Consider the following 142,888-nt stretch of genomic DNA (forward strand, 5'->3'; position numbering starts at 1 on the left):
AACTTCAGTTTCAAATCCCTGGAGTGCTTTTCCCAGTGACGTTCTTGATTCACATTTCTAGCAGCAATGTCAGAGGCTTATCCGCCCCCCACCAGCAAATGTCAGGGTGAGTGCTTTTTCATGGTGTGCCAATCTGATGAGGGTGATGTGAGATTTCATTGTGACTAAATCAGACCTCCTCCCCTCTCTCATTGACCCCCCCAAAAGTAGTGTCTGTGCATTTTTGAGACAGGGTCTCCCTGTGTCTCCCAGGCTGGAGTGCAGTGGCACAATCATGGTTCACTGCAGCCTTCAACTCCCAGGCTCAAGAGATCTTCCCACCTCAGCCTCCCAAGTAACTGGGACCATGGGTGCAGGCCACCATCCCTGGCTAATTCTTTTGTTTTGTTTTTTTGAGACGGAGTTTTGCTCTTGTTGCCCAGGCTGGAGGGCAATGGCGCAATCTTCACTCACTGCAACCTCTGCCTCCTGGGTTCAAGCAATTCTCCTGTGTCAGCCTCCCGAGTAGCTGGGATTACAGGCATGTGCCACCACGTCTGACTAATTTTTGTATTTGTAGTAGATACGGGGTTTCTCCATGTTGGTCAGGCTGGTCTTGAACTCCTGACCTCAGGTGATCTGCTCACCTCGGCCTCCTAAAGTGCTGGGATTACAGGTGTGAGCCACTGCGCCCAGCCTCCCTGGCTAATTCTTAAAAAAAAAAAAAAAACAAAAAACAAAAAAAAACGAGACGGAGTCTTGCTGTGTCGCCCAGGCTGGAGTGCAATGGCGCGATCTTGGCTCACTGCAACTTCCGCCTCCCAGGTTCAAGCAATTCTTCTGCCTTAGCTTCCCAAGTAGCTGGAATTACAGCTAAAATTAGCCCGGCTAATTTTTTTTGTATTTTTAGTAGAGATGGAGTTTCACCATGCTGGCCAGGCTGGTCTCAAACTGACCTCATGATCCGCCCGCCTCGGCCTCCCAAAGTGCTGGGATTACAGGCATGAGCCACCGCACCTGGCCAGAGCCCAGCCTAATTCTTAAATTTTTTTTCTAGAGACGGGGTCTCTCTGGGTTGCCCAGGACCACACTCCCACGTTGCCCTCAAAGTGCTGGGATGACAGGCATAAGCCACTGTACCCAGCCTCCTCATTTTGTCCTCGGACTCCTGGGCTAAAGCAATCCTCCCGCCCTGGCATCCCAAAGTGTTGAGATTACAGGTGTGAACCACTACACCCAGCCTATTGTTTGTCTTCTGAAGATTTATGTGGTCATGTATGTCTGTCTTTTTCTTCATAGCTTTTGGGGTTGGTCTTCCTTAAAGCAGTTTTCTGAGTGTCTAGGTAACACTTGTCTGCACCTCAGCTAGCTTTGTTAAATCTTAGCATCTCCTGTACCTGCTTCAGATTTTTTTATTATAAAATTTTCATTATAAAATTATTAGATAGTTAAAAATTATGTTTATAAAGAAAACAATGCAGCTGTCACATTGCTGACATGACAGTTTACTTAACTATAGTGAAGTGGTGCACTGGGTGAGGGAGGGAAATGCCAGCTTGGGCAAGGTGCCTCATTGCAGCCTGGGAGAATGAAGGCCTCCGGGAATAGAAATACCGGGTAAATATCCACTGGCCAGTTCATATCCTCCAGCAGGTTATCATGTGATTGGGGAGCGCTTCTTCCCATTCAAAGGGGGTCTTTGGGGACCCAGGTTTATGGAACCCTCTCTGCCTTGGTCCTGGGGGCTGCTTCTCTGTTCGGTGACCCTGTGACTGGAGGGCACTGCCTTGGCCCGGCACGTGGCCATCTTGTTCCTAGGGTCACTGGAGCCTGATTGCTGTGGTGGCATGCCAGGTCCTTCAAACCTTTCATGTTTTTATTTTATTATTATTTCTTTATTTCTTTTCTTTTTTCTTTTTTCTTTTTTTTTTTTTTTTGAGACTGAGTCTCACTCTGTCACCCAGGCTGTAGTGCAATGGCGCAGTCTCAGCTCACTGCAACCTCTGCCTCCTACGTTCAAGCAATTCTCCTGCCTCAGCCTCCTGAGTAGCTGGGATGACAGGCATGAGCCACCACGCCTGCCCTATTTTATTATTATTTTAAATTTTATTTTAGTTTCGGGGGTACATGTGCAGGTTGGTTCCATAGACAAATTGCATGTTGTGTGGGTTTTCTGTACAGATTATTTCATCACCCAGGTATTAAATAGTAAACCTCATACCCAATAGGTGATTTGTTTCTATGTTTTTCTAGCCTTTCCTTCCATTGCCGGCCTTTCACTTTGATCTTTGCTGTCTGTTTCTCTTCGGAACCGCTGACTTCTGGTTTTGCTCTTGCCTCTTCTCGGCCCCACTTGACCTCCACTGGGGCCTGGGCTAGCTTGTGTGTGCCGCCACCATCTCGGCGAGCTCAGGTCTGTTTCTTTGGGAGATTCTGTGCCCCTCCCGTGCCTCTGCTGCGTGTGGCCCATGCACAGTAGTGTGTGGCTGCCCTCGCCCTTGTATGTGGGGTTTTGTTGTTGTTGTTGTTGTTGTTGTTTTGTTTTGTTTTGTTTTTGAGACGGAGTCTTGCTCTGTCGCCCAGGCTGGAGTGCAGTGGCGCAATCTCGGCTCATCACAACCTCCGCCTCCCGGGTTCAAGTGATTCTCCTGCCTCTGCCTCCTGAGTAGCTGGGATTACAGGCATGCACCACCACACCCGGCTAATTTTTATATCCTTAGTAGAGATGGGGTTTCAGCATGTTGACCAGGCTAGTCTCGAACTCCTGAACTCAGCTGACCCGCACACCTCGGCCTACCACAGTGCTGGGATTACAGGCCTGAGCCCCTGCTCCCGGCCTCCTTGTGTTTCTGTACGTGCACATTATGCAGAGCCTCCCCACCCGGCTGCAGGACGTGACCGATGGCACGTGTCCCCAGTCTCACGCTCCTGTGCACGCCTCTTGGTGCTTATGTGTGAAAGCTTCACACTTCAACTTGAGTAGAATTTGCCAAATCCCTTGCCCAATTGGGGACAGAGCTCCCACTGCACTACAGCCTCAACAGCACTTGATGTGGTCACCAGGGTGATCTGCTGATCTGACAGGAGTGAGTGACAGTTTCATTTTGTCCTCGTTTGCCCTTTTCAGCTTAAAATCGAGGTTGCCTCAAAACATTAAACGTAGAATTCCCATAGGGTCCAGCAGTTCCACTGCTGGGTATAGGCACAAAGGAGTTGAAAGCAGGAGGTTGAAGGGATGCAATTCACAGCAGCCAAGAGGTGAGAGCCGGCCAAGTATCCATGGATGAATACATAGATAAACACAATCTGCTTTATCCACACAATGGAATATTATTCAGCCATGAAAAGGAAGGGAATCCTTACTCAGGCTACCACATGGATGAACCTGGAGGACGTCATAATTAGTGAAAGAAGCCAGGACAGAAAGTGCCTGATTCCACTTTTGGGAGGGACCTGGAGTCATCAGACTCAGAGACACACCACAGGATGATGGTCGCCAGGGTGGGGAGAGTGGTGGGGAGTTAGTCTTTTTTTTTTGATGGAGTCTTGCTCTGTTGCCCAGGCTGGAGTGCAGTGGTGCAATCTCGGCTCACTGCAACTTCCACCTCCTGGGTTCACACCATTCTCCTGCCTCAGCCTCCCGAGTAGTGGGACTACAGGCGCCCACCACCACGCCCAGCTAATTTTTTTTGTATTTTTAGTACAGATGGGGTTTCACCATGTTAACCAGGATGGTCTGGATCTCCTGACCTCGTGGACCACCCGCCTCGGCCTCCCAAAGTGCTGGGATGACAGGTGTGAGCCACCGCGCCCAACTTGGAGTTAGTCTTTTTTTCTTTCTTTCTTTCTCTTTCTTTCTTTCTTTCCTTTTCTTCTTTCTTTCTTCTTTCCTTTCTTTTCTTCTTTCTTTCTTCTTTCCTTTCTTTTCTTCTTTCTTTCTCTTTCTTCTTTCTTTTCTTCTTTCGTTCTTTCCTTCCTTCCTTCTTTCTTTTCTTTCTTTCCTTTCTTTTCTTCTTTCTTTCTTTGCTTCCTTCCTTCTTTTCTTTTCTCTTTCTTTCTTCTTTCTTTCTTTCCTTCCTTCCTTCTTTTCTTCTTTCTTTCTTTTTTCCTTTCTTCTTTCTCTTTCGTCTTTCTTTCCTTCCTTTCCTTCTTTCTTTTCTTTCTTTCTTTCTTTGCTTCCTTCCTTCTTTTCTTTCTTTCCTCTTTCTTTCTTTCCTTCCTTCCTTTCTTCTTTCTTTTTTCCTTTCTTTCTTTTCTTCTTTCTCTTTCTTCTTTCTTCTTTCCTTTCTTCTTTCTTTCTTTCCTTCCTTTCCTTCTTTCTTTTCTTTCTTTCTTTTCTTCTTTCTTTCTTTCTTTGCTTCCTTCCTTCTTTTCTTTTCCTTTCTTTCTTTCCTTTCTTTTCTTTCTTTCTCTCTTTCTTTTTTTTTTTTTCTTCAGAGACTCACTCTGTCACCCAGGCTGGAGTGCGACGGTTAGTGCAATCTCAGTTCAGTGCAACCTCCACCTCCCCAGTTCAAGTGATTCTCCTGCCTCAGCCTCCAGAGTAGCTGGGACTACAGGCCTGCACCACCATGCCCGGCTAATTTTGTATTTTTAGTAGAGACGGGGTTTCACCATGTTGGCCAGGCTGGTCTCAAACTACTGACGTCAAGTGATCCACCCGCCTCAGCCTCCCAAAGTGTTGAGATTACAGGCATGAGGCACCGTGCCTGGCCTCTACTTATTTATTTCTTGTAGAGATGGGGTCTCACCATGTTGCCCAGGCTGGTCTTGAACCCCTGGGCTCAAGTGATCCTCCTGCCTCAGCGTCCCCAATTGCTGGGATGGCACACATGAGCCACTGGGCCCAGCCTCCTCATTTTGTCCTTAATATCTGCTTGTAACCACCTCAACTCAGAATACCTACCAAAACTTAGTTTGGATGTGTTTCCCAGGTTGCAATCCTCAAATTTGGCCCAAATACACCCTCCTTATATTAATTTTACCTCAGTGTGTTCCTTTAGGTCGACACCATAAAATCTGGTATGGGTAATTCTGCAGGGCCACTCCCTCACCACCGCTGTCTCAGGCCATGCTGGCTAGCAGCGATCGAGGGCTTACTGTCAAGGAAAGTCAGTTTAGAGTTCACAGCAGTAGGAAGTGGCTGTGGTGGGCTTTGCCCTGGGGCTTTGGACTTTGCCTGGAGCTCTTGCACCATGACCGCTGTGACCTGGGATCCAAATTTCATTTGAAAATATATTTTTTTTCAATTTTTTCCATTTTTAAAAATTTTTTAGAAACTGAGTCTGGCTCTGTCACCCAGGCTGGAGGGCAGTGGCAGCCTCAACCTCCTGGGCTTAAGTGATCCCCCCACCCCAGCCTCCTGGGTAGCTAGGAGTATAGGTGCTCACCATCATGCTCAGCTAATTTTTCTTCTTTTTCTTTCTTTTTTTTTTTTTTTTTTTGTAGAGACGGGGTCTTGCTATGTTGTCCAGTTGTCCTGAGCTCAAGCCATCCTCCCACCTCGGCCTCCCGAGTTGCCGAGATTACAGGCCACTGTGCCTGGCCCGATGTTTTTTATTGGGGTAAAATACATAATAACATAAAATGTACCATGTTAACCAGTTTTGTGGTTGGTTAGTTCAGTGGTGTTACATGCATTCATAATATGGTGCAACCAATACCATCATCCGTCTCCGGAACTCTTTTCATCCTTCCAAACTGAAACTCTATCCCCATTAAATGCTAACTCCCCAGTCCCCCTCCTGCAGCCCCTGGAAACCACCCTTCAGGTGTGCCACAGGTCAAATGTGGACACAGGGAGGCCACTGCACCCAGCCCCCAGCATCTGAACTTCCGCGGGGAGTTCCCCGCCCCTGCTGGCTGAAGCTCTCCATCTCGCCGTCCAGATGGGCTGCCTTCCCCACTGGCTCTGTATAGGGTGCAACCCCAGCAGGTGGAGAAGCTCAGCCCGCAGCACCCACGTGGAGCCGAGATGTGCAGGTTGCCAAGCCGGCCCCGCTGGGGGGCTTCTGCTGGGACAGACACAACAAACAGCAGATGTAGCCCCCAGCCGAGGACTTCAGATTGGGAACTGTCAGAGATTCCAGAGATTGTCAGATTGGATGGAAACCCCCACTTCCAGCATATGCTGTTTACTAGAGACACACCTCAAACATATGTCCATGGAAATATTACATGTGAAAGAATGAATGCTAGGCAGTTACTACCAAAAGCAAGCTGCCGTGGCTATATTAACATCAGACAAAATAGGCTTCGGGACAACACAAAAACAGATTAGGAATGATGTTAAAATAGGCTCTACATATCCTGAGCAAAAGTTGACAGAACTCTAGGGAGAAATAAGCACATGAAGCACCGTAGAGGGAGGTTTCTTTTTTTTTTTTCTTTTTTTTTTTTTTGAGACAGAGTCTGGCTCTGTCGCCCAGGCTGGAGTGCAGTGGCACAATCTCGGCTCACTGCAAGCTCCGCCTCCCGGGTTCACGCCATTCTCCTGCCTCAGCCTCCTGAGTAGCTGGGACTACAGGCGCCCGCCACCATGCCCGGCTAACTTTTTGTATTTTTAGTAGAGACGGGGTTTCACCGTGTTAGCCAGGATGGTCTCGAACTCCTGACCTCAGGTGATCTGCCTGCCTCGGCCTCCCAAAGTGCTGGGATTACAGGTGTGAGCCACTGCGCCCAGCCTTCCCTTCCTTTTAATGACTGAGTAGTATTCCACGATGTGGAGACCCACAGTTTTGTTTATCTGTTCATTTGCTGATGAGCATCCTTGGTTAGGGTAGATGCAGTTTTCTTTTTTTTTTGACACGGAGTCTCGCTCTGTCGCCAGGCTGGAGTGCAGTGGCGCGATCTGGGCTCACTGCAAGCTCCGCCTCCCGGGTTCATGCCATTCTCCTACCTCAGCCTCCCGAGTAGCTGGGAGTAGAGGCGCCCGCCACCACGCCCGGCTAGTTTTTTGTATTTTTAGTAGAGACAGGGTTTCGCTGTGTTAGCCAGGATGGTCTTGATCTCCTGACCTCGTGATCCACCCGCCTCGGCCTCCCAAAGTGCTGGGATTACAGGTGTGAGCCACCGTGCCCGGCCCACAGTTTTCTTTTTTAAAATGTTTATTTCTATTTTGTGATTCAAACTGAGGATTATCTTGCTCCAAAGAAGTTTTTAAGTTGATAAGAAACTGCTGAACAGTGATTCAAAGTGGCTGTGCCATTTCACACTCCTGCTGGCTGCGTGTGAACCTTTCATGCACTCCACCTCCTCACCAATGCTCCCTGCGACCAGTCTTCAGTGACAGTCATTCTGGGTGCGGTTTTATCTTGCATTTCCCCATGACCAATGGGCATCTCTTCCTATGCGTCAGTGGGGAGAGCCAGAGACAGGGGCAGAAGAGTGGCAGGAGAAGGCAGGGAGGGTGGTCGGGGGAGAGAGTATTGGGTGGGGGCGGCAAGTGCTGGAGGAGGGCGACGGCGAAGTGGGCCCTTTGCTCTTGAACCATTTTAACCCCAAGCAAGTTGCATTCAGGGTTTGAGCAGGGGTCTGGCCCTCATGTCACCAGATCCTGAGTGACTGTAGGGGCCTCTCATCATGTCTTCACTCCTGGACTTGCTGGCTCCGGGTGAGAAGACCTGGACACTGCTGTGGGCTGCAGAGGTTTGGGGTGTGTGTGTGTGTGTGTGTGTGTCTGAGACAGGATCTCGCTCTTTCTCCCAGGCTGGAATGCAGTGGTGCGATCTCGGCTCACTGTACCATGGACCTCCGGGCTCAGGTGATCCTCCCACTTCAACCCCCTGAGTAACTGGGACTACAGGCGCATGCCCCCATGCCTGGCTAATGATGTAATTATGTCAGTTTTCATGGAGATGGGGTCTCCCCATGTTGCCCAGGCTGGTCAGGAACTCCTGGGCTCAAGCGATCCACCCGTCTCGACCTCCCAAAGTACTAGGATTCGAGGCCTAAGCCACTGTGCCTGGCCTTCAGGGTTTTAAGGAACAGTTTCATTTCCACAGTGGGGCGGCTGGAAAAGTAGGGGCACCCCACCAGCAGCTGAGCAGAGAAGAAATGGTGGCTATCAGACAGCCCAGGCCTAGTGAATCCTCCAGTGAATTATTTCTGGCCTTTAAGAGACAGGTAATTCCGGCCGGGCACGGTGGCTTACGCCTGTCATCCAAGCACTTCAGGAGGCTGACGCGGACGGATCACGAGGTCAGGAGATCAAGACCATCCTGGCTAACACGGTGAAACCCTGTCTCTACCGAAAATACAAAAATTTAGCCGGACATGGTGGCGGGCGCCTGTAGTCCCAGCTACTCAAGAGGTTGAGGCAAGAGAATGGCGTGAACCCAGGAGGCGGAGCTTGCAGTGAGCCTAGATCGCACCACTGCACTCCAGCCTGGGCGACAGAGCGAGACTCCGTCTCAAAAAAAAAAAAAAAAAAAAAAAAAAAAAAAGGAGGTAATTCCAGGATTCCAGGGTTTCAAAGAAAGTAAAGTTTCCAGATGTGCTTTATGAAGCCAGAATAACGTATGTCCCCCAGGAGAATGTTAGTGTCACAAAGACAGACTGTTGTGGGTCCCCCTTGCTTCTCCACTCTGAGTCCACACCGGTGTCTGGCACACAGTAGGTACTCCTGGCTGACTCACTGAATCTTGTTGCAGACTTGACACACACACACATGCACACACGGAAAAGTATCGATACTGCTGTTAAACACTGGTAGGCATTTCTAAAATGAAAACATTAGCTAATATCATCCAAAAGCAGATCAAGGCATGAATATCCAGGCTGGGCGCGGTGGCTCATGCCTGTAATCCCAGCACTGTGGGAGGCTGAGGTGGGAGGATTGCTTGAGCCCAGGAGTTTGAGGCCAGCCTAGGTAACATGGTGAGTCCGTCTCTAAAAAAAATTACAAAAGTTAGGTGGGTATGGTGGCGCCAGCCTGTGGTCCTAGCTACTCGGAGGCTGAGGGAGAATTGCTTGGGCCTAGGAGTCTGAGGCTGCAGTGAGCCATGATCACACCACTGCACTCCAGCCTGGGTGACAGAGGGAGACTTGTGTGAAAGGAAAATAAATCTTGGGGCCCCCAAATCACTCAGCTAAAGGGAAAAGTCAAGCTGGGAACTGCTTAGGGCCAAGCTGCCTCCCATTCTATTCAAGGCCACTCCTCTGCTCACTGAGATGAATGCATGTCGGATTGCCTCCTTTGGGGAGGCTCATCAGAAACTCAGAACAACACAACCATTGGTCTCTTATATACCCATGACCTGGAAGCCCCCTCCCCGCTTCAAGTTGTCCCTTTCTGGACCAAACCAATGTTCATCTTACATATGTTGACTGATGTCTCATGTCTCCCTAAAATGTATAAAACCAAACTGTGCTCTGACCACCTCAGCCACATGTCGTCAGGACCTCCTGAGGCTGTGTCACGGGTGTGCATCCTCAACCTTGGCAAAAGAAACTTTCTAAATTCACTGAGACCTCTCTCAGATATTCAGGGTTCACACCTGACTCTTAAAAAAAGCAAAGAAGTGAATATGCTATAACCAAATGTACACAACATATTGTTATTAACCATAGTCACGATGATGTACAGTAAATCTCTTGAACTAATTGGAATTCCTCCTAATTGGAATTTTGAATCCCTTGGCCAACATCTCCTCATCCTTCCCTTCCCACCCACCACCCTGCAGCCCCTGGTACCCAGCATTCTACTTTATGAGTTCAGCTTTTTTATTTTCTACATATCAGTGGGGTTGTGTGGTGTTTGTCTTTTTGTACCTGGCTTATTTCATTTAACATAGTGTTCTCCAGCTTCATCTACTTTGCTGCAAATGACTGGATTTCCTTCTCTTTTATGGCTGAATGGGATTCCGTTGTGTACAGATACCACATTTTCTTTATCCATTCACCCATTGATAAACTCTTAGGTTGATTCCATCTCTTACCTGTTGTGAATAGTGCTGCAATGAACACGGGAGTGCGGGTATCTCTTTGACATGGTGACTTCAACTTTAAATATATACCTTTAAATATATACCAAGTAGTGAAATTGCTGGCTAATACGGTAGTTGTGTTTGTAGTTTTTGGACTATACTGTTCTCCGTACTGGCTGTGCTACTTTACATTCACAGCAACATCGTACGAGGTTCCCATTTCCCTGCATCCTTGTCAGCATTTGTTATTTTTTAAAAAATCTTTTTGTTAAAAGCCATTTTAACTGGGGTGAGATGATACCTCATGCTGGTTTTGACTTGTGTTTCCCTGATGGTGAGTGGTGTGGAGCATTTTTTCTTTTTTTTTTTTTTTTTTTTTTTTTTTTCTTTTTCTTTTTTTTTTTATTATTATACTTTAGGGTTTTAGGGTACATGTGCACAATGTGCAGGTTTGTTACATATGTATCCATGTGCCATGTTGATTTCCTGCACCCATTAACTCGTCATTTAGCATTAGGTGTATCGTGGAGCATTTTTTCATAGACCTGTTGGCCATGTCTGTTCAGATCTTTTGCCCACTAAAAGTTTTTTTTTTTTTTTTTTTTTTTTGACAGGACCTCACCCTGTCACCCAGGCTAGAGTGCAGTGGCATGACCACAGCTCATGCAGCCTTATCCTCCTGGGCTCAGTCGACCTCCCACGTCAGCTTCCTAAGTAGAAAAAGGCCAGCTATGGTGGCTCACCCCTGTAATCCCAGCACTTTGGGAGGCCGAGGCAGGTGGATCACCTGAGGTCAGGAGTTCGAGACCAGCCTGACCAACATGGTGAAACCCTGTCTCTAGTAAAACTGCAAAAATTATCTGGGTGTGGTGGCGGGCACCTGTAATCCCAGCTACCTGAGGCTGAGGCAGGAGAATTGCTTGAGCCCACGGCGGGTGGATCACCTGAGGTCAAGAGTTTGAAACTAGCCTGGCCAACATGGTGAAACCCCATCTCTACTAAAAACACAAAAATTGAGCCAGGTGTGGTGGTGGGCGCCTGTAATCCCAGCTATCTGGGAGGCTGAGGCAGGAGAATCGCTTGAACCTGGGAGGCGGAGGTTGCCGTGAGCCAAGATGGCTCCATTGCACTCCAGCCTGGGCCACAAGAGCGAAACTCCATCTCAAAAAAAAAAAAAAAAAAAAAAGTGAAATCTGCAGAGATGACAGCTTCATGAGCTGATTGTATGAAGCCACAAACAGTACAGTGCTTAACGGTGGAACACCACAGCATTTTCATTAGTCAAGAATGAGACAATATCCCCAGGATCACCACTGTTTCTTCCCGTTTCCCAATGTTAAATTGGCCAATGCAATTGAAAAAGTTAGCCGGACATGGCGCACAAGGAATACATGTTGGAAGGATGAAGCAAAGTTCTCATTCTTTGTAAATCACTTGATTGCACCACTGAAAAGTCCTCTGGTCTGCTGGGCAGGTTTCAGTCAGGAGATTCTGGCTGTCTTCACTGGGTCTATCTGAGACTGGGTGTCATTTGCTTTGCTCTCGTCTGATTTTACTGTCAGACATCACTCCTGTAACCAGTCTTTGTAGTAAGTCTCATTTCTTGCATGTACTTGGAAGTACATGCAATAAATGGTTTTATTTTTCCAGCAACTGCGCCCACCCCCACCCCATTGAGTTGTACCAAATCCCCCTTAAGACGTGGGGCCCGAGTCCATCATGTTTCAGTCAGGTTGCTTGTAATTAGTCTTATTCTGGTTCTTTTTTCTTTTCTTTTCTTTTTCTTTTTTTTTTTTTAGACAGAGTCTCGCTCTGTTGCCAGGCTGGAGTGCAGTGGCGCGAACTCGGCTCACTGCAACCTCCGCCTCCTGGGTTCAAGTGATTCTCCTGCCTCAGCCTCCCAAATAGCTGGGACTACAGGCTTGCACCACCACGCCCAGCTAATTTTTGTATTTTTAGTAGAGACGGGGTTTCACCATGTTGGCCAGGATGGTCTTGATCTCTTGACCTTGTGATCTGCCCGCTTCGGCCTCCCAAAGTGTTGGGATTACAAGCGTGAGCCACTGTGCCCGGCCTGGTTGTCTTTTCTTTTTTTTTTTTTTTTTTTTTTTTTTTAAGACAGGGTCTCACTCTGTCACCCAGGCTGGAGTGCAGTGATGAGATCTAGACTCACTGCAGCCTCAACTTCCTGGGCTTAAGTGATCCTCCCACCTCAGCCTCCCGAGAAGCTGGGACTACAGGCGTGCACCACCACGCCTGGCTAATTTTTGTATTTTTAGTAGAGACAGGGTTCCTTCATGTTGGCCAGGTTGGTCTCAAACCCCTGACCTCAGCTGATCCACCTGCCTCAGCCTCCCAAAGTGCTGGATTACAGGCATGAGTCACCATGCCCGGCCTACTCTTAATTTTTTTTTTTTTTTTGAAGTGCACAAGCTAAATTTTTAATTACTATTTGTAGAGATTAGGTCTCTCTGTGTTGCCCAGGCTGGTCTTGAACTCCTGAGCTCACGCAATCCACCTACCTTGGCCTCCCACAATGCTGGACTGCAGGTGTGCACCATGCTCTGGCATCATTCTGGTTCTTAAACCCAAGGGTACTTATTTTCCAGCATGAACCTTAACCTCACCCTTCCAGAAACTTCTCAGGCATGGGCAAGATTGCAGTCTCCCTTACTTTACCAACAGGCGATCTTGGTGGGCTCAAAAGCGAGTGGGAGTGGGCAGTGGCCTTTGTCCTCCTTTTGTTGTCCGCTGGGGATCTTGGTTGGGAAGCCTGAGTCCAGCATGGTTTCCTAGCCCTGGGTTCAACAATGCTCGGAGCGAGGTGCCTTCCTATCCCCGTGATAAACAGTTCTGGGACCTGTTGCTCTGCCACACAATCCTGAGAACTAGCACAAGTCAATTCGCTTCCAGGACCAATACACCCGTGCTCCTGAAAGATGAGACTCGCACAGCCCGGCCCGAGACTACACCCAGCCGTCCAAGGCTAACCATGCTTCCCACCCGGCCCTCCCCACGCCGGCTCGGACTTCGGGCATTTTCTCTCCTCCTTTCCTCCCTAGTGATCTGAGGCCGGCTCTGTCGGGGGAGTGTTCTTCCTCTTTGCAGTGAGTCCAATAAACTCAGCTTTGCCTGAACAACAGGTTTTTCTGGTGGTGATTTTGGGGAGTCTACAGCCAACAGCTGAAATTGGGAAAACGGGGCGGGGGTGGGGAATCCCTTTTGTTTTTTGTTTTTATTTTTTACAGGAAAGTGAAAACAAGTTTATTAGGAAAGTAGAGGAATAAAAGAATGGCTACTCCATAGACAGGGCAGCCAGGAATCCCTCTTAGCACCTGGTGGCTGCAGACGGGTGGAAATACAGACCATATTTGGTTCTTAGTTTAATTAGCCAGAGACACAGAACAGGGTGGGAAGCCAGACAGCCACACCTAGCGCCTCATCAGGCTGCAGCCAACCAGGGCCTCTCGGGGCTGGGAAAACTCGATTCTTGCTGTACTTGGGCTTGCTTGGCTCTCCATCTTATGCAAACACCTCTCTCCTTATGAAAGGCAAGAAGAATTTGTTCTACACCACGGATGGGTTGTGCCTGTCACATGGAGCAGCCTGGGGACCTAGAGGGACCCTTTAGGAGCTTAGTGCCTAGCAATTCCTTTTCATATGTGACTCATGGTCTATTCAGTTTTAGTACTTCCTTTTCTTTCTTTTTTTTTTTTTTTTTTTTTTTTCGAGACAGAGTTTTGCTCTTGTTGCCCAGGCTGGAGTGCAATGGCGCGATCTCGGCTCACCACAACCTCCGCCTCCCAGGTTCAAGTGATTCTCCTGCCTCAGCCTCCCGAGTAGCTGAGATTACAGGCATGAGCCACCACGCCTGGCTAATTTTGTATTTTTAGTAGAGACGGGGTTTCTCCATGTTGGTCAGGCTGGTCTTGAACTCCCCACCTCAGGTAGTCCCCCTGCCTCGGCCTCCCAAAGTGCTGGGATTAAAGGTGTGAGCCACCACGCCTGGCTTTTTTTTGAGATGGAGTCTTGCTCTGTTGCCCAGGCTGGAGTGCAGTGGCGCCATCTCGGCTCCCTGCAACCTCCACCTCTTGGGTTCAAGCAATTATCTGCCTCACCCTCCCAAGTAACTGGGATTACAGGTGCCCGCTACCACACCCGGCTAATTTTTGGATTTTTAGTAGAGATGGGGTTTCACCATCTTGGCCAGGCTGGTCTTGAACTCCTGACCTCGTGATCCATGGCGCCTGGCCTACTACTTCTTTATTCATTTATTTTTTGAGACGGAGTCTCGCTCTGTCACCCAGGCTGGAGTGCAGTGGCACGATCTCGGCTCATTGCAACCTCCGCCTCCTGGGTTCAGCTTCCTGAGTAGCTGGGACTACAGGTGCATGCCACCATGCCCCGCTCATATTTTGTATTTTTTATGTAGAGACGGGGTTTCACCGTGTTGGCCAGGGTGGTCTCAAACTCCTGACCTCAAGTGATCTGCCTGCCTCGGCCTCCCAAAGTGCTGGGATTACAGGCGTGAGCCACTGTGCTTGGCGCAGTTTTACTACTTCTTGAGACAACTCTGAAGATTTCTATTTTTCACAGAAAGTCATTCAGTTAATCTAGATTTTCAAATGTATTGCCATAAAGTTATATTTACTATTTTAAATTTTTAATTTCCTCCTTAACCCAACATTTATTTAAAAGGGTCATTTCAGCCGGGCGTGGTGGCTCACGCCTGTAATCCCAGCACTTTGGGAGGTCGAGGCAGGTGGATCACCTGAGGTCAGGAGTTTGAGACCAGGGTGGGCAACATAGTGAGACCCCATCTCTACAGAAAAATAAAAAATTAGCCGGGCGTGGTGGCACACATCTGTAGTCCCAGCTCCTCGGGAGGCTGAGATGGGAGGATCACTTGAGCCTGGGAGGTCGAGGTTGCAGTGAGCCATGATCGCACCACTGCACTCCAGCCTGAGTGACAGAGCCAGAACCTGACTGCTGCTCATAGAGATCTCGCCTAAAGATCTTGCCTAAGTGCAAAAACACACCAACACAGAAACTGGAACAACCGAACTGACCCTTCGGGGAGGCTGGTGAAATAAATGACATGGAGTACATTCATACAGCTCTAAAAAAGAACAAAAGTCACGGTCATCTGTGTCCAGGGAACACTCTCGATTTGTCTTGTTAAGTGAAACTGGCAAGGCGCGGAATCATGAGAGAAGCATGAGTAGAGGGGGCTGGAGGCTGGGAGACTGAGAAGGGGATTTTCTTACTTCGTACGTGTCTGTACTGTTTGGATTTTTTTTTTTTTTTTTTTTTTGAGAGGGTATTTTTTAAAAGGAAAAGCTTGTTTTGTTTTTCTTTTTAAAAAATAGGCTCTAAAAATTCTGGAGAGAAATAAAAAAGGCAACATGGTGGCCGGGTATGGGCGTCTCTTCTGATTCCAGGCTGGTTGACACTGGCCGCCTTGCTCAATGGTTGCCGTAGAAACCGGCCTAGCGAGGGGGTGTCAGTTGTCTCTGGTAGCCATTAAGGCAGTGACTCAGCAGAAAACCCAACCCAAGAGGGAGTTGTTCATTCACTGACTTTCCTTCTCTCCCAGAAAAGCATGGGCGAGGCCATTTCTGTTACATTTGCGATTGGGTGGCAGCTGCTCCGCCGTGAAGGCGGTAGCGAGAAGTGTACCCGCTCTTCCAGCCTCTGACTAGGTGAGTGGCGTCTCTGTGCTGCCCTGTCCCTCAGAAACCACAGGTTCCGGTCCCTCTGCCAGCCTGTCCCCTGTCTCGCCCCTCCTGCTGACAGGGTGAAACCAGCTTCCGCTCACAAGCACTTGCTGGGGGTTGCCACGGCAACTGCTGTCCTAGAGACCACAGGCATGGCTCTCGGGGAGATCTTTAGTAAAAAACCCAACCAAACATCACGAGTGGAACCGAGTGTGGCTCATAAACTCAACTGAGAGAAAAGCCAAGGGACGCATGCTTTTTTAAGCAAAATACACAGAAAACCCAGCATGAGTGCGGGGGCTCACGCCTGTCATCCCAGCACTTTGGGAGGCCAAGGCGGGTGGATCACTTGAGGTCAGGAGTTCGAGACCAGCCTGGCCAACATGGTGAAACCCCATCTCTACTAAAATACAAAAATTGGTCGGGCATGGTGGCGGGCGCCTGTAGTCCCAGCTACTCGGCAGGCAGAGGCAGGAGAATTGCTTGAACCCGGGAGGCAGAGGTTGCAGTGAGCCAAGATCACACCACTGCACTCCAGCCTGGGTGACAGAATGAGGCCCTGTCTCAGAAAAAAAAAAAAAAAAAAAAAAAAGAATCACGTGCTGAGACATGCTACAACACAGATGAACCCCAAAATCACAATGCTGAGTGAAAGAAGCCAGACACAAAAAATCCCATGAGTATTATCCCAGTTATATGGAGTGTTCAGAGTAGGTGAATCTATAGAGACAGAAAGGAGATGAGTGACTGCCTCAGCTGGAAGGGAAAATGGGGGAGAAATGGGCAGTGACTATTAAAAGGTATGGTGTTTTTTCTTCTTTTTTTTTTTTTTGTTTTGTTTTATTTTGTTTTTTGAGATGGAGTCTCGCTCTGTCACCCAGGCTGGAGTGCAGTGGTGTGATCTCGGCTCACTGCAACCTCTGCCTCCCGGGTTCACGCCATTCTCCTGCCTCTGCCTCCTGAGTAGCTGGGACTACAGGCGCCCGCCACGATGACCGGGCAATTTTTATATTTTTAGTAGAGACAGGGTTTCATCGTGTTGGCCAGGATGGTCTCAATCTCCTGACCTCAGGTGATCCGCCCACCTCGGCCTCCCAAAGTGCTGGGATGACAGGCGGGAGCCACCGTGCCCGGCCAGTGTTTCTTTTTGGAATGATGAAAATATGCTCAAATAGAGTGCTGCTTGCACAAGTCTGTAAATCTATTAAAAACACTGAGTTTTTCAAACAACTGAACCTTGTGGCGTGTGAGGTAGACGTGTTAACAAAGCTGTTAAAAAGCCCAGGATAGCTGGGCACAGTGGCTCAGCTGTAATCCCAGTACTTTGGGGGGCTGAGGAAGGAGGATCACTTCAGCTCGGGGACTTGAGACCAGCCTCAGCAACATAGTGAGAGCCTGTCCCTACTAAAAAGTAAAAATAATTAGCTGGGCATGGTGACATGCACCTGAGGTCCCAGGTACTCGAGAGGCTAAAGCGGGGGCTTCGGGCAGGGGGTGGGGTGTAGGCAGGGATCGCTCAAGCCCAGGAGAACAAGGCTGCAGTGAGCTATGATCACGCCATTGCACTCCAGCCTGGGCAACATAATGAGATCCTGTCTCAATAAACACATGAAAGAGACACATACTGTTATTTCAAACTTCACTCAAAATACACTGCCTTCTATGTGCTGGGACCCAGAGAGGGTTTGTGGCATGTTTGTAGGAATAAGTCCGGATCAGAACGGAGCTGAGAATGGGTGTTCACTCGTATTCTTCAATGTCTCCTATTGAGATGATGTTATCCACTTGTTATTTTCTTGACCCTATTTTCTGCCAAGAAATAAAGTAATTTGAGAGAGAGAGAGAGATCGAGATCTAAGGTGGAAGAACAGATCTGCAGGAAGGCATGGAATGCACTAGAAAGGGTATATATACGTGGGTAAAAAATGGGCTGTTTAGAACAACCCTAATAATGTCCTTTGGGATTTAAAATACACGAAAACAAGAGCACCCGAGGCCAGGCGGAAACACAGCTATCATAAGGCAGGGCTGCAGACTCAATCCCTAGGGCAACTGCTGGAGTAATAATGAAAAGTGACACTGAGAAAAGGCAAAAAAAGAGGAAGAAAGTAACCAACGACAGATGGGACAACAGAAAACAAATGGTAAGCTGGTCCTCACACACAGCCAGAGCAGGAGGGTGGCGGGGGTCGGGTCTAACGGTGAGGAGGAGGACGAGGATGTTGAGGGTGAAGAGTTGTACACTTATAAAGAGTGAAACACATGAATCTGATGTTGTATATATTTTATCACAATGAAAGACCTCACATACAGCCATATTGGCAAATCCATTAAAATGAAAATGGATAAACACACAAAGATTGCCGGGCTGGAGTAGAGGAAAAATAAAACCAATTAATCAATATGCTGCCTCAAAGAGACACTCTTTCTTTCTTCCTTTCTTTCCTTCCTTTCCTTCTTTCCTTTCTTCCTTTCTCTCTCTCTCTTCCTCTCTTTCTTTTTTGACAGAGTCTCACTCTGCTGCCCAGGCTGGAGTGCAATGGCTGATCTCGGCTCACTGCAAGCTCCACCTCGCTGGTTCACGCCATTCTCCTGCCTCAGCCTCCCGAGTAGCTGGGACTACAGGCGCCCGCCACCACGCCCGGCTAATTTTTTGTATTTTTAGTAGAGACGGGGTTTCACCGTGTTAGCCAGGATGGTCTCGATCTCCTGACCTCGTGATCCGCCCGCCTTGGCCTCCCAAAGTGCTGGGATTACAGGTGTGAGCCACTGCGCCTGGCCAAAAACAGCTTTATTGAGGTATAATTGACATAAAATAAACTGCACATTTAAAGTGAACAGTTTGAAAGTTATATCTGCCAAACCATCACCACAATCAAGAGAATGAAGACACCAGGCCGGCGTGGAGGCTCACGCCTGCAGTCCCAGCTACCTGGGAGTCTGAGGTGGGTGGATCATGTGAGCCCAGGAATTCGAGACCAGCCTGGGCAACATGGCAAGACCCCATCTCTACAAAAAATACAAAAACTGGCCGGGCGCAGTGGCTCACGCCTGTAATCCCAGCACTTTGGGAGGCCGAGGCAGGTGAATCACGAGGTCAGGAGTTCGAGATCGGCCTGACCAACATGGTGAAACCCCGTCTCTATTAAAAATACAAAAAGAAAAAAATAGCCGGGCATGGTTGTGGGCACCTGTAGTCCCAGCTACTCGGGAGGCTGAGGCAGGAGAATTGCTGGAACCCGGGAGGCAGAGGTTGCAGTGAGCCTAGATCCCGCCACTTGCACTGCAGCCTGGGTGACAGAGTGAGACTCTGTCTCAAAAAATCAAAAAAAAAAAAAAAAATTAGCCAGGCATAGTGGTGAGTGCCTGTAGTCCCAGCTACTTGGGAGGCTGAGGTGGGGAGGATGGTTTGAACCTGGGTGGTGGAGGCTGGAGTGAGCTATGATTGCACCACTGCACTCCAGCCTCGGTGACAGAGCAAGTCTCTGTCTCTAAGTAAGTAGATAAATAAATAAAAGAGAATAAACATAAACCAAATAAGAAGAAACCAAAAGTTTCCTGGTGCCCCCAGCATCCCTTCCTCCAGCCCATCCCTCCCTGCCTATCCCCAGGCGCTGGCAGTTCCTAGCCAGGCACAAAAATGGAGTCATTGCTCTGTTGAGTTGAGTGCTTCGCCCCTGTCTATTGCTAGGTAGCATTCCATGGTAAGGATGCTCCATTCGTTCATCCATTTGCCCATTGTTCATCTGGGTTGTTTCTACCGTGTGGCTATTGGGAATAAAGCTGCTAATCATCACTCGGGTCCAAGTCTCCGTGTGGATGTGTGAATTCATTTCTCTTGGGTAGGTGCCGAGGAGTGGCTAGTTGTATCATATTACAAGTGAATGTTGAATATTGGAAGACACTGCCAAACTTACATTTGACATTCCTGCCAGCAGCATGCGAAGGGCCCGACTGCTCTGTGATGTATATGGAAATGCAAGGGGCCCAGAATAACTAAGACAGTGTTGGAGAAGAACAGAAATCAGGACTTACTATAAATCTACAGGAATTAAGTTAGTGTGGTACTGGTGCCGGGGCAGACACATAGACTAATGCAGAAAGCTCAGAGGCAGGAAAGGTCTGTTCACAGACAAGCAGCTGCCCACCTTCTCACAGGGGCCCCACTTTCACTCCCTGGAGAGTCTTTCTCCTAAGGGGCGTGGGTGAAACTGGATGTCCCTGCGGGAAAAAAGGATGTCTTGATACCTACCCACCCCAGACACAAGTATCAATTTGAGATGCAGCACAGACTTAAATATGAAAGATAAAGCAGCAAAGTGTCTAGAAGTAAAAGAGGAATCTCTTCATGACCTTGGGGTAAGCAAAAATCTCTTTCAAAAACAAAGCAAGCATTAACCATAACAGAAAAGAGTGGTGAGTTCAACTATGCTAAAATTAAGAACTGTGTGTTTTTATCCCTAGGGCATAATTTTAAAAAAATTAAGAACTGTTCATCAAAAGTCATCATTTCTTTTTGAGACAGGGCCTCTGTCACCCAGGCTGGAGTGCAGTAGCACAATCTCGGCTCACTGCAGCCTCGACCTCCTGGGCTCAGGTGATCCTCCCACCTCAGCCTCACGGGTACCTGGGATTACAGGTGTGCACCACCATGCCCGGCTAATTTTTTGTATTTTTAGTAGAGACGGGGTTTTACCATGTTGGCCAGGCTGGTCTAAAACTCCTGACCTCAGGTGATCCGCCCACCTCGGCCTCCCAAAGTGCTGGGATTACAGGGGCGAGCCACTGCGCCCAACCTTTTTTTTTTTTTGAGACGGAATCTCACTCTGTCGCCCAGGCTGGAGTGCAATGGCATGACCTCAGCTCACTGCAACCTCCGCCTCCCAGGTTCAGGTGATCCTCCAGCCTCAGCCTCTTGAGTAGCTGGGACTACAGGCTTGTACTAGCATGCCCAGCTAATTTTTGTATTTTTAGTAGACATGGGGTTTCACCATGTTGGCCAGGCTAGTCTCGAACTCCTGACCTCAAGTGATCTGCTTGCCTCGGCCTCCCAAAGTGCTAGAATTACAGGCGTGAGCCACCACGCCCGGCCGAAAAGACATCATCTATCTTGAATGTGCAAAGAAGTACCACATACTAATAAGGAAAAGACAACCTAGTTAAACAACAAGCAAAATATTTGAATATGCCTTTCACAGAAAGGCCAATAAGCAAATGAAGTGATGCTGAGCATCATTAGTCATTAGGGAAATGCAAATTAAAACTACAATGAGATACCACGTTGTGCCTATTAGAATGACTATGATGAAAACGTGCTTCCAATACCAAGTGTGGAGCAGCCAGAACTTTCATACACTGCTGGGGACATGTCAGCTGGTCCAGCTGCTCTGGACAATGTCCGACAGCATCTACTAAAGCTGAACTCAGGCACTGCCTGTGACGCAGCAACTCTGCTCCCACGGACACACGCCTGTGCTGCTTTTGTGTTTCCGAGAATCCCTGTCCCTGTGTGGCCCTGGGTTAGGGTTGCCCACAGGAGCCATTCGCCTGGGATCTGGAAGGTGGAGGGGACGCAGTAGGCATTTGTGCGCCGTGAGTCCTGGTGTGGGGCCATCGCAGCACTGCCAGCTCCCATCAAGTCTCCCTGCTCAGATGTTCCAACATGTGTATACAGATGTGTACAACACCCAAGAGAAATGAGTGTGTACGTGCAGCAAGACATATTCGGAAATGTTCATAACAGCTTTATACCAGCCCCAAACTCAATCCAAACGCCCAAGAGTAGAAAGAGTCAAATGCGGCCCGTTCCTACAGTGGAACGCTACCTGGGAAGGCAAAGCAATCGCTTAGCGCTACTCACGGCTGCATCAGAACAACAGTGCAGAGCGACAGAAGGCAGACGCGAGTCCGCGCCACGTATGTTAATCCATTCTCACACTGCTGTACAGAAATAGCCAAAATCGGGCAATTTATATAGAAAGGAGGTTCAATGGGCTTACGGTTCTGCAGGCTGTACAGGAAGCATGGCTGCATCTGCGTGAGGCAAGGCGGGAGGCAAAGGGGGAGCAGTCACATCAGATGGCCACAGCAGGAGCAAGAGCCAGACAGTGGGGGTACCACACACTGTTAAACAACTATCACGAGACCAGCACCCAGGGATGGCGCGGAACCCTTCATGAGAAATCTGCCCCATGACCCAGTCACTGCCCACAGGCCCCGCCTCCAGCACTGGAGATTGGGGCGGGGACACACATCCAAACTAAATCACGACACGATCTCACTGACATGAAATTCTAGAACATGCAAAACTATCTACGTGTTTAAAGCCAGGAGAGTGGTTGTCTCTCGTGAGAAACCTTTCTGGGGCACCGGAATCCCCTCGGGGTGGTTTCCAACATGTCCACACGTTCTCTGGTGCTACTTTCATCAAAAAAGGCGGCCTGCAGCGTCTCTCCCCCTGCACACACTGGCCTCAGAGGCTTGCGTCTAGTGAGCAGGCTGCCGGGGAAGTGGCAGCACCTGATCCCGAGGCCAGGCCGTCAGATGACGTGGCCTCCGCTGGGCTTTCTAGCTTGAGATGCTCCCCAGAGAACCCAGCCTCACAGGCACACGGAGGTGTCCTCACCCCGGCAGCATCCTCCGCTGGACACGAAGGAGCCGCTGGGTGGTTCCAGCTCGTGGCCATCGGGCTGCCCCGGCTAACCGACTGCAGCAGATGAGCTCTGCCAACTGAGACCTCACAGAGCGCAGGCTGGCGAGCAAAACAAACACTGCCATTATTTTCAGCCCTTACATCTTGGGCTGGCAAGAGATAACTGGAGCAGATTCATATGTGGGTCTATGTGGTGGCTGCCACATGGCCGTGTACATATAAAACAGTCATTGGGCTGTACAAGTACAGTTTGTGTACTTTTCTACCTTTAAGTTACACCTCCCTAACAAAGTCTTTCAGAAAAGCCTAACTCCTGAGGCTCTGGCGTGGGCAGCTGGGTGGGCGCTGGAACTAGTCCCACATGCTGAGGTGGGAAGCTCATGGTGAAAGGGAATCCCAAGTCTGCTTGGCCATCTAAGTTTACGGTGCCTGTGAGAGAAATCAGAAGGCCAAAACCTCAGAGGAGAGAGCATGGCGGAGGCGCTGCCGTTTGGGAATGGACACGATAGAGCCGTGAGAATGAGGAAGATCAGCGTCCGAATGAGCGCAGGCAGCTAAGAGGGCGCAGGGGCGTGTCTGGAGGGACTCACACCTTGTAGAGGCTGGGTAGAGGGAGCCCACGCACGCTGAGAAAGAACAGAGACTTCAGTGTCACAGATGTCACAAGAGACAAGCGGTTGGCGGGGGGAGTGGGCACCGGCGAAAGTCCAAGAGGACTGGATGGATTTGACAACAAGGAGATCACTGGTGTTCCGGACGAACGCTGATTGGATGGAGTGGCAGGGGTAGAAGCAGAGGAAGAGGGACTGCACAGGGAATGGGCAAGTGAGAAAACAGACAAGGATTCTGAAAAGTTTGGCTACAAAGAGGAACAGAGAATTAGGGTTGTGGTTGGAGGGGGTGTTGGGTCAAATGAGTTTTTATTTTTATTCTTCAAGAACGGAAGCCACCAGGACATGTTTGATGAAAATAGATCCAGAGGCCGGGCGCGGTGGCTCCCGCCTGTCATCCCAGCACTTTGGGAGGCCGAGGTGGGCGATCACCTGAGGTCAGGAGTTCGAGACCAGCCTGGCCAACAGGGGGAAACCCCGTCTCTACTAAAAATACAAAAATTAGCTGGGCTTGGTGGCACATGCCTGTAGTTCCAGCTACTTGGGAGGCTGAGGCAGGAGAATTGCTTGAACCCGTGAGGCGGAGGGTGCAGGGAGCTGAGATCATGCTGCTGCACTCCAGCCTGGGTGACAGAGTGACTCTGTCTCAAAAAAAAAAAAAAAAAAAAAAAAAAGAGATCCAGAAGCAAGGAAGAAATTGATCATGTGGGGTGACATTATGAGTGAAGAAGTCCTCAGAAAAGAGGAGAAACTTGCAATTCTGGCCACAGTGGAATAACTGATGCCAGTTGTAAACACCTAAAACACTGGGCAACTATTTTTAGATATTGGACAATAGGCCGTTGCAGGGCTGTGACCAGAGAGAAAACAAAGAAGGTGAGCCTTACAAGTATCCTGAGTTTCTGCCTGGAGGCACTTTCAGACCATGGTTCAGCAAGGGGGCCTGAGCAGAACCAGCAGTCTCACTGAGTTACTAGAGTGACCAAGCCAATAGCAGAGAAAAAACAGAATCCCAGAAATATGTAATTAATCCAGAAGTCAAAAACAGAGGAGAACAGAAACAGAGAACAGATGGGGTAATAGAAAACAAATAACAAGATGATAGACTTAACCCCAACCATTAAATGGAAATGGATTAAACAGACCAACTAAAGGCAGAGATTGTCAGATTGTTTAAAAGAGTAAGGCTGGGCTGGGCGCCATGGGCTCACACCTGTAATCCCAGCACTTTGGGAGGCTGAAGCGGGCAGATCACTTGAGGTCAGGAGTTCGAGACCAGCTTGGCCAACATGGTGAAACCTTGTCTCTACTAAATAAAAATATAAAAATTAGCTGGGCGTGGTGGCACACACCTGTAGTCCCAGCTACTATGGAGGCTGAGGCAGAAGAATCGCTTGAACCTGGGAGGCGGAGGTTGCAGTTAGCAGAGATTGCGCTACTCCACTCCAGCTTGGGTGACACAGTGAGACTTCGTTTCAAAAAAAAAAAAAGGCTTAAAAATCAGTGATTTAAAGTTATGCCTTAGGAAGCTGAAAAAAGACAAGCAGGTTAAACCCAAAATAAGCAAAAGGAAAGAAACAACAAAAAGTGGAAATCAACAAAATGGAAAATAAACCAACAGAGAAAAATCAGTAAAAGCAAAAATTGCTCCTTTGAAATTAACAATAAAAATTGATAAGCCTCTATCTAGGCTGATCAAGAAAAAGAAGGGCCAGGTGCGGTGGCTCACGCTTGTAATCCCTGCACTTTGGGAAGCCGAGGCGGGTGGATCACCTGAGGTTAAGAGTTTGAGGCCAGCCTGGCCAACATGATGAAACCCCATCTCTACTAAAAATACAAAAAAAATTTAGCTGGGTGTGGTGGCGGGCGCCTGTAATCCCAGCTACTCGGGAGGCTGAGGCAGGAGAATCACTTGAACCAGGGAGGCGGAGGTTGCAGTGAGCTGAGATAGCGCCATTGCACTGCAGCCTGGGCAACAAGAGCAAAACTCCATCTCAAAAAAAAAAAAAAAAAAAAGAATTTAAACAAGGTCACAGAATATACAGTTCATATGCAAAACTCACCCGCATTTTTTTTTTTTTTTTTTTTTTTTTTAGGCAAGGTCTCCCTCTGTTGCCCAGGCTGGAGTGCAGTGGTGGAATCATGGCTCACTGCAGCCTCAATGTCCTGGGCTCAAACGATCCTCCTGCGTCAGCCTCCTGAGTAGCTCAAACTACAGGCATGCACCACCATGCCTGGCTAATTTTTGTACTTTTGGTAGAGACGGGGTTTCGCCATGTTGCCCAGGCTGGTCTCAAACTCCTGGGCTCAAGTGATCTGCCCACCTTAGCTTCCCAAAGTGCTAGGATTACAGGCGTGAGCCACTGCACTCAGCATCAATTGCATTTCTGTATAATATCATGATGAACTAGAAAATCAAAGATACCATTTAGAATAGCATAAAAAACATGGACTACATCAGGAAAAACCTGACACAGGAAGTACTGGGTGTGGCCAGCCCAGAGTAGTAACAAGACCCTGGACACTCAAGAACCCTGAAGTGTAAGGCATCAGGAAAGCTCAAGGCTTTCAGTGCAACAAAGTCCACAAGTAGAGCCCGAGATTGCAACAGACGTTTTTATTACACAAGGACAACCTGGACTTCGCCAACGCCCAGCTTCATGGGGGCATGTAGTGTGACTCGCGGCTGAACACAAAATCACTGCTAAGCCTGTGCTACAGCCCTGGGCTACTTTTGGACACGCAAGAGGACACTCGGTTACATGAAACCTGACTTGCTTCTGAAGACATGTGATACATGTCTTCTCCCTGAAAATATTTCCCTTCCCTGTCTGCCATGCTCCCAACTTTTCTGCCTTCCCAGGGCTTCTCACTGTCTGGGTAACGAGGTCTTGGGCCTAGCTAGACCTTGGGTAGTGGCCCCTCTGCCATAATCAGTGCCTGGGCCTGATGCTAAGTTTGTGGCCTCCGAAGCCTGACCTGGCTTGGAGCTCGTCTGTGGCGCCCAGGGATGGCCTGGCTTTCAGGCCACCACACTAGGCCAGCTCACAGGTCCCTGGTAAAGCCTGAAGACACTGGCCCGAGGTTGGAGGTGGGTGCTGCTCAACTTTCTGGAGGATCTCAGAATTCTCGCTTCTTGCTAGGACTGAACCATGAGACTTATAGCCATACTTCAGTTTTCCCAGGGTTTTTCTTTTTGAAACAGGGTCTTGCTCTGTCACCCAGGCTGGAGTGCAGTGATGCAATCATGACTCACTGCAGCCTCGACCTCCCAAGCATAAATGATCCTCCCACTTCAGCCTCCCCAGTAGCTGGGACCACAGGCGTGTGCTACCACGTCAGGCTAATTGTTTAAAAATTTTTTTGCAGAGACAGGGTCTCATCATGTTGCCCTGGCTGGTCTTGACCTACTGGGCTCCAGCGATCCTCCTGCCTTGACCTCCCAAAGTGCTGGGATTACAGGCGTGAAGCCACCGCACCCAGTCACACTTTTCCAAATTGTAAGCAGGTAGGAGGGCCCTAGGCCTCATCGGCTCCACTGTGCAGGGTGGCCACTGTCCAAAGAGATGGGCAAAGAGCTGCTGCCAGAGGCCTGGGCTGCAGACGCCCTGCCTGGCTCTCAGGGGAGCCAGCTCCCTACTCCACACCCCTGCGCAGCAGCCCCTCTCCTCCCCTCACGGGTCTGTGCAGCCAGCAGCCTCCCAACATGCGCCAGCCTCCTCACTGGATGATGCCAGCCTTCCTTGCCCCCAGATGCTGGCATGGGGGCAGGGTTCCACTCTGCCTGCCTGTGCCCACAGAGCCTAGAACAGTAGGGCCACCTCCTTCTCTCCCCTGCGGGCATGGGCCCCCACCCCCACTGCCTGCAGAGTGCTGAGGACTCGTGCACCATGAGAACTTCTGACCATGAGAACTTTGACTTCCGGATTTGGGGGATCTGCCCAGGTGAACAAATCAGCTCTGAAATTCATCACTTTCTTCGGGCCCCTGCCTGTCCTGTTCCAGGCCCAAGCCTACAGAAGGAAGAGGAAAGTCCGCTTAGCAAATGGGGGAGGCTCCCCTACTGCCAGAAGCCCTGGCTCAAGGTCTGGGCCATGCTCCCTTATCTCCTGGGGCGTTCGTGGGAATTGAGGGTTTTTGTTTGTTCGTTTGTTTTTGAGACAGGGTCTGGCTCTGTCTCCCAGGCTGGAGTGCAGTGGCTTGATCACAGCTCACTGTAGCCTCCACCTCCTGGGCTCAAGTGATCCTCCCATCTCAGCCTCCAAAAGTGCTGGTATTACAGGCATGAGCCACCTCGCCCAGCTGAGGGTTCCTAAGCAGTGGTTCTTCAAATAGTACCTGGGATGGAAAATTCCTGCTGGGGCTTCCTATTTCCTGAAAGCACAGAGTGGGGCAGGCACCCTCGGGTTAAAGGAGGTGCTACTGGCAGGAGGTGAGGGAGGGAGTGGGCCAGGGTCTTGCTAAGGGAGGCATGTGGGGCCGGCTGGGCTTCTAGAGGTCGCCAGAGCCAGTGGCCTGCCCAGCTGCCCCACGCCCTCAGCGCAGTCGGGACAGACACTCTGCTCTTTGGGGCGGGCACGGATGCGCCTGAGCACCCCAGAGGCCAGCCTGGGCGGCAGCACCTGGGAGGGAGCTGGACGACAGCAGCTGCAGGCTGTCCAGGGCCCCATCCTCGTACAGGGCCAGCTTCTGGACCATCTTCTGTCGGGCAGGGTTGATGGTAATCTGCGGTGGCTCTGATGATGACGAGGCAGAGCTGCCTGGGGCCAGTCCTGGGGTGGAGATAGCACTCCCTTAGCCTCATGCTGTGTCTCCCCAGCCCCCAGCCTAGCACCCCGCCTCCCTGGCCTCAGGCCTGAATTCCTCAGAGAAGTCCAAGGGCAGGGCCCAGCTCTCAGGCTACCGGACAGAGCCCTCCTTGTTCCCAGTCTTCAGGAACGGGGTGGGGGGTGGGGGGAGGGCTGGAGAGCAAGCTCCACCTGGGAAGGATGTGGCCTGGGGAGGGGAAACCAGGCTTGCTAAGGACACAGTGAGCTGAACACTTGGCCCTGGTTCTCTTCTAGAAGGCTGGGGTGGGGACTACAGGGTCTTTGGGCCAAGGAGGCCCTGGTCCCTCTCCTGAGAACCTGTCTCCCCAACTACCTTCCAAGGCTGTGGGCCGGAATCCTGGGCCACTCTCGCAGCTCGATTCTCCCGCCGTGTCCCCCTGAGGACAGCCGGCCTCCCTGAGGGGTCCTGGGTCCAGAGGGCAGCTTGGAGTCAAGTGCCAGGAGTGCAGGGCAGCAGAGAGGCCACCTAGGCTCTCGTCACTCTCCACAGGCTGGTTGGGGCCTCTCTGGAGCTGCTCTGCCGCCTGGGCACTGGCTCCTGATGGCACTGCCAGGGGCTGCCATGGGGCAGCCCCACTGTGGGCACCGCCAGTGCTGGACACGTAGGAGTTCTCCTGCGGGGAAGGGGGGATGCAGCTGGCGGCCTCCGAATGCCCGGGCACCCCCGCCACCACTGCTTGCAGCTTCTCTAGCCTCTCATACACCTGCAAGTGGAAAAGAGGGACTCTCAGGGTGAGATGGCAGCCCTGGCCGGTCACCCCGTGGGCAAACCACAGGGCTGCTCCAGGCCGTCTGTGACCTGCCCCGGGGCTCTAAAATGGCACACCCTGCAGCTGGGAACGCTCTGCCCCTCGCCCCTCTGTTCCCGTCACAGGGAGTGCTGAGAAGTGCGGCTGCCAAAAGCAAGGACTGAGAATGGCCTCTTTCTTTTCTACAAAATGAATCTCACTGCCTCGCTGCCCTCAAACGGGGCCTCTCCATTTTCAACTGTCACCAGAGGAGAAGAGGTGGGGTACTAGGGAGGGAACAGAGAAAGGCAGATGCAGTAGCGCAGTGCATCCAGCAGGGGGCGCGGCAGAAGCTCTTTCCTTCTCTCTCTGTGAAGTGGGGTCGGAGCTGGGCTCCGCAAAGCAGGACTGCCCGGGCCCGTCAGTTCAGAGGGGCGCCGCCCCAAACAGAACCAAAGGGCAAGGAAGAAATGTGTGGAGACTCCAGAGAGACCTAGCAGGTGCTGAGATGGGGTCACTACAGGGCAGGGCCTGGAATGCGGGCTTTCTGTCTGGCCACCCTGTCCCAGTGGGCAGCTGGCTACCTGGGTCATAGGAGGCCTCCTTTTGGCCCGGCGGTGCAGGCAGCAGCAGGCCAGCCGGCCCAGGCCCAGGCCCAGCTCAGGTGGGCAGGGCCCGGGCCTGGGGTCCAGGTGCTTCTTGTAGATCTGCATGGCAATGGGAGCAGCCCAGGCATCTGCAGCCAGACCTGCTTGCAGTGTGCTCTGGGTACTTCTGAAAGCCACTCCAGCCTCCTCAGCCTCCTCTTCCACCAGGTCTTTCTGTGGGACAGATACTGTGAGTATGGCTACCAGGTGGCCACACCTGCAGCTGCAGTCCTCAGGTCTTTGTCACTCAATCGTATGGTTTTTTTTTTTTTTTTTTTGATAAAAAAAGAGATGGGGTCTCGCTATGTTGGCCTGGCTGGTCTCCAAGTAGGCTCAAGTGATCCTCCCGCCTCAGCCTCCCAAAGTGCTGGGGTTACAGGTGTGAGACACTGTGCCACAGCTCTTGGTCTTTCTACAACTTACTTTTTTTTGAGACAGGGACTCATTCTGTCACCCAGGCTGGAGTGCAGTGGTGCAATCATGGCTCAGTGCAGCCTCAACCTCCCAGGCTCAAGTGATCCTCCCACCTCGGCCTCCCAAGCAGCTGGGATTACAGGTGTGTACCACCATGCCTATCTTGCTATGTTGCCCAGGCTGGTCTCCAACTCCCAGGTTCAAGCGATCCTCCTGCCTCAGACTCCCGAGTAACTTCTAGAGATTTATTAAACACCTACTGTGGGCCAGTGGTGCTCTGGGCTCTAGGGATACAGGAACGAACAGAACTCTGGGCCCTGGTTTGACAGAGCTGACTTCCTGGTGGGGGAGAAGCCTATGGAGCTGGGGTCTGAAGGCATGAAGTAGCCTGAGAGGGCAGAGCCGAGAAGGAAAGCGCCCCACAGAGAGGCGCCCCACAGACAAAGAGGTACCCCAAAGAGAGGCGCCCCGCAAAGAGGTGCCCCACAGAGAAAGAGGTGCCCCACAGAGAGAGGCGCCCCACAGAGAAAGAGGTACCCCACAGAGAGGCACCCCACAGAAAGAGGCACTTCGCAGAGAGAGGTGCTCCACAGAGAGATGCCCCACAGAGAGGCACCCCCGGGGTGGAAACAGGACCGGAGGCCATCTCCGGTTCTGAAATCAGACAGACCAGGGGGTGGGCGGTGGCTTTTCTCGCAGAGGGAACAGCACATACTAAGGCTGCGAAGCAGGCAGCAGGGAGCGCCCCGAGTCCCAGGGACCTGGGGCGTTGTGGGGTCAACCACGTAAGGGATTGGGCCTTCACCCCAAGAGCAGAGAAAAGGCAAAGGGGCCTTTGAAAAGAGCACTTTGGCTGCAGGGTGGGGAGCAAGTGGGGAATTCCAAGCACCCCCAAGGAGCCTGGTGCGCTTCTTCAGCAGGTGCATGGATGGACGGACACGGAAGGGAAAGGAAGGAGGGCTCGAGCCTGGCTCCTGGGTTCTCAGCGGGGCTGAATCCTGACGGAGACCCCACAGCACACAGGAATGGCCCCCAAACAAGAGGAGAAGCAGTGAAGCAATTACTGGCTGAGCACATTCTGTGAAGTCTGTTTTGCATTTGGGAAAACAGGCCCACAGGGGAGCAGGAATTTGCTGGAAGGCCACTGTCAGGCTGGGGCTAAAACCCAGGTCTCTAGTCTCCTGGCCCCACCACAGTCCACGGTGAGGCAGCTCAGGCTGCCCTGCACGGCGCGGAGAGCTCAGCTGCAGCCTGCTGGGGCCCAGGAGGTTCCTCGGGGCCTCTTCTTCTCTACCACCGCCTTTCTCCGGCCCGAGTCCTCTGAGTTCCACTGCAGCTTGGGTCTCAGTGCCCTGGGACCGCCCTTCCCCCTGCCCCCAGCCCAGGTGGGGTCTGTACAAGGCCCATAGTGTCTGCAGGACAGACAGGTTTGTCCTCGGCAAGGTAAAACGAAGTTGTTTGGGGCCCTGCCTACTTTCAAAAATGAGGCCACTGTGGCAGCAGAGGCATCATCCATGGGCACTGCGCCCCAGTTATCCCCACCACTGGGGCTGTGCCTGCTGGCTGCCAGCAGCTGTGTGTCCCTCCTGGCCCTGCCTCAAGGGGCTCACCAGATACTTGGTCCTGGCACCATGCGTCTTCACAGCCCTCTGACCAGCCAGCGTCTCTAGCACTACCTGGAGAGAGGGAAGAGGGAGAGCATGGCAGTGGCCTTGGCAGGGAAGAGGCCTCTGGTGTGGACATGGATTGGGCCTGACAAGGGTGTGGACAAAGGCAGAGCCAGATGTTATGGGACTGAAGCTCAGGCAACTCGGAGAGCCCACTTGAAGACAAATTACAAACACACAGTTAGGTGCAGGGTGAGGAGGGGAGCTTCGGAGGGAGGGGGACCCTGGAGCTGCAGCCTTTTGGGGTCTTGGCAGATGGCCCCTGGCCCACAGTGCACTCTGCAGCCCCCGCCTCTGCCTGCCTGTGGCTTCTCCTCCTCTGAGCCAGCAGAGGGGTCAGTGGCTCACCACCCCAAAGCTGAAGGTGTCCGTGTCCACAGCCAGCCTTCCCGTCTTGATGTACTCCTCGGGCAGGTAGGCCAGGGTGCCCCGCACTGTCTGTGTCCGAGCCACCATGCTGCTCTGGCTGGGGCTGGACCCGGCAAAGCGGCTGAACCGGGCCAGGCCAAAGTCTCCCAGCTTGGGTGTCAGCCTCTCATCCAGAAGGACGTTGGAACTTAGGGAGGGAAGACAGTGGCGTCAGCCCGGTCCTAACTCCTACACCTGCCCGGCTTAGATAAGGCTGGACTTGAGGCTGCCAGACAGGTGCCTTGCCCACAGAAAGCGCTGGCACTTCCCTGAGTGCTCCAGCTGCCTGGGGGCCTCTGCTTATCAGTAGGGCCCATCCTTGGCCTATTTCCACACCTGTGCCATGCCGGGGTGTTGAGGTCCCAGGCCGTGCCTGATCCCCACATTGATAGGACGGGGCCCCCCTTGCTGCGGGCCCTGCCCCGGCAGTTCTCACGGGCCCCTCCTCACCTCTTGATGTCTCCATGGATGAGGCTGGGGCTGTCCTGATGTAGAAACTGAATTGCCCGGGCTGTACCCAGAAGGATGTCCAGTCGCTGAGGCCAGGAGAGAGGTGGGCAGGCCTGGGTCTGGGGCGGCAAAGGGGGACAGGGGAGGTTGCTGGTTGATCCCAACCATCCTTCTACCTGTCACCGTGCAGCCTGGAACAGCCACTTCACTCTCTAGGCCTCAGTTTCCCCCTTCTGGAAAACGAGGAGCAAAGTCTCCATGACCTGCACTTCTTAAGCAGGTGCAGACTAAGCTACTCTGGCTGCTTGTCAAAGCATTCAAGGCTGGGCAGCGGCTGGGGACACGTTCAATAGAATCTGCTGGGCTTCGACTCCCAGGGCTCATCCCTTTGTCCCTGGTGGTCGGGAAGTCCTTGAAGGCATTCTTCCCGCTCTCCCCAAATGCAGCATGCCGGAGGAGGCAAGGGGGCCCTCCCTCAGCTGTAGGTGGTCCAGCTGGTAGCCCCAGACCCCCTTGCCTCCGGGGCTTGCTGATGAGACCCTCCAGCTACGCTGCTTGCAAACGGGAGAGGCCTGGGAAAGAGCTCTACAGAAAACACTGGGCCGGGCCAGGCGTGGTGGCTCACTTTGGGAGGCTGAGGTGCGCAGACCACCTGGGGTCAGGAGTTTGAGACTAGCCTGGCCAACATGGCAAAACCTCATCTCTACTAAAAATACAAAAATTAGGCAGGTGTGGTGGTGCGTGCCTGTAGTCCCAGCTACTCGGGAAGCTGAGGCAGGAGGATCGCTTGAACCCGGGAGGTGGAGGTTGTGGTGAGCTGAGATCACACCACTGCGCTCCAGCCTGGGTGACAGAGCAAGACTCCACCTCAAAAAAAAAAAAAAAAAAAAAAAAAAAAAAAAAAAAAAGTGACCCCACCGTGGGCCAAATCCTGAGCGGGGTGCTGCTAGGGAGCTGGAAGTGCAGGCCTGGCCAGCTGGCAGGACCCACTCACACTGGCTGAAAGCCCTAGGTCCCGCGCCCGGCTCCAGCCAGATGTCAGGAGTGCTTTGGGTCCTGGGAAGCGTGCCGGGCCAGGTGAGCCTACCTGGCAGTGGAGACGGTCCTCCAGGGAGCCGTTGGGCAGGAAGCCGTACACGAGGCAGTAGAAGCCGTTCTGAGCGCAGTAGCCAGCAAAGTCCACAATGTTTGGGTGACGAAACCTGTTTGAAAAAGGGGAGCACTTTCCATCAGGCCAGACTGGGTGGGCAGCCCTGGCTGGGGCCTCAGCTCGCCTGGGCCTGGCAGGCCTCAGGTGCCCAAGGGAGCCAGGTCCTGTGGTGTGCGGTCTGAAGCCCCACGGGACCTCGTGTGGCTCTCCCTCTGGCCTCACCTGGACAGCTGCTCCACCTCGGTCAGGAAGCTCTGCTTCACTGCAGTCCACTCCAGGTCAGCGTCCTGCAGCCCCCAGGGTGCGGTGGGGGAAGGGGCAGGGAAGACGGGCAGCATGAGGCTCTCGAAGCGAAGGCCTTCGGGCTACCAGTGCCACCTACCCGAGGCCCAGAACCACCAAGGGGCCAGGGACCCTGCGCCAGAATGAGGGCTGAAGGAGTTGTGTGGGGAAGCGAGGAGGAAAGGCTGGAGAAGTGAGTGAGGGTTGTCTGATGGCCTTCCAGGGTCCCTGCCAGGGTGCCACACTCACCTCCTTCAGCCTCTTCACAGCATACACCGTGTTCCTCATCACCGCCCGGTACACGCACCCAAAGCCACCCTCCCCGATCTTGAGCTCCTCTGAGAAGTTGTGGGTGCCCTGGGAAATCTCACAGAGGGGCCAGCAAAATGGAGAGGGGTGGGCTCCCTGCAGGAGGGACACTGAGCTCTCTGGGCCTGGCTGTGGGAAGAGAGCCTGGATCAGGTGGGGTCCCTGTCTCCTCCCTTCTGCCCAAGGCTCCAGGCTCTCCCCACCACAGCTGCCTCCCAGCTGACCCAGCTTGGCTGACTGGGGCTCTGCGGTAGACCAAAGGCTGAATTCCTTCCTCCTTGTCTCGAATCTTCCCTGGGGGGCAGGGGACACCTACCTTGGTAGAGGAAGGGGCTGGAGATGGCGGTGGAGGCCGCAGGGAAGCAGGACTTGGGACCAGGCCGAGCTCAGGCCCTGAATGGGTCTGGTAGCCTGGAAAAGCTTCATAAAGACACCAGTGAGAGGCAGGCAGAGACCAGCAGCAGGGTCTACAGCCGTGGCCATGGTCAAGGTGGGCCCTTCTTTGGGTCCACCAAGCCCAACAACCGGGCCCTCTTACCTGGGGAGAGGAGGGTGGCGGCTGAGGATGGCAACTTCCGGGGGCTCCAGGCCTCGGCCTCGGCCTCGGCGGGTGCAGGGATGCTGCTGGGCCTCGGGGCAGTGGTGCTTGGGGACGGAAGCGGGGCGGGAGGGTGCCCTGGGACGCCAAGGAAGGAAAGGAAGATTGAGGCCCGGGTGGGGGAGCCCCGTGGGGCCCGCCGGCCTCCCAGCCGTGGGGTGCCCAGAGTCCCGCTCTCACAGGCTGTGATGATGTCCCGCGCACGGAGCAGCTGCAGGTGCGTGAGGATGTGCACGAGGTCGGCCACACGGGCGTTGCGGTTGATCCAGGGCCACAGGACGCTGGCCGTGCGCTGCCCGGAGCGCTCGCACAGCCGCAGCTCGGTCTGGTCGCGCACGATCAGGGCGGCTGCGGGGCGGGGGGCGTCAGGCGTCGGCGCCGGGAGCCCGCGCGCCTCCCGCCCCCCCGGCAGCCCGCCGCCACCCACCGAACTGGCACCAGTCGGCGGGCTCCAGGGCGTCCATCACTTTGTAGAAGCGGCACATGACCCAGGGCGGCACCTCGTACAAGAAGTGCTGGGCGCCGGGGGCCGCGGGCTCCCCCGGGCCCGGCCCCCCGGCCATGGCCGCCGCCGCCGCCGGGCCGGGACCTGTCGGGGCCTCTGAGGGCCGCGGCGGGCGCGGGCCTGGGCCGGCCGGGTCCGCGGACACTGACTCACTTCCCCTTCGAGCCGGCCTCGTGCGACGCCCGGCGGGGCGGAAGGGGCGGTGCCCGGGCCCGCCGCCATCTTGCGCGCCGCCGCCGCGCGCTGGGCCACACGGGGGCGCCCCGCGCCGGGGAGGGCCCGGGTCCCCGCGCTTTCCGCGTGCGGCAATCGGGCTCCCGGGCTCGCCCGGGCGGGGCTCTGGAGGACGAACGGCGGCTCCCGGCGTTGGGGACAGAGGGCAGGGGGGAGGCCCGGGCTGCTCGGAAAGGGGCCGGGGCCCGGCCTGCCGAAAGCTCCTGGGCGGCCCTGCCGGAGCCCTGCTCTCCACTGCGGCCTGCAGGGCTGTTACCAGGAGCCCTGCCTGCCCGCCCCACGTCTAGCCCCCTGCACAGAGCAGCAGCCTTGGGCCATTCAGTCTCCTTAGGTGTCCTGAAATGTGCCAAGAACGCTGCCCGCCACAGCCGTGAGTGTATGCGTTGCTGCTGCCCCAGCCCTCATTTGGCAAGGGTGAGTTCAGGCAGCTGTGGTGAAGGCTTCCTGCCACCCCGTACCTGTTCCCTCCTGGGCATCGTCCTTGAGTACTTGTCTGGACCGCCACCCCCGGTCCCCGCCCTGAGATGGGGAAGACCCCACAAGCAGCAACGCAGACTTACTCTTTTGTTTCTCCAGCTGGATGTCTCCTCCAGCGACAGTTCCCCTTGCCCTCTTGATCCTGACAGCGAAGGGGTTCCCCACCCCTAGCCCTACAGACTTAGGACTTTTCCTGGAAACGAGAAGTGCCCAAGGCCCACAGCTGGCCCCTGTTGGAGACTCTTCCCAGAAGCCACCACCACTGTGGCCACTCCCAAGGAAGATACCAACCATACCATGAAACCTGGCTTCTCACGGGACAGACTTTACTGAGATGTACCAACTCAAGTATCTGAAATGACTATGCACACCCATGCTAACCTCCACGGGGGGATTTGGTCCTACTTACACACAAAGGCCCATCAGCTCACGGAACAGGGCTGGCACACGAGATGCTCAATGCATACAAGTTGACTTTTCAACCCTGGGATCTACCTTTCAAGGCCAGGCCTTCAGAGGGTACCTTCTAGCATGTGCATGTGAAGCTGGACTCCTTTGAGCAGTTGTCTCCTCCAGCCCCTTACCAACCTGGCGAGGCTGCTCCTGAGAGCCAAGGAAGCCAGTAACAAGGGGGCCCCGTTTGGGCAAACCCCTCAGCCTGCCCTTGCCTGGTCAGAGAACCAGGTTAGCAGTCAGCAGAGGGCATGTGAGGGTCCTGGCCAGAATGACACAGGAGGAGCCACAGCCTGCGGGGGTGGGGGGTGTCCAAAAGCACCACAGCACATCCAGACCTAGGGGGTGCCCCTACCACACGGGTCCGGAGCAGGGAGGTTGTGCTGCAGGCTGACTCATGCCAGGCCCTTCCCATCACACGCTGGAGCAGTGTGCCTGGAAAGCACTGGCTTGGAAGAAGCTGAGGGGCCAGCGAGGCCAGCATATGGAGGAGGCTTCCCTTGGCCGCTCGTGGCAGGCCTGAAGGCAGCTACCTGTGTCCAGGGACAGCCAGATCCAATGAGGAAACGCAGCACCATGCTGTCATGTGAGCTGGAGGGGGACTTCTGTCTTATAATGAAAGCCCAGACCTTGAGTCACTTTCACAGAGAGATTTATCGAGAATGCTAACAGCACAGGATACAGTACTTCCCAACAAAAGGTGCAAACGCGTCACTTAGAAAGGCATGCTGAGTATTCTTTGCTTTCACATGTATTAAAAAACTTACAAAAATAAAATAAAACTGCGTGCTGCCCATCTTTTCCAATAGTAAAAGAACCTTATGAAAAAATCACTTGATTTTTACAACAAAAGACACAAACGGACATTTTTATGTAAATTTATAAGGCAAACTCTTTATATAATAAATAGGTTACAGGGATTCAGTGGGGGGAGTGTTTTTGAAACGTATACAGGTACATTCAGACAGGTTTACTGAAATGGTACAAATTTCCTTAATAAATTGCCTTTTGTTTTTAAATATATCAGTGCTTTCAGTCATTTGGCTATACACAAAGAACCTTTTTTCTGAACACTACAAAAAGCAATCAATAATTTTTTTTAAAACGACCTACTTATTTTCTAAAGTAATTGTCCCAAAACACAAAAACTGAAGGTGAATACGATACAGGGCTTTTAGAGACATCTCCAGCTAAGTGTGTCCCGGCCTCTCCCCGTGCCCCAAGTGCACCTCTCCCAACCTCAGACGGGTTTCCAGGCTGGAGCCAACTCCCTTCTGCACAGGGTGGCCTGTTGTTACTGGCAATGCTGTCCACAGCTCTCGGCCTCTGGGCTGGCACAGGAGAGCATGACTTCAACTCAGGAGGGGGCAGACACCCTGCCTGGCTCTTCCAGATGCTGCACCCCGCATGCAATGGTTACTACAGTCAGCACTATTTCCGCCTCTCAGAGGAGGGAGGGGCTGTCAGGTGTTTCGGGAGCCCAAAACCATGCCTAATGAGGGTAATGGCTTTTCTAAGGAGATGTTTTTGCCATGGAATGGGAAGGGGGTTTCTCACATCTAAATTTTGCTGGCGATTGGATGACAGCCAAGAGAGTGCAAGCCCCCTCCATGGTCATTTTATTGCCCTGGGAAGGGGAGGGTGGGGAATAGAGATGTCACAGTGTTGAGCCCTGGAGGATGGGGTGGGATGTGACAGAAGTGTCTTAAACAGTAATGCCCATGGGGCACACCTTGGAGAGAGAATGCCCACCACCTGGCCTGTCCAGGAAGAGCTGCATCAGGGGGAGTGGCCAAATGCATCTGCCAACATTAGCCTGACCTGTGCCCACAGCAGAGCGTCCCAGCCTCCTGCTCGGGCGGGCCCAGCCCCATTCTCCTCAGCTATTCAGCTCTGCGCACACACATCCCCTCCTGGCTCCCTTCAAGGAAACATCAATCTTGTCTTTCCTTAAAAGTACGGGATGGTGGTAATAATCTCGGGGGGAGGGGAAGCAAAACAAGAATCCACTGGGCAGAACAAAACCTGGTTTTGCAGCGACTTGGAAAGTGGCAACACATCAGCTATTCGGCTTGCTGGCTTGGAGTGGGATTCCTGGGCTCCACTGCTTTGGGTGGCTTCTGGCTGATCTGGGCAGGGGTCATCTGTTCAGCTCTCCCCTCTCATCTCAGTCACCATCCCCCCTCCCTCCTAATGCTTTTGTAAAGAAAAAGTGTCTAGAAATATTTGTCTCTGGAACAATTACTTTAAACATAGTTACAATACAGACTTCAGTTCAAACACAGAAGAGATTTACTTAGCAAAATTCCTTTCACCCACCAAAAATTACACAAATATAAGCCTCAACACCACAGTTAAGAGGACCAGTAGCGAGAACCTCATGTTTGGAACACAAAAGGAGAAATAAAAACCAAACCAAACCCAAACAGAAAAACCCCAGAAAGACAAGTAAAGGGCAAAGAAGGAAGGGGAAGGAGAGCAAACACATCACACGTTACAGTGTCCAGATACACGGGAGCCCAGCATGGGCAAGGGCTCGGCACACATTGAGTAACAGTCCTGGTGATATTTGGTCATATATTCATTGACTACTGACTCTGGAGCGGCTGTTATTGATTGAAGCAGTGACAAATCAAACAGAAAGGAGGCCGTGGTAGCAAGGGAAGGAGCAGGCTTCAAGTTCTGCAAGCCTTTTGCACTCCACTGTCCAGCTCCCCAGAAACACTGAACCGGGTGGGCCCCGCTCCATCCGGGCAGGGCTAGAGGTCACCGGGTGAGGCTAACTTGGGCGTCGATTTCATGTCAGTCAGAAAACATGCACGTGGACGCACGCAGACACCCACCTGTTCACGGCCAAACATCAGCGGCAACGGCCTCCTCGCCTCCTCTGCCCCTATCCCAGGCTGGGTGGGAAAGAGCATCATGACCCACTGCTAACACTGAACACACGCCAGAGCTGGCCCCGGATGTGGGCCCAGAGGCTGCCCCAGCCCTGGTCCTCCGAGGGGCTCGCGGGTAGCCCGGCCACTGAAAGGGCCTATGGCTGTTTTTCTTTTGGATTCAGGCCTCAGAAGAAGCAATGACAGCAGGGAGGGAAGCTTTTGGCCCTGGTGATTATAATGCTCTCTGCTTTGGAAGAACAAGTTTCTGGATTTTTTTGGTGTTTCTAATTATTAAAAAAAGATGATCAAAAAGAACTGTTACAGCTAAACTCTCTAGCAGATATTGCTCATTAAGAATTACAAAAGCAAATGCAATTACTCGTAGGATGGGGGAGAAGAAAGGGACATTTCTGGAGTCTTCACTACTTCCTGGAGGGGACCCATTGGACTGACGCGCATGATTCTGGGGTCCCTGGCGTTCTACCTGGTGCAGCTCACAGGTTCCGAGACAGGCCAGGCCTCCCGTCTCCGCTCCAGCCCCCAGGCTCGACAGAGTGGGAAGGATGAAACACACTCAGACCCTACTGGCAGGGAGGCCTGCGAGGCTGACTCCACATGGGCTCACCCTGACCAGGTCACGGGAAGGGGATTGGGGGAGTCAGGCCACCCCAGTGGACTCCAGCTCCCAGAGGTGGAAGGGGACCAGGCTGTGCCGACTACGTTCCAGACTTCAGCAGGTCAAAGGAGCGCTCCTGCACCCAGAACCTTGGGACCTCTTTCCCAAGCACGGGAGAAACAAGAGTGCAAAACCTGGGTGCTGCCTGGAGCCTCCTTCGCCTGGCACAGGAAAGCCCTTGAAAGAAGCGAGGAAAAGACCACGAATCTGCTTGGACAGAAGAAGTGACCAGCAGACAGATTTGTCGTTTTTTTTTTCTTTTTTTTTTCTTTTTTTATTTTCCCTTGTCCTATGCTATGGTTATCAGAAATATTGTAATTAAGCAACAGGTATAATTTTAACAGGTCTTTTTTGTGTGTGTGGAGCCACAAGCAAAATGAGTTTATAATTGTGCAATATACAGATATATATATAAAAATTCAACTGCTTTGTGTGTCTAGTCGGTGCGTTAAATAAAAGGGACAGAAAAACTAAAAGCAAAACTAAAAAGCAAAACAAAAGCCCAGGATAGAGGAGACAAAGCAGGCCTATGCGCACAGTCTATGCGTTACTGGATATAATCAGGGTCACCAGGAAGAACAGCTTTGCCACTTGACACACAAACACTGCAGGGAGAGGGGCTATCAGTGGGCAGGAGCCAAACCTCTTGGCCTTTTCACCTCATCTGCTCTCACTGCTGAGCAGGACCTGATTAAAGGTAGGACGGAATGGGGGTTTGGGAGCAAAGAGATTTCCAAATTCCTCAAATGTTCTTGAATTCAAAGGTAGGATTTCCTCCAGGGTCTGGGCTCTGCCTGTGTAAAGTTGGAGCCCGGAGCGGGAGCGGGGGGTTGTGCTCCCTCCTTGCACTGCCCTCACACCTGCTTCCTTCTGCCTCCTGACAGGGCAGGCAGGGGGCCTTGGGGAGGCAGTGAGAGGCCAGCTCAGAAGGCCCGCTGATCTGAGGCGAGCAGAGCAGGAGTGGGCAAGGCAGGCTGCCCCTCAGGCAGAAGTGCCTTCCTAGTTCCCTGGGTGTTTTCCTGACACATCAGTGCTGGGGCAGGCTCTGTCAAGATGAAAGAGTGGGAAGTAGGGTGGTGCTGGGCCTTCCAGGTCACTCCCAAAAGACAGGGTCAGAGTCATGCCCTCAGGTCGGCTACCTCCACAGAGTCCCCTTGCCTGTAATGCTCACCAGGCATCTCAGGCCAAGTGCTAAGTATTTTTAGATCAGCATTTTTATAAAAGCTTGCTCTTATTCATTCAAAAACATCGAAATGTAATTTTCTGCCAAATGTTTTCTAGGTTTTCCTTCTAAATTGTTGAGAACTGACTTCAGTGTTCAGCTTTTCCCCTCTAATATGCAATTTTAGACCCTGGGGGAGGCAGTATCCTAGCGATTTATAACAAGTAGACTATGCCTTTTCTAAAGATTGATACAGTATCTAAAAGAGAAAGACACCAAAATGGAGAGAATCAACAAATCCCATCAGAGCAGAGAGAAGAGCAGGAAGACCCGGAGGGAGCAGGGCTCTGCCCCCCAACCGGGCAGGTCCTCCAGACCCGCTCCATGGTAGGGACTCTAGAAACAGCTCACTCCCTGAAGTCTAGGACACAGGTCCTAGAATCTGCCAGTGTGAACTTGAAACAGGAATCCATTTGGGGCAATGACACAGGCTAAAAATGTATATGCCCAAAGGTCTTCTTAAAGAACTGGTACCTGTGACCTCTCCTGGCCCAGTCAGCCCAGAGAGCCTGACTGGAATGCTCTGGAAAAGGAGCTGTGGTTAGAGGGGGGACACAGAGTTCTGGTTGTCAGGCTCCACTTGGGCTAAACCAAATCCAGATGGTCCCGTGCAGGGGACTCCGCTCGTATCCCTCTGCTCCCTCCTGGGCTTGAGCCACTTACTAAGTGATTTAAAATTCAGAGGTTCTGTCAGCTAAAGAAACTCCTTTCTCCACCAAACTTGGCAGTTTGTGTCTGGTTATTACCCTCTTTCGCCATCACTGTCACAGCAATGAAAAGCTGGGCAGAGAAGCAGGTAACAATTTGGGGCTGCTCCCTGTCCCAGGTGCACTGTTCATGCTTCGGGCCTGGAATGATGCCACCCAACAGAAGATTGTCTGCACCCGCATCGGCGCTCATTAGTAGCAGCTTCCGCCATCCAGCGAGCTGAGAAGCTGGGGCCGTTGGCTAGTTTGGCACTGATGGATTGGGGGATGTGGCGTTTCTGGGTGTCCCCTGTGCCTTTTGATATGGGAATACAGCATCAGCAGAAGGGAGCTGTGCTAGCGCCTGGCTGTGACCAAGCATCTCCAGCTCACTGAGCTGTCAAGGCCGGCGATCCCACTGGCTATGACAAGCCCACCACCAGGCAGGGCCGGGAGGGGTAGACCTGGGGGGAGCTTGACGACATACAGTATTGTCAGGAGAGGAGGTAGTAACTAACAACTGGAACAAGGGTGGGGGAGACTGTGGATGTGACCTTAATGACCTAGCCCCATGGGTACTGGAAAGCTGTCGGTCAATTCTATTGTTCACAAATTCACTGAAAGAGGCCCCCATCTTCATAATGTTCAAGTACAGACAAAACTGAAATTGAGGTCACACCCCAAAACTGGGCCGGACACAGCTGGTGAGAATCCTGCAGCTTAAGGCTTTCCCTCCAACCTCCTGTCAACCTGACCCCAAGGCAGAGGCAGCATGGGAGCTGCAGGGCCCCTGCCTGCCAGGGCGATAAACCGCCAAGGCTGCCTGCTGAAAGGCGACTGACTCGTGATGCCTTTGGGAAAGAAGAGGGAATGAGAAAGAAAGGGGGAAACAGAAAATCCTAAGGAGCCTCAGGCCCCACTGGCAGCTCTGGAATAAACTGGAAGGGAAAGAGGCTGGGGAACGAGGGAGCTGCAGGTGGGGCCCGAATGAAATAAAGTGACGCTTGAAATGCTGTGTTCCCAACCACGACTGCCCAATCGGCCCTGAATGAACTGTCATGGGTGACAGGGGGCGCCTGGTGGGCCACGCACTCCTCTTACCAGGACCAGATGACACCCAGGTGATGGGGAAGCAGCTCTGGACAATGATTCCAGAAGCCATATTTCATTTGACTAAGTATAATGCATAAAAACCCAACTGACCAAAATAAACATCTTCTCAGTGACAACCTGGTCGGATGCTGCGCTCTCGTGGATAAGTGTCCTTTGGTAGTGCCAGGAGTGCGAGGCCACGATGGGGGTAGGAGCCTTCTGTCCTTGGAGGAAGAGTTCTGGAGGACTCACCCTCTCCTCTGACCCCCCTTCTCTTCCTGGGGAAGAGTCAGAAGTGAAGCTGGCGGGGGGGGGGGGTCATCAGCAGAGCAGGTGGAAGGGATCAGGGATCAGGGATTGGGCTGATGGGAGTTTGGTTGCAGGACTTGCTTTTACAGCATAAGGAAATGGATACATATATGCTAGAAAGTCCAACTATGAGACTCTACAAACAGAATGGGGCAAACTCCCTCACTTCTAACCATTCCAGAAGAGACAAACACGGTTTTTTCTTAAGCTACTGATTGGAACTGTCAACTATGGTTCCTGATCACTAAAGACTGGCAAGGAAGTGCTAGACAGTTTCTATGATGTTTCACTCCTTCATGATTACACCGTAGTAAGGAAGCCAGGGACAATAACTGAAATACACAAGACAACACACACTTGACAGTTCATGGCAGCAGCTCACATGGGACATGCCTGTGGGTGTTTCTGGAAGCATAAGACTGCTGTCTCATTTGCTACTTTGATAAGGTACTTCTCAGTTGGACAGATTTAGATATAAGAGACATCTCTGTAAACACAGAAAAGGATATACCAATATGATGAAGATATGCAGCTAGATAAGGACTTCCTGAACGAGGTTAAAAAGATGGGATCCCAAATGAAAACTGATCAATTAAAAATCCACAGCAAGCCCATGCCTCTAAGCCCCTACACCACAGCTACGGACCAGATAGTGAAATGTGTGGTGTTCTGGCCCCACTGTCTGCATTGAGCAAAAGCAAAACATTTCCATTCGAGAAGAACTCCGAGGGAAAAGGGGGAGCAGAGGAAGGGCTGGGGACCTTGGTGCTGGTCCCGGCTCGGGTCTCGGGAGTTCTGCATTGGTACTGCTACTGCCCTGCTGCACTACGCTAGATTCTGGACTTCTGAGTGAGGTCAAGGTCGGGTGGCATGGAGTCCCTGTTGGGCCACTCAATGACTGGCCGGCCACAGGAGGCCTCTGTGCTTTCCTCAGCTACCAAATCGGGCCCAGCTCCTCCAGTCCACTTCTCTAGAGTAGAAGGGTGAAAAGGCTCGTTGTTCAGGGTGGGAAATGCCTTTTGCTTTTTCTTACCAGGGAAGAGGGGGCTACCTAGGAGAGCAAGACCTTGCTGCTCTCTTGCTCTTCACAGACAGGCCAGGTCGGACTCAGCAGAGCCCAAGGCCTCCTCAGGGTTCAAAACAGGGTGGGGCTGGTACTGGCAGCAGGAGGACAAAGGACAGGCAGAGTTCTAGGGACTGGAGCCGACAAGTGTGGCTGGGCACTGCGGCTGCCTGGAAGAGAAGGGATGAACTAGGAAGAAGGAGGACGGAGGAAGGGAAAGAAGTGAAAGGATGAAATGAACAAAAGGCAGAAATGGGAGGGAGAAGAGAAAACAATCAGGAAGTCCTTATAAAATTGCAGCAAACACTTAGAGTTTCGGAGCTTCGTGGGAACCCTATGTGCTGAGCCCACTTTAAAACAAGCGCAGGTATATATACAAGTCCAGGTAGTTGTCAACACCATCACATCTGGTGGCTTGAGGGACTAAATGTCACCAATTCAAGCCAGTTTGCTCTCAGAGCATCTGTTTGTTTTGAAGTGGGAACATGAAGACTCAATAGTGCAAATAATTCTAAGCTGTCCCTAAAGAACTGGAAAGTAACTGGAAGAACATTTTCTTCTCCTCCCCCTTTGCCCCCTCCCCTGTCCACTAAGTCCCTAACTACCAGCCACAGACTGCTCTGAGTGATTAGGAATCCCTCTCACCCCGCTGTGCTCTGCCCGGCCTGACCCCGGGCCAGCCTGCCTGCGCCTTGTCCTACTGCCTCCATGGCCTCTCTAGCGCCACCCATTGGAGGACGTCCCTTGAGAATGGACCATGCCACCTCACCCTGGGCCATCCTCTCCTGTGGTTCAGGCCAGTCTACACCCAGTAGTTCAAGGGACGACTCCCTCCTAGCCATGCCAGAGCTGGAGCAGACAGGTGCCACTTTCCTGTCCTGTGAAGCGTCCTTGCCAGTTTTGGATTGGGGCTGGTGTGGGGCCAGACTTGAGCCGCCACGGGTGGGATCGCACAGGCCATAGCCACTGGTCATATCCATCTTCTCTAAAGAATCCAACTGTCTCTCCTGCCTCACACCTCCCTGTCCCAACGTGGTTGGGAGTGGGGGAGGTGGGGGGAGCTGGGGGAGCTGTAGACGGGGCACTGATGGCACCGAAAACGGCAGTATCCTCTCAACTGCTCTGTCTCTAACGACCACATGTGGGAAAGGTTTGGACGGGAGGGGAGGAGGTGCCTGGTCAACAGCTTGTCTGGTCAGTAGTATCTGCAGCAAGCCTTGTTGAAGGAGCCTAGTTTAGAAAAGTGCAAAGCTACTTCTGGCCCTGGTTAGGTCTTCAACCTGACTGTGCTTGTCGGTAAGAAAAACATCCCCAATGCTCCAACTACTCCCACCCTGAAGCCACGAAACTCTAAGTTTACTGAAAGAAAAAAAAATATTTTTTATTTCAGTTAATCGGGAAGCTTTGTCAGAGCCCTACCCATAAGGAGAAGAGACAACAGCTGCCTTTATTCTTGTTGGTTTGCTTTGCAATCCGCTCTGTGTAAAGTCAGCTAACTCTCTCGGTCACGGGCGTCCGGCTGTCCACAGGCTCCTCTCTGTTTGGCCTTGGCATGGAGGATGAAACAATGTCTTTGCGCTCTCCCTCCCCTCGGTGTTTGTACTTTTCTGCGGCTGTGGCGGCGGTGGCAACCGCGGGCTGAGTCTTAGCTGGCTCCTTGGGGCAGCCGTCGCTCTCCAGTGAGCCTCCTCTGGGCATCTTCTCCTCTTTGCAGACGCTGCTGCTCAAGTCCTGGGGCTCAGGGGGGCTGGTGGGGTCCTCGGAGCTCTCGGGCTCGGGTGGAGGTGGGGGCAGGGGTGGGAGCAGCGGCACGGGGGCCTTTGGGGACTCTGAGTGGTGGTGATGGTGGTGGTGCTCCTTCTTGGGGGGCGAGGAGGCGCTGCTGCTGCGCCCCTTGGGGCTGCTCTCCTTGCTTTTCCGCCCAGGGCTCTTACAGGTCTTCAGTCCTTTCCCGCTCTTCTCACCGAGGGTGGACACTAGCAGGGGCTTCACCACTTCCTTGACCTCGATGCTGACCGTCTCCCGGGTCTTGCGCTTCTTGATGGGGAGTACGGTCTCCTGCACAGATCGGATAGAAGACTCCTTCACGGCTTTCTTTTTGGCCTCGGCGGCAGCAGCTGCCACCACACTCCCCGGCTTTCGGCCCCGTTTCTTGGGAATGGCCTGAGGGTCGGCCTCGGCTTTTCGCTTCCTGCCAGGGCGTTTGATCACCATGACCTGGGTGGATGTGGTGGCCCCACCCCCCTCAGCCTTGCCCCCTGGCGAAGTTTGAAAAGGCATCTTGACAAGGAGCTTCCCAGGACTTTTCTCCAGGACCCTTTTCACCTGCACACCCTCTGACGTGGCCGCCTTGGGTCTCGTGGTGCCGCTCCCTTTGGGGCGTCCCCGGCCTCTGCCAGTTCCTGGAGCTTTGGGAGATTTGGGCTTCTTAGGTGGTTTCTGCTCTCGCCGGGAGGGGCTCCCTCTCCCAGTTACCGTGAAGTCAAAATCATTAGGGTCCAGGGATGTGTCGCCTACCTTTTCGAAGTACGCAATCAACTCCACTTTAGAGCGAAAGGCTTTTCCCTGGGGACTGTGGGGACAAACAGAAAGACACAAGGAACAATTAGAGGCTCTCTCCATAGCAATGTCAGAGATAGGGCAGAGCGGATGGTGGTGACAACGCTCTGATAAATGTTACTATTGAACAAGAGTCACACTGCCTGGCTGCCCCTGAGGACCTGTCACCAAAGCCACTCACTCATCTGCCTGCTGCTGACCCCCCAGGCATCTCCAAAGTTCAGCAACCAAAGAGTCAGGCCTGGTACAGAAGGGCTGTTGGGCTGAGGCCCATTCTGCTGGTTGGTGCCTGGGCCTGAGTCACCATCTAGAACATTCCCAATTTTGAACTCAGGTATGGTGCTCAGTCTCTCCAGGAATCAGTTTCAACAAGATAATCCTTTGCTCACCCTTCTCAGGGTTATGGAATTAAATGAGGCTGTCTGCAAATGTCATTTGAAAACTGCTGGCCGGGCGCGGTGGCTCACGCTTGTAATCCCAGCACTTTGGGAGGCCGAGGCGGGCGGATCACGAGGTCAGGAGCTCAAGACCACGGTGAAACCCCGTCTCTACTAAAAACACGAAAAAAAAATTAGCCGGGCGTGGTGGCGGGCGCCTGTAGTCCCAGCTACTCGGGAGGCTGAGGCAGGAGAATGGCATGAACCCGGGAGGCGGAGCTTGCAGTGAGCCGAGATCGCGCCACTGCACTCCAGCCTGGGCAGCAGAGCGAGACTCCGTCTCAAAAAAAAAAAAGAAAACTGCTAACCTTTTTGGGATCATTTAAGAGGCAGAACTGAAACATGCTTCTTCACCCCTCTGAACCCCTGGCTCTGCAAGTTCCTCTGCTTCTGCAGCTATTCCATCCCCAGATAAGGCCTCGAGGTGTGGAGAGGATAGAGGGCCTGCTACCTTGAGAACTTCCCACTCAGGGCAGCGACCTCTGTACACGGGCATTTCAAGCAAACCTGGTCTCAGTGTTCATTGTTTATGTTCCCCCCGCCCCCGCCCTGGGCACATACGTTTTCCTGCTCCATGAGGGATCCCTGTCCCTGCCCTCTCTGCCCTGTAGAGACGGGAGTTGCTCTTACTTACTTGATCAAATACACATCATACTTCCCAGCAGAGCGGCCAGATTTCCTTTGCTTAAGCTTCCGTGTCCAGCCTTCAGGCAGGGTGGGGTCATCATACATGGGTCCCCGGTCACGGATGATGGAGCGCCGCTGTTTGGGGGAGGCAGAAGCTTCCGGCACAGCCGGGGCGGAGCCCGACCCTTCTGATGTCTCTGCTTTGCCTGCCTCTGCGGGCTCGGCAGAGTGGTGGGCTGACGGCTGCACGGGCTCATGCTTGCCCTCTTTCTCTTCTTTCTTATCTTTCTTCACCTTTTTAAACTTGAGGGGTTTGTCCTTGAGGCCCTGGAGGTCCTGGTCTTCTGACTTTTCTTCCCTGAAGTGTTAAACAAGTATGTAAGTATCACAGAGAACACGCCAGTCTGCAGAACAAGTGAGCAGAGGCAGGCTTGGACCGCCACCACATGCAAGGCCCCAGGCCATCATACACTCAGATCTTGATGTCCTTCCCCAGGACAACAGAGCCTCGGGCCAAGCTGGGACCCAAATATTTCTTTAGGAATTTGGGCTGCAGGTGGTGCTGGCCGGTGTGCCTGACCTGCACTGTGGCCACCACAAGTCTCCTAGCACTGCAGGAGACTCAGAGCCTGTTCCTCTGAGCGGAAACACTGTGCTCCTGAGCATGCCACCCCAGCATGAGTCGCACTTCAAGGGACTCTGGGCTCGATGGCTGACAAGAGGCCTTCGACTGCTGGAAAGGGAGCCAAATGGGGGAGGGGGTCTCCTTTGTGAAGGCCGGGGCTTGGGTGTCTTTTTGGTTTTCTAGAATGAATGCTCAATGAGGCACACAGTACAGTGTCATGGAAAGCACACACAGGTTTGGAGTCAGCCAACCTGCACTCAAATCCTTTGCCGCTTTCCAAACATGAACCCAGCAAATGACCTCAGCGTTCTGTGCTTCAGTTTCCTTATCTCGACAACAGGTAACCCCATCTAGGCATCCTTACTGTGAGCATCACATGAGAAAAGGCACAATGGCACTATATAAATATCAGCTAACTCAGGCCACAGGAAACTGCTGCCTAGGGTACTGGGGGTGATAAGAGAAGTGGTCCCAGGTGGCACGAGCCTTTAACACAAGATGTTCCCTGATGAGGAATGGCCTCGGCCACAGCAGATGCGGAGGGAAGAGCAAGGAAAAAGATGTGGTCCAGGCAGAGCCATACGTCCCCTTCCTGCTGGTGCAGAAGAGCACCCTACCTATTCTGGTGTAGGAGGCTTCCCCATTCTTTTCTGGTGACAGAAGCAGCTCCTTCTCTACACATCACTCGGCCTGGTGGGGTCTCGTCAGAAATGGCCACCGTGAGGCCACACGCCCCAGCATCAGTATCTGATCTGGCCATGATCCTCTAGTAATCTGTCTAGTATGCCACCGTGAAACCTCCTAGGACTCCAGAGCCTCAGCAACAACAGGGGCGGCTTGGAAAGAAGCAGCAGCCACCTGCAAGTCCCTTTGTTAGCAGTTCATTCTGGAAAAGAGCATGACTACTCCCACCCTCCGTGTTCTCAGCCCTACAACTCCCCTGTCCCATGTGGTTCACATCAGTGCTGGTCACCGCCTTGCGGCTGGTCTACCCCAAGAGACTTCCCCTCTTGTCTACACTGCACAGAGTGTGCAATGAGGGCACCATGGCACTCACTGGCAAGCATCCCTGGGAAACCAGAACTCAAATGATGTAGGGAAGTTACCGAAGGCTAGTTAGTGCTGGGACTCAGAAGCTACAAGGACGTATCTCTCCAGAACCATCAGGTCAGGTATAGGGAGGCAAGAGATGTTCCAATCTAGTGACAAGGTCTTAGAGTGAGGGAATGTCTTGTCCCCACTATGACTCACCCCTGAGTTCCTCCCTATCCTGTATCTTCCTCCAGCAGTTTAGGGCCCAGAGTGTGGCTGCCAGAGTCACCTAGAGCCACTGCATACACAAAGGCATCCTACAACCCACAGGGCAGTCTTTCTTGCTGTAAAGAGGGGTCCCTAATCTGTCCCAGCACAGAGCTCGCTTTTCTTTTTTTTTTTTTTTGAGACGGAGTCTCGCTCTGTTGCCCAGGCTGGAGCGCAATGGCATAATATTGGCTCATCGCAACCTCCGCCTGCCGGGTTCAAGTTATTCTCCTGCCTCAGCCTCCTGAGTAGCTGGGATTATGGGCGTGCGCTACCATGCCGGGCTAATTTTGTATGTTTAGTAGAGACGGGGTTTCACCATGTTGGGCAGGCTGGTCTCGAACTCCTGACCTCAGGTGATCCACCCGCCTCAGCCTCCCAAAGTGCTGGGATTATAGCCGTGAGCCACTGTGCCCAGCCAGAGCTTGCTTTTCAAGTCTCCGAGTCTTATGGCTCCCAATGGGAAATGACAAAGAACCCTGGGAAGCTAGGTGTGGCCTGTGGCCCACCAGAGATCAGCCTTTGAGAATGGACCTGTAGGCAGCTCCCCATAAAGGAGGGAGAGAAGGGGAGCCACCAGCAGAGTGGGCTAAGAAAGCAGACAGATGGGAATTGCTACTTCTACACGATCTACCATGGCGCTGCCTAATGCCAGGGCTGCTCCCTGGAACCTGGACGGTCCTGATGTCAGAGAAAAACAGTGAACTAATGGGAAAGATCTGGCTTCTTCGAAACTCTCATTTTCATTTCCCAAATACCTTAATCACCATGAGGTCAAACTATACACCTAAACATGACATAAGGAATGCCTGCTAGAAATCTATGCTAAAGAGACACCTCCAGAAATCTCAAAGAACATATGCATGATGTTATTTGCTACAGCATTATTTTTACTTGCCAAAGGCTTCCAATACCCCGATCCCTATCACCAGGGCACTTGTTGAATAAACTTATGGTGCGCTCACACACTGGAGTACTGTGCAGATCCAAAGGGACTAAACAAGAGCTCTAAGAACTGCGATGGAGTGATTTCCAGGATCCACTGTGAAGCAAAGGGAGCAAAGCACAAACATATCTACTGCATTCTACCTAAGAAAGAAGGAGTATTAAGGAAGGACACACCAGGAACTAATGAAATTGATTCCCTGCATGGGCTAAGGGGAAAAAGGTGACGGTACAGGCACAGGAGACCTAGCTGAACATGCCTCAGTGTAATTCTGACTTCTGAATCATGTAAATGTTTCTATTACCCAAAATAAAATTCAAACTAAAAGTAACAAAACCTTATTACACTTAATGCAAATAAAAACAAATGAGTTTGGGCCAGGCATGGTGGCTTCAGCCTACAATCCCAGCACTTTGGGATGCTGAGGTGGGAGGATTACTTGAGCCCAGGAGTCTGAGGCTGTAGTGAGCCATGACTACATCACTGCACTCCAGCCTGAGTGACAGAGCGAGACCCTGTCTCTCTTTTTTTTTTTTTTTTGAGACAGAGTCTTGCTAGAGTGCAATGGCGTCATCTCAGCTCACTGCAACCTCCGACTCCTGAGTTCAAGCGATTCTCCTGCCTCAGCTTCCCGAGTAGCTGGGATTACAGGTACCTGCCACCACGCCCGGCTAATTTTTGTATTTTCAGCAGAGATGGGGTTTCACCATGCTGGCCAGGCTGGTCTTGAATTCCTGACCTCAGGTGATCCACCCACCTTGGCTTCCCAAAGTGCTAGGATTACAGGCATGAGCCACCATGCCTGGCCAAGACCCTGTCTCTTAAAAAAATTTAAAAAAAAAGAAAAAAGAAAAGAAACAAATTTAATTCTATACCAAATTGACAATATACCACAGAGAAAAGATTTATTTCAAATAACTTTTGACTACAGTGCTCTGGAAGCCTGTAGTGGGACATATTCTAAGGCTAACAATAACACTCCAGGGGCAGTAAACACACTGGATTGGCTCCCAGGAGAGATATGTGATTCTGCTTCTGGGACATCTTGTGCCAGAAAGCCCGGGGAGTGCAAGAGAAAAACAGGCAGGGCCCATGAGAGGCCTCTAGCAGTGGTCCAGGTGTGGCCCAGGGTTGGGGCAGTTGAGGATTTGGGGCTGGTCTAGGTGGTGAAGCAACAGAGCTCGCTGGTGGATTAGTGTGGGGGTGAGGGGCAGGGGTGAGTCAGGGACCATGTCCAAAGCCTGGGAAGATGGTGGTGCCACTGACTGAGAAGGAAAAGACTGAAGGGCCGGCCAGGTGCAGTGGCTCTCACCTGTAATCTCAGCACTTTGGGAGGCTGAGGCAGGTGGATCACCTGAGGTCTGGAGTTCGAGCCCAACCTGGCCAACATGGTGAAACTCCGTCTCTACTAAAAATACAAAAATGAGCCGGGCCTGGTGGCAGGTGCCTGTAAGTCCCAGCTACACGGAAGGCTGAGGGAGGAGAATCGCCTGAACCCAGGAGGCAGAGGTCGTAGTGAGCTGAGATCGCGCCACTGCACTCCAGCCTAGATGACAGAGCAAGACTCCATCTCAAAAAAAAAAAAAAAAAAAAAAACAAAAACAAAACAAAACAAAAAAACCAAACCACTGGAGCAGCAGGGGAGCAACACCCACAGTGATAGTTATACCACCAAGGAGAGAAAACAATTCTTCAGCTACTCGCTAGAAAGGGGGGAAACCCTGCTGTGATCAGATTCTGAGTTGGGCCTGAATGAAGTGTCTGCTTGGGGTTTTAAAGGCTTTTTATTGTGGTAAAATATACAAAACAGGTCAGGTGTGGTGGCTTACACTTGTAATCCCAGCACTTTGGGAGGCGAGGCAGGTGGATTGCTTGAGCTCAGGAGTTTGAGACCAGCCTGGGCAACATAACAAAACCTTGTCTCTAAAAAAAAAAAAAAAAACAAACAAAAACAAAAATTAGCTGGGTGTGGTGGTGTGTGCCTGTAATCCTAGCTACTCGGGAGGCTGAGGCAGGAGGATCACTTGAGCCTAGGAAGTTGAGGCTGCAGTGAGCCGTTGATCATGCCACTGCACTCCTGCCTGGGCGAACGACCCAGACACATATATGTCTCAAAAAAAAATATATATATATATATATATACACACACACAAAACAAAGTTTACCTTTTTAACTATTTCTAAGTGTACAATGAATGAACTTTTTTTTTTTTTTTTTGAGATGGAGTCTTGCTCTGTCACCCATGCTGGAGTGTGGTGGTGCAATCTTGGCTTACTGCATAGAGGCTCTGCCTCCCTCTTGAGTTCAAGCGATTCTCCTGCCTCAGCCTCCCGAGTAGCTGAGATTACAGATGCGTGCCACCATGCCTGGCTAATTTTTGTATTTTTAGTAGAGATGGGGTTTCGCCATGTTGGCCAGGCTGGTCTTGAACTCCTGACCTCAGGTGATCCACCCGCCTGGGCCTCCCAATGTGCTGGGATTACAGGCGTGAGCCACCATGCCTGGCCCTAAATGAACTTTTAATAGCACTGAAGATGAGAAATAAAGGGTCTTTAACTCTACTGTAATATTCTAGCTCTTTCTAATGGAAATTACTTGAAGCAAATATAGTATGATGATTTTCAATTCTGTGCAATGAAAGGCACATGGCTGTTTGTTAATTTGCTGGCTGCTACTTTTATAATTAAAGACAAATTTCAAAAAACCCACAAAGAAGCCTGGATTGTGCTGGGTGTGGAGTGCAAGTAAAAATGATAAAAAACATGGATGGAGCTGGAGTCCATTGTCTTCAGTGACACAGTCAGACACAGAAAGTCAAATCCCGTACGTTCTCACTTAGCAGCAGGAGCTGAATAGCATGTGCACACGGACAGTGAGGAATGGCAGACACTGGAGACTGGGAAGGGTGGGAGGGGGTGAGGGATGAGACATTACTTAACGGGTACAATGTCCACTATTCAGGTGATGGCTACACTGAAAGCTCAGACTTCACCACTATACAATATATCCACACAACAAAACTGCACTTTTACCCTTTAAATTTAACAAATAAAAAACAATGATAGAAAACAGGTACTCCAAATTAGTTTACCCTTAGCCCAGAGGGCCTGCCCAGTCCCAGGGTGACCTGGGCATTTGCACACCCTCACTGAGCCTTCACTGCAGGACCCAAGGGAGGGAGGCTGGGCTAGGGTGCCAGGTGACTCCCCAAGGCTGTCCCCCAGGGGGCTTATGGTGTTTGCCAAAACACAAACTTTTTCAAAGAAACCTGCCAGGTGCGGTGGCTCATGCCTATAATCCCAGCACTTTGGGAGGCTGAGGCAGGTGGATCACCTGAGGTCAGGAGTTCGAGACCAGCCTGGCCAACATGGCGAAACCCCATCTCTACTAAAAATACAAAAATTAGCTGGGCATGGTGGTGCATGCCTGTAATCCCAGCTACTCAGGAGGCTGAGGCAGGAGAATCACTTGAACCCAGGAGGCAGAGGTTGCAGTGAGCCAAAATTGCGCCACTGCACTCCAGCCTGGGTGACAAGAGTGAGACTCCATCTCAAAAACAAACAAACAAACAAAAAACAAACAAAAAAAACCCCATACACCTCTCTTCATCCTCCCTCTAATCAGAACCCCCCGCCCCCGCCCTACACACACACACAATCTTGATTACGAGGATAACTAAATACCTAGTTCACAAGTTCATACATTTTAGAGTTGAAGTATCCTCAGAAAAACCACCTATTCAACTCTGGAGTGTTACAGATGGAAAAAAGGAAGTTCCACTAGACAGAGGAACTTGTCTGAGATCACTGTGAGTCACAAACACACGTGTCTGTTCACCAACTGCCTTCGTCCTGAGCCAGATCCTGCAGCATCCTTCCACCTCCAAGAGCTCAGTTTGGAAGGGAGGACAAATAGGTAACAACAACATAGTTCCAGCCTCCCCTCCCCCTGAAGAAAGCTTGTTCTAGGCACAGTGGAAGCACAGGGGTGTGGATAATGAATCAGGAGTGGGTGGGCTGTCAGGGCTTATGAGTTCCACAGGTGGGACGGAGGGCTCAGGGCATGCCAGGCCAGATGGGCAGAGGCGGCACTATCAACATGGTTATAGCTCCTACCCTAGCACCCGTGTGACGCCCCTCCCTCGAGGAAAAAGTGACCAATGATGCCCACCCTGTGTCACCAGAGGCTCTGGGCCTAACCCTGTCACCCCCTCCCACCTTTTCATTTGGAGAACTTTCAGGTTCATCTGGAGAACTTTCATCTTTCAGGTTCAGTTAAGATGGCACTTCTAGACCGGGCGCAGTGGCTCATGCCTGTAATCCCAACACTTTAGGAGGCCGAGGTGAGCAGATCACTTGAGGCCAGGAGTTTAAGACCAGCCTGGCCAACATGGGAAAACTCCGCCTCTACTAAAAATACAAAATATTTGCCGGGCGTGGTGGTGTGCGCCTGTGGTCCCAGCTACTCGGGGACTTGAGGCATGAGAATCGCTTGAACCTGGGAGGCGGAGGGTGCAGTGAGCTAAGACCGTGCCACTGCACTCCAGACCAGGCGATAGAACAAGATTCCATTTCCAAAAAAAAAAAAAAAAAAGGTACTTCTGAGACACCTTCCCTGCTCCTGCCTCCCTCCCTGCTCTATAAGCCAGGGCACCCGAGCCCTCAGTGTACTTAGCTGTGCGTGCCAACCCCCATCTCCCCGCTCAATGCATAATGCCAGGCACAGGTGCAACCCTTACTCAACGCATGCTGGATGAATAACCACAACACGGGCGCAGCGCTCCACATGCTTCTGATGGCTGGAGACCTTCGACCGTAAGCTTCTAGCAAGGAGAGGCTAACTCAGTGCTGAAAAAAAGGTGGGCTCTGAATTGGTGAATAAACAAATGATGAGTTTGGGACGTATCAGTAGTCCGTTGGACACTGGTGGCTTGGAGATGGCGGAAGATGAGGTGGAGGAAGTCACTGAGGAGGGCCTCAGCGCCCCAGGGACAGTAGCATGGAGGATGGTTACGCCAGAGGATGGATCGACTTCTAGCCATGTGGTGGTCAGGTATGCAGACACCTCTCCTGCTGAAACAACTACAACTGCCAAACTGAGTATCTTACAGAAGCTGCCAGAGAAGCCACCCACAAGCTGGCAAGAAAGGAAGGAATACACAGGCTGAAGAGCAAATAAAAGTACGGGGCCCTTTTCTGTGGAGAAATCTGGCAGGCACCACCTTAACAAATGACCAATCTGAGCTCAGGCCCCTCAGTGCTGCTGAGATGAACCAGCATCACCAGTAGGAGACTCAAGCTCACCGTGAGGACACAGCAGAAAGAGTCCAGAGAGGGCGTGCCATGCAACCACGGTCTGGACTCCTCAAGACGATGAGAGAAAACAAAGGGGTGGGGGAACATTTCTGATAAAGGAGACTGAAGGGATGACACAATCGAATACAACACACGGTCCTGGACTCCGCATTCCAGGCTCAAAGGCTCTTAAAAAAGGCATTTATGGGGTATGTGGAGAAATGTAAGGTTCTGTGTTAGCTCATTGCTAAACTTCCTGAGTGTCTTAACTGTACTGTCTGCTCTTAGGAAAGGCATGCTTAAATGTTTAGGAGTGAAACAGCACGAGGACTATGACTAACTCTCAAGTGATCAATGGGCTGGGGGAAATACAGTGCCAATATGGTAACATGTTTAAAAGGAGGGAGATGACATCAATATAATCGGAAGCTGTGCCAACTGACAGTAATATTTTGAAGCAGCGGTAGGCAAGCTTTTTAACAATTAAAGAGAATGCCTTCATGTTACACAAAGACATTAAGAAAAAAAGCTAAAGGCTGGGCACGGAGGCTCACGCCTGTAATCCCAGCACTTTGGGAGGCTGAGGTGGGAGGATCACGAGGTCAGTTCGAGGCCATCCTGACCAACATGGTGAAACCCCGTCTCTACTAAAAATAAAAAATTAGCCAGGCATGGTGGCGCACACAAAGGGACCATGGCGGTGCTGGGGGCAATGCCAACAAACCTCAGTGTACTGTGGGGTTCTTTCAGCCAGAACTGTTCATGGTTTCATCAGTGAGCTCCAGTTACCACACCACACAAGTTTGGAGTGATCTACCCCACCCCAGTTTTTCCTACACAAACTCATGTTTTTATTGTGTGATTTACAGAACACAAGGTTTTTTTCTAAGAATGCACACATCACACGTTGAAGCAGAAAGGCCTTTACAAAATCTTAAATACCTACAAAATATGAAGTAAGGCTCTTAAGAAATAAAATATTCAATGATTTTGCTGCTAGAATGCAAACATTAGATCAAATCCTTCATTTGATCTAGCAAAGGAAAATTAGTTGCAGGAATCTGGTTTTCAGGCCCAACTGTGACATCCTGAGGGGTCTGATGGCAGGAACTGCCTGCATTTTCCTCATGAATGTGACCTGCAGTGATCTTGTGAGAAAGGCCCGGAAGGACCTGCACATTACAGGGGTATCAGCAACAGCTGGCAGGTGTGGCCAGCCAGGCAACTGCAGCTGAGGAAAGACTACTCAATCCCTGAGGTTTTCAGATTTTACAAAAAGGCAAAAAAGCCAGGTGAACAAGGCAGATGAAAGGTATTTTTCACCTGAATTGGAATCCAGCCCCCTCCCTGTCCCCTGGAGTGAGCTCCAGAGAAACTTCCAGAGCCCCAGCAACATCCCAACCTTTCATAAATTCACTCATGCTCGCCACTTTCAGGAGATGGCATTTCTCAGTACCTTTCACTTCCAGTTATCCCTCGTCCCAGCACAAACAGCTAAACTACCACTCGACGCAGTTAACCTAAGGGCAGGGTGGTGGCTAAGGCTCCAGGTGAACAGTCTGGGACCAGAGGAAATAATTAGCCCCCCCTTGTACTGGCTGCTTCCACCCTAAAGTGTCATCCAGATGGTGCTTCCGATTCTTTCTACTTCCAGTATTAGCTGCAGAATCATGGAATCAAGGAGGCTTCTCTGCATGAATCAATAAAGGCTACAGCACTTTGAGACACAAGCTTCAGCCCTTTAAAAATGTGAGAAATCAAACTGGCACAGGCAGAGTGTCTCAGTGGTCTCCAGGGAGCAAGAGAGAATGAGGTTCAGCTTGAAGGCTACAATGGTGGAGCCTGAGGTTCAGCTGCCCTGCTCTGAATTCGAGTCCACTTCTGATAATCCTCCACTTTTGAGAAGATGCGAGAAACCAGTTATGTTTTGCAAAGCTTAAATAAAATGCAGTTCTTGCCAACCAAAAGCAGAGCCCTCCCCAAATACAGGCAACCAGTGCCATACAGCAAATCTCATCTTTATAGATGTGTAAAATGAAAACCTAAACACAAGCCCACCACATACAGGTTAAAAAATTCCTGCTGTGGAGAACAGTTTGGCAGTTTCTCAAATGTTAAACATGGAGTTACCATATGACCTGGCAATTTTACTCCTAGCCATACACTCTCAAAAAACCACAACTAGGCCGGGTGCAGTGGCTCACGTCTGTAATCCCAGCACTTTGGGAGGCTGAGGTGGGTGGATCACCTGAGGTCAGGAGTTTGAGACCAGCCTGGCCAATATGGTGAAACGCTTGTCTCTACTAAAAATACAAAAAAATTTAGCCGGGCATGGTGGTGAGTGCTATCTGTAGTCCCAGCTACTCAGGAGACTGAGGCAGGAGAATTGCTTGAACCTGGGAGGTGGAAGTTGCAGTGAGCAGAGATCGTGCCACTGTAATCCAGCCTGGGTGACAGAGCGAGACCTTGTCTCAAAAAACCAAAACAAACAAAAAACCAAAACCAGTAACCAAACAGATATCCGTACACCAATGTTCATGGCAGCACAGTTTACGATAGCCAAATGGTGGGGGCAACCCAAATATACATTCTCAAGGGATGGGTGGATAATCAAAACCTCATTATCTATAGGATATAATATCATTCAGCCTCAAAAAGGAAAGAAATTCTGACACATGCTACAATGCAGATGAACCTTGAGGACGTTACGCTCAGTGAAAGAGGCCAGACACAAAAGGCCAAATAGTGCATAATTCCATTTATAGGAAATGTCCAGAATAGGCAAATCCATAGAGACAGGAAGTGGATTAGTTGTTGCCAGGGGCTGCGGGTAATAAGAGGTGACTGCTACTGTGTCTGGGGTTTCTTTTGGGTGCTGAAAATGTTCTGGAATGACACAGAGGCGATGGTTGCACAACTCTGTGAATGTACTAAAAGACACTGAATCGCGTATTTTAAACAATTTTTTCTGTGAGCCTATGAATTATACTGAAGAATGAACCGTACACTTTAAATGAGTAAATTTCATGGTATGTGAATTATATCTAAATTAAAAAAAAACATTAAAACAGCAGCTGACCACCAATTATTCTAAATCATAAAGATAGGTTTTGTGATGCCTGGCCAGTGCTCAGAGCGCACACAGCTGTCTCAGAACAAGTCTATCTGGCTGTGGCACAGAGCCCCGGCAGATAGATGGGCTGTCCGCCTGAGGAAGAGGCCAATGTGGGGACCTATAGTGACACATGCCAGACTGGACCAAGCCGACCTGAATGTGAAACTCTGAAGCCCAGGACACAGTAACCATGACAATTAGAAAGGAATTTAGTTCAAGAAGTTTAATGAGTAGGCATTTAGCCAAGTGGAAAGTTGTTGGCTATTCTGAGGGCATTTGATCATTTTTTTTTAAAGTGTGGTAAAATACACCTAACATAAAATTTATCATTAATAGCATTTAGTACATTCACAATGTCATGCAACCATTACCACTATCTAGTTCCAGAACATTTTCGTAACTTCCAAAGACAACCCTTTACCCATTAAGCAGTTGCTCCCCACTCCCACTCCTCTCGGCCCCTGGTAACCACTAATCTATTTGTCTCCACAAATCTGCCTACTGTTGACACTTCATATAAGTGGAATAATACCCTCCCCTGGAAAGCCTGTCTTTTAAAAAATGATTTTCATTTAAAAGTTTTTTTGCTTAACACAGTGGCTCATACCTGTAATCTCAGAGAGGCAGAGGCAGGAGGATGGCTTGAGCCCAGGAGTTCGAGATCTGCCTGGGCAACATAGTGAGATCCCGTTATTCACAAAAAGGGGGAAAAAAGACCAGGAAAAAAAAAATTCCAAAACAAAACAACGAAAAAGTTTTTTTAGGGAGACAGGGTCTCGCTATGCTGCCCAGGCTGGGCTCAAGCGATCCTCCTGCCTCAGGCTCTCAAGTAGCTGGGACTACAGATGCGCTACCACGCCCAACTTAGAAACATGTATTTTTTTCAGATTAGCTCATCATTCCCTGGTAACTTCTCCAATGATTTCCCGTTGCATCTTTGCCTCTATATTCTAGCAGGGTTCTCACAATGATCCTACACACAAGTGGTTAGAGACTCACCAGGCCAAGCTCGCCTCCAATTCCAAACACCTAGTCCTCAAGGCCCAAGTGGTCTGTTTCCATAGACACTGACACTGTGCATTTCTTTTCTGTCCTCAGCAACACATTCCCACAGCTGCTGGCTTTCTCCATTTCTTGTTGATAATGTTTTTTTCTTACCTTTGCATACTTCATGTAAATAAGTTTCACAGACTTTTAACAAAGTGTAGGCTGCTTTTATCGAAGAAGAGAAAATCTGCCAAAATAAATTTTCACCATGAAGGCAACACATTTTGGGGAACAAGAAAGGGCAGAAAGGAGATCTCTTTTACTAGAGAACTCTGCTTAAGGACTGGCTCATTTCATCCAAACATCTCATCAGTAACTTGGAGTGAGTGCCCTTGTTTTCGTCATCTTGCGTCTCACTAGTGTAGGTCAGTCCACATCAGCCTGCCTGACGTACTTGGTTCGTAATGCTGACATCTGAGCCCCCATGTTTATTTCACCCTGATTCTACTGAAATGACCAACGAAATGCAAAACAGGAGGAAATATCTCTATCAATGCCTTCAGAGGAACTGCTGTAGAATGTGGTGTGGCTGGGATCCATGTGAGAGAAGCAGTGCTCACACGATTCCACCACCACAGTTAAACACATGGGCAAAGGAGGGACCTGCTGGAGGTATGAGGATTCTGTAGCAGAGCCCGAGAAAATCTGCAAGATCAGAGAAACTGGGCCTAAGAGCCAGACTGGCAGAAGTACAGTTTGCCAGTGGCAAATAGAAGGACCTGAACCACCAGTGCCCTAGGTGGAGAGGTCAGTGACAGGCTGGCCAGGTTTTCCTGGGCACTGCTGGGACAGAGAGAGAGACTGATATAGAGGAGATTCTACTTGTCTCAAGAATCTGCCAGCAGCACCCTGGGTCCCCACCCTGACTCCAGCTGCAGCCACAGGGGAAGCAGCAGGGACTGAAGCTCCATCCCATAAACAACTCTAGGGACTGGGGATCAAACAAGTATCAACAAATTAGTAACTGTCCTGTGTACAAATACAAATTAGGTGGAAACGATAATGATTGAACACCAGTCATTCCAGTCAAGATCCCAACTGGAGGCCAGGCGCGATGGCTCAAGCCTGTAATCCCGGCACTTTGGGAGGCTGAGGCAGGCAGATCACGAGGTCAGGAGTTTGAGACCAGCCTGGCCAACACAGTGAAACCCTGTCTCTACTAAAAATACAAAAAAATTTTAGCCGGGTGTGGTGGTGTGCACCTGTAGTCCCAGCTACTTGGGAGGCTGAGGCAGGAGAATAGCTTGAACCCGGGAGGTGGAGGTTAGTGGGCCGAGATTGTGCTGCTGCACTCCAGCCTGGACAACACAGCAAGACTCTCATCTCAAAAAAAGAAAAAAGATCTCAACTGGATTTTCTTTGGAATCTGACATTTACCTAGAATAGGCATCTGAGGACAGCCAGAAGGAGTGTGTGTGTGTGTGTGTGTGTGTGTGTGTGTGTGTCAGCAGGGAGGGATGGCTTCCTTCTGGTAGCCACTGCTCTAGGGAGTATTTCTCACCATCGTGTCACAAAGCACACAACAGGAGCGCTCTCACATAGATTAGGGAATTAGACGCAGACCTCCTGCAAAACTGCCCTCTTCCAATCCTACTAAGATAAGACACAAAAGAAATGCGGGGAAGGAGAGTGTGAAGGGAAGATTTCAGCACACAAAGGAAAGGGGTGTAATTCAAAGCAGTCTAACAAAAGACTCCAGAGGACAAAGCAGCAGCAAAGCCAGGCTCCTGCCCTGTCCCCAGAAACCACCCTAGGGAGCAGGCAACGCCCTGGGAATTTGCAGCCAGTAAGCTGGAGAGAAGCAACCAAGTGGGAGTCCTTCATTTTTTCCTTTTAGACCCAAGAAACTCCAGCTGGGAGGTGCAGGAGAAATGGCCCAGTGCCCAGTAAGCCAGCCCAGCTCTGTGGGAAGCAACTGCTCTTAGGTATACACAGATTATGGAACCACCCAGAGACTGAGGTGCCCCCTATCCCCATGGAAATGGCACACACATCCTTCGTGCAGCTAGAGTGAGCCTTAGTATAAGACATCCAACACAGTTCTTAGAACAAAGAAAAGAATCCAGATAGGGCTGAAGACTACATGGCTGCAGCTCCCTCCAGCGTGCAAATTCTCTCCGAATACAAGATAACAAGCCTGCACACGATAGCTTAGAGGGGAAAACAGCAAGAGAAGATGCCAAGAAACTGGGAAGAGAGAGCCAAGAATTCCTCCACTGTCTCAAAGCAAACAGAACGACTATGCAGAGCCATCCAAGCCTGAGCCAAGATGAAAAGAAGCGACATGGTAACTATGCAAACATATTATGGCCAGAAGAAAAAAAAAGAGGCCCAGGGAGGGAGATGGCACGAGAAAGGCAAAGTCTCCCACCAAGAAGAGAATACAAAAGGAAGGGAAAAAAATTCCCCACAACTGCCTAAGAACATGTTCCCAATAAAAGAGTTCAAAGATGGGATGATAAAACAGAATAAGATGAAAAGACAAATTTCCAACCTAGAGAAACAAACTGCAGACCAAAACACATCATTATGAAACTAATAAATACATTGAAAAACAGCCAGAAACAGAATATACATAGCTGAAAATCAAATTAGACAAAGTGAATGCAGATGAAAAAGACAAAAGCTAAACCAATTACGGCAAAGCTAACAGCATTGGAAGAGAGACAAAGCCAATCCAACATAAGGAATTTGTGTCCCTGAAGTACAGAACTCAACAAATGGAACAGAAGATGCTGTCAAAGATCCATAAGACAGCTGACCTGAAACAGCGACGACTACATCTGCAGCCTGAAAGAATACACCATGTTCCCAGGACAATTTGATAAAGAATGCTCAATAGCAAGACAGACTCTAGTCAACCTACTCAACTTCAAGGATAAAGAAAGCATTCTTCAGGCACCTTGGGATTCTTCCAAGGGGGAAACATCAGAAGACCAGACATAATGTCTACAAAGTTCTGAGGCAGCTTAGTGCAGTGGTGGTGGGGGAGAGGTCAGAGGTAAATTCAGAGAGATGGACAGGGGCCAAAAGCCTCTCTGAGAAGACGAAATCTGAACACAAATCTGAAGGAAGTGAGTGGTGAAAGAGCAGGACAAGTAAAGAGGGGTCCAGCCAATGAGGAGCAGCAAGAGCCAAGGCTCTGACTCCAGCAACATTTTGGCAAGTTCCAGGAAGAGCAAGAGCAGTTGGGAGCCAGGTGAGCAAGGGAGAGAATGGTAGAGAACGAGCTCAAATAGGCAGGGAGGGATCACGTTCCATGTGGCTGCTGAAGCAGGCCCAGTTACACAATTTGTGGAGCCTGGTACAAAATGAAAATGCAGGGCCTCTTGTTCAAAAATTAAGAATTTTGAGATGGTGAGAGCAGAGTATTAAACCAAGCCTGGGTTCCAGCAAACCCATGGGGAGTAACATAGGCCCATGAAGCTGGCTCTGCTTTCAAGTAATGGACTTCGGGTTTTATTCTGAGAGGGTTTTTCTCAAGGGAGTAACCTGATCTAATGAACATTTTTCAAACAGCCCATCTGAGGCTGGGCACAGTGGTGGACGCCTGTAATCTTGCATTTTGGGAGGCCAAGGTGGGAGGATTGCTTGAGCCCAGGAGTTCGAGACCAGCCCGGGCAACGTAGGGAGACCCCAGTCTCTACAAAAAATATAAAAATAAGCCAGGCGGGGTGGTGCATACCTGTAGTCTCAGCTACTTGGGAGGCTGAGGTGGGAGGACTGCTTGAGCCCAGGAGGTTGAGGCTGCAGTGAGCCGTGATTGTGCCATTGCATTCCAGCCTGGGTGACAAAGGGAGACCTTATCTCAAAAAAAAAAAAAAAAAGCCCATTCTAACTATGGGAAGATATAGAGTACAGGGAGTGGAGCAGGAGGGCACAAGATGCCACAGGGGGGCTCTGCAGAAGCAGATGTCGGGTCACAGTTTGGGGTGTAAGATGTTCATCAGGAACTGACATCCATAAAGGGAGGTGGGAAGAAGTCAAAGAGAAGGCCCTATAAGGGCCTTGTACCCTCACCTCACTCAGTCACCAGGGTGCTGTCCTGGAAATGGCATGACCTTGGGTGAGGAGGCTCTTGCAGCTGAGGCCAGCTGAAGGAACAGCTGGACACTGCCTGCTAACTGAAGTGTCCGCAGGGCATCCGGAGAGGAGAGTGACCTCCGGGTCTGCCACGTGAGACTACTGCAGAGTCTAGGCAGGGACGCAGGGAGCTGGTCTAGGTGCCATCCCTGAAGGGCATGTGCACTGGGACAGGGAAAGGGCGAGAGATCCAGGACTCTGACTTCCGTTTCTCATGTTTTTGATACTGAGGTATTTAGTTTTCTAGAGGCCTAAAGGGCAGCTGGATGTATGAGTCTGGAGTTCAGGGGAGAGGTCTGAAGAGCCAGGCGAGTGGGTGAGGGCATGCTGAATATAAGTGTAAACAACCCTCCCCCTGCTATTTGGAGTTGTGATGAGGAGAAAGAATCAGCAGAGGAGACAGAGAAAGAGGAGTCAGTGCAGAGAAGGAAGATCAGACATATCTGTCAAGATTATTGGTGGCAATCAATAGAAACCAACTCTAGCTGATTTATGCAGACAAGGACTGATGAAAAGCTATTGAAGATGCATGTGGTGATGGTTGCACAGTGTAAATGTGCTCAATACCACAGAATTGTACACTTAAAAATGCTTAAGTCAGTACATTTTATCTTTTGTGTATTTTACTGCAATTTTTTAAACTAGGGGGAAAAGGCTACTGGGTGATGAGGGAGTCCCTAGAGGGTTGGAGGAACAGGTTTGAGTCCAGTTGGCTAGGAACAATACTTCAAATCCTTCTGCCAAGCCAGTCCAAACAGCCAGCACTGCCTTTGCGACCCTGCCGGCCACTGGCACTGTGGCCTAGGAGCTCGTCTTTCCTGCAGCCCCAATGCCAGGAGACACGGCTCTCCTGCCTGGCCCTGCTCCTCCTAGCATGTGAGTCTGACTGGCAGAGGCCAGGGTACATACCTACACCCTCGTGTAGAACTCAGGTAATTTCTTTCTGTAAAGGGCCAGATAGTATTTTCCACCTTGTGGGCCAGACAGTATCTGTCACAACCAGCCCACCTGCTGTTGTACAGGAGAGCAGTCTTGGACAATGCACAAAGGACAGGGTGGAACTGGGTCCTGGTAAAGCTTCATTTACGAAAACAGGCAGTGGGCCGGACTTGGCCCTTGAGATACCATTTGCCAACTGCTGCTCTGACCGAGAGAAGCTAGGCAAATAAGCATCTGGCATTTGCAGTGACTACAATCAGAGGTCGCCTGGCCTCCCATCAACTCGTGAGGTGAGAATTCTCCCAAACCCAGAGGGGGTTCAAGATGTGAGGTGAGATGGCCACCTGGAGAGTATGAGGTACCAGAAGAGACGAGACATAAGGAAAGGGCTGAGAAGGAGTGACAGCCACCGATGACTGATAAGATTATTTCATGGAATGTGGGAAAGCAAGTGTTCATGGAGCAAGCTGAGCAAGGAGCAGCAGGCAAGGAAGAGGGCCCATTAGTGGAGAGAACTCTTACAGAGTTTGGCTAAAAGGAGAAACAGAGACTGAGCAGTAGCCGAGGAGGTATGAGCTGAAGGGAGCTCAGTTACGATGGTAAATTCTAAAACAAGTTCGTCTGGTGATGGGCACAGTTCACAAGAGGAGGGAAGACCGACGGAGTCCCAGGGGCATGAAACAGTGGTTGACACTGCAAGCTGGGAATACAGTAAGTCCTCGTCATAGGCAGAGATGTCTAAGTTAGAACTCCGGGGGTGGAGGGGTTTCCAGTGATGACCAACTCCAGGCTACGACCATGAGAATGAGTGGCAGAAGAGACACGGAAGGAGCCAGGCACTAGGAGGGCTGTCTACATGCGAGTGTGTGTGCTGGAGTCAGGAACTGGCATAGAATCCTCAAAAAGAGGACTGACTGGGACAGTGAGCAAGCCCACAACAGGGGTCTGTGGGTCGAGAGGCTGAGTGTCACAGCTCCCCTATGCCATGCCTGGAGGCACATGGGATCAGAGACCACTGAGGACTTGGCAGGAGGCACAGGCGTGGAGGCAGGGCCTAACCCAGGTGTGTGTGTCGCGGGGGTGGGGAGGGGGGCGGTGGTTAGGAAGGGCTCTTTGGGGAAGAGATACCTGACTGGGTCTTCAAGGATAAGCAGGACAAGGCAAGGCCACAGGGGAGGGAAAGGAGAAGAGAAGGGGACTTGGGCAGGGGAGCCAATGACAAAGGCCAGGAGTGCAAGAAACATGGTACCTGGGAGGAACTACAAGCAGTCCTGGACTGCTGAGGGCTATGTCCATGAGAAAAGCAGCAGCAACAGAAGGGGCCACAAAGAGAGGCAGGAGCCACATGAGGGGCCCTGATGTCACTCAAACACAAGGTGCCACTCTTGGGTTTAAAGCAGGGGAATGAGATTGATGATAGGGATTGTGTGGAAGATAGAGGTGGAGGAAAGATCGTAAGTTATCACAGGAGTCCTAGAGCGAGATGAGGGATTGAACCAGGACAGCGGTAGAAGGGATGACAGAAGACAGAAGAGGGACAAACAGTTAAAGGAACAATCTGTGGGGCTTGGTGGCTCCCCTGGATGTGGGCAGTGAAGGGCAGGAGCCTGTTGGGTTTCCAGCTTGGGTGACTGGTATGGCTATCAACTGTGACAGAAAACAGTGGACATGGCATTTGTCTATTTGGTCTTCTGATCTACCTTATCTTGAAGGAGACGGGGGTGGTAGGGCGGGCAGTGGGTTGAGAAGAATGGAAGGGAGAAAGAGGGCAGAAATCTCTCAAATATTTTGCACAGTAAAATCTGACTAAAATGCACACACGCCCCACAAGCCTTTTTCTTTTTTTTTTTTTTCCCCAAGAAGCAAAACAAGTTTTATTTCCATAGTAGTTCCTTTTGGTGCTCTCTGTCGCCACCTAATGGATGGCCTAGTGGAAGAGGCTCAAGAGGTAGCAGCCTAGCCTATCCCACAGCAGAGGAATTAAACTCACCCAGGCAGGGAGAACGGGACTGCACCTGGGTGGGGGAGGACCAAAAGAAGCCCAGCTGCTTCTGGAAGATCATCGGGAGTCTCTTCTGGAAGACCAGGGGCTCTTGGAGCTAAAATAGACGTTTGTTCATTAATAATACCTACTTCAACAACTTAAGATCGTGTTCAGCAGATGCACATCAACCTTGACTTGTCTGTGCTCCCCAAATCAATATGCCTCACTGAGGCATATTGAGGGAACAATCTGTAGATATTCATGAAATTGTTTGGTGGGACAAAAATTGTGGGGCACTTGAGCCTAGCTGAACTCAGTTTTAAGTTCTAGCATTTAACACACCACCTCTAAGTTTACGTGTACTTTATGAGTGCAGGAATGCAACAAAAAAATCTAGTGTAAAGTCCTGGCCCTCAGGGCAAAGCAAGGGAACTACAACTCTTGCTTGCTGCGAACTGCCTTCCTCCCACAGATATGGCACATTCACAAATCTCATTCACTGAACAAGAAATGGAACAAGTGCCACACCAGAGGTGACAAGAAGAGGGGAACATACAATAATAGGTAACTTCCCTGTCACACGAGACTGCTTGGAGACAAGGATACAGAGCCCAGCATAGGAGACGGGACAAAATGATGAGGGTCAAGGACCACACCTGGTTTAACTCCCAGTGAAGAGTTTTAGCCAGTAAAGAGCTGCAAGAAGGAAATCACACAGCACGAGAGGCCACTAAGATAAACGCTTGAATCTGATTAAGTTTTCACCTGAAGAGTGTGGGTAAGGACAAGCCTGCCTTGTTGGGTAGTACAGATTCAGTGAATGAGCCCTCAGATCCTGCTGGATCCTGTGATCAGATAGACAGCAGCTTCTCAGGAACCACTGCCTGTGAGGTTAGGGTGAGGGGAGGGACCCGATGGAGATCTAATCCCAGGGGTTTGGTCACAGGGGCTGGCGAATGAGAGGTGGAGACTGGGAACATACGCCACTCTTTTTTTTTTTTTGAGATGGGGTCTCGCTGTGTCACCCAGGCTGGAGTGCAGTGGCACCATCTCAGCTCACTGCAACCTCCACCCCCCAGGTTCAAGCGATTCTCCTGCCTCAGCCTCCCAAGTAGCTGGGATTATAGGCGCCTACCACTGCGCCTGGCTAATTTTTCTATTTTTAGTAGAGACGGGGGTTTCACCATCTCGGCCAGGCTGGTTTTGAACTCCTGACCTCACGATCCACCCGCCTTGGCCTCCCAAAGCGCGGGGATTACAGGCGTGAGCCACTGCGCCCGGCCAGCCACTCTTTTTTTTTGAGATGGAGTTTCGCCCTTGTTGGCCAGGCTGGAGTGCAATAGCACGATCTCGGCTCACTGCAACCTCTGTCTCCTAGGTTCAAGTGATTCTCCTGGCTCAGCCTCCTGAGTAGCTGGGATTACAGGCATGCGCCACCACACCCAGCTAATTTTGTATTTTTAGTAGGGACGGGATTTCTCCATGTTGGTCAGGCTGGTCTCGAACTCCTGACCTCAGGTGATCCGCCCGCCTTGGCCTCCCAAAGTGCTGGGATTACAGGCATGAGCCACCATGCCCGGCCTAAGCCACTCTTTTGGAAAGCTCAGCAGAGAAGATGCCATGAGGTAATATGACGGGTTAGGTGGCCTTTAAAGGGATGTTTATAGCTTTTCATAACATGGGTGTATTAGTCTGCTCAGGCTATAACAAAATAGTACAGACTGGGGGGCCTACTCAACTGAAATTTCTCACAGTTCTGGTGGCTAGAAGTCCAAGATCAAGGTGTCAGCACCTTCAGCCCCTGGTGACGGCTCTCTTTCTGGCTTCGAGATGGCTACCTTCTCATTGTGTACTCACATGGTGGAGAAAGCAAGCTCTCTGCTGTCTCTTGTTATAAGGACACTAATCTCATCATGGGAAACCCACCCTCCCTCCTGATTTCATCTAAACCTAACCACCTCCCAAAGACCCCATCTCCAAATAACATCACATTGGAGGTTTGAGCTTCAACATTGGAATTTTGGGGGACACAAACATTCAGTCCATAACAGTGCTGATGTTTATGTTTTAATGTTAAATGATAAAGCACGGCACAGCAGCACACACACCGTGTGATGCCAATCTATTTTGTTTTGTTTTGTTTTGTTTTTAGATAGGGTCTCACTCTGTTGCCTGGGCTATAGCAGTAGCATGATCACACCTCACTGCAACCTCGACCTCCAGGTTCAAGCAATCCTCCCACCTCAGCCTCCCAAAGTGCTGGGATTACAGGCATGAGCCACCTGCCTGGCCTCCAATTTGTATTTAATGCCACTGAACTGTACATTTAAAAATGGTAAATTTTAGGTGATGTGTATTTTACTACAATTTTCTTAAAAGTCTAAGAGAAGGCAAGAAAGGGGAAGAAAAATTTAAAAGAGCAGAAAATATGGAAAAATAGAATGCACAAGTATGCTATAAATGAATCTACTAAATACATCAGAAATCAAACAGATGTTAAAGGACGAAACAGACAATGGATTTTTAAAAAAAATCTCGAGGCCGGGCACGGTGGCTCACGCCTGTAATCCCAGCACTTTGGGAGGCCCAGGTGGGCGGATCACGAGGTCAGGAGATTGAGACCATCCTGGCTGACACGGTGAAACCCCGTCTCTACTAAAAATACAACAACAACAAAAAAAAAATCAGCCAGGCATGGTGGCGGGCACCTGTAGTCCCAGCTACTCTGGAGGTTGAGGCAGGAGAATGGCATGAACCCGGGGGGCGGAGCTTGCAGTGAGCCGAGATCGCACCACTGCACTCCAGCCTGGGCGACAGAGCAAGACTGTCTCAAAAAAAAAAAAAAAATCTAGCTATCAGCTGGGCATGGTGGCTCACGTCTGTAATTCCAACACTTTGGGAGGCTGAGGTGGGTGGGTGGATCACCTGAGGTGAGGAGTTTGAGACCAGCCTGGCCAACATGGTGAAACCACATCTCTACTAAAAATACAAAATTAGCCAGGCGTGGTGGCGTGTACCTGTAGTCCCAGCTACTCAGGAGGCTGCGGCAGGAGAATTGTTTTGAACCTGGGAGGTGGAGGTTGCAGTGAGCCGAGATCACGCCATTACACTCCAGCCTGGGTGACAAGAGCAAAACTCCGTCTCAAAAAAAAAAAAAAAAAAAAGTCTAGCTATCTGACATTTTCAAAAGCTCCACCTCACCGGTGCATAAAGACACAGAAAGGAGGAAAATAAAAAACTGGGACGGCCGGGCGTGGTGGCTCATGCCTGTAATCCCAACACTTTTAGAGGCCAAGGCTGGTGAACTGCTTGAGCCCAGGAGTTTGAGACCAGTCTGGGCAACATGGCAAAACCCTGTCTCTACTAAAAATACAAAAACTTAGCCAGGCGCGCTGGTGCAAGCCTGTAATCCCAGCTACTCAGGAGGCTGAGGTGGGAGGACCACTTGAGCCCAGGAAGCGGAGGTTGCAGTGAGCTGAGATTGCACCACTGCACTCCAGACTGGGTGACAGAGGGAGACCCTGTCTCAAAAAAAAAAAAGAAAAATAAATAAAATAAATAATAATTAAAAAAATAAAATATTAGTATGGTCACTTCATAATACCAAAGGGTTCAATACACCAGGAATGTGAAACTGTATCTAAAATTGAAAACATGGCCTCAAAATAAATAATAAAATGAAAATTACCAAACTCTGTGGAGAAACTGATGTGTCCATCACCACGGTAGATTTTAACACATATTCCATCAGTTGATAAATCAAGTAAACAAAATGACAGTAAGAAGAGAAAATACTTTCACAACAAAAGGATAAGACAGAGGTAATGAATATATGTAGAATCCTGCACCCATGCTTGGTGGTGACATACTCTGTTCACTGGTTATAGATAATGTGTCATGGAGCACTTCTCAACCAACTGCAAGAACTGTTGTCACACAGACCAAGTTCTTTGACCACAGTGCCACTTAGTTAGAAGTTGATTTTTTCTTTTTTCTTTTTTTTTTTTTTTGAGACGGAGTCTTGCTCTTGTTGCCCAGGCTGGAGTACATTGGTGCAATCTTGGCTCACTGTAACCACCACCTCCTGGTTCAAGCGATTCTCCTGCCTCAGCCTCCAGAGTAGCTGGAACTACAGGTGTGCGCCACCATGCCCAGCTAATTTTGTATTTTTAGTACAGATGAGGTTTTGGCATGTTGGCCAGGCTGGTCTCGAACTCCTGACCTCAGGTGATCTGCCCGCCTCGGCCTCCCAAAGTGCTGGGATTACAGGCGTGAGCCACCTTGTGCAGTCAATTTTTTTTTCTAGAGCAACTAGGAAAAAAAAAAATCAACAAAAACCCAAAGCCATGTGCTTGGAAATTGAAAAACACATTTTAAAATAATTTGTGAGTCAAAGGAAGAAACAAAGAAAACTTAGAATATCTTTGGGCTAACTTAAAGTGACAATACTATCAGAACTTGCTAGATACAGTTGAAGTAGTTCCAGAGGGTTAGCCTTAAATGTTTACATTTGAAAAAAGGGTAGAAAAATCAAGAACCAAATTTATAACTTAAGAAGTTAGGGCCAGGCGTGGTGGCTCATGCCTGTAATCCTAGCACTTTGGGAGGCCAAGGCGGGTGGATCACCTGAGGTCAGGAGTTCGAGACCAGCCTGGTCAACATGCCAAAACCCCATCTCTACTAAAAATACAAAAAATTAGCCGGGTGTGGGGCAAATGCCTGTAAATGCCAGCTACTCAGGAGGTTGAGGCACGAGAATCACTTGAACCCAGGAGGTGGAGGTTGCAGTGAGCTGAGATTGCACTACTACACTCCAGCCTGGGTGACAGAGCAAGACTCTCTCTCTCAAAACAAAAGACAAACAAACAAAAATACAGAGAATGTACTCTAAGACCATAGAAAAAATAATAAAGATAAAAGCAAAAGCAGAATTTAATGAACTAGAAAAGAGACACAGAGTAATAACAGGGCAATAATGCCTACATGTCTGCTTCTTGTAAGACCAATGAACCTAACGAACTTTTACCAAGACAAGGAAAAAAGGGAGAAGGTACAAGTAAACAACAAACACTAGGAATGAAAAAGCAGACATAATTACAGATGTTGCAAATGTATAAAAAACTATAACATGAACAACTTTATGCTAGTCAGACAAAATGGACAAATTCCTAGAAAAAAAAATTTAACAGCTTACAGTAGCCCAAGGAGGTGCAGGGAAAATAAAAATAGGTTTAAATGTGTCTGCGTGTGCATAGAACACCCCAAAACACACAGACAAGACCCTGGGATGCAGCTGTTCCCTGAAGAGAGGCCTAGGCAGCTGGGCGACCAGGGCAGCAGGGACACTCAGACCTTGCATCACGCTGGAGTTTGCACTTCCTGAATTGTGAAGCATGCACATGTGTCACTTATGCAACAGTGAATCCAAACGTGCCTGTATACAAGGAAAGGCCTCACCTGGCTGCGCCGTGGAGGCTGGCCTGGCGTGTGGAGCAGGCAGAACATTAGCAAGCTACCGAGCAGGTGCAGGTATGAACATCAGCTGACGCTGGCTCTTTGCTTTCTTTTTAATCTTGACAAATTTGGTAGGTGAAAAGGCATCATTTTTGTTTTCGTTTGCATCTCTTTGATTACCAGCAGGCAGAACTCTTTTCCTATCTTCATTGGCCATCTGTATCTCTTCTTTTATGAATTTCCTGTTCATAGTCTTTGTGCATTAGTGGTGACTAGTGGTAAGTTAGCAATAAGAACTGTTTGCATTCAAGTCTAGACTGAGAAGGAAATTAAAAAATCTGCCCATGTATTCTCACAATAAATGACTACTGACTAGCCTGAGATAATTGTACCCACTGCCCAGTCACAGGCATTAAGCCCAGGATGATTCATTTCAGACTTGTCCCTGACCTTCCTCATACCCTTTCCAGAAGGGCCCCTTGACCTGCTATAGTACTCCTAAATCACTATCCCATTACCCAAATGATGGAGAGCCAATCAAAAGCTTAGACCAGGACACTTTCCCAAATTATGTCCCAATACCTTCACAATGATCACTTCATATACAATCTCATTGAATGCTCAGCAACACATGAGAGCAATGTTTAACTGAGGGCAACACTGAGGCTCAAGGAGGGCAAGTGACTTCATTGCTGAGGTCACCTGCTAGGTGCAAGAGCTGAGAATTAATCCCAGGGGTACCTGGCTCAAAAAGCCTAAGCTCATCTACTATACTTGAGGCAAAATCATGAAAGTGTGTTTTTACCTTGCCCAGACCCTGCACACTGCATCAAGGTCCTGAGTTTCAAGCAACAGAAATCAACTCTGGTTAAATTCAATCACAAAGGAGTTCTTGGGCAGCAGATCTGGAAATGGAGAGAGAACTAGAGAACTAGGCTCAGAAAAGCAGCAGGAATAGAGGCTGCACTGCAAACACAGCCAAGGTTATACTGCAGGGACCTGCTGGTTGGGACACCCACTCTGGGCACTGCTGCATGTCATCACTGGACACTAGCCACAATTGCTGGTTTTGTGACTCAGCTGCCACCACCATGACTAATCCCTCACTGTCCCTCAAGAGTCAAAGTCCCTGAAGGCAGAATGGGTTTGGCCAAACCTAGGCTTCATCGCCATCCCCTAGTTTCTAGAAAGCAAGGGGAGGGAATATATTCCATTCCCCTGTGGCAGGCACTGCCAGGTGTCCCCCAACACCCATGTTCTCCATCTGCCTTACTAATGAGACCCTGCGCTCAGCTAAGGAGAGTTATTCCCCGCTTCCCAGCAGACCATGGGACGACGTTATGGCTAAGGAGACAGTGGCCGAGCGCACTCCTGTTCATCGTTCTCTTTCAAGCTTGCTCTTGTTCTACTGACTATGGGCGGAGCACACCTCCCACCCACTGACTCTGGGCTTGCTCACGTGTTGATGGGATGGGGGAAGAAGAGGCTTTAAGAGGCTTCTGTGACTCTGCTCACTCCTCTTGGACTCCTGACCTCCGCCTACGAAGAGACTTCCCCTGGCAGCTGCTTCTCCCTCCTGGGTCCTGGAACGACAGGCTTGAGAACAGATCTGAATCCCATCTTACAGCTGACCCAGACCCATGTGTGAGAAATAAATAATTGCTGTTATAGCTACTGAGCTGCTGGTGCTGTTTGTTCCCTAGGACAAGATGATGGGTGTGAAGATGGAAATGGAAATATTGAATGGGCCTAGAAGTTAAGATGTCAAGTGCCATTTTGCCTTTCCCCTATGACCTCTTTCTTCCTACCTGGAGGAGTGGATGCAATAACTAGAGCAGCAACCATCATCTCACAACCAAGAGGCAATCTTGAGAAATGGAAGACACCCACTGAGGGGCCCTGGATCCTGGATCCTTATAAAGCCACTGCAGCGGTCATGGACAGCATGAGAAGGAAGTACACCACAGGCCCCCAACCCCATCTTCAGGTTTTCTTAGGTAGAAACTAGGGTCCACCTGCCTCTTACTAAGATATACACAATGGGGAGACTTTTAACACAAAAAAAGGTATGAAGATGGTCAGAAGCCAAAAAAGCAACAAAATGTTCATGATATGCCATATGTGAGGTTTACTCACTACACTGCTTTTCCACCGAGTTAGCATAATCACTATAACTCGACCCATTGAAAAAATGACAAAATAGATTCTGAGATTCTCTTCCTATTTCTGTTAGCTAAAAAAGCAGCCTTTGAATTGTTTATAAGTGAATTCAAGAGATAAAAATAAACGCAGATAATTCAGAATGTACTGAGTACAACACATATGTCTTCTATGTGATAAGCTCCCAGCATTATTTATTCAAAGAAAACTTGCCTTGTTGCAAAAATTAAAAAAAACTTAAAAAAAAAACAAGTAATTACACAACACACCACCTCCTACAACACCAGATTCCTTTTCTTTCTTTTGTAACCTGACCAGAAGAAAAACAAAACATTGTTCAAATTGCTGAGACCCACAAAGTTCAATTAGAGCATAAAAAATGCTCTCCCAAAATATAGCTACCTAGCAGGGAAATGAGCAGGCTAAGCCTCCTGGTGAACCTGGACACTGGGCACAAGTAACAGGCACATTTAGACACCAACAACCAGATTCCACGTGACTGAATCCAGAAACCCCGCCCCTTCCCATTCCCTTGGAGATCCAGGGGGACACCATCAATTGCTCACTCCTTCTCCTTATACATACAGTTAGGGGTGCTATACTATACAGGGGAAGGCGTGAGGAAGTCACACATGCTTTGGTGCTCAAGAAGCTCATAAGCCATTAGGGAAAGAGCAACATGCCAGAAAGCGGTTGTCCCTTCTGGCTACAGAGGTTGCAAAAGACGTCTGCAAGGGTCAGTGAGGGCCCAAAGGAGTAGTAACCAAGGCCCTGAAGCCTGGGAGCTGAGGTGGGTAGTGGTCAGCCTCTTCTCAATAATCAGTTCCCAAGGTTCCATCCAGGAAAGCAGAAAACCACAGAGGCCATTCTCATGGGTACTTTAAGCAGTACATCTGTTGGCAAAACACAAATGTTGTTACACAAATACTAAGCCACAGATTGCAAAGGCACCTGACAGCCTTTAAAATTCATTTCTCTTGTTTCGCAAAGCTGCACTGGGAAACTGTGCTGTTAAATTATACACTCATAAAGGAGGTATGTTTTAAAAGAGAGGCAAATATGTGGGTGCTATTTAGACTCTCATTGATTTGTTCCATGTTTTCAGATAACTGCACACCCCCCCACCCCCACCAAAGTAACTCAATCTCCACATATTTGCCTTTATATGTACCTTCTAACTCATGACTATGGCTTTGATTATCTCATAAACAATATTGTTCCTGTTAGCTGTGAAGAAGCTAAGGAGCCAACAGCAGAGCAGGCTGCAGGTTCTTCTGTCCCTCTCATAAGACAAAACCTTAGGGCAATGTCTCACTGCAGAATTTATTTGTTAATTCACTCAATAAATTAAAATATGCATGATTCTAGGCACTGAGGATATATTGAGGAAGAGGCAAAAAAAAAATCTCTGTCCTCATGGGACTCAGATTCTATAGGGGAGGGGAGAGGGAGGGTGGGGAGAGGGAGGGAGGGGAGGGGAGTGGGAGAGCACAAACAAAACCAAGCAGTAACACAGCTTGTGGCAGATGGTGACAAGTCCTATGCTAGGCAGGGGGAACTGGTGGGGCAGAGGCAGGCTGCCTGATTTATAGACATGGGTGTGCTCAGGGAGGGCCACACTGGGAAGGTGACACTTGAGCAGACATGTGTGATACCTGGGACAGAGGGCAGAGGAGAGGTAAAGGCCTTGAGGCAGGGACGTACTTGGAGGGTCCAGGGAGGAGCCAGGAGGCCAGTGAGGCCGCAGTGCATGAGTGGTGGGAGAGTGGCAAGAGAGGTGATCCTGTTGGGCTGTGATTCTGAGTGAGCAGGGACCCACTGGAGGGTTCTGAACAGAAGAGCACCCTGGTGTGGCCCACAATATTGCAGGACTAAACAAAGAACCAGGGGGCAAGGGCAGAGGCAGGGAAGCTAGACACCTGGACCAGGGTGGGAGCAGTGGAGGCAGGGGAACTCATGAGATTTTGTACCCATCTTGCAGGTGGAGTAACAGCATTTGTGAACAAATGAGGTAACTAGCGCCAGGTTTCTGGCCTGAGGAGCAGGGAGTTGGAGTTGCTGTTTACTGGAAAGGAGAAGACCAGGGAAAGAGAAGGTCTGGGGAGGATAAGGAGTTCCCGTGACCCAGTCAGCCTGGAGACATAAATTTGGGAGCCACGGGGCTGGACGGAATCACTTCGGGAGTGAGGGTGGAGAAGAAAAGCCTGAACCTGAGGCCTTCCAACATCACATGCGAAACAGAAAAGACTGAGGAGGACAGACATTCACACACTCACCCAGGACTTCCTGAGGACCCATAGACGCCGGGCACTGTTCTAGGAGCTTGAGCTACATCTGTGAATCAAGGAGACAATCCTGTCCTGTGGAGCTGCTGCTCCAGCAGCGGTGACAGCTAAGAGAAGCACAGTCAGTCACGTATTCAGCTAGAAAGAGACAAAAGCTGTGGTTTGCACTGAGAAGGTGCACATCAGTGCAGAGACTCAAGGGAGGGAAAGGATTGCCTCATATGGGTATTGGGGTTAACTGATGACGACAGCTCCGGGACAAGAAGTGACAAGCAGCTCCCAGATTTAACAACATGAAGGTCATCACTGGAGACCTCACGGAGCAGCTTGGCAGAGCTGTGGCAGCAAAGGAACAACTGCAGAAGGTTGAAGAGGGTGTGGAGACAGGGACTGGAGTCTTGCTGGTAAAGGAAAACAGAGATGCTAGACAGGTGGGGGGTTGGGAGCAGCTTTTGTCAAGGTGGGAGAAGTAGCAACAAGTTTCTAGGGCAGGCGAGCGAGGAATCTCTGATGGGGGAGAGTGCAGTAGAGGACTGGAGAGATGCCTTAGAACAGGAGCGAGGGCCTGGGACAGGCGCTCCGTGACAGCATGAGGGAGTCAGAGCGAAGGAGTAGACGCTGGCCTGTAGACATTCTCTTGAGCTTGCTTCTGTGCTCTCTGGGAACTAAGATATCAGCTGCAAGGAGGTGTGACAGCTGATAAGGAGGGTGGGAGGGGCTAGGAGAGACCAGGGAACTGCAGTATGCAGGTGGGCTTGGCGGCAAGAGGTTGACCTGCGGTAGACATGAACCTTAAAGGGGGATCAATGAAGGAGTCACATTCAGCTTCAGGACGGAGCAGGCATGGGGCAGACATGACTGAGTTTCATGAGGCTGGGGCTTTGTCGACTGAATATAACAAAGCAAGAAAGTGCTGAAGTGCTGAGGTAGTGTGCCAGGGAGTAACGACATCTGACTGGCACTGAAGCTACAAAGGAGAGGAATAAGGATACGAAGGAGATGAAGTCTGAGAAAAGATGGAGCCACTGACAGATTCTAAGTGCCTGTGAGGTCAAAGGAGTATTGGAGTTGGGTATTAGACACAGTGAAAAGGAAAAGGATCTCTCCTTTTGCAGATCACAAAAAAGATAAAATGACCAGAGCTAAACAACTTTTACAGCACTACCCACTGTAAAAGCTGTTTGAGAAAGAATAAAATGTAGCCAGAGCATATGCATCTTTTATTTTATTTATTGAGACCGAGTCTCACTCTGTCACCCAGGCTGGAGTGCAGTGGGCACAGTCTCAATTCACTGCAACCTCCACCTCTGGGGTTCAAGCGATTCTCCTGCCTCAGCCTCCTGAGTAGCTGGGATTACAGGCACCCACCACCACGCCCGGCTAATTTTTATACTTTTAGTAGAGACGGTGTTTCACCATGTTGGCCAGGCTGGTCTCGAACCCCTGACCTCAGGTGATCCACCCGCCTCGGCCTCCCAAAGTGCTGGGATTACAGGTGTGAGCCACTGCACCCAGCCCAGAGCATATGCATCTTTAAAAAGTTGTCTTCGGCCAGGCACGGTGGCTCACGCCTGTAATCCCGGCACTTTGGGAGGCAGAGGCGGGTGGATCACCTGAGGTCAGGAGTTCGAGACCAGTCTCACTAGCATGGTGAAACCCCATCTCTATTAAAATAAAAAAATTAGCCAGGCATAGTGGTACATGCCTGTAATCCTGGCTACTTGGGAGGCTGAGGCAGGAGAATCGCTTGAACCCGGGAATGAGGAGGTTGCAGTGAGCCGAGATCACACCATTGCACTCCAGCCTGGGCAACAAGAGTGAAACTCCGCCTCAAACAAAACAAAAAAAGTTGTCTTCAACAGCATAATCAAAGATACTTTCACTTCTTAATGTTTTGTTTCCATGTCTCGTCATAGAACATGGTACAGACAAATATTAGAATAGACTCAAGGGATCACTTGATTTTAACTACAGAAACTTTCTGGTGAATCATGAGCACTGTCTTGTTTCCAGCTGCTGAAGTATATGGGCACCAGACAAGAGCACAGCGCTGTCACTCAAAGCCAGGAGTAATATGGCTGTTATCATGAGGACTACTTAGCAGAAGATAAGTATCTCATTATGTCTACAGTGAACTAAACCATTGTTGCCAATGGTATATGGATTAGGACTGACTGCCACTGCCCATCTGCTTATAGCTTAGAATCTGGTGAATGCAAACAACTGTTTTGGGGGGACTTCTGGCCCTTCCTTGGGCTCTGCTATCCTGGAAATGGACAGGCTTCTACAGGGGTTCAATGGTAGCCCCGAATAGTTAGGTGTACGTCTTAACCCCCAGACCCTGTGGCTCTGACCTTATTTGGAAGGTCTTTGCTTCTGTAATTAAGTGAAGGATCTTGATATGAGATCATCCTGGATTTAGGGTGGGCCTAATACAGTGACAAGCATCCAGAGAAGAATACGGGGACACCGAGAAGGCCATGTGAAGACACAAGCAGAGAATGGAGCAATGCAACTGCAAGCCAAGGAAAGTCTAGGACTGCCAGGCAGCCACCAAAAGCTGGAAGATGCAAGGAAGGATCCCATGCTAGAGGCTCTGGGGGGAATGGAGCCCTGCAACATCTTGATTTCAGACCCCTGGCTTCCTGCACTGTGCGAGAATACAGTTAGGGGTACTTTATTCTGACTACTCCGTAAACTTAAGCTCTAATTCTCACTCAGCTTCTGAGCTTTAACAAAGGGTCCGTGCAACTTCTACCGTTCCCCATCTTTACCAAAGAGGAAGCATTTACTCAAAGCCTACCTCCTGCAACAGCTCTAGATGCCGCTTCCCCCCTCCACACAAGGAGTCTGCTCCTCCAGGTCCCCATTTCCTCCTTCTCATGCTCCCCTCTCTCCTGGGCCATTCCCAGAAGGATGCAAACATGCTCTCATATTCACCCACGTGAAAAACACCCTCATCCCCCTCTACCCCACTCCTATTTTTCTGGTCACCATCACAACAAAACTTCTTAAAAAGAGTTATCTATACCCAATCTCCACTCCCTCACCTTCCACTCACTCCAATCTGGCTTCTGTCCCTACCACCTCTAATTCAGTTCACCATGTGACAGGTAGGGTTTTTGCTAGTTTTAGACATAATGGATCTTGTTATTCCTGGGCTTTAAAGCCTTCACCAGAGGATGGCCAACTGCCTACATGTATTTGCCACTTGACCCTTCAAACCTCAAAGAAACAGAAGTATAGACATATGAAAGGGAAGACATTTCTAACAGAGGCAATAGCAAGAGAGGACCTCTGAACGGATAAGATACACTCAGCAAATTTCTAGATGCTGGAAGTAGGCAGGAACATGTTGACTAATGGAACAGAGAGGAATGTACTACAAGAGAGCTATAGAGCAGATGAGAGCCTGTATACCCGTCAGAGCCCCAAAGAAGCTCTCAGACCAGACGAGACCAGACCAGACGAGAGGAGGGGCAAGCAGTGCTGTCATGTGCGCAACACCTGGGGACTGCTGAATGCCAGATCCCAACCCACAAGCTTTGGGGCAGGGCACCTTCAATAAGCTCCCAGGTGAGGCTGATGCTGTTGGGGCTGGTGAGCAGAGCAAACCTGAAGTGGCAAGGTGCCACTTCTTCCCTCAGGCAAGAAATCAAAGGGTCTTTTCTAAATCATTAGCTAGAACCTTCCCTTCCCCGGCCCCCCCTCCACCCCCACCCAAAGGCTCTTGATGTGGCTGGCAGCAGCCCAGGTGATGCCCACCTTTTCCCAGCCTCTGAGGGTCCATGGGACAAGAGCTGGCCCCTGCCTCGCCTCCACAGAACTTCTCCAAACCACCCTTCAGAGAGAGACCCCGCAGGCAACAGGCCACTCCACCACAGCAGAGAAGGGGCAGCACGGCAGCTACCCAGGTCCTCTCCCCATCCCTGGCGGCTCAAGAACCAGCCCCATGGAAGAGAGACCAAGTCTGTCCTTAGAGGAAACAAATAATATTCTCAGAGAAATCTTAGAATATAGAATAGTCATAAAATCAGAACAGAAACACCCATGAACAAGAAATAAACAGACGATAAAAGAAAAGTATCAGGCAGTGCATGGTAGCTCATGTCTGGTGACACCACACCAGGTGTGGTGGCCCAGCACTTTGGGGGGCAGAGGTGGGAGGATCACTTGAGCCCAGGAGTTCGAGACCAGCCTAGACAACACAGAGACACCAGCCCATGTCTACAAAAAATTTAAAAATTAGCCAGGCATAGTGGCATGTGCTTGTAGTCCTAGCTACTCAGGAGGCTGCGGCAGGAAGACCACTTGAGCCCAGGAGTTCGAGGCTGCAGTGAGCTATGTATGATGGCACCACTGCACTCCAGCCTAGGTGACACAGTGAGACTCTGTCTCAAAAAAAAAAAAAAAAGTATCTATTAAAATATTTTCACCCTTTAAAAATCAGGTTGTCCTTTTATTACTGAGTTGTAGGAATTCTTCTGAATACAAATCCTTTGTCAGATATATGACTTTCTATTTTTTTCTATGACTGGTCTCAACTATTTTCTTGGTGGACCTGTCTTTTCATTTTCTTTGAGACAGGGTCTCACTCAGTCACCCAGGCTGGGGTGCGGTGGCGCGACCTCAGCTCACTGCAGCCTTGACCTCCTTGGGATCAAGCAATCCTCCTGCCTCTGCTTCCTGAGTAGCTGGAACTATGGACTATGGGTGCATGCCACCATGGGTGGCTAATTTTTTGTATCTTTTGTAGAGACAGGATTTCGCTATGTTGCCCAGGCTGGTCTTGAACTCCTGAGCTCAAGCAATCTACCCGCCTTGTACTCCCAAAGTGCTGGGATTACAAGCGTGAGCCACAGCTCCCAGCCTATTTTCTTTTGTTTTTTCTTTCTTTTTTTTTTTTAAGAAACAGTGTCTCACTATATTGCCTATGTTGGCCTAGAACTCCTGGGCTCAAGTGATCCTCCTGCCTCAGCCTCCCAAGTACCCAGTAGTGACTACAGGCAAGCCTCACTACACCCAGCTCTGTCTTTTCATTTTCTTAATGGTATCTTTTGAGGACCAAAAGTTTTAAATTTTAATGAAGTCCAATTTATTTTTTCTTTTAATAGCTATTGCTTCATGTATCCTAATAAATCTTTTTTTTTTTTTGGCCTGGCACGGTGGCTCACACCTGTAATCCCAGCACTTTGGGAGGCCGAGGCAGGCAGATCACTTGAGGTCAGGAGTTTGAGACCAGCCTGGCCAACACGGCAAAACCCTGCCTCTACTAAAAATACAAAAATTAGCCAGGCATGGTGGCGCACACCTGTAATTCCAGCTACTTGGAAGGCTGAGGCATGGGAATCACTTGAACCTGGGAGGCAGAGGTTGCAGTCAGCTGAGATCATACCACTGCACTCCAGCCTGGGCAACAGAGTGAAACTGTGTTTAAAAAAAAATCTTTTTCTTTGGACTGCAAAGATATTCTCCTATGTTTTCTTGCAGAAGCTTTATATTTTTCGCTTTTAAAACATTTAGGTCTATAATCTCTCATGAATTAATTTTTATGTATGGTGTGAGGTAGTGTCATGGGTTGGACTATGTCCCCCAAAAGATATGTTGAAGTCCTAACCCTCAGTACCTCACACTGAGACCTTAGTTGGAAACAGCGTTGTTGCAGGCGTAATTAGTTAAGATGAGGTCACACTGGAGTAGGGCGGGCCCCAATCCAGTATTACTGTGTTCTTACAAGAAGTAGGCCATTTAAAGACAGAGACATACATGGAGAATGCTGTGTGATGAGGAAGACAGATATTGAAGTAATGTAGCTGCAAATCAAAGAATGTCAAAGGTTGCCAACCACTGGAAGCTAGGAAGAGGCAAGGAAGGACTCCCCTACAGGTTTCACAGAGACCATGGCCCTGCTGACAGTTGATTTTGGACTTCTAGACTCTGGAATTATGAGACAGCAAATTTCTGTGGTTTTGTTTTGAGACGGAGTCTCACTCTGTCACCCAGGCTGGAGTGCAGTGGTGCAATCTTGGCTCAGTGCAACCTCCCAGGTTCAAGCAATTCTCCTGCCTCAGCCTCCTGGCTAGCTGGGATTATATGTGTGCACCACCACACCTGACTAAGTTTTTTGTATTTTTAGTAGAGACAAAGTTTCACTATGTTGGCCAGGCTAGTCTTGAACTCCTGACCTCAGGTGATCTGCCCGACTCGGCCTCCCAAAGGCCGGGATTACAGGCGTCAGCCACCGAGCCCAGCCAAATTTCTGTGGTTTTAAGCCACCTAGTTTGTGGCAACTCTAGGAAACTAATATTTAGGGTAAGGTCAAGGTTCATTTTTGTCTGGTATGGATGTCACTTGCTATCATCCAGCACCATGTGCTAAAAGACTTTCCTTTCCCGCACCGGACTGTTCTGGTGCCTCTGTTAAAAATCAAATGACTACAAAGTCACATAACATAAGCCCCTTAATTTTGTTCTCTTTCAAGTTTACTTTGGATGTTCTAGGTCCTCTGCATTTCCATATACATTTTATTTATTTATTTATTTATTTGAGGCAAAGTCTCACTTTGTCGCCCAGGCTGGCGTGCAGTGGCATGATCTTGGCTCACTGCAACCTCCACCTCTGGGTTCAAGTCATTCTCATGCCTCAGCCTCCCAAGTAGCTAGGATTACAGGTGTGTGCCACCACGTCTGGCTAATTTTTGTATTTTTTGTAGAGACGGGGTTTCGCCATGTTGGCCAGGTTGGTCTCAAATTCCTGACCTCAAGTGATCTGTCTGCCTCAGCCTCCCAAAGTGCTGGTTTACAGGCATAAGTCACCGTGCCCAACTTCCATATACATTTTAGAATCAGCTCATCAATTTCTACAAAAAAACCCCTGCAGTTATGACTGGGGTTATGAATCTACAGTTCAATGAAGGGAGAACTGACATTGTAAAGACACTTAAGTCTTTCAGCTGATGAACATGGTACAACATTCCATTTATTTAGGTCTTTAATTCTTTCAGCAACATTTTCAGTTTCAGTGTGTAAATCTTGTACATTTCTTATTAAATTATTCCTAATGATATTGCATTTGAAATTTCATTTCTGATTAGTTTTTTTGTAAAAAGAGATAATGCCTCTTATCTTTTTTCTTGCCTCATTATACTGGCTATGACCTCTAGTATAATGTTGAATAGAAGTGGTTAGAGTAGACATCTTTGCCTTTTTCCTGATTTTCGGGGTAACATGTTCAATATTTCACAATTAAGTACAATCTATCTGTAGCTCTTTCATACATGCATTTCCTCTATTTCTAATCTGCTGAGTTTTTATCATGAAAGGGCACTGAATTTTGTCAGATGCTTTTTCTGTATTTATTGAATAGACTATATGGTTTTTCTCCTTTATTATCTTTTTTTTTTTTTTTGAGACTGGGTCTCACTGTTGCCCAGGCTGGAATGCACTGGCATGATCTCAGCTTACTGCAACCTCCGCCTCTTAGTTTCAAGGATTCTCCTGCCTCAGCCTCCCGAATAGCTGGGACTAAAGGTGCATGCCACCATGCCAGGCTAATTTTTCTATTTTTAGTAGAGACAGGATTTCACCATGTTGGCCAGGCTGGTCTCGAACTCCCGGCCTCAAGTGATCTGTCCACCTCGGCTTCTGAAAGTGCTGGGATTACAGGTGTGAGCCACCACACCTGGCCTCCTTTATTATCTTAATGTGGTGAATTACACCAGCTGGTTTTTGAATGTTGAAGCACACTCGTGTTTCTGCAAAAAGCCTCTTGGTTGTAATATGCAGGCACACCTCATTTGATTGTGCTTTGCTTTACTGTACTTCGCAGACACCGAGTTTTTAACAAATTGAAGGTGTGTGGCAATCCTGCATCAAGCAAGTTTACCAGTGCCATTTTTCCAATAGCATGTGCTTACTTCATGTCTCTGTCACATTTTGGTAATTCTCACAATGTTTCAAATTTCTCATTATTATATTTGTTATGGTGATCTGTGATTAATGCTCTCTGATGTTACTACTATCATCATTTTGAGGCACCACAAACTGCACCCATAAAAGATGGCAAACTTGGCCGGGCGCGGTGGCTCACGCCTATAATCCCAGCACTTTGGGAGGCTGAGCCGGGCAGATCACCTGAGGTCAGAAGTTGAAGACCAGCCTGGCCAACATGGTGAAACCCCGTCTCTACTAAAAATACAAAAAATGAGCTGGGCGTGGTGGCACATGCCTGTAGTTCCAGCTACTCGGGAGGCTGAGGCAGGAGAATCGCTTGAATCCAGGAGGCAGAGACTGCAGTGAGCCGAGATTGCGTCACTGCATTCCAGCCTGGGTGATAGAGTGAGACTCCATCTCAAAAAATAAAAATAAAAAAAAGGTGGCAAACTTGGCCAGGCGCAGTGGCTTACGCTTGTAATCCCTGCACTTTGGGAGGCCAAGGCGGGTGGATCACTTGAGGTCAGGAATTCGAGACCAGCCTGGCCAACATGGCAAACCCTGTCTCTACTAAAAAATATAAAAATTAGCTGGCTGGTGGTGCACGCTTGTAATACCAGCTACTCGGGAGGTTGAGGCAGGAGAATTGCTTGAGCCCGGGAGGCAGAGGTTGCAGTGAACTGAGATCACGCCACTGCATGCCAGCCTGGGTGACAGAACGAGACTGTCTCAAAAAAAAAAAAAGAAAGAAAAAAAGATGGCAAACTTAAGTGATAAATGTGTATATTCTGACTACTCCACCAATCAGCTGTTTCCCCATCTCTCTCTCTCTCTCTCTCCTTGGGCCTCCCTATTCCCTTGGACACCACAATACTGAAGTTAGGCCAATTAATAACCCTACAATGGCCTCTAAGCATTCAAGTAAAAGGAAGTCATATGTCTTTCTCTTTAAACCAAAAACCAAATGATCAGGCTTAGTGAGGAAGGCATGTTGAAAGCCGAGAGGCCAAAAGCTAGGCCTCTTGTACCAAAGTTAGCCAAGTTGTGAATCAAAGTATAAGTTCCTGAAGGAAACTAAAAGTGCTACTCCAGTGAACACACAAACGATATGAAAATGAAATAGCCTTATTACTAATAAACGCCAAGACAGTTTTAATGGTCTGGATAAAAGATCAAACCAAACACAACATTTCCTTCAGGCAAAGCCTAATCTAGCGCAAGGCCCTAACTCTCTTCAATTCTATGAAGGCTGAGAGAGGTGAGGAAGCTGCAAAGTGTATTGTTTAATTTTTAAATATTTGGGGCTTTCTCTGGGTCTTCCATTATTTCTTTTTTTTTCCCTCACTCGCTCTGTTGTCCAGGTAGGAGTACAGTGGCACAATCACACCTCACTGCAGCTTCAAACTCTTAGGTTCAAGCAGTCCTTCCACCTCAGCTTCCTGAGTAGCTGGGACTACAGGCGAGCGCCGCCATGCCCAGCTATTTATCGTAATATTGGTATTATAATTTTGTAATTTTATGTCTATTACAAGATAAAGCAAATAAGTAACTATGTTAATGTTAGTAAGACCCAACATTTTCAGTGTAAGGAAAAGACATATACAGATCAAATAAAAGTTGGCCAGGCATGGTGGCTCACACCTGTAATCCCAGCACTTTGGAAAGTCAAGATGGGAGGATCACTTGAGGCCAGGAGTTTGAGACCAGCCTGGCCAATGCAACAAGACCCCCATCTCTACAAAAAGTTTTTAAAAATTAGCTGGGCATGGTGATGTGCACCTGTAGTCCTAGCTACTCCGGAGGCTGAGGGAGGACTGTTTGAAGCCTAGGCATTTGAAGGTGCAGTGAATTAGGATTGCACCACTGCACCACTCCAGCCTGGGCAACAGGGCGAGACTCTGCCTCAAAAAAAAAAAAATGTTAAAGAAGAACCCTGTAATGTTAAATTGCCATAGAAGACATCATTATGTATTCATGACTTAAAAAAAAATTGAGGGCACAGTGGCTCACATCTGTAATCCAAGCACTTTGGTTTCTTTATTTTTCTTTTGTGAAAATCTTTACCAGCAGTTTGCTCTGACAGATGTAATACCAGCACTTTGGGAGGCTGAGGAGGGAGGATCGCTTGAGCTCAGTTTGAAACCAGCTTGGGCAACAGAGTGAGACCTTGTCTCTACAAAAAAATTAAACATAAAAAAAAACTGAATATATTTTCTAGCGATGTCCCCTGAAAGTGCCTAGATATAATGTTACCCCAGTAAGAATCAGCACATTTAGCACCCACATGTTGGATTCTAAATATCGTTGCCACTAAAAGCAACCAGAGCTCCTTGGAATCAGTTCTAGGACAGGAAAAGCACATATTGGGATGGAATATCTTGTGCCAGAAAACAAGAAATTGCTCAAAGACTAATTAATGAGGGTATGCCAGGAGAATATAGGAACCAACACGAAGGGACTCTTGTTGGCCCAATTTGAATTGTAAAACATTTAATAAATAAATCTCTATGAGTCCATATTGACATGAAAGAGAAAAGGAACACAACAGCAAATATTTTGCCACCATTTGAGGTGATTATTCTACCAACTCCTTACTCTGAAATGTAATAAAGGCAAAGATTAAGCATCTATACTGTCTTTTTAGGAGGAAATATAATGCCTCCTTATTTGATGAGGGAAAATTCATTACAGAAAAATGACAATACTAAATGTAGAAGAGGTGACAATTAAAAAAACTATCATTTTGCAACCCCCAATGTAATAATGGTTTCAGGCAAGGATCAATGAATGCTAAAATCATTATGCAAATGGCTGTTGGGCAATAGGATATTTGTATCGTGCCAAAGCATCACATCACAGATTATGTATCAATTACCACAGGAAAACTGTATGTCTACAATGGGGAGATTTGGCAGTCACCTCCTTCTTTAATCAAGTGTAAAACGTAGCATCACAAACCACAGGGTAACCAGCCATTAAGTGCCTGGTGAGCTGATGCTATATGAAGTACACAGTACTGCCTATGAAATATTCTTGCCCAAAATGTTTAACCTGAACATGCCTGTAGACCTAACTTCTTGTTTACAAGTAATATATACGGACAAACAAGTTAAATTATATCACAAGAAAAGAGCGACATCTAAAATGTGGGCCAGCTAGTCGTGGTGGCACAAGCCTGTAGTCCCAGCTACTTGGGAGGCTGAGGCAGGAGAATCGCTTGAACCTGGAAGGCGGAGGTTGCAGTGAGCGGAGATCACACCACCGCACTCCAGCCTGGGAGACAGCGAGACTCTGTCTCAAAATAAAATAAAATAAAATAAAAATAAATAAGAGACAAAGGAAGCATATTCAAATGCAATGTATAAATCTTAATTGCTTTGGAGCCCCTCAACAGCGATAAGAGACATTTGGAGGAAATCTGAATTTAAAGTGGTTGCCTGATAACATTACAGAATTATTGTTAACTTTTAAAGATGTGATCGGGATATTGTGCTCATATTGGAAAATGTCCTTATTTTTAGGAGATGTATACTGAAGTACTTAGGGGTGAAATGTCGTTACATCTGTGAGTTCCTTTTAAATGGTGAGCAAAAAGGTATAAAAATGCACCCTATCTATACAGACCAGGAAAATATGCCAAAATGTTAACAATTGTCTAATCTAGGCAGTAGGCACACAGGCTTCACAGTAAGTTAAAAAAAAAAAAAAAAAAAAGGTTTGGCTGAAATAAAGAATTTAACAAAAGGGATAGAAAATAAAGTCAGGAGGCTGGGTGCGGTGGCTCACACCACTTTGGGAGGCTGAGGCAGGCGGATCACTTGAGGTCAGGAGTTTGAGACCAGCCTGGCAACATGGTGAAACCCCAGCTCTACTAAAAATACAAAAATTAGCTGGGCGTGGTGGTGCATGTCTGTAATCCCAGCTACCTGGGAGGCAGAGGCAGGAGAATTGCTTGAACCTGGAAGGCAGAGGTTGTAGTGAGCCGAGATCAGGCTACTGCACTCCAGCCTGGGCGACACAGCAAGACTCTGCCTCAAAAAAAAAAGAAAAAAGAAAAAGAAAATAAATGCAGGAGATCTTCCAAAATTCAGAGCACCCCCCACCGCCCAATAAATGAAAAATATGAGAGAAGACAGAAGACCAATATAAGAGGTCCAAAGTTAAACAGTAGTCCCCATAGAGAAAATGAAAGGATGTAAATTAGTAATTTTTTTTTTTTTTTTAAAAAAGAGTTGACGAAAGTATTCAGACTGAATGACCACAGTAGAACGAGTGAACAAGACACAACTCTAGACACATTCTCATGAGATTTCAGGACACTAAAAATAAAGAGACAAAATCCTAAAAACTTCCAGGGAAGGAAGAGAAAAGAAGGGCACCTACAAAAGAACCATAATCAGACTGGCATCAGGCATTTGTTGCATGTTACTCTGCATACTAGAAGAGATGCCTCCAAAGTTAGGAGAAAAAATGATTTTCAACTTGGAACCCTATACTCAGCCAATCAAGTATAAGAGTAGAAGAAAGGTATTTCAGGCATGCAGTGACTCAGAAGACCTATCTGTTACAATGCTTTTGGTTACAAGTAACAGAAAAGAAAACTGAAGCTGGCTCATTCAGTAAGAAAGTCCATCCTATCTGAGTCCCTAGCTCAGGTAGGACAGGCCCCAGCCACAGTGCAATCACCAGCTAAGCAACGGCATCAAGACCCAGGCTCTTCCCGTTTCTCTGCTCCGCCTTCCTTGGTTAGCAGGCTTTATCCTCAGGCTTTGTCCCTCAGTCTGAGGTTACAGAAGAGCCCCCAGCAACACCTTTCTCATTTACTCCAGCGAGAGAAAAAGAGAAAGTCTTCCCTGAACGTGCCATCGAAGTCCTTCCCTTCAGTCTGAGTGAACCAACTTAGATCGTATGTCCATCCTTGACCAGTAATAGTTGACAAGGGAATGCAATGTGTGGAATGACTTAAGGATCCTTTCTGAAGTTGGGAATAAGGTAGAAAGGTGAATAATACCAGGATTCTGTTAGGAATGGGCAAAGAAGAAATGGATATGGGGTAGGTGACAACGGTATCCACTACAGTTTACTCCCCATGCACTCTATCTGAGCACATTATTTAAGGATGCAGTCCAGAAAACGAGGGAGTAAACCACGTAAAAGGAAGATATGGGTTCTAAGACACAGGGGTTCCAACCCAAGAGCCCAGTGAAGGGAAGGTCCAGGTACAGCTGTATATGCAACCTTAAATCAAAGAGCAGATACTTGCCTAGATTGCAGAAGGGCAGAAGCCTTCCAAGAGAAAGGTCTTCAGTGGGGAAAAAGCCGAATCGTACGAAATAAACAGCACTGCTAATAGCATTTTACAACATAATCAAAGAGGAATAGTAAACAAAATAAAAAGGCAACTAGAAATGGCAGGCAAAACAAAGAGCTATATAAGCAAGCCGAGGTTTGAATATGAAGTAGATTAAATCCTAGCAAGGATTTTAAGCAGGTGATGGAGTCTAAGAAAAGGGAATCCATTTGACCTTAATTGGTCATTCTCCTTTGAGTGGTCCAGACCTGTAAAGAAGGAAATGTAATCCTGGCACATTCATTATTTGGTCTCGCCAAGAACAATATTCACATGTGTAATAATGTAAATAATGTTATTTTCAACTTTAGAATTAACCTACAACTTGGCTGTGGTTGCAGGGCAGAACACACGTTAACAAATGCAAAAATGGGTATGGTCAAGTATAGCTTTTAGGACACAGAAGTTGAGGAGGGAAAGTGGAAGGAAAAGTAGGGTTATTAATATCCTTATCTTAAACAGAGGGGAACTGACATATGGACTAAAATACTGTTTAAAATTTACAGAGAAATGTGGGCCGGGCACAGTAGCTCACACCTGTAATCCCAGCACTTTGGGAGGCCGAGGCAGGCAGACCACCTGAGGTCAGGAGTTGACCAGCCTGGCCAACATGGTGAAACCCCACCTCTACTAAAAATACAAAAATTAGCCCAGTGCACTGGTGTGCGCCTGTAGTCCCAGCTACTCAGGAGGCTGAGGCATGAGAATCGCTTGAACCCGGGAGGCAGAGGTTTCAGTGAGCCGAGAACACATCACTGCACTCCAGCCTGGGCGACAGAGTGAGACTCCATCTCAAAAAAAAAAATTACAGAGAAATGTGAATATGAATTTCAACATGGGGAGGTAACGTAAGCTAAGTCATTCTCTTTCATTTCAGGGAGTTAATACAGTTCCCTAAAGTTGGCAAATCAAGAAAGATGTATAAGCATATGATTTAATTTTGAAGGTAACCATCAAAGGAACTAAAATCAGAAACAGTTAAAAGCTGACATGTCTGGGTCAGGGAAGGGAAAGGGAAGGGGTAGACTGCTGTTTTTACGATGACCTCTTTTGTTATATCTAACTTATTACCGAGTAGCTGCAATATTTTGATAAAAATTCAAAACCCAAACAACCTTACCCTTCATGTTTTCTATCGCTCTGATGTTAACATTCAAAATCCTGCATGATCCAGCCCCTGTTGACCTCTCTGATGGCCCGGCCCCTTTGCCACTCTCCCCTAACCCCTCATTCAGCTCCTGCCACACAGGACTAAGCTCTTGCCAGACTGAGGGCCTTCACACATGCTCTTCTCCATCTGGAAAGCCTCCTTCCACTCTGCACCTTGCCCACTTGTTCAACCCTCGGTTCCCTGCGTCGGCACTGCCTCCTTGGGGAAGACTTCCTTAACCCTCCCAAGGCTGAGCTGTTCCCCCATAGTACAGTCATGAGTCGCTCAACGACAGGGCTATGTTCTGAGTAATGTGTCACTGGGCGATTTATTTGTGCCAACATCAGAGAATGTTCTTACACAAATCTAGATGGTGTAGCCTACTACACACCTAGGCTATACGGTATATAGCCTATTGCTCCTGGGCTATAAAACTGTACAGCATGGCACTATACTGAATACTGTAGATCACTGGAACACAATGGTAAGTATTTGTATACCTAAACATAGAAAAGGTACAGTAAAAATATGGCATTCTAATCTCATGGGACCACCACTGTATGTGTGCTCTGTTGTCGGTTGAAACGTTGCTGTGCAGCACGTGACTGTAGAGGACTGTAGTGGCTCCCACCTCCATACTTGTCCTTCTGAACACTTAAGTACTTGTATAATTATCTAAGATCTGTCTCTGCCACTAAACTCAAGCTCCATGAGGATAGGTACCAAATCTGTCTAGGTTACCCCATCCCTGCCTAACACAGGGCCTGAGGTACTATAGATACCTTACTTACTCAATTGTGGAATGAATCGATGGACTATAGCCTGATGTACTGCAAATCCTTCAGCATGGAGCAGGAATGGAACTTGGTGTTTAAACTAAACTACAACGGCCAGATGAAAAAGAGACTAAATGTGAAATAATTCCATCGTTTAGAATTGAGTGTTGGTATAACAAACAGACCCATGAAATACGTAGCGTTTCACAAGGATATGTGAGGAAGTTGTTCAATATGTCATCCAAAGTCCCACTGCATAATGATACTTGCACACGCATGCTTATAGCAGCACAATTCACAATTACAAAAATATAGAACCAGCCCAAATGCCCATCAATCAGAAAGTGAACAGAGAAATTGTGGCATATATATATACAAAGGAATACTACTCAGCCATAAAAAGGAATGACTTAATGGCATTCACAGCAACCTGGATGGAACTAGAGACTATTATTCTAAGTGAAGTAACTCAGGAATGGAAAACCAAACACCGTATGTTCTCACTCATAAGTGGGAGCTAAGCTATGAGGATGCAAAGGCATCAAAATGATACAATGGACTTTGGGGACTTGAGGGAAAGGGTGGGAGGGGGTGAGGGATACAAGACTACAAATTGGGTTCAGTGTAAACTGCTTGGGTGATGGGTGCACCAAAATCTCAGAAATCACCACTAAAGAACTTACTCATGTCACCAAATACTACCTGTTCCCCTAAAACCTATAGAAATAAAAAATTAAGAAAATAAATAAAAATTTAAAAGAAAGGTCATCCCTACACTTCAAGTTATAAAATAATTCTACCATAAAAAAAAACAACACAACAACAACAAAGTCCTGTTGCGTACCTCTGAGAGGTGTTTTGTGGCTTGGACTAGCATACTGGCAGTGCAGATGCTGAAAGTGGTTGGCCTAACAGGACTTGCTGACAGATCAGGGATGATGAGAGAAAGAGCAGAATCAGGGCGGGCGTGGTGGCTCACGCCTGTAATCCCAGCACTTTGGGAGGCTGAGGTGGGCAGATCACAAGGTCAGGAGTTCCGGACCAGCCTGGCCAACATGGTGAAACCCCATCTCTACTAAAAATACAAAAAATTAGCCAGGCCCAGCTACTCAGGAGGTTGGGGCAGAAGAATTGCTTGAACCTGGGAGGCGGAGGTTGCAGTGAGCCAAGATTGCACCACTGCACTCCAGCCTGGGTGACGAGAATGAGATTCTGTATCAAAAAAAAAAAAAAAAAGAAAGAGCAGAATCAAGGATGACTCCTAGAATTTTGGACTGAGTAACTGGGTGGATGTTGATATTGTTTACTGAAATAGAGACAACATGAGGAATAGGTTTGAAGGGGGAAAAAAATCAAGACTGGGACTTGTTAAATTTGAGATACTTATGAGCAACTCAAGTAATTGCTGACGAGGCCATCAAATTTGGAGCTCAAGAGAGAGGTCTGAAATGCAGAAACAGAGTTGTAGCCATCAGCAGGCAGACATATCATCATTCAGAGTCATGAAAATGCAGAAATAATGGAAATGCCTCTTAATTAAATTAAGGCATAGACATACAACGAAATGTTATGTGGTTACTAAAAATGATGGTAGAAAAACATTATCCAGACGTTATCTTTATCTGTAGATGACAGATTCATGGACAATTTTTACTTTTCACCTTTGCATATTTTCTGAAAATTTTTTGTCCATTGAACATGTATTACTTTTATAATAAGAAAATGCAGGCTGGGCACAGTGGCTCATGACTGTAATCTCAGCACTTTGGGAGGCCAAGGCAGGAAGATCAGTTGAGGCCAGCACTTTGAGGCCAGCCTGGGCAACACAGTGAAATCCCATTTCTGCAAAAAAATTTTTAAAAATTAGCCAGGCGTGGTGGCATGTGCCTGTAGTCTTAGCTATCTTGGAGGCTGAGGTAGGAGGAATACTTGAAACTGGAGGTGGAGGCTGTAGTGAGCTGTGACATCACTGCACTCCAGCCTGAGCAACAGAGCAAGAGCCTGTCTCAAAACAAAAACAAAAACAAAGAAAGAAAATGCAAGTAAGTTATTTTCATTTTAGGGAAAAGTGAAGATATACATCTATTTTTATGGACATGGATATTTACAACATTTTGTTGAGGAAAGGCGGCAAGTTACAAAAGTACATATATGATCTCATTCATCTAAAACAATATGTGGGCCAGGCACAGAGGTGCACACTTGTAATCCCGGCACTTTGGGAGGCTCAGGCGGAAGGATCGTTTGAGCAAAGGAGTTTGAGACCAGTCTGGGCAACATGGCGAAACTCTGTCTCTACAAAAAAAATACAAAAATTAGCTGGGCGTGGTAGCGGACACCTGTAGTCCCACCTACTTGGGAGGCTGAGTGGGAGGATCACTTGCACCCAAGAGGTCGAAGCTCTAGTGAGCTGTGATCGCACCACTGCATTCCAGCTTGGGCGACAGACCTTGTCTCAAAACAACAACATGTGTACATGCTTACAGGCAAATAAGAAAGACTCTAGAAGGATGTTTAAAATGCCAACAGCAGGCCTGGCGCGGTGGCTCATGCCTGTAATCCCAGCGCTTTGGGAGGCCGAGGTGGGCGGATCACAAGGTCAAGAGATGAAGACCATCCTGGCCAACATGGCGAAACCCTATCTCTACTAAAAATACAAAAATTAGCTGGGCATGGTGGCGTGCGCCTGTAGTCCCAGCTACTCGGGAGGCTGAGGCAGGAGAATCGCTTGAACCAGGGAAGCAGAGGTTGCAGTGAGCTGAGATCGCACCACTGCACTCCAGCCTGGCGACAGAGTGAGACTCTGTCTCAAAAAAAAAAAAAATAAAATAAAATGCCAACAGCAAAAGTAACTTTTAGGCTATTATGCACCAACAAATTTATGTGATATCGAGAAGTGTTAAACAGTTTTAGTTGCATTCCACTTTGCATAATATACACAAAACACTAAACATGTTAATAAATGTTTGATATAGTAAGATGACCTAAGTTTAATTTTGACTCTTTTACTGTACCTGTGTTTTCCCCCACTAACTGACTAGTCAAGTGCTGATTGGTTTTTAAGAGATGGGGTCTTGCTCTGTTGCCCAGGCTGGCCTCAAACTCCTGGGCCTCCCAAGTAGGTGGAACTACAGGTGTGCATCACCATACCTGGCTTAAGGTCTGTTTTTATATTTGTAGCCACATGGTATAAAGTACAGAACAGGTGTTCTTAACCTTTTTCTGCCATGGACCCTTTTGGACTTCTGGACTCCTCCTCAGAAGAATGTTTCGAAATGTGTAAAATGCACAGAAATTAACAACATATTTCAAGAGTTGGTGCTCAAATAATATGTGCTTCTTCAGTAAATCATTAAATAACCAGATCTAGTGATGGGTCGAATAATTACCCTAAGTTTGAAGCAGTGATGAACATACATATTTCAAAATATGTGTAACAACTATAATATGATATGAAAGTATCTTTGATCTCTAGTGGTGACAGTCACTGCTATTCTAACACTACCATTGTCTGTTGCTTACAATTATCATTGAAGAAAATATGGATTTTTTTTTTTTTTTTGAGACGGAGTCTCGCTCTGTCGCCCAGGCTGGAGTGCAATGGCGTGATCTTGGTTCACTGCAACCTCTGCCTTCCGGGTTCAAGTGATTCTCCTGCCTCAGCCTCCAGAGTAGCTGGGATTACAGGCGCCCACCACCATGCCCGGCTGATTTTTGTATTTTTAGTAGAGACGGGATTTCACCATGTTGGTCAGGCTGGTCTCAAACTCCTGACCTCAGGTGATCTGCCTGCCTCAGCCTCTCAAAGTGCTGGGATTACAGGCATGAGCCACCACACCCGGCTGGATTTTTTTTTTTTAAAAGACAGGGTCTTGCTATGTTGCCCAGGCTGGTCTCAAACTCCTGGGCTCAAGTGATCTGCCCTCCACGGCCTTCCAAAGCACCGGGATTACAGGCACGAGCCACCATGCCCGGCTAAAAATCTGGGTTTTCAGAGACATCAGTGAAAATAAAGACTGAATGTTTTTCCCATCCAAGGTCACAGACGCCACTGAATTCTCAACCGAAGTTGGAGGCCTTGGTCTAGAAAGATACATATCAAAAAATTTTTTTTTTTTTTTTTTTTTTTTTTTTTTTTTTTGAGACAGAGTCTCGCTCTGTCGCCCAGGCTGGAGCGCAGTGGTGCAATCTCGGATCACTGCAAGCTCCGCCTCCCGGGTTCACGCCATTCTCCTGCCTCAGCCTCTCCGAGTAGCTGGGACTACAGGCGCCCGCCACCACGCCCGGCTAATTTTTTTTGTATTTTTAGTAGAGACGGGGTTTCACCGTGGTCTCGATCTCCTGACCTCGTGATCCGCCCGCCTCGGCCTCCCAAAGTGCTGGGATTACAAGCGTGAGGCACCGCACCCGGCGATACATATCAAATATTAACAGCAGTTTTTTTTTTTTTGATAGTGGAATCGCCAGAGTGATTCTATTTTGTTTTATGATATTTTTGTAGAGACAGGGTCTCAATATGTTGCTTAGGCTGGTCTTGAACTCCTGGGCTCAAAAGATCCTCCCACCTTGGCCTCCCAAAGTGCTGGGATTACAGGCGTGAGCCACGGCATGCCTGGCCTAATTTTTTATCTTTGTACCTATACACATTTTCAAAGTTTTCTACAATGATGTTTTACAATTAAAATTTATAAGAGCTTAATAAATACTATGTATTTGTTTGTCTTAAATAACCTGGAAGGATGACTAGGACATTTTATACAACTGATTACAGATGTTCAACCTTCTATAACTACTTAAGTGTTATGATGACTCTAATCATTCCCATGTTCTTACAAGCCAAGAAAAAAACTCACTAGAATTATTTATTCTGGAGTTAAAAAGAACAAAAAAACAAACTGTCACAACTGCAGACATTTGTCTATTTTTTTGCCAAGTGTAATTCCAAAAACAGCTGAAAATATTAGAACAAATTAGTACTTAATATGGACTAATACCTTCTGCTGTTTACAAAAACACAAAACCCAGAAGCACACGGAAACTTGTATTTTAAAAATAAGTTATTGTGTGTAGAAAGACTTAAAATACAACTTATCAAAGTAATGCCAAAACTTACATACCACCAGACAAGGGGCTTTAATGCTTTCTTTATTTTTATTTTTTTGAGACAGAGTCTCACTCTGTTGCCTAGACTAGAGTGCAGTGGCTCGATCTCTGCTCACTGCAACCTCCACCTCCTGGGTTCAAGCAATTCTCCTGCCTCAGCCTCACGAGTAGCTGGGATTACAGAAGCGTGCCACCATGCCTGGCTAATTTTTGTATTTTTAGTAGAGATGGGGTTTCACTATATTGGCTAGGCTGGTCTTGAACTCCTAACCTCAAGTGATCCACCCGCCTCGGCCTTCTAAAGTGCTAGGAATATAGGCGTGAGCCACCACACCCGGCCGAAAATGCTTTAATGTTTTAAAAGATGAGTCATACATAGAAAGTAAGCACATGCTCGAAAGTGCTCAAGTTCAAGTTTTAGCAGCAATGTGGAATGCTGCAAAAGAGACAGGGACACAGAGAAATGTGCATATCTCAGAAGCGTACTTTGCTTTCTTTCAAATCTAAAAATAAAACCTTTGGACTGCCCTATTAATAAATCTAGAAAATGGATGCTTTTTTTGTGGAAAGCTTTCTCAAACATGGAAATAAAAATATCTTCTTCTCGGTTAACAGGACTAAAGGATGTAAACATAAACCAGATGCCAATCCTTGTTTCTCTACAATCCCCTTCTCCCTCATGGCTCTGGACAGGCTTCTATTGTAAAACTATTTCTATGGCACAAGGAGACATATCAAATGAATGAACATTGGTCTGCACGGAGCAACACAGACCAGGTTCAAAAGTCAAATGTTGAGTGAAAAGAGTAAGTTGTAGGATGTTCCATATAGTAGGATATCATCCAGTAAATTTGCAAATCACTTTATTCCATGTTGTCATGTGTAATACAATAAAAACCTTGCATGGGGAGTATCTCGGTGACCTTTAGGGGACAGGCCACCTTGGGGAAGCAGGGCAGACAGAGAGTGCAACCACAGGGCTGGGAATTCAGCTGAATCCGTCCTATTTGGGTTCCATAGTAAGAGGGCTGACAGGAATACGACCAACTGCTAACATTTCCTAAGTCTGGGTGAAAAGTACCCAAATAGCTACTACTTGAGCTGAGCGTAGAGGCCAGGAAGGAAGAGGGCGGGGGAAGACTACGGGAAGACAGGACCTTAGAATGACGCCAGGAATGGTGGAAGAGCTGACAGCATGGAGGAAGAGCTGGGAACAGGGCTTAGGGCCCACCTCCTGAGCCTAGGCTTGGGGAGTTACAGCAGTGCTGTCCACAGGGGCTCATCAGAGTGGACCTGGTACTTGACAAGACAGGAGTCAGCTTGCTCACACACTGCTTCCTTTACCATCAAAGTCTTATGTAAAAATAAAAAATAAAAAATCAGTAGAACTAAGCAGTGCACTTTGTACCATAGCTGACTCCCATTCCATGCAAGCTCCTGACCTTCTCACAGCCCAGCACTTTCGTGCATTAGTCAATGAACTGTGCTGGAGAAGATGATGCCTGTTCCCATGAGTCTCTCAGGTCTCCTGGGGCAGAAGTGAAGGGAAAGAAGGTTCCATGAAGAGACCTGGAGTGGAGTGGGAGCCCCAGGGGCTCAGTGGATAGGGTGGGGTGGAAAAGGACAGCATAGACGGGCAGAGCACCTCATGCTGCTTTCTGGGGCCCAGGGAACATCTAAGAGTGTGATGGGACCTGGAAAGAAAGCTGAGCCTGGCCGGGCGCGGGGGCTCTCGCCTGTAATCCCAGCACTTTGGGAGGCCGAGGCAGGTGGATCACCTGAGGTCAGGAGTTCGAGACCAGCCTCGCCAACATGGTGAAACTCCGTCTCTACTAAAAATACAAAAATTAACCGGGCATGGTGGTGGGCGCCTGTAATCCCAGCTACTTGGGAGGCTAAGGCAGGAGAATCGCTTGAACCCTGGAGGTGGGGGTTGCAGTGAGCCGAGATCGTGCCATTGCACTCCAGCCTGGGTGACAGAGTGAGACTCCGTCTCAAAAAAAAAAAAAAAAAAAAAAAAAAAAAAAAAAGAAAAATACTCCTCTCCACGTCCTGGCCTCATCTTCACACACTGGACTCTCTGAACGGGCCTGAGAGATTCTCTCCTGTCAGAGCCTCTACACATGCTGGTCCTTCCAAAAGACTTATGCATCTCTCCCCACTGATGCTTTGTCCTTGACCTAGCTAATGTTTCCTTATTGTTCGGGTCTTAGATGCCATTTTTCAAAGAAGTCTCCTCCCTGACCTACCTCCCAATTCTTGGTAGGATCTCCTCTGATTTTTATTTGCTCCCTTAGTGGCTGGAACTTCTCTCCATCACAGAAGTTGGCCTCTGTAAAGTCATAGCCCATTTGCCTGTCTGTACCTCCCATTAGACCAGAAGATTGCTGAGGGTAGGATAGTTTCCAGCAGCTAGCACAGTAACTGACACATAATAAATGCTCAACTAGTACAGCTTAAAAAAGTACTGCTATATAAAGAGTTCAACAGTCACAGAACAACGAAGCAACCACAGCCTGTTCCTGAATACTTCTAGGATACCTCTTATGCATATTACAGCACGAAAGAGGCAGAAGGTCCAGCAGCAGAGGGAGATTCTCCAACCCCGCGTACCAAGGAACTACCACAACCTAGAATGGTCCCAAAATAAAAATGCTCCACTTTCTTCAAGGTTCACAAACAAGAACTGGCTGAAGTTCCCCTTGTCAAGTAAAAAGGTCCTTCCCTCACATGCCCTACTCAGATGAGGTCACTTTTGATGAAATGGAAGTTTCCAAAGTTTTGCTTTCTAGTGCTAACTGCTAAAAACTTCTTCCTAGCCTAACAGCTCTGTGATCTCTACAAATAGTATTGCAGTGATAAATTTGTATGCTTATCTACTCATACGCAACTTTTTCTTTAATAGTCTGCAATTAAAAGGCTACTCTTGTCAGGCTCCATGGCCCATGGTTGTAATCTCAGCACTCTGGGGGGCCAAGGCAGGAGGATTACTCAAGCCCAAGGAGTTGAAGACCAGCCTGGGCAACACAGTGAAACCCTGTGTCTACCAAAAATAAAAATAAAAAATTTAGCCAGGCATGGTGGCACATCCCTGTAGTCCTAGCTACAAGAGAGCCTGAGGTGGGAGGATCACATGAGCCCCGCAGTTCAAGGCTGCAGTAAGCTATGATCATGCTGTTGCACTCCAGCCTGGGTAATGGAGTGGGATCCCGTCTCTAAAAATAAATTTAAAAAAATAAGTAAAAAATTTAAAAACTGGTTAAATAAATTGTGGTACATCCATAATAGACTATTTAAACCCAACCCTTAAAAAGAATGATACGGTTCTGTATGAACTGATTCTAAATAATCTACAGGATACATTAAAATAAACAAATATGCACAATATTTTATGGTACGTGTAAAAACACAACGCCCACATACCCTTGTGTATTTATACACACATGTAAAATAGATACACAAACCTAAACACACAAAAATATGTCCAATAGAGACAAAGAGTAGAATAGTAGTTGCCAGAGGTTGGGGTGGGGGGAAGGGGAGAAGTGGGAGTTAGTGTTTAATAGGTATGAAATTTCAGTTTTGCAAGACGAAAGGTTGTAGAGATGGATGGTAGTAATGGCTGTACAACAATGTGAATGTACTCAGTGCCACTGAACTGTACAGTCAAGATGATTAAAACTGTAAATTGTTATAGATATAGATGTAGATATAGATATAGATATATAGATATAGATTTTTTTGAGACGGAGTCTCGCTCTGTCACCCAGGCTGGAGTGCAGTGGGGGGATCTCGGCTCACTGCAAGCTCCGCCTCCCGGTTTCATGCCATTCTCCTGCCTCAGCCTCTCCCAAGTTGCTGGGACTACAGGCGCCCGCCACTACGCCCGGTTAATTTTTTGTATTTTTAGTAGAGACGGGGTTTCACCGTGTTCGCCAGGATGGTCTCGATCTCCTGACCTCGTGATCCGCCCGCCTCAGCCTCCCAAAGTGCTGGGATTACAAGCGTGAGCCACCGCAACCGGCCTGTTACATATATTTTATAATAAAAATTTAATACACGGGTACACACACGCTTTTTTTTTTGAGATGGAGTCTCATTCTGTCACCAGGCTGGAGTGCAGTGGCACGATCTCAGTTCACTGCAACCTCTGCCTCCCAGGTTCAAGCGATTCTCCTCCCTCAGCCTTCCAAGTAGCTGGGACTACAGGCGCCCACCACCGTGCCCCGCTAATTTTTTGTATTTTTAGTAGAGATGGGGTTTTACCATGTTGGCCAAGATGGTCTCGATCTCTTGACCTCATGATCCACCCACCTCCGCCTCCCAAAGTGCTAGGATTACAGGTGTGAGCCACCGTGCCCGGCCACTTTTTTTTTTTTTTTTTAAAGAAACTGCTAATAGTGGCTGCCTCCAGGGAAAGAAATGAATGTTTGGGGCAGGGTAGCAGAGAGACTTTACAATATAACTCTTTTTTTTTTTTTTTTGAGACGGAGTTCCACTCTTGTCGCCCAGGCTGGAGTGCAATGGCATGATCTTGGCTCACTGCAACCTCTGCCTCCCGGGTTCAGGTGATTCTCCTGCCTCAGATTCCCAAGTAGCTGAGACTACAGGCGCGCACCACCATGCCTGGCTAATTTTTGTATTTTTAGTGGAGACGGGGTTTCACCATGTTGGCCAGGCTAGTCTCGAATTCCTGACCTCAAGTGATCCACCCGCCTCAGCCTCCCAAACTGCTGGGATTACAGGCGTGAGCCACCATGCCCAGCCCCATATAACTTTTTTCTATTATTATTTTTTTTTGAGACGGAGTCTCGCTCTGTCACCCAGGCTGGAGTGCAATGGCACAATCTTGGCTCACTGCAACCTCTGCCTCCTGGGTTCAAACGATTCTTCTGCCTCAGCCTCCCGAGTAGCTGGATTACAGGTGCATACCACCACGCCCGGCTAATTTTTGTATTTTTAGTAGAAATGACGTTTCGTCATGTTGGCTAGGCTGGTCTCGAACTCCTGACCTCAGGTGATCCACCCACCTCAGCCTCCCAAAGTACTGGGATTACAGGCATGAGCCACTGTGCCTAGCCCCGTATAACTTTTTATACCACCTTTTTAATTCCGTATTGTCCATCTAACTGTTCAAAAAATCATTAAAAAAACCCCAGCCTTATACAAGAAGTCTTTTCCTTAATCGTATCATTTATTCTATCCCTCTTCCTTTAAGTAAAAAATACTTTCAATCAAAATCAGAATTCGACTTCAGCTTTGAAGGTATTTACTAGATTCAAATAATTCAATTTACAAAAATTACACTTGCTACCCTAAGAATATATTCACTAAAAGCCTTTTCTTTCTTTCTTTTTTTTTTTTTTTAAAGAGACAGTGTCTTACTCTAAAGAACGAGGCTGCCTAGGCTGGAGTACAGCAGTACAGTGGTGTGATGATGGCTCACTGTAGCCTAAAACTCCTGGGCGCATGGGATCCTCTCACCTCATCCTCCCGAGGAGCTGGGACTAGAGGCATGAGCCACCACGCCCGGCCCCTCTCTTTATTTTTATCAGGTGTTACAGAAAAGCTTCAAAATCATCATAGAATTATCATTTTTTTTGTTTTTGTTTTTTTTTTTTTGAGACGGAGTCTCGCTCTGTCGCCCAGGCTGGAGTGCAGTGGCGCAATCTCGGCTCACTGCAAGCTCCGCCTCCCGGGTTCACGCCATTCTCCTGCCTCAGCCTCTCCGAGTAGCTGGGACTACAGGCGCCCGCCACCACGCCCGGCTAATTTTTTTGTATTTTTAGTAGAGACGGGGTTTCACCGTGGTCTCGATCTCCTGACCTCGTGATCCGCCCGCCTCGGCCTCCCAAAGTGCTGGGATTACAAGCGTGAGCCACCGCGCCCAGCCAGAATTATCATTTTTACCAGTACAAAGCTTTTATTGCATCCCAACCAAGCTAAGATGAATACAGAATTGTTTCAACAGAAAAAAGTTACCATTATCATAATTCAAGACAAAAATCAGCCCGCAATTACATGAGTTGGAAAACAAACTACTCTTATGTCACAGTCTACCCTAAAGCTCCAACTTATATCAGAATTTAAAACACACACACATATACAAAACCCTGAGGATTCCTCCTCATTTATGTAAAACCTACTTTTGTGATGATCTGCTATTTTCTTGAGTCTTCTGGAATGAACACTGTAGCCCCACCCCCGGATAAGGAGAAGATACCACTTCTAGGGTTCAGCACTGCCCCTGGCTTGAAGCAGATGCTCAAATATTTGTTGGGTGAATGAACGGTTGTCTGCTGACAGGGCTGCCATCAAGCCTCATAAAGAAAAAATTCAGAAAAAAGCAACTTTATAGAGAAAATAGGAAAAAGTTTAAGAGATATTTTGCTCTCTTGAAGAAATCAGCATTTGTTAAAGGTGAAGACTGGATTGACTGGTTCACCAAGTGGCTTAGACACAACTGACTAAGTGGGCTATACCTTATCCCACCCCCAAGTTAAAATTTTTTTTTTTAATCACAGGAAAAACACAGGGCAACTTAACTATAAAATTATTATTTTTATTTATTTATTTTTGAGACAGAGCCTCACTCTATCACCCAGGCAGGAGTGCAGTGGCATGATCTTGGCTCACCAAAACTTCTGCCTCCTGGGTTCAAGCGATTCTCCTGCCTCAGTCACCCCAGTAGCTGAGATTACAGGCGCCCGCCACCACGTCTGGCTAATTTTTCTATTTTTAGTAGAGACGGGATTTCACCATCTTGGCCAGGATGGTCTTGAACTCTTGACCTCAGGTGATCCACCCACCTCAGTCTCCCAAAGTGCTGGGATTACAGGCATGAGCCACCGCATCTGGCCCTTTGGTATGTATCAAATACATATGTATGAATATAATACATCATCAGGTTTTTTAGGAAGAAAATATAGATGACTATTGATCTGTTAAGAGTAGGAAAGGATTTCCTGGCAGGGCGTGGTGGCTCATGCCTGTAATCCCAGCACTTTGGGAGGCAAAGGCGGGCAGATCACAAGGTCAGGAGATCGAGACCAGCCTGGCTAACATGGTGAAACCCCGTCTCTACTAAAAATACAAAAAAATTAGCCGGGTGTAGTGGCGGGCGCCTGTAGTCCCAGCTACTCAGGAGGCTGAGGCAGGAGAATGGAATGAACTCGGGAGGCGGAGCTTGCAGTGAGCCAAGATCGCGCCACTGCACTCCAGCCTGGGCGACAGAGCGAGACTCCGTCTCAAAAAAAGAAAAAACAAAACAAAAAAAACTCCTCCTGTTAATTACAACACAAAAAGTACACAGTTTAGTCTTAGAAGACTTAGAAGGATCTACATTAAGCTATTAACAGCGGTTATTCTGGGTAGTGGGAGCAGAGACTAAGCGGGGAGCTTTCATTTTTTTACCTGATACTTTTTTTTTTTTTTTTTGAGATAGAGTCTCACTCTGTCACCCAGGCAGGAGTGCAGTGGTGTGATCTTGGCTCACTGCAACCTCCGCCTCCCAAGTTCAAGTGATTCTCCTGCCTCGGCCTTCCGAGTAGCTGGGACTACACGCTCGAGCCACCACAGCCAGCTAATTTTTGTATTTTTAATAGAGACGGGGTTTCGCCATGTTAGCCAGGCTGGTCTCGAACTCCTGACTTCAGGTGATCCACCCGCCTAGGCCTCCCAAAGCGCTGGGATTACAGGCATGAGCCACGTTGCCCAGCCCTACCTGATGAATTTTTAAGTGGTTTGATTTTTCTATAAATCCATGTACTATTTTAGTAATTCTTTAAAAAGTAAAAGAAGAAAAATAGGTATCAAGCATTTATCTACTAAAGACAGGTACTGTCCTTTGAGAATTCCCTCAAAAGTTATTTGAAGCTCAAATGGCTACATCTTTCCCATTCATAAGTAATAAGATATTTTTTAAATCTCCTCTTTCTATATTTCTTTTTAAAAGTTTATTTTCAATTAGCTTCCTCAGGTTGAACTCTCTGTACATTTCTTAGGAGAAACTGTATGGTGTCAACACTGCCTGTTTTATAACATCCATTCGTAATCTGTAATCTGAGAAAAAGACTCGTCGTAAAAACCCAAACCATGCTCCAGGCCTAACATCTTCCAGAAGAAACCCATTCACTGCCCATATTACATTTAGTCCACACAATTTCTGAGACAAAGCACAAAGCACTAGCCATACAACTCCCACCAGCATAAATACGTGGAGTACAAAGAATGTCCTGTCAGCTGGGCCCAGAGCACACCCCGCAGCAGTAAAAGAGAATGACAATTTGAGTCACAGGATCAGGAGCAGAATCAAATTTGGGACTTGAGGCAGTGTGATGCTCTTCTGCTCTTTGCTTCCTTCCACACCTTCTATTCTCCTTCAGCCAAACCTTGCCCTCACATAATCCCTAAGCAGGCTATTTCTTATGGATGTCTACAACAGCTTCACACTGAGGTGTCAGAAACCACTAGAGAGACACAACAAAGTACGACTTAGGGTCTCAGTTGGAATCACAATGGCTGCATATGTGAAAATTCACATTTTTGCTTAGGGGAAAAAAATGGGAAAATTCGACTGGAACATTCTGCTTTACTACACAGAAGTTCTGAAATCCACATGTCAAAACATCAAATGCAGAGTGACCACTAATCAAAAAGACAAAACAAAACAACAACAACAACAACAACAACAAAAAACAGCTTGAGATGTCGAGCTTGAAGGTTGAGAAATTAAGGAACCATTCATTTTTACAAAACTAAAGTCCACACAATGGTGCCAAGTAGTTCAAACTGCAGCTGATACAGCACCTGAGTGTCCGACCTAGAATGACTTGGGCCCCCAGCTCTTTACAAAGTACTCATCCTCCTCTAGAGTCCCAAGAACCAGATGTATATCTGGGTACTCTCTTCAGTTACCATGGGAGGAGTGTAGCAAGCACATGACATTAGCCATGGCCCCCGGTGTTCTGAGACAGCTTTCAGGAGGATGTCCTTCTAGGGAACCAGCCATATACCAGTTCCCGTATCTGAAAATGCATTACCACTGCTCACTAATGTTGACCACTAAGCCATTTACCCCAAACCGAAGCAAACACATGCTGAAGACCGCTAAGGCAACAGCAGCAGCGCAAAAGGGCTCAGTGCAAGCGCTCTCAGCTCAGCTGACCTGCTTCAAGGTGAACTGAAGTTGCAGATCACCAGTTCCGGCTCTAATCTGACACCCGCCCCCAGATCACGCTGTGGCGACCAAGTAACCCTACACACACTGACCTTTCAGGGCTCAGGGAAGTGACTTTTTTTTATTATATGGCACAGTTTGGCACAGTTATGTCTTTAGTCTTTGGGGTACTTTTATACTGTCCAAGAGTAGTATATTTTTTTCCTCTTTTCCTTTTTTTTTTTTTAAAAAAAAAAAAACAGATGGCCAAACCAGGACATATACTAAAAAAAAAAAAAGGAAGGTTACTTACCTGAGCCCTAACATCCCAGCTACCATGGAATCCTGTTGGAGCTGGTCTACAGAAGCAAGGTGTATTCTGGGGAGTCACATGTCACATCAAAGCAGGAACTGGTGAGTCTGTATTTTTATGGAGCCTAAAACAAAGAAAATTGTAAGTTGAAAGCCCCCATTGAGCTGCACGACCTTTTTCCCAGGGCTATTTGGGACATTTTGAAGATAAACACATAGACAAAGTACTATGCTATTTCCCAGCTTACCTAGCTAGAAACAAAGGATAAGCTGCAAATTACTGGCACGTAACACACAGTGCTAAAATAAAGGAAAGATTCATGCTTGTTAGAATCAACACTATCACAAGTCTTGTCACCTCTAGGGGACACTTCCACACTACAAAAGCATACCATGAGTGGTGATTTCTGGCAAGTACTTCTTCTATCACGTCACACAGAAATTCTCAGGGAAGAATACATGTTTAAGAGAATAGGCAACATCAAAATACCATCCCTGAAAGAACACATGGAACCTAGAGGCAGTCTCCCTTCTTTTTCAAGCAGCTGAATGAAGTTGCAATGAGCTGCTGTAACAACATCACGTAAAGGGGCTTTAATCCTGAGAGAAAAAATCAGCACCAAGGGAAACCAAGTGCTCTGGGAGACCCAACGCCATCATCCAAAACATGCAAGTCTATTTCAGGGCAATCAGTTTTAAGCCTCTCAGATCAGTCAATCTCGATGTTCAACAAACTCAGTTATTAGTTTGAAAGTTTCTCTTTTTCTTTTGAGCACATGTTCAAAAAAGGACTTTTGTCAGTACCCTTTTTGTCATTAAGATAACCATCATTTCCTAGTTAAAGCCTAAACTGCCCCATATTAATTAGCTAATTTCTGATACTATGCTGGCCCAAGAGTAGCACTTTTATAAGCTAAAAACAAAAGCTCAGAGCATACAACTTAGAGACTATTCACACAATTACTCATGTAATCAAACCCAGAAGAAGGGCAACACCAACCAAGTCTTTTACTGGTCTGTTGCTGCTCTATATCTACCAGGATGGTACCTAAAATTATCTTTTGAGGTTCAGTGAGGCCTCATAATTCCCTTAAACAGTCAAGTCATAGAATACTTTGAAATCCCAGAAGTCAAGTTCATAGTACTACTCGGCTAGCTATATAATAAAAACCAAACTGGTATCCTGGCTAGGAGGCCCTGGAAAAGTCACAACTTCTCAAGGACACAAGTTTTTTTTGTTTGTAAACTGATGGTGCTGGACTAAGAATCCTTCTAGTTCTTAAAGTTTAAGATAATTAACTTAAGATTTCATGTCAAAAAGAAAAGAGCCAGAGGCTGGGCGCGTGGCTCACGCCTGTAATCCCTGCACTTTGGGAGGCTGAAGCGGGTGGATCACAAGGTCAGGAGTTCAAGACCAGCCTGGCCAAGATGCTGAAACCCCATCTCGACTTAAAAAAAAAAAAAAGATTAGCTGGGCGTGGTGGCAGGTGCCTGTAATCCCAGCTACTTGGGAGGCTGAGGCAGAGAACTGCTTGAGCCTGGGAGGCAGAGGTTGCAGTGAGCTGAGATCGTGCCACTGCACTCCAGCATGGGTGACAGAGCGAGACTGTCTCAAAAAAAAAAGAAAGAAAGAAAGAAAGAAAAGAGTCAGAAAATAAGAGCAGTTTGTGAAATCTAAAAAAAAAAAAGTTAATATATATACATAAAACACCCCTAGCTCTTAGGCAAGGAAGACAAGTGCATCCTTACTAAGGCTTGGTCCTGTCAACTTCAGAGGCAATAATGAGAGCCCAGACTACAGTGTCTACAGTAACTGCAAAACAGCCACACAGCACAGCGGGGACACATTCACATGCCAGCAGACCCAGCATACATGTACTTGAAGAAGTTATAAGACTCAGGCTTTATTTTCTAACAAAATGGTCATTCCCCCTTTGATGTGGGGGTGGGGGTGGGGATGCCCTGCCCACCCCCCAATTCCGGCTCCCACTCAGTTATCCCACATACCATACATACCATCAAAGTATTTAAGCAATGGCATGCAAACCAAGCTTTCGACAGGAGAAGGTTTCTTGCAAGAGAAAGGCAGAAGAGAACAGGTAAAAGCAGAAGAGCACAACTTCTACTTAAGTCCAAAGAAGAGGGACCTGTTCACATCTTGTCCTACCCGGAATGATGCACACGCACAGGGGCTTGCCGGGACAGCAGTAGTTTCACTGGAAAGCGCTGGTATGGAGGCACCGAGGACAAGGTCCTTCCATCGCAGCGGTGATAACGCTCTACCCAAGAAAAAAAGATTGCGTCTGCCAGCCACGCAAGACTGGTCTGCAAGGATGTCACCACAGCAGAGGGCAGGGAAAACAAGCAGGTGTCCTGCCACACTCTTTGGGACTGGCCAGTCTAGGAGTGTGCTTTACCCCACGCACTGAAAACACTGGTTACTAGAAATATCAAACATTTCCTGTGATTCTCTCCTCCTCCAAGATAACTCGGGCAGCTTGAGAACAAGCTGCTCTTAGCTAATTAAAAGATTTCTGCTGATATTAACCTTTATAAAAGATTTCAGGTTCCAGGACACGTCATTTATCATGCAGAGTCCCAAGCAGGTACATTAGCAGTGGAAACCAGGCTCCAATAAGGAACTAACAATTTTATCTCTGTTGTTCTTTATTTTAGGTTAAAGAAATGAACTTCTCGTTCCATCTCCACATGGGAGGAATGTTCTGGAGGGGGTAACAGCCTATTAAACTCATCTAGCCAGTTTTGTTTTTTTTTTTTTTTCATACTCCACAGCTTGCCTCCCTACCCCACTAGACTAGATTGCACAGAGGCAGGGCAGGCACGGGAAACGACTCTGGTTGGAAATTACAAACATATACACACAGAATGCAAGCACCATAACCCTTTGAATACACAGTGGTTTGTGCCTTGCCCCAGACCTACCTAAGGATTTAAACAGCACAGAAGTCGGAGTTTGGCTGACTGCATGACACTCTTCTATCAATCGGGTAAAACAAAGACCCAGTACTCTAAGCTTAAAGCATTCCACGCAAAATTTTAGTAACAGGCAATAGGAAGGTGTGATAGGCCAGTGCTAACAAGAAAGCCACAGATGGGTTTCTTTGAGCTGTTAGGACACTGGAAAGGGCTGGTATGGAAGCCCAATGGAGCCATTAAGACAATGGAAAAGGAGGTACCCCTCCACCAGGCACTTTGCAGAGAAAACTATACTCTGGAAGCTGCCTGCACTGTTGAAAGGGCTAGACGTATGATAAACAGCTAACCGGAGGGGCACCCGAGGAGACAAACTGCCAACTATGAAGAAGAAAGCAGAGACCTCAACTTGTCACGTCTCAACCTCAGATGTACAAACTTTGGGATCGTCAAGTGAGGCTCGTGTGTCTGCCTGGAGATATGACTGTATTCCAGTGATCAGCCACCTAGCTGACCTGCCACGAATGGGTGACCTGTGGTGACTTACTTTAATCAACTGTAGTACTTCTAGATTGATTGGGTGATTTAAGGTTCTGACATATTCAGGTAAGAAAATAAAAGCAAGTGTTTCCTAGACTTCCTCACTGGGATTTGAAATAGAAATCCTGAAAAGCCCATAAATAAGCCTATTTCCCTAAATCTTTGGTGGAAATTCCCAAAAGATTAAAAAATCCAGACCCTGTCTTATTATAGGGGCCCAGCAGATTTCAAAAGACTCAAGAGGTCAGCTTAATCTGGTTATTAACTGAAATTGCTGAGATACTGATGAACATTCCAGCCACGGAGCCCAAAATTCTCTAGAGTAACAATTACCTATTAGTGCAATGTTACTACCGAGGCCGTATATGCTTCATTTTTACAGTATAACAAAATGCCTAAAACTTATGAGAGTCCTACAACGTCTAAGCCACTCAGTATCACATCCAAGTAGGTAAGGTTCCTGGATCACCAACCAACCCCTGAATTCGATCCTGTTATCTCACAGTCTGGGGTACTGATCCCGCACAGCAGAGACACAACGTGTGAAAGGCTCGGCAGAGCCCATTCCTGTTCCTGGAAAAATAACCAGAAGCACACATCTGCCTGACCATGAGTCAGGAATATCAATTTTGTGGTGGAGCCCATTTCTGCTGTGACCAACCCACACCCGAACACACTCACAACAGAAGCAACCGCCACAGAGCAATTCCAGACTGAGCTTTTTCCCCCTCGGGGTCCATACTTAGCAATGTCATAAACAGTCTCCCCTGCGAGAGCAATCCTTTTAAACTCTTCATAATGACCTTAAGTCTTTAGTGTAAAACCACAGAAACGTTGCCACTGCCATATAAGAGTCATCTGAGTTTCAGTTTGGGTGATTCGGTCATGACCAAACTGAACAGAGAATAACCTTTCAGGCACAATGAACAGGAGCCACAGCGTCGCGATGAACTTGCCCCATCTGGTACCGGTGATCCCGAGCGCTCCAGGGCGATGAGAGCCCGTTACCTACTATGTCCCACTCCACTTATGTAACTGGAAGATCGCCGGCGAAGGGGAGGGTAGGATGGGAGGGTGCTCACATTCCGAGGCCACAGCACTCCAAAGAACCTCTGAGCACCCTGGGGACACGCTCGCACCTTAGAGCCTCAGGCGCGGAAGAGCCTCGGGTGCTGCTGGACGCACAGTCCCCTACCCACGGCTCCTGATGGGAACTATAACCACCTCTTTATGATGAGTTGTGGGACCCAGAACACAGTGTCTACTCCCTTTTGCGGATAATAATCCCCACCTACTTGTTCCTGCTAGATGGGGAAAGGAGCCGGTGGACCTACTCGTTCGCGGGGGGTAGCGGGGGCCAGAAATTCACGGAATGGGCGAGAAGGAGGGGGAGGCAAAGCCCAGAGATGGGGGTGAGAGCTCAGGAGCCCTTGTGGCGCACTCTCCCGACGGGAGGCGAAGTGCGCACGCGCGTCGGTGGGGGGGCCGAGTAACGGGAGAGGGGGCGCGCGAGGGAGGGAGAGGGGAGAGCGCGATCCAGGGAGAGGCCGGGGCCGCGGGCGCGCGACGGCGCCGCGGCCCTAAACCCCGAGAAGGGCAGGAGCGCGCGCAGCCCCGACAGGCGAAGCCCCGGCGACAGGGGCGCCCGCGGGGCCGGGGGCCGGGATGCGCGCCGAGGGCGGGAGGAAGAGGGGCGTCAGGCGAAGGCGGCTCCAGGGAGGCCGCGCCGAGGACGGTCACCCGCGAGCACGGGTGACGGGCCGAGGGGAGAGTCGCCACCGGCGGCGGGAGGGGGGAGGGTAGAGAGGAGGGACGCCATCCGCCAGCCGTGTCGTCCGACCCCGCGGGCCCCTCCCGCGCCACGTCCCGCCCCTGACCCCCGCCCCCCGGCAAGGGTCCCCGCCCGCGGCCACGGCGGTCCCACTCACAGTCTCTCCTCCTCGCCTCCTCCTCCTCCTCCGCTCGGCGCGGCGGCGGCGGCGGCGGCCATTTTCCGGACGGCTTTTACCACAGCCCTCTCTCCGAGAGGAGGGAGCGCGCGCGCCGCCGACGCCGGGACCCCGCACGGCCGACGTCGCGCCCCGCCCTCTTGGCCGGCCCGCACGCTGCTGCACCTGCGCGCCCGCGCCCCGCCCCCGGCGCCGCTGCGAGCCCGACCGTCATTGGCTGTGATGGCCGGGCTGGGACCGGGGGGGGGGAGTTTCTCAGCGGCGATGCAGTCAATTGGCGGGATTTCCCGTCCATTTCGGCCAGGGAAAAGGGGGCGGACCCCTCCAGCTGTTGATTGGCTGCTTTTGGCCGTCGTTTGGAGAAAAGAGGCGGCTTGGGCGCGGAGGGGCTGGTTTAGTGGGCGGAATTTGAATGTTAAGCATTAATGGACCCTTGCGGATGCTGGGGCAAGTGAAGGCCTAGGCTCGGGACGCCTGTTTGCGCCGCTCTGAAGGGCGATTGACCCTCTGTCCACAGATCACCGAGTGCGCTGCAATAAGCGTTTCACTGCACCCTCATTTTCTCAATATCACCATCTTAGCAGAAGCAGCAAAGTTGCCCACCCTGCAGCCTGACATTGCCCCAGCTGAGGGGTCTTGGTTTCATGAGGCCTACTCAATGCATTATTTCATCCAGAGCCTGCCCGGTGCTCACGCTCTCATAGAGGCGGGGAATAAACTGACAACAAATCCTCAACCCTGGCCTTCGCAGAACTCTGGCGGGGGAAGAGAGTGCATGCCAAGGCCTCGTGACACTTGTCATTGTTGGATCAGATGGTTTGGTGGAGGTGTGAATAAGGGGCAATGTTAGCTCTGCCTGGAAGATATGATTTGGGAGCTGAGATCCAGCAATTTTTCACTTTCCTAGAAGAGTTGATTTGGAGCTGAGATCCAGCAATTGTGTTTTGGGAAAATAAGAGTATGAGAAAACTGTTAGCTAACCAGGTGTTCAGGACAGGAGTGTTTGTTAAGGGGACCTTACCCTGATGCCAGTTATTATCCAATCCATTCAATGATCCTTCTGTTAGTTCTATGCTTAGCAAGAAAACTTGATTCTGATTTGGCTGCCTGCCCCCATTCATTTATTGACTACCTGCTATATGCCAGGCACTCTTCCAGGCTCTGGATGCACGGTACTGAACAGACAGCAAACTAACATTCTTGCCGGGAAGATTCATACTAGCATACAAATAAGTATAATATATCATTTCACATAGTGATAAGGGCTTTGAGAAAGATAAACTAAGAGTGAAGGGGGTGCTATTTAGATATCTACTGGTTTTCACCCTCATTTTACTCTCTCATATGAATATCTGGGGAAAGAACATTCCAGGCAAGTTCAAAGGCCACGAGGAGAGACTATACCTGGCATGTTGGGGACTAACAAGGAAGTCAGTGTTGCTGGAGAGTGGTAGGGAATGTGATTGGAAAGGCAGCCGGGGCCACTGTGAGAACTGGGAGTTCATTCTTCTTTGGGGGGGGGGATGGGGTCTCATTCTGCCACCCAGGCTGCAGTGCAGTGGCGCAATCTTGGCTCACTGCAACGTCCACCCTGAGCTCAAGCGATGCTCCCTCCTCAGCGTCCTAAGTGGCTGGGACCACAGATGCGCACCACCACGCCTGGCTAAGTTTTTGTATTTTTGATAGAGATGGGGGCTCACCATGTTGCCCAGGCTGGTCTCAAACTCCTGAGTTCAAGTGATCCGCCCGCCTCGGACTCCCAAAGTGCTGGGACTACAGGCGTGAGCCACCGCACCCAGCCAGAACCGAGAGTTTATTCTAAGATGAGAAGCCCTCAGAGGATCTTGAGCCAGGAGCTGTCTGATCTATGTTGCAGGTGTAGAGTGGAGAACTGGACGTGATGAAACAAAACTACAGCACAAAGCTAGTTGCAAGGCCCTGGAACAGTCTAGAAGAAAGAGTTGATGGTGGCTTTAACTAGGGTGGTAGCAGTGCAGCTCTGAGAAGTTGTGAGATTCAAGATATGTTTTCAAAACTGAACAAAAGGATTGGATGTGGGGCATAGAGCAAGGGAAGAAACAAGGATGATTCCTGAGATTGGGGCCTGAGCAACTGGGGAAATAAGGGTGCCTTTCACCATAGTGGGGAGAACTACAGGAAAAGTACATTTTCAGAGGTGCAGATCAAGAGTTCTGCTTTGGCTGTATTAAGCTTGGGGTGCCCAGTGGTGTGAAAGTGGAAATGTTGAGTAAGCCATTGGATGTGTGATGCTGAAGTATAGAGATGCAGCTAAAGCAGTCCAAAAGTCATCACGCTGAACATCCAATTCAAGAAGCCATAAAGAAATGACAGAGTAAGCCTGCAAAAGTAGAAGAAAGAAAAATAAGGATGAATAAAACTTAATGAAATAGAAACAAATGATGGAAAGGATTGAGAAAATTTTAAACCTGCTGCTTTTAAAAGCTGAAAAACAAAAGTCAACCCTCTAACAAGCTGGATATAAAGAGAAAAGTAAATTATGTTACTCATGAAAAGGTTTTATTATGAACTGTGTGTCAGTAAATTTGAAAACATAAGCAAAAGGAATACATTCCTAGGAAAGTACAGCTTACCCAAACCGACTTTAGAAACAGAAAATCCCTGTAACCACAATGAAATTGACTATGTATTTAAAAAGCTACCCATCCCCCTACACACAGACACAGACACGCAGACACACACAGACACGCACACACAGAGAAAGAGAGAGAGAGAGAGAGAGAGAGAGAGAGAGAGAGAGAGGGAAAACAGACCAAGAGGGCTTTACGGATGACTTCCACCAAATCTTTAATGAGTAGGCAATTCCAATCATACACAGAAAAGAAATAAATGTCTCCAAACTTATTTTACTAGACTAATATATCTACTATGATGAGCCAAGAAAAGTATGACACAAGATGTGGAAATAAGTTTTAAAATTCTAGACAAACTGAATCCTGAAGTATATGATCTATCACAACCAAGTTGAGTTTTATCCTAAGAATGCAAATATGGTTTAAAATTAGAAACCCAACCTTAACAAACTTAAGGGGAAAAACACTACATAATTATTTCAATAGATGCAGAAAAAGCATCTGATAAAATTCAACATTTACTTATGATTTTTTAAAAAAATCAGAGAACTGGAGTTCAAGACAAGCCTGGGCAACATAGCAAGAAGCAAGACCCCGTCTTTACAAAAAAAAATTTAAAAATTAGACAGACGTGGTGGCACACACCTGTAGTCCCAGCTCCCCGGAAAGCTGAGGTGGAAGGATCACTTGAGCCCAGGAGTTTGGGGCTGCAGTGAGCTATGATTGCACATTGCACTCTAGCCTGGGCAACAAAGCAAGATCCTGTCTTAAAAAAAAAAAAAAAAAAAAAGGGTGACTAGGCACGGTGGCTCACGCCTGTAATCTCAACACTTTGGGAGGCTGAGGCAGGCGGATCATGAGATCAGGGGATTGAGATGATCCTGGCTAAAATGGTGAAACCCCATCTCTACTAAAAATACAAAAAAAAAAATTAGCCGGGAATGGTGGCACGCACCTGTAGTCCCAGCTACTCAGGAGGCTGAGGCAGGAGAATCGCTTGAACCTGGGAGGTGGAGGTTGCAGTGAGCCGAAATCACGCCACTGCACTACAGCCTGGGTGACAGAGCGAGACTCCATCTCGAAATAGATAGATAGATAGATAGATAGATAGATAGATAGATAGAATAAAATAAAAGGTTAGGAGAGGGCAAAAGACCTGAATAGACGTTTCTCAAAAGAAAACATTCAAATGACCAACAGGTATATAGGAAAAAGCTCGCCAGGCACTTGGCTCACACCTGTAATCCCAGCACTTTGGTAGGCCGAGGTGGGAAGATCACTTGAGTCCAGGAGTTCAAGACCAGCCTGGTTAACATGGCAAGACCGCTGTCTCTAAAAAAATAAAAAATTAGCCAGGCATGACTGTGCACACTTGTCATCTCAGCTTTTTGGGAGGCTGGGGTGGGAGGATCACTTGAGCCCAGGAGTTTGAGGCTGCAATGAGCTAGGATCATGCCATTGCACTTTGGCCTGGGTGACAGAGTGAGACCCTGTCTTGAAAAAAGAAAGAGAAGGAAGGGAGGGAGGGAGGGGAAGAAAAGCTCAACATCACTCATCATCAGGGAAATTCAAATCAAAAGCCCAATGAGATACCCCTTCAATTCAGTTAGAATGGCTTTAATCAAAAAGACAAAAGAAGACAAGTTGGCAAAGATGTGGAGACAAGGGAATACTTTCATACTGTTGGTGGGGTAGTAAGTTAGTATAGTCACTATGGAGAACAGTATGGAGGCTTCTCAATAAATTGAGGCCGGGCGCGGTGGCTCACGCTTGTAATCCCAGCACTTTGGGAGGCCGAGGCGGGCGAATCACGAGGTCAGGAGATCGAGACCATGGTGAAACCCCGTCTCTACTAAAAATACAAAAAATTAGCCGGGCGTGGTGGCGGGCGCCTGTAGTCCCAGCTACTCAGAGAGGCTGAGGCAGGAGAATGGCGTGAACCCGGGAGGCGGAGCTTGCAGTGAGCCGAGATTGCGCCACTGCACTCCAGCCTGGGCGACAGAGCGAGACTCCGTCTCAAGGAAAAAAAAAAATAAATAAAAAAAATAAATTGAAAGTAGAACTACCAGCAATCCTACCACCGGTATATATCCAAAGGAAATGAAATCAGTATGTGGAAGAGTTATCTGCGCTCCCATTTTTACTGCAGGACTATTCACAATAGCCAGATATGGAATCAACTTAGGTGTCCACAACAGATGAATGGATAAAGAAAATGTGGTACATATATGCAATGGAATACTATTCGGCCATAAAAAAGAATGAAATCCTGTCACTTAAGACAACATGAATGAACCTGGAGGACATAATGTTAAGGGAAATAAACCAGAGACAGAAAGACAAATACCACATGATCTCAGTCATATGTAGAATCTCAAAAACAAAAAAGAGTTCATATCATAGAAGCAGAGAGTAGAACAGTAGTTACCAGAGACCGGGGAGAGGATCGGGGAGAGGAGGATAGGGAGAGGTTGGTCAACAGGTACAAAGTTATTATTAGATAAGATGAATAAATCCTGGTGTTTTGGCCAGGCGCAGTGGCTCACGCTTGTAATCCCAGCACTTTGAGAGACCGAGGTGGGTGATTCACTTGAGGTCAGGAGCTTGAGTGCAGCCTGGCCAACATGGTGAAACCCCATTTCTACTAAAAATACAAAAATTAGCTGGGCATGGTGGCGGGTGCCTATAGTCCCAGCTACTTGGGAGGCTGAGGCAGGAGAATCGCTCGAACCCAGGATGCAGAGGTTGCAGTGAGCTGAAATCACACCACTGCACTCCAGCCTGGGTGACAGAGAGAGATTCTGTGACTATGGTTGACAGCAATATATTGTATGTTACAAAATACCTAGAAGAGAGACTTTTGAAAGTTCCCACAACATGCATATGAGGTGATGGATATATTAACTACCCTGCTTGGACCATTGTGCAACATAAATATATATTGAAATATCAAATTGTACTTCCTAAATATGTGTCAATTAAGAAACAAAAATAAAAAGCCCCACATACATCCTTCTTCCATTCTCTTTTAAACCTCATTCTTGGTGCATCACTGCGGGAAGAAAGGCCCATTTCAAGTCAGTTCCCTGGTGTCAGGATGCAGGCATATAAACATGACCAGTAATAAAAAGCTGGAAAATGTAATGAGGGAAAAAAAGATTCAACTCACTCTCACTACAAAAATTATAAAACAGCTGGGAACAAACTTAGTAAGAAATGTCAAAACCTGTATCAAAAAGCTATAAAACTTTACTGAAAAATCTAAAAGAAGACCTGAAGACAACAAAAACAAAAACAGACGCTACCATATTCCTGGAAGGGAAGCATTAACATTATAGAAATGTTAATTCTTCATCAATAACTCTGGAAATTCTTTGCCTCAATCAAAAGTCAAGAAGTTTCATGGGCTATAACAAGTTAAATCTAGATTGGAAAGAGTAATGTACAAGACTAGAAATCAAGAAGTTTTTGAAATATTAAAAAATAATGAAGAGAATCTTGCTAAATTCCTTAGATTGAATAGAAGGGACTTAAGTTATACTGTTTCACACTTGCCATTGAAAAGTAGAAAAATATACTATAATCGGCTGGGCGTGGTGGCTCACACCTGTAATCCCAGCACTTTGGGAGGCTGAGGCAGGCGGATCACGGGGTCAGGAGATCGAGACGATTCTGGCTAACAAGGTGAAACCCCGTCTCTACTAAAAATACAAAAAATTAGCCGGGCGTGGTGGTGGGCGCCTGTAGTCCCAGCTACTTGGGAGGCTGAGGCAGGAGAATGGTGTGAACCCGGAAGGCGGAGCTTGCAGTGAGCGGAGATTGTGCCACTGCACTCCAGCCTGGGCAACAGAGCAAGACTCCGTCTCAAAAAAAAAAAAAAAGAAAAATATACTATAATCAAAATTATTTACTATTGGAATTAAAAATTGGTCATTAAAAAATGGGACTATAAAAGTTTAAAGTCCCCTTAAAAATAGGACTGTAGAAGATAAAAACCAGGAAAATCTAGTACAGATGGTAATTGACAGAAAGCCCACAACCAGAAGGATTTTATCAATATGACAAACAACACAAACTTTTACTCCATTTGTCTAAAAATCTCTTAAACTGACAGAAAATATATATATTTCAGAAGAGCTAATCCAGGCCAGGAGCGCTGGCTCATGCCTGTAATCCCAGCACTTTGGGAGGCCAAGGCAGGAGGAGCGCTTGAGCCCAGGAGTTCGAGATCAGCCTGGGCAACAAAGTGAGACCCCGTTTTTACCAAAAATGAAATAAATTAGCTGGGCACCTGCGCACCTGTAGTCCTAGCTACTCAGCAGGCTGAGGTGGGATCGTGCCACTGCACTCCAGCCTGGGAGAAAGAGCAAGACCCTGTCTCTAAAAACAAAAGAAATGACCAACATTGAGAGCCCTACATATTAAAACCTAGGAGATAAGGCTACAGAGGTCACCTAGAAAAATTAATAGCCTTAACCATTTTTGTTAGAAAATAGATAAGAAATGAATAAATTCTGATATAAGACACCATGAGCAGGCACAGATGTGCATGAACACACACACACCCAGACACACAGACACACACACACAGTCACATACACAGGCACACAGACACACATATACACAAACAGAAACACACACAGACACAGACACACACACACACACACACACACACACACACACACACAGTTTTCCTTCTTTACTCATAGAAGTGCACTAAAAGAAGAATGTCAAGAAACAGAAAGGAGATAGGGTCTGGTGGCTGATGCCTGTAATCCCAGCACTTTGGGAGGCCAAGGAGGGTGAATTGCTTGAGGTCAGGAGTTTGAGACCAGCTTGGCCAACATGGTGAAACCCCGCCTCTGCTAAAAATACAAACAATTAGCCAGGCCTGGTGGCATGCACCTGTAATCCCAGCTACTTGGGAGGCTGAGGCAGGAGAATCGCTTGAACCCAGGAGGCAGAGGTTGCAATGAGCCGAGATTGTGCCATTGCACTCCAGCCTGGGCGACAGAGCAAGACTCCGTCTGAAAAAAAAAAAAAAAAAAAGGAAAGGAATAAACCCACCAGAGTGAAGAGAATGTGGTGAGGATGAGAGGTTATCATCAAAGGACAACAACTTTATAGAAAGCATATGGGAATTGATTGATGAACAAAATAGGCAGTAAAAATCCAGGTGAGAATATTTGACAAGGGAGCCACAGAGGAAGTGGGAGCGAGTTTGCTAGATATAACACCAGACAATCAGAATCAGCAGGCATGTGGTAGAAAACAATAGAATTAAATAGGACTGAACACATGGGGGATTAATTGAAGGCGCCAGTACAGAATGACTGTACCAGTTGGAACCTCCTTTCCCCACCAGACAGCTGAGCTGGGAGCTGGCACAGGCCTACAGGGAAAACACCCGACAGTTCTGTAAAGAAATTGATTGAAATGTCGGTGGAGAGCTAAGGCTTCTAGCATGGATGCTGACAACCCCTGAACAATTGTTTCCTCATTCCAGCATCTGGGGGATACTCTGTTCCTCACCTGCCTGTCCTACACAGAGAAGAGTCACAGCAGGAAAACAGACCTATTTGCCCAACAGCAGATTAAATCCACAGTACTTATCCAGTCCTTCCTTATTAAATATAAACCAGCCAGTAAATATCAGAAATTTGATGAAAGACTTCAACAGGAAAAAGAGTCAAGATAAACCTGTAGAAAAAATATAAACTTGGAATTCAAGAAAATTCAGGGAATGTATCAAAAATTTTAATTTAATTAACATATCTACAGAACTAAAAGAAAATACTGTATTCATAAAACAAGAACAGAATATTATGTAAAAAGAGCAATCAGAGACCAAGAAGGAATTATTGAAATTCAGATTTCAATAGAAATATTGGAAAATAAAACTAAAGAAGTCTCCCAGAAAATAGAACAAAACAATAGAGACAAAGATATGAGAGAAAATATAAGGACTTTGAGGAGTGATCTAGGAAGTCCAGCAAGCAACTAACAAGAATTATTGAAAAATGAAATAAAGAAAAAGGAACAGGAATCAGAGTAGCACCAGAGTTCATAACAACACTGAATGATAAAAGATCACAGGACAACAAGAAAAGAAAAAGATAATAGGGCAATGCTTTCCAAATTCCAAGGGAAAATGATTTTCCACATAGAAATACACCATCCAAAATATCCATTACGTGTGATAATGGAATAAAAATGTTTTTAGATACACAAGAGCTAAGAAAATTTGCCTCTGAAATGTACTTTCTTAGGAAGCTACTTGGGGATGCTCTGCAGCAAATCAAGGGTGCAAGCCAAGAAAAAGGAAAATGTGGGATCCATAAGACAATGGATCTAATCCAGGAGAGCTGTGATGGGAAATACCAGGGATGCCAACTGGGCAGAAAGCCTGGTTGGCAATCAGTCCAGGTTGGAGTAGGAGAATGGTAGGCTCTGGGAGAGAGGACTCCAAGAATTAAATATATATATATGGCCAGGTGTGGTGGCTCACGCCTGTAATCCCAGCACTTTGGGAGACTGAGGCAGGCAGATCACCTGAGGTCAGGAGCTCGAGACCAGCCTGGCCAACGTGGCGAAACCCCGTCTCTACTAAGAATACAAAAATTAGGCCGGGCGTGGTGGCTCAAGCCTGTAATCCCAGCACTTTGGGAGGCTGAGGCGGGCGGATCACGAGGTCAGGAGATCGAGACCATCCTGGCTAACACGGTGAAACCCCGTCTCTACTAAAAATACACAAAAAAATTGGCCGGGCGTGTTGGCGGGCGCCTGTAGTCCCAGCTACTCGGGAGGCTGAGGCAGGAGAATGGCGTGAACCCGGGAGGCGGAGCTTGCAGTGAGCCGAGATCGCGCCACTGCACTCCAGCCTGGGCGACAGGCCAAGAATCCGTCTCAAAAAAAAAAAAAAGAATACAAAAATTAGCCAGGCATGTTGGCGCATGCCTGTAATCCCAGCTACTCAGGAGGCTGAGGCAGGAGAATCACTTGAACCTGGGAGGCAGAGGTTGCCGTGAGCTGAGCTTGTGCGACTGCACTCCAGCCTGGGCGACAGAGTGAGACTCCGTCTCAAAAAAAAAAAAATGTATTGTGTATATGTGAATTCAACATATTAGATGGTGTGATTGGGAGTTTGAAGTTGGATACGATGATGGCAAATAGTACAAGAAAATAAGGAAAAGCAATTAGAAATACCAGGAGGAAAGAACTATACAAGAAAGTTATGATCTGCCAGGAGTGGTGGCTCACGCCTGTAATCTCAGTACTTTGGGAGGCCGAGGTGGGCAGATCACTTGAGGCCAGGAGCTCAAGACCAGCCTGGCCAACATGGCAAAACCCTGTCCCTACTAAAAATACAAAAATTAGCTGGGTGTGGTGGTGCATACCTGTGATCCCAGCTACTCAAGAGGCTGAGGCACAAGAATTGCTTGAACCTGGGAGGCGGAGGTTGCAGTGAGCCGAGATTGCACCACTGCACTCCAGCCTGGGTGACAGAGCAAGGCTCCATTCCAAAAAATAAAAATAAAATAAAGAAAAAAGAAAAAAGCCAGAAGTAAAGTAAAATAGATCATAATTTTCCTAATTGATGGTAAGAAGAGAATCATTGGGACCTGGGTGCTAGGAAAGTTCTCTTTTCAAATGGCTCAGGGACTATCAAATTAGATGTATAAGAAGGAAATATAATCCTAGCATTCCTCTTCTTGGCCTGGCACTGAAAATACTTATATAGACTTTCTAATGTGAATTTTTGTTTTTGCTTTTCAGCTTTTAGCGTCAACCTATACACAAAACATGGAAGGATAGTTTTTTGTTGCTGGATGGGACACATTTCTCTCCTCTTTATGTGTAGCAAGAGTTAACTGCAGCAGGCCTGGGTGTTCCTGAAGGTGGTGTTAGGGACCCCCACACCTGATATATGACCATGTATGTAACACCATCCACTGTTATCTTTAGTTCTTTGTATGTTTAAATAATACGTTTAAACCTCTTGTTCCATTAGCTTTCACTAGTAAAGTTATCTTTGACCATTTTGCATCAGCTACACTTTAATTTTACATTGTCGGGGTTACTTTTTTTTTGAGATGGAGTTTCACTCTGTTGCCCAGGCTGGAGTGCAGTGGATGGTGCTATCTCGACTCACTGCAACCTACGCCTCCCGGGTTCAAGTGATTCTCCTGCCTCAGCCTCCTGAATAGCTGGGACTCCAGGGTGCCACACACTCTTGAACAACCAGATCTGGTGAGAATTCACTCACTATTGTGGGGATAGCACCAAGAGGAGGGTGCTAAATCATTCATGAGAAACCCACCCCCGTGAACCAATCACCTCCCACTTGGCCCCACCTCCAACAGTGGGGATTACAATTCAACATGAGATTTGGGTGGGGACACATATCCAAATCATATCAGTCTCCAAGTGACTATTTCATCAGTTTAGAGTAGTCCCAGGAAAACAGAAACCACTTCGACTTAGGACACTAAATACCAGGAAAAGCGTACCCAGGACTACTTGGAGGTTGATAGGGGATCAGCATAGCCCACCCAAGGCTTCTTCTTCCCTCTAGTCTCCGGCTCAGGTCTCCTATGGTCAAACCCAGCCAGAAACCAGCTGAGCCTGGATCCTGGGACAGGCAGGCAACAGGACCTGCCCCTGCAGGGTGAGGGAGAGGGAAGGCCAGATGTTTTTTTAAGACTTTATATTTTAGAGCACTATTAGGTTTACAGCAAAATTGAGAGGAAGATACAGAGAATTCCCATATTCTCCCTGTTTCCATAGTTTTATCTTTTCCAGAATGCCATAGAGTTGAAATCCTACAGTCTGTAGCCTCTTCAGATTGCCTTCTTTCACTTTGTAATATGCATTTAAGCTTCTTTCAATGTTTTTTCATGGCTTGAGAGCTCATTTCTTTTTAGCACTGAGTGATACTCCATCAACTGGATATACCATCGTTTATTTATCCATTCACCTACTGAAAGGCATCTTGATTACTTCCAAGTTTGAGCAATTATGAATAAAGCTGCTATAAACATCCATGTGCAGGTTTTTGTGTGGACATAACTTATCAACTCCTTTGGGTAAATACCAAGGAGTGTGATTGCTGGATCATCTGGCAAGTGTATGTTTAGTTTTATAAGAAACCACCAAACTGTCTTTTAGGGTGGCTATACCATTTTGCTCTCCCACCAGCAAGGAATGAGTTTCCATTGCTCCACATCCTCGCCAGCATTTGGTGTTATCAGTGTTCTGGATTTTGGCCATTCTAGTAGGCTTGTAGTGGCGTCTCATTGTTGCTTTAATTTGCATTTCCCTGATGATGTATGATATGGAGCATCTTCTGATATGCTTATTTGCCATCTGTCTATCTTCTTTGGGGAGGTTTCTCTAAAGATTTTCGACCCAATTTTCTTGTTTGTTTGTTTGTTTGTTTGATTTGAGACAGAGTCTCACTCTGTCGCCCAGACTGGAGTGCATTGGCGCAGTCTTGGCTCAGTGCAACCTCCGCCTCCAAGGTTCAGGCGATTCTCCTGCCTCAGCCTCCTGAGCAGCTGGGATTACAGGAGCACGCCACTACACTTGGACAAATTTTTCTTTCTTTCTTTCTTTCTTTTTTTTTTCTTTTTTGAGACAGAGTTTCGCTCTTGTTGCCCAGGCTGAAGTGCAATGGCGCGACCTCTGCAATTCTCCTGCCTTGGCCTCCCGAGTAGTTGGGATTACAGGCACCCACCACCACACCCGGCTAATTTTTGTATTTTTAGTAGAGGTTCACCAGGTTGGTCAGGCTGGTCTCAAACTCCTGATCTCAGGTGATCCACCCGCCTTGGCCTCCCAAAGTGCTGGGATTACAGGCGTGAGCCACCGCACCTGGCCTCTTTAATTGATTTTTGAATGTTGAGCCAGCCTTGCCTACTTGGGATAAATCCTACTTGGTCATAGTCATAATTCTTTGTATACATTGTTGAATTCTATTTGTTAATCCTTTGTTGAAGATTTTTGCATCTATGTTCATTAGGGATATTGGTCTATAGTTTTCTTGGTATGTCTTCTGGTTTTGACATCAAGGCAATGCTAGCCTCATAGAATGCATTAGGAAGTATTCTCTCATCTTCTTCTGAAAGAGATCATAAAGAGCTGGTATACAGTTATGCATCACTTAATGATGGGGATATGTTCCAAGAAATGCATCATTAGGCAATTTCATTATTGTATGAACATCACAGAGTGTACTTATACAAACTTAAATTGTAGCCTATATGGATTAGCTTATTGCTCCCAGTTTACAAACCTGTACAGCATGTTAGTGTACTAATTTTGTTGGCAATTGTAACACAATGGTAAGTATTTGTGTATCTAAACATATCCTAAGCATTGTAATCCCCACCATATGTGTGGTCTGTCATTGACTGAAAGGCTCTGATGTGCCACATGACTGTAATTTCTTCCTTAAATGTTTGGTAGAATTCAACAATGAACCCATCTGGGCCTGGTGCTTTCTTTTTTGGAAGGTTATTAATTATTGATTCAATTTCTTTAATAGGTATAGGCCTATTCAGGCTGGGCGCGGTGGCTCACGCCTGTCATCCCAGCACTTTGGGAGGCCGAAGTGGGCAGATCACCTGAGGTCAGGAGTTCAAGATCAGCCTGGCCAACATGGCAAAACCCCATCTCTACTAAAAATACAAAAAAAAATTAGCCGGGCGTGGTGGTGGGCATCTGCAATCCCAGCTACTCAGGAGGCTGAGGCAAGAGAATCACTTGAACCTCGGAGTCGGAGGCTGCAGTGAGAGGAGATTGCACCACTGCACTCCAGTCTGGGCGACAGAGTGGGACTCTGTCTCAAAAAAAAAAAAAAAAAAAAAAAGAGATATAGGCCTATTCATATTGTTTATTTCTTCTTGTGTGAGTTTTGGCAGATTGTGTCTTTCAAGGAATGGATTCATTTTATGTAGATTCCAAATTTGTGGGCATAGAGTTGTTCATAGGATTTCTTTATCATCCTTTTAATGTCCATGGCATCCACAGTGATGTTCTCTCTTTCATTTCTGATACTAGTAATTTGTGTTCTCCATTTTTTTCCTAGTTAACGAGAGCCATACAAATTGTATAATTCTTTTCAAAGAACCAGTTTTTGATTTCATTGACTTTCTCTATTAATTTACTGTTTTTAATTTTATTGATTTCTGCTACAATTTTTACTTTAAATTTTATTTTATTTTTATTTTCTGTAGAGATAGGGCCTCACTATGTTGCCCAGGCTGGTCTCAAACTCCTGAGCTCAAGCAATCCTTCTGCCTCAGCCTCCCAAAGCACTGAGATTACAGGCATGAGCCACAGTGCCTGGCCTGCCATAATTTTTATTATTCGTTTTCTTCTGCTTACTTTGAATTTAATTTGCTCTTCTTTTTCTAGTTTCCTGAGGTGGAAGCTTAGATTATTCATATTAGATCTTTCTTCTTTTTTAATATATGCAGTCAATGCTATAAATTTCCCTCTAAGCACTGCATTCACAGCATCCCACACATTTTAGTAAGCAGTGTTTTCATTTTCATTTAGTTCAAAATACTTATAAATTTCTCTTGAGATTTCTTCTTTTACCCATGTGTTATTCAGACACATGTTGTTTAATCTTCAAGTATTTGGGGACTTCCAGTTATCTTTCTGTTATTCACTTCTTGTTTAATTCCAATGTGGTCTGAGAGAAAACACTGTGTAATTCTATTCTTCTACATTTGTTAAGGTGTGCTTTATGGCCCAGAATGTGGTCCGTCTTGAAGAATGTTCCATGGGAGGTTGAGAAGAATGTGTACTCTGCTGTTGTTGGATAAAGTATTCTATAGATGTCAATTATATTAGGTTGATTGATGGTGTTGGTGAGTTCAACTATGTCCTTCCTGATTTTCTGCCTGCTGGATCTGTTAATTTCTGACAGAGGGGTATTGAAGTCTCTAACTTTGTCAATGGACTCATCAATTTCTCCTTGTTGTTCTACCAGTTTTTGCCTCATGTATTTGAACACTTTGTTGTTAGGCACTTACATATTGAGGATTGTTGTGTATTCTTGGAGAATTGACCCCTTTATTGTTATGTAATGCCTTTTTTTTTTTTTTTTTTGAGATGTTTCCCAGGGTGGAGTGCAATGGCATGATCTCGGCTCACCACAACCTCCACCTCCCGGGTTCAAGCGATTCTCCTGCCTCAGCCTCCCGAGTAGCTGGGACTACAGGCACCCACCACCACGCCCGGCTAATTTTTTGTATTTTTAGTAGAGACGGGGTTTCTCCATGTTGGTCAGGCTGGTCTCAAACTCCCGGCCTCAGGTGATCCACCCGCCTCGGCCTCCCAAAGGGTTGAGATTACAGGCGTGAGCCACCGCTCCCAGCCTGTAATGCCCTTCTTTATCCATGATAACTTTCCTTGCTTTGAAGTCTGCTCTGCCTGAAATTAATATAGCTACTGCTTGCTTGCTTTTGATTATTTGTTAGCATGATATATCTTTCTCCATCCACTTACCTTTAATCTACAGGTGTCTACACGTCAAATGGGTTTCCTGTAGACAACATATAATTAGCTCATGTTTTGTGACTTACTCTGACAATCGCTGTCTTTTATTATTTATTTATTTATTTATTTATTTTTTTGAGATGGAGTCTCACTCTGTCACCCAGGCTGGAGTGCAATGGCGCAATCTTCACTCACTGCAACCTCTGCCTCCCGTGTTCAAGTGATTCTCCTGCCTCAGTGTCCCAAGTAGCTGGGATTACAGGTGCCTGCCACCATGCCTGGCTAATTTTTGTATTTTTAGTAGAGACGGGGTTTCCCCATGTTGGCCAGGCTGCTCTTGAACTCCTGACCTCAGGTGATGCACCTGCCTCGGCCTCCCAAAGTGCTGGGATTACAGGCCTGACCCACCATGCCCAGCCAATCTCTGCCTTTTAATTGGTGTACTTAAACTATTGGCATTTAATGATATTTGGTGCTGTTTTCTAATTTTTGCTTTTGTTTCTATTTTTGTTTTCTGCTTTTTTTCTTCCTTTTGTGGTTTTAATTGAGCATTTCATATGATTCTATTTTCTCTCCTTTCTTAGCATATCAGTTATATTTCTTTTTTAATACCTTTTTTAGCAGATGCCCTAGAGTTTGCCTTATACATTTACAACTAATCCAAGCCCACTTCCAAATAGCACTGTACCACTTCCCAGGGAGTGTGAGTACCTTATAATAACACAATAATCTTAATGCTTCCCTCTCATCCCTGCGCCGTTGCTGTCATTCATTTCACCTGTATATAAGGCTACATAATCAAATAGATTGTTGCTATTATTATTTGAAAGAAACTGTTAGTGGTTAGATCAATTAGGAATAAGAAAAATACACCTTTTTCTTTTACTTTCATTTATTCCTTCTCTGATGCTCTCCTTTCCTTACATATATCCAAGTTTCTACCCTATGTCATTGTCCTTCTCTTTAAAGGACTTCTTTTACCATTTCCTGCAATGCAGGTCTACTGGCAACACATTTTCTCAATATTTATTTGTTTGAGAAAGTCTTTATTCTCCATCACTCTTGAAGGATAACTTCTGGGAGTACAGAATTCTAGGTCAGTGGAGTTTCTCAACACTGGAAACATTTCACTCTGCTCCTTCCTTGCTTCCAGGGTTTCTGGGAAGTTGGAGGTAATGATTTCAAAATGGTTCCTTTTCCCTCCCCCTGCCAGAAGCATGAGGAAGTTATTCTCTGATATTTACTGTGAGAACCTGGTCAAGCTCCTGGAGGTAAAACTCACAAAAGTGTGCTCACCCCATCAGTGGCCACCTCTGAAGTTTTTAGCTCTGAAATTTGGCCATACCTAGCCCCCAGCAATTCGTCAATTACAGTTCAGGTCTCCCCTCCAGCAGTGGTTCCCATGAATGTTTCTGCCCAGTCGTGATTCTCTGTATCTACCTGTCTGTCTCTCCAACTTCCGGGGCAGTGGAAGTGAGCTTTTCTTACAGGTCTCAGAAAAACTGTTGATTTTTCAGTTTGTTCAGCTCTTTACTTGTTGTTACCCCACAGCTTTAGACATTGTGGCTTTCTCACAGTTCTCCATCTACGTGGCTTTCCTGCTCACTGCCACTGTTCAGACTGCTGTTGCTCCTCGCATCTGAGTTTGCTAGACTTGGTTCCAGAATGTTTCCTTCCAGATAATCACTTATTTCGAAAATGGAGATGATTCCCTGTGAACCAGCTACTGACTTATGCCCTACGGCCCTGCCATTCCAAGAAAATGGTCACTGGTTTGTCCCTCAGAAGTGCCAGTTAATTGAACAACTGTCTGAACTCTTCAGAGACCCACCTGCTCTCAGCAACCTCTTTCAGTTTGGGTGAATAAATGTAAATTAGTGAAAAAAGCAGTAATGGTGTCTGGCAAAGCAGAACTCAAAGAACATTAAATGACATCAAAAAAGTGTAATTTTATGTCAATAAGGAGACCACTTTGCCATAAAGAGGTAACTGTAATGAATCTTTATGAACTGGGCAGCATTTATTAGAGAAAGCACAATTTGCTGGAAGTAGGTGAAGAAGAAATGGGCAGAAGTATAGCACAGTCTTTTTCTTGGGGCAAAACCAAGAGAAGGAAACAAGCTGGCTAAAACTATCTGTCAAACTGTGTACACTACAGAGAATGTGCGCTGTCTAGTTCCAAGGACACATTTACAAAGGATGATAATATATCGTGCTGCAAAGGAAATCAGAATCAATTACTCAAATGGCCTTGGCCACTGAGAAACCCTCTCCACCCAGCACATCTGGAACAGCAGCTGCCACTGCCACTGCTACCTAGTCCTGCTCTCCGCCTTGGCTCTGCCCTCCTTCCAAGCACCTATCGCTACTGAACGTTCCAGATTCTAGAGGTGTGTTCACTTTGGTCTTCGCTCAAAGGAGCGTGCCCCAAGAACAGGGCTCAAGCCAGCATCTGGAAGTGCCTGGCCCGTCCTCGGCACTCACGTGTCAGTTCACTGAATGGATAACTTCCGCAAACACACTTGCACCTCTCTTGCCTTTGTTATCGGTGTCAAGGAGGAAATGGCATCTTTGCAATTTTCTTCAGTGTTCTAGCCCCGGAGTCTAGCATGACAGGCAGTGGGAGGGTTGTGAGTTTAGATAGAGTGACAGGGAAGTCGCGCTTTGTAGAAATGCACAAGAAAGGTGATGCATAGAAAACCAAGTGGTGAGTAAGGAAAGGGCAACCGCTTGCCCTTTCTCTAGGCCAAGACTCCCAGGAGAAGGAAGCCGGACAGAGTTTCTGGGTCACGGCCTGGCCCCGGCTTCCCTGACAGTTCATTTCTGGGAAAGCCAGTGGGCAAGGTTGTTAGCAACTCCTGGGAAACAGGGGTCTGCAGTCATGCACCTGACAGGGCTGGGATGGGAACCAGAGACTGCACACCTCTGTCTCTAAGTCACACTTTGCTGTTCTAGGCTGGCTGCCCTCAAGCCTGGGAGCTGGTCAGGCTGAACCCTCCTCCCGGGGTCTCCTTTGTGTCTCCTGTCTGTTGGCACTGGTGTCCCTGTAGCCCTTGTTGTCTTGTTCTTGTCTACCTCCTGAGTTTGGCGCACTGAGAAAGAGTGTGTGGGAGAGAAATGTTTGAGAACGTGCATGTCTGACAACCTTCTGTCCACTGATGCCGTTGATGATGTGGCTACATGTGGAATTCTAGGTTGGAAATGATTTTCCTCCAGCGCTTGGAGGGAATTGCTCCATTAGCTCCAGGTGTTGCCATTGCAGTGTGTGTGTTGTGTGTGTGTGTGTCTGTGTGTGTGTGTGCACATACATTACCTGTATATTATAATGTTTTGACATCTTTTCTAAAAACTCCAAAAACGAATACAAAAAAACTCTTTCTAGCTGGGGAGACTGTCCTCCCAGGGCCAGCCAATTCTTAGAGAGAAGGAAGGGCCCTGCCGCTAACAGGCTTTGGTGTGCAGACTGAGCAGCCCAGGCCCTTTCCTCCTCCCTCTGCCTTCATCATCCCAGAGCCAGGTGCCAGGCAGCCAGGGACCAGCCCTGTGCCCTTAAGCTCTCTAAACTGCTGGCCTTGCTTTTGCTGTGGAAACCCCAGCAAAGGCTCTGGCCTCAGTCTTGCTGTCACCCCTGTATTCTGCCTCCCGACCCCCTGGTGCTTCCCCGTGGGGCCTCGTGTGCCAGGCCGTATCTCCCATGTCCCATGTCACAGCTCCCGGACCTGTGAGGATAATCGACTCTTTTTTCCTGAGCCTGTCCTGTGTCTCACTTGACTGACCGTTTCATTACAAAAATATAAGCCAGCCATTCTGCTTCCTGCCTCTACACGGAACTCTCCTTGGAAGCTCATTGAACCTTCCTCATGTCCTCCGTGCTCTGAGATGTCATGGTGATGTGCCTGGTAGGGGCTCTGTTGTCAGCCACACGCAGGGCATACTGTGGGCCTTTTCCATTTGGCAGCTCCTGCCTTTCAGTCTGGGAGAATGACAAGAAGCTCTGGGGACATCAGATTCCTCCTGGAGGGCCGGGACCTGGTTGCAGAGTTCTGGGAGCAGAGCAGGGGAGGGGACGTCGCTCAGCGCTTGCAGGCAGTGCCGGCTCACAGCGTCACTCTGCTCCGGGTAGAATTTCACTGCCTTCAATTGGTGTCCCACAGTTCACTAACTCCTTTGCCCTCTCCAGAGAATAAAGTCCTCCATTTCTGTCAGGATGGAGGACGCACAGTTGCCCAGGAGCACACGGGCAGAGAGGTTTGCCTGGGACTGAGGGCGTTCAGGGGACATGGGGCTGGCAGCACTGAAAGTGGCTGGGACAATAGGTTACCCTAGCACCCGGAGCTCAGAGTGCTTAGTAACCATTAGTAACCAGCTTTCACCCAGTCCTTTTTCTTTTCTTTTCTTTTCCTTTTTTTTTTTTTTTTTTGACAGGGTCTTGCTCTGTCTCCCAGGCTGAAGTGCAGTGGCGTAATCTCAGCTCATTGCAACCTCCGCCTCCCCAGTTCAAGCAATTATTGTGCCTCAGCCTCCAAAGTAGCTGGGATTACAGGCATGTGCCACCACGCCTGGCTAACTTGTGTATTTTTGATAGAGAAGGGGTTTTGCCATGTTGCCCAAGCTGGTCTGGAACTCCTGGGGTCAAGTGATCCACCTGCCTCAGCTTCCCAAAGTGCTGAGATGACAGGCGTGAGTCACTGTGGTGAACCTTCACCCAGTCCTCTTTATTTTAGAGCCCCCTCCGCCCCCAGCTCCAGTTCCTGGGCCCTGGGCTCCCTCTGCAGCTTGCCCTCTGACATTCTGAGAGCTGTTTGTCTGGCTCTCCAAACCTTGTTCCTGTTGTGTCATCCCCTGCCCTCCCCATTCATGTCGATTTATGCCCCTTTTTTTCTCCCCAAAGTTGCTTTGCTATAGCTTTACTGGGGTGTGGAATTAGATGCAGATGTTCAATCTGCATTCTCGACCCAGAATTAACCTCTCTGTGAATTTTTATAGTCATAGCAGCTTTATTTGTAGTAGTTCTGACTGGAAACAACTCAAATGTCCTTCAGAGGGTGAATGATAAATTGTAGTACATCCATCCAAAGGAATACTATTCAGCAACCAAAAGGAATATGATATTCGAGCAGGCAACTACCTAAATGCATGTCAAAATAATTACACTAAAAGAGGCCACATTGAGAGGATATACTGTATGATTATATGGAACTCTAGACCATACAAACTAATCTGTAGTGACAGAAAGCTGATCGGGGTTGCCTGGAGATTGGGATATGGGGAGTGTCGGGAGGGAGGATTTACAGAGATGCAGGAGGAAGCTCTTAGGGTTGATAGCTGTGTTCATTACCTTGATTGCGGTGGTTTTAAGGGTGCATACCTGTGTCAAAATGGACCAAATGGTCTACTTTGTGTTATTTATTTTTTAAAATTAGAGATGGGGGTCTCACGATGTTGCCCAGGCTTCACTATGTTTGTTGCCCAGGCTGGTCTTAAACTCCTGGGCTCAAGCAATCCTCCTGCCTCAGCCTCCTGAGTAGCTGGGACTCCAGGCACATGCCATGGTGCCCAGCAAAATTATATACTTTATTATTATCCTTATTTTAGAGATAGGTCTCACTCTGTCTCCCAGGCTGGAGTACAGTGGCAATCATAGTTTACCGTAACCTTAAACTTCTGGGCTCAAGTGATCCTCCTGCCTTGGCCTTCCAAGTTGCTGGGACCACAAGTGCGTGCCACAATGCCTGGCTAGTTTTTAAATTTTTTGTAGCAACTAGGCTTCATTATGTTTGTTGCCCAGGCTGGTCTCAAACTCCTGGCCTCAAGCAATCCTCCTGCCTCAGCCTCCCAAAGTGCTGAGATTGCAGGTGTGAGCCACCACACCCAGCCTCTGTATACTTTAAGCAACACACACTTTGTTTTATGTAGGCTATACCTTGATAAGGCTGTTTGAAATAGAGTGCATCAAATATATTGTACAGTTTAAAGAACAATTCTAAATTGAGTACCCATGCAACCATTTGCTTACCCCTAGTAATGGAGCTATTCTCATTTTATTCTTAAAGATTTATTATTTTGCCCTTCCTATTTAGGTTTTCAATCTATGCAAAATTGATTTTTGTAATGGTGTGAAGTAGAGGTACAGCTTCCTTCCTTTTCCTTCTTTTACAGTTTCTTTTTCTTTCTTTCTTTCTTTTTTTTTTTTTTTCAGACAGAGTCTCAGTCTTTCACCTAGGCTGGAGTGCAGTGGCATGATCTCGGCTCACTGCAACCTCCACCCCCCGGGTTCAAGTGATTCTCCTGCCTCAGCCTCCCAAGTAGCTGGGATTACAGGCGCCCACCACCACGTCTGGCTAATTTTTGTATTTTTAGTAGAGGCGGGGTTTCACTATGTTGGCCAGGCTGGTCTCGAACACCTGGCCTCAAGTGATCCACCCGTCTCAGCCTCCCAAAGTGCTGGGATTACAGGCGTGAGCCACCTCGCCTGGCCTTTTCTTGTTTATGATCTCCAGGGGATGCTTTCAACTTTTTGTCATTAAATATAATGATGCTAGAACTATTTTAATAAATCCTTTGCTAAGGAAGTTCATTTTAATTCCTAGGTTCCTGACTTTTCTTTTTAATCATGAATGGATATTGAATTTTATCCAATGCTTTTTCTGTGCTTATTGTGGTGATCATGTACTTGGTATTATTTTTAAATTTTTTTTGAGACAGGGTCTCGCTTTATCACCCAGGCTGGAGTGCAGTGGCGTGATCTCAGCTCACTGCAGCCTCAACTTCCTGGGCTCAAGCGATCCTCTTGCCTCAGCCCCCCAAGTAGCTGGGATGACAGGCATGTGCCATCATTTGTGTGTGTGTGTGTGTGTGTGTGTGTGTGTGTGTGTGTGTCTATTATTTGTAGAGATGAGGTTTCACCATGTTAACCAGGCTGGTCTCAAACTCCTGAGTTCAAGCAATCTGCCTGCCTTAGCCTCCCAAAGTGCTAGGCTTACGGGCATGAGCCACCATGCCCTGCCGATCATGTAATTTTTCTTCTTTAACATTAATTTGGTTAATTACAATAAATGATTTTATATTATTAAACTAACTTTGCGCTCCTGAGATAAACACATCTTGGTCACCATGTATTATCTTTTTTTTTTTTTTTCCTTTGGTTTTGTTTTTTTTTGAGACAGCGTCTTGCTCTGTTACCCAGGCTGGAGTGCAGTGGCACAATCTCGGCTCACTGCAACCTCCGCCTCCTGGGTTCAAACGATTCTCCTGCCTGAGCCTCCGAGTAGCTGGGATTATAGGCGCACGCCACCAGGCCCAGCTAATTTTTTGTATTTTTAGTAGAGAATGGATTTCACTATGTCGGCCAGGCTGGTCTTGAACTCATGACCTCAGGTGATCCATCCACCTCAGCCTCCCAAAGTGCTGGGATTACAGGCGTGAGCCACCATGCCCAGTCCAGTCACCATGTATTATCTTTTTTATATATTGCTAGTATTTTGTTTGGGATTTCTGAATCTCTGCCTACAAGTGAGGTTGGCTTATAATTTTCTTTCTCATAATGTCCTTGACAGGTTTTGGTTTCAAGGTTATGTCTGCCTTCTAACAAGAGTGGAGCCTCTTTTTCTTAATTCTCTGAAAGAGTTTGTGTAAAATTAGAACTATTGCTTCTTGAATATTTGATAGATCTTGCTGATGAAGTCATCTAGGCCTAGAGTTTGGTTTGAAGGGAAGATATTAATAACAAAAAATTTATAATTATATGACTATTTAGGGTCTTTGCTTTTTCTTGAGTCAATACTGGTAATTTCTTTTTCTAGGACTTTGTTCATTTCAACTGTATTTTCAAATGTATTGGCAGAAAGTTATTCACAATAGCCATTACTTTAAAATCCTGTCTGCATCTGTGGTTATAGCCATTTTCCATTCATAGTATAGTTTCCATGTGCCTTTTCTCTTGTTTCTCTCAATGAGGACTGTAAATGTCATTAGTCCTGCCAGGGAAGCTTCTGCCTCTGACAGGCATCACTGCTTTGCTCCCTGCTCTAAGGAGCCACCTGTGTGTTTTTCCTTTTCCCATCAATCATGTCGCCATCCTCCTGGCAACAGTATAGATTGGTGTCTGATGTGGGAATGACACAAAGACCCCATCCACAAGTAGCTAAACTTTATTTCAAACTTAAGAAAAAGCAAATTTTCTCCAAACTTAAGCAGAACATTGTTAAGAGAAAAAAAACTGGACTTTTTTTGCACTGTATTTCTTTTTTTTTGCGGGGGGGAAGGGGGGATGGAGTCTCGCTCTGTCGCCCAGGCTGGAGAGCAGTGGTGCAATCTCGGCTCACTGCAACCTCCACCTCCTGGGTTCAAGCAGTTCGCTGCTTCAGCCTCCCGAGTAGCTGGGATTACAGGCGCCCACCATCACGCCTGGCTAATTTTTGTATTTTTAGTAGAGACAGGGTTTCACCATGTTAGCCAAGCTGGTCTTGAACTCCTGACCTCATGATCCACCCACCTCGGCCTCCCAAAATGCTGGGATTACAGGCGTGAGCCACCGCACCCAGCCTCTTGCACTGTATTTCTGTTGGAAGATCCCAACCATGTTGCTCATTCTTTCTTATTAAGATTCCCATATCTGGTGTTTCTTGGAGATGTATCTAGGTCAACATGACCCAGGTTTAACCCAAACGACTCATAAAAACATGGCAGACTTTTAGCCCTTGGGAAATGAACTTGCTTTGGCCCCACTGAAGAGACTCATCTAAACCCTCCTCTTCCTCTGAAGCCTGTCCCTGAGAACTCCACCTTCCCTTTCTCTTTTCAGGCTGCCTGGCTGCACTTGGACCTACGCTCATCATCTCTTTGGCTGTTTCCATTGTTTAGAGGTTCCCCTCAATGTCCCTGGCCTCAGGATAGCTGCCACTGGAGCACAGCCCTGGCCTGGGAAGTCCCAGAGGGACCCCAGAGGCTCCTTGAGTCTCTTACCTTCCTTCCCAGGAGAACTGTCACTGAGGGGGGAGCCAAACTTTGGTCACAGCAATTGAGCTGCTTTCCGAGCTCTCATCTGTCCAAGTGTGATGTCCACTGGAAGTTTCTGGTCCTTTGGCCCATTTTGATTAGTTCCTCTTGGCTTCCAGGGTGAGAGACCAAAAGTCCTGTTTCTGTAAGTCATGGCTGTGTGCCAGTATACAAAACTGACAAGACCCCTTAGGACGTTTGTCTTCCAATTTTGAAACCAGAAGCCTGGATGAAGTGTCCTGTCTCCCAGATTGAAATCTTGGAAAACCTGTTTGTGACACCATTGGTTATCTTCTCTGTGCTTCCTGTCTGTGGCCAGAATTGTGCCCAAGAGCCTGGGCCAGAGCCAGCCGAGTAGCCCTGCCCTGTGGACCCAGGGGTCTTTTTATAGTTAACTTGCAGCTACAGCTGGAGAACTGGTTCTGCCTGCCTTCTGTGGTTTCCTGGCTGTGCACTCTACTGAGTCGTCACCGAAGGGGATCAGGGCTTGTTCCGTGCCTGTGTTCTCCAGGGAACAGGATCACAAGACAGCTGTCCCCGGGATAATGGACTCTCGGGAAGAATTTGGCTCCTGGGGGGGTGGCTCGAGGGCACCCGAGACATCTCAGTCATGGTCATGGCGGTCTGAGTCTTGTACTGGGAGGGAAGCGAGTGAGTGGTAGCCAGCTCGGCCTGTCTGGCCCCCATGAGACTGACCTCTACTTGAAATCCTTGAGGCTGGTCCTTCTGCTCTGAATAACTAGAGCAATCCCAGGAAAATACATACATTAGATTGCATGGAATAAGGTGACAGGATGGCAGAAGAAGCTGTGGAAGCCAGTGTGAGTTTCAAGCTTCAGCACTGAATAGCAGCTCATCCTCCATCCACACTTTCTGTAGTGCTGTGCACAATAGGGAGCAGCCCCTCTGCCTGCCAGTCCTTACCTGGGGGTTCCTGAGCTGACCAACTCTGTAGGGACACCGTGAAACTCTGTAGCCATCAAAGACCCTCAGTCCGGGCACAGTCACAGGGGAGGGACTCATTTCCTCAGGGGAGGCCTCCTTGACACTCTCCAGCATGCTGGAGGGCTCGATGAGATTCTTCTGCTGGGTGGCTGGGCGTGGTGGCTCATGCCTGTAAACCCCAACCCTCTGGGAGGCTGAAGTTGGAGGATCACTTAAGCCCAGGAGTCCGAGGCTGGAGTCAGCTGCAATCATGCCACTACACTCCAGCCTGGGTGACAGAGCACGACTTTGTCCCTAAAATTTTTTTTTAATTAAAAAAAAAAAGATGATCCTGCTGGGTGATGGTGGCTTTTTTCTGTACAGCTAGAACAAGAGTAAAGGGGAGGAGTTTCCCCCAAAGGATGCTTTTGCCCGTTTGCAAAGGAAATGAATGAATGAAGATGCTGAGGCTCTCCCAGCTGATGCAACCACTATTCTGATTGATTGGCTTCAAAGACTCACCAGAGAAAAACATTTTAAAATGTAGGGCCAAACCTCTGATACTATAAAAGTGCTGGCCTTTTAAGAGAAACTCTCAAAGTTAGAGTTTCTCCATAGTGAGAATCTCTCCACACAGTTGGGTACCGGGCAGCTACCCCAGCTGGGCACTAGAGGCCTGGGCCACCCTCACACCCTGGTCAGTGGTAGCACGGGGGCTGCCAGACCTCATTAAAAGCTTGACTTTTCTTTGACTTCCAGGAGGAGGAACCCCATGAGGCACTGCTCCACTCCCTGCATAGTTGAGGACAGGTGGGAGAGGGGAGGCTACAATCAGGCTTCAAGGTTATTAGGATGGGCCGGGCGTGGTGGCTCACGCCTGTTATCCCAGCACTTTGGGAGGCCAAGGTGCGTGGATCACTTGAGGTCAGGAGTTCGAGACCAGCCCGGCCAACATGGTGAAACTGCTTCTCTACTAAAAATACAAACATTAGCCAGGCGTGGTGGTGAGCACCTGTAATCCTAGCTACTCGGGAGGCTGAGGAGGCTGAGGCAAGACAATCGCTTGAACATGGGAGGCGGAGCTTGCAGTGAGCCGAGATCATGCCACTGCACTCCGACCTGGGCAACAGAGAGAGACTCCGTCTCCAAAAAAAAAAAAAAAGAAAAGAAAAGAAAAAAAAAAGAAAAAAGAAAAAGCGGTTATTAGGATGGTCCTGGAAATGGAGAGAACCAAGGACAGTAAGGGCCTGGCCAGGGTAGGGCAGCTGCTGCAGGAACAGCAACCCAGCAACTGGCCACACAGAGGGCGAGTGACCCCTGGGCGGACTGATGGGCCCCACCACAGGCCACACCCAGAGAGGAGAGCTAGTCCTGGGGCAGGGAGTGCCTCTGAGCAGGAAATGACAGAGGAAGTTTCTGGTGCAGCTTTACTGATAAGGAAACAAACAAAGACTGTGTGATAGCAATCAGAAAACATTCCAGTCAAGCAGAGTGGAAGGAAGACTGCTTTATCTTTCTGTTCCCTCTAGTGAGAATTATGTCACAATATCATTGTCAGATGAAGATGCAATCTAACACTATGCAGCCAAAATGTGGGGAAAAAAGATAACACAGGTAGCTTCAGTACAAAATATAATAATAGGAACAAAAACATTGTACTTTGCTGCCTTTTGTTGTATTTGTCAGCTTTTTAAAATTTGTAATTTGTTGTGATTTCTTATCTTTTTCTAAATAAATGGACACATTTGCAAGTGATTTAGTATTCTTAAAGAGGAACCCTAAATTATATAAACTTTGGTCTCTATACAATGTGGGTTTTCCTTCCTATATACATGGTAACCTGTTTAGAAATTTTAATTAAATTAAATAAGTTGAAGTTGTGGGAAACAAATCATCATGTTATTTCTTTTCTGTGCACAAAAGTAGTTTTTAAATACTGAAATGGGGCGGGGTGTGGTGCCTCATGCCTGTAACCCCAGCACTTTGGGAAGCTGAGGCAGGTGGATCATCTGAGGTTGGGAGTTTGAGACTAGCCTGGCCAACATGGCAAAACTGGGTCTCTACCAAAGATACAAAACTTAGCCAGGCATGGTGGGGTGCACCTGTAGTCCCCGCTACTCAGGAGGCTGAGGCAAGAGAATTGCTTGAACCCGGGAGGCTGAGGTTGCAGTGAGCCACCATGGTGCCACTGCACTCCAGCCTGGGCAACAGAGCAAGACTCTGTCTCAAAATAAATAAATAAATAAATATTGAAATGGGAAAAGAGAAAAATCATAGAATTTTGGGATATTAAACTTTAACAAAAATCAAAACATTTATAAGTAGCCATATAAAACCAACCATATAAAACCAGGCTATTAGTAAAAATCTAAATGGTCGTCCTGCTTCCTAAATATACTCTTTCTCTCAAAAAGTTTTTGGATGAGAGAACATGGAAAACTGGGGATTTTTCCTCCACTGTTACAATGTCCTGCTTGCTCAGTCACAGGATAAGAAACAAGGAAACGCATATTGCTCTCAGGCCCAAATTGAATAGTCATGAAGAAGCTTCAGGAATTTCTATTGTGTTAAATACACTTACTAATATTGAAAGGGTTTAACAACATAGAAGATAGAGAGGCAGAACAACATGGCCAAATAGAAGCCTCCAGTGATCATCCCCACTGCGGGAACACCAAATTGAACAACTAGCCACACAAAAAAGCACTTTCCTAAGATCCAAAAATCAGGTGAGCGATCACAGGACCTGGTCGAACTTCACATCACTGAAAGAGGCCCTGACAAGGGTAGGAGGGACAGTCTTGAATCACCCCGCACCCCCAGCCCCCGCCCCACAGCAGCCTAGTGGCGCAGAGAGAGAAGCTGCACACTTGGGGGAGGGAGGGCACGGTGACTGTGGGGCTTTTCGTCGGAACTCAGCGCTGCTGCCCTGTCCCAGCAGAAAGCAACACGGGGCAGAAGTTAGCGGTCGCCCACGAAGGGAGGATTTACATCAGCCCTAGCCGGAGAGGAATCGCCCATCTTCAGCGGATGGAGCCTGAGTTCCAGCAAAGCCTCACCCACTGCAGCCTAAAGTATTCAGGGGCCTGAAATAAACTTGAAAGGCAGTCTAGGCAACAAGGACGGCAAGTCCCGGGCAAGTCCTGGTGCTGGACTGGGCTCGGAGCCAGCGGACTTGGGGTACAAGCGACTTAGTGAGCTAGCAGCCGGGGTAGCTCAGGCCATGCTTACACCTCCCCTCCCCCAAGGCCAGGCAGTGCCGCTCCCAGCTCCAGGAGCCCCTCCTTCCTCTTGCTTGAGGAGAGGAGAGGGAAAAGTGGGGAGGACATTGTCTTGTGTCGTGGATACCAGCTCAGCCACAGTAAGATAGGGCACTGGTCAGAGTCGCGAGGCCCCCATTCCAGGCCCTAGCTCCCAGACGACATTTGTAGACACACTCTGGGCCGGAAGGGAACCCTTTGCCTTGAAGAGAAGGACCCAGTCCTAGCGGGACTCATCACCTGCTGACTGAAGGGCTCTTGGGCGCTGAGGAACCAGCAGCCATACCCAGGCTGTACTTGCTGCAGGCCTCGGCTGACACTCAGAGCCGTGCGGGCCCAGCACACTCCCAGCTGCGGTGGCCACAGGCAGAGACCCCTTCGGTTTGAGGAAAAGAGAGGGAAGAGTAAAGGGGACTTGGTCTCGCAGCTTGGGTACCAGCTGGACCACAGCGGAGTAGGGCACCAAGTGGGCTCCTGGGGTTCCCAGTTCCAGGCCTGGGCTCCTGGGCAGCACTCCTGGACCTGCCCTAGGGCTAGAGGGGATCCCACTGCCCTGAAGGGAGAGGCTCAGGCCTGGCGGCATATTCACCACAAGCTGACTGAGGGCCCTTGGTCCTCGAGTGAACACGAGCGATAGCCTCGCAGTACTCCCCGTGGGCCTGGGGCAGTGGTGGCTGTGGGGTGAGGGTTCTCTTCCTGTGGAAAAGGGAGGGAAGAGTGGGAAGGCCTGTGTCTCGCAGCTTGGGTGCCAGCTTAGCCACAGTAGAATAGAGCACCAACTAGATTCGTAAGACTCCCAATTCCAGGCACTGGCTCCCAAATGGCATCTCTGGATCCGCCCAGGACTGGAGGGAACTCGCCACCCCGGACGGGGCAACACTGGCCTGGCTGCCTTCGCCACCTGCAAGAACCACAGGGTTACTGGGCTTGGGGTGCCCCCTAAAGCAGATACAGCTGCAGTGACCAAACACTTAGATCCCAAAGGTTAAGGATAAAGAAAGGATCCCAAAAGCAGCAAGGGAAAACAAACAAATAACATGCAAAGGAGGCCGCTGACTTCTCAGTGGAAACCTGACAGGCCAGGAGAGAGTGGCATGACATATTTAAAGTGCTGAAGGAAAAAAAGCTTACCCTAGAATAGTATAACTGGCAAAAATATTCTTCAAACACAAAAGAGAAATAAGGACTTTGCCAGACAAACAAAAGCTGATGGATTTCATCAGTCCCAAACCTGTCCTACAAGAAATGCTAATGGGAGCAGTTCAATCTAAAAGAAAAGGGTGTTAATGAGTGATAAGAAATCACTTGAAGGTATAAACTTCAGTGGTAATAGTAAGTACATAAAAAACACAGAACACTATAACCCTGTAACTATGGCATGGAAGGTCCCAGCTACTTGTGAGGCTGAAGTGGGAGGATCAGTCGAGCCCAAGAGTTTGAGGCTGCAGTAAGCCACGTGTGAACCACTGTGCTCCAGCCTGGGTGATGGAGTGAGATTCTGTCTCAAAAACAAAACAAAACAAAATAAAATGGGGCCTGGCACAGTGGTTCACGCCTGTAATCCCAGGACTTTGGGAGGCCAAGTCAGGAGGATCATTTGAGGTCAGGATTTCGAGACCAGCTTCACCAACATGGTGAAACCCCATCTCTACTAAAAATACAAATATTAGCCTGGCGTGGTGGCAGGCGCCTGTAATCCCAGCTACTCCAGAGGCTGAGGCAGGAGAATCACTTGAACCCGGGAGGCCGAGGTTGTAGTGAGTCAAGATCGCGTCACTGCACTCCAGCCTGGGTGACAAGAGCGAGACTCTGTCTCAGAAAAAAAGCAAAAGACCTTAATAGACATTTCTTAAAAGAAGGCACAGAAATGGGCAACAGATACATGAAAAAATGCTCAACATCACTAATCATCAGGAAAATGCATATTAAAACCACCACGAGACACCATTCTACTCTAATTAGAACAGCTATTTTTTAAAAGACAAAAGAAAACAAGTGTTGATGAGGATGTGGAGAAAAGGGAACACTTGGTGTTGGTGGAAAACAATATGAGGCACAAGAAATTTAAAATCGGCCAGGCACGGTGGCTCACACCTGTGATCCCAGCACTTTGGGAGGCCAAGGTGGGCGGATCACCTTAAGTCGGTAGTTCAAGACCAGCCTGATCAACATGGAGAAATCCCGTCTCTACTAAAAATACAAAATTAGCTAGGCGTGGTGGCACATGCCTGTAATCCCAATTACTAGGGAGGCTGAGGCAGGAGAATCGCTTGAACCCAGGAGGCGTAGGTTGCGGTGAGCCGAGATCACGCCATTTCACTCCAGCCTGGGCAACAAGAGTGAAACTCCGTCTCAAAAAAAAAAAAAATTTTTTTTTAATTTAGCCAGGCGTGGTGGTGCACACATGTAGTCCCAACTACTCAGGAGGCTGAGGTGGGAGGATTGCTTGAGCCCAGAAGGTTGAGGCTGCATGAGCCATGATAGTGCCACTGCACTCCAGCCTGGGTGACACAGCAAGACACTGTCTCAAAAAAAAAAAGAAAAAGAAAAAAGAAATTAAAAA

General features: G+C 48.1%; 2 protein-coding genes across 10 annotated transcripts; both read right to left on the minus strand.

Moving 5' to 3' along the window:
* Window positions 1–25,487: 25,487 nt before the first annotated feature.
* Window positions 25,488–35,129, minus strand: IRAK1 (interleukin 1 receptor associated kinase 1). 2 transcript variants are annotated; one of them, XM_030807558.1, is made up of 14 exons: window positions 34,795–35,129; window positions 34,548–34,715; window positions 34,308–34,445; window positions 34,086–34,189; window positions 33,710–33,898; window positions 33,401–33,465; window positions 33,116–33,230; window positions 32,029–32,147; window positions 31,519–31,726; window positions 31,114–31,179; window positions 29,027–29,263; window positions 28,028–28,418; window positions 27,508–27,657; window positions 25,488–26,898 (listed from the first exon to the last, which is right to left on the minus strand). In XM_030807558.1, the coding sequence occupies exons 1-14, from the start codon at window positions 34,928–34,930 to the stop codon at window positions 26,840–26,842; spliced, it is 2,145 nt and encodes a 714-aa protein (XP_030663418.1). In that variant the 5' UTR covers window positions 34,931–35,129; the 3' UTR covers window positions 25,488–26,839. The 2 variants fall into 2 exon arrangements, with proteins under 2 accessions (XP_030663418.1, XP_030663419.1); XM_030807559.1 differs by lacking the exon at window positions 33,710–33,898.
* A 1,542-nt stretch (window positions 35,130–36,671) lies between these two features.
* MECP2 (methyl-CpG binding protein 2) lies at window positions 36,672–112,146 on the minus strand. Of its 8 annotated transcripts, none has more exons than XM_030807564.1 (5): window positions 76,812–78,077; window positions 73,181–75,428; window positions 72,379–72,692; window positions 47,597–47,947; window positions 36,672–46,538 (listed from the first exon to the last, which is right to left on the minus strand). In XM_030807564.1, exons 4-5 carry the CDS (start codon window positions 47,692–47,694, stop codon window positions 45,455–45,457), a joined length of 1,182 nt encoding a protein of 393 aa, XP_030663424.1. In that variant the 5' UTR covers window positions 47,695–47,947; window positions 72,379–72,692; window positions 73,181–75,428; window positions 76,812–78,077; the 3' UTR covers window positions 36,672–45,454. The 8 variants fall into 8 exon arrangements, with proteins under 8 accessions (XP_030663424.1, XP_030663423.1, XP_030663422.1 ...); XM_030807563.1 differs by lacking the exon at window positions 76,812–78,077 and having other exon boundaries at window positions 73,181–73,280; window positions 73,835–75,790; XM_030807562.1 differs by lacking the exons at window positions 72,379–72,692; window positions 73,181–75,428; window positions 76,812–78,077 and adding exons at window positions 106,601–106,724; window positions 112,002–112,146.
* Window positions 112,147–142,888: the final 30,742 nt, after the last annotated feature.

The sequence above is a fragment of the Nomascus leucogenys genome, chromosome X (genome assembly GCF_006542625.1).
Source record: "Nomascus leucogenys isolate Asia chromosome X, Asia_NLE_v1, whole genome shotgun sequence".
Lineage (NCBI taxonomy): Eukaryota > Metazoa > Chordata > Mammalia > Primates > Hylobatidae > Nomascus > Nomascus leucogenys.

Excerpts from the sequence above, each read along its gene's own strand:
- IRAK1 (XM_030807558.1), bottom strand. The coding sequence starts at position 34,930 with ATGGCCGGGGGGCCGGGCCCGGGGGAGCCCGCGGCCCCCGGCGCCCAG. Across the intron at positions 33,231-33,400 it reads GAGGTGGAGCAGCTGTCCAG|GTTTCGTCACCCAAACATTG; the intron begins GTGAGGCCAGAG and ends TTTTTCAAACAG. Across the intron at positions 31,727-32,028 it reads ATCCATGGAGACATCAAGAG|TTCCAACGTCCTTCTGGATG; the intron begins GTGAGGAGGGGC and ends TCCCTCCCTAAG.
- MECP2 (XM_030807560.1), bottom strand. The coding sequence starts at position 112,063 with ATGGCCGCCGCCGCCGCCGCCGCGCCGAGCGGAGGAGGAGGAGGAGGC. Across the intron at positions 47,948-112,001 it reads GGAGGCGAGGAGGAGAGACT|GGAAGAAAAGTCAGAAGACC; the intron begins GTGAGTGGGACC and ends TTAACACTTCAG. Across the intron at positions 46,539-47,596 it reads TATGATGTGTATTTGATCAA|TCCCCAGGGAAAAGCCTTTC; the intron begins GTAAGTAAGAGC and ends TTGTCCCCACAG.